The sequence below is a fragment of the Sinohyriopsis cumingii genome, chromosome 11 (assembly GCF_028554795.1).
Source record: "Sinohyriopsis cumingii isolate HCF-2022 chromosome 11, ASM2855479v2, whole genome shotgun sequence".
NCBI lineage: Eukaryota > Metazoa > Mollusca > Bivalvia > Unionida > Unionidae > Sinohyriopsis > Sinohyriopsis cumingii.
In genome coordinates, this window is record NC_142971.1 from 6,567,790 (window position 1) to 6,697,116 (window position 129,327).

Below are 129,327 nucleotides of genomic sequence, written 5' to 3' on the forward strand. Positions count from 1 at the left end.
AGAGAGAGAGAGAGAGAGCAGATATAAGGGCAGATATCCTTAGTAGGAAAATAAAGTACTTCGAAAAGTCATATAGCCACTGTAGATATATTATTTTTCTTCCACTGATATATTCCAATATCTCACTATGAAATTCACAACAACAACAACAAATAAATCTCTGTCGAGATGATAGATGATGTGTGCTGTGCACATAACGTCATTTGGTAAGCAAGATCCATGTATGTGCAATATCGGATACTATATTATTTCCTACGCATCTTTCTTTTATTGGTGGAGAGGTCCGAGCTTGTTCCAGTTGTTCCAACGTACCATGCCTTGTGGATTCGTTCGAACATGACTGAATACTAACAATTGTTTTTCCAGCTAAGTGTCAGTTATATAAAGATTGATGGACTATGTATATTGATATCTATTATTATATGCTCATTTTTCCCCCCGTTAACTATACATTGTCAGAATCGTTCAATATTCCCCGATACTAAACGCGCGCGACAATACCCATATAGCATTCACGTGAATAAAGGAACTACTTTCTATTGTAAATAAACAATGACGCAGACGCCAGCACTTTTGATTTGTAAACAAATCATATACACTCGCGTAAGAGGCTCTTTACGTTGTGGTTGTTTAAATTTGTTTCTGAATGTTTCGTGGACTGCAAAAAACCTCAGCTGTTTTGGCACATTTCGCGTTGATACAATGTTACGGATTTAGGCTAGCTACATTATATAAAATACGGAAGATTAGGTCCTTACAAATAACATACAAGTGACAAGGCATATACTCTCTTCTTTATCTGGTGATAAGAATGGCAAAATAAAATATACTTACAGTTTTACATCCTGAATTTCCTCAAAATGTTTTTTCTTAATTCTGCAAATCCGAATTACATGAGCCATGTCATAGGTTTTCAATCTGGCTTACACATTTCGAAATTGTGCTGTAATTTCGATGATAAGTGCAATTGCATCCTCCTTACTGCACTCAAAATGAAATAAGCATTAAATTCCATAGCGTCTTTTTAATAATTGCAATTGAAAGACTTCATATTTTTCCCACGTTATGATTTCAAACATTCAATGACAGAAACAGAAACACATTTGCAGACGTAAACATGCTTCTCCCGCGCCACTTCAATCCGATGCATTTCATGTATAATTTGCACAGATGAATCCAGTCCAAAATCACAAACTTTCGTCGAATCGAAACAAAATGCCAAAATATATTCATTCCAGATCAAATGGAAAAGTTGTTGCAATGCGCATTCATTCACAATATGACTGCAAATTTCAATTTTAACTAGACACGCCATTTTCTTTCGAAAGTTATGTCGAGCGCGCGACTAAGTTCAAATTTATCTGGGCGGAGTTATTTGCGCATTAATAATGATGTCATTGTGTAATGACAAATCTGCGCTCGTGTACTTAGTTTGGAATACGGCATTCATTCATTTACGTTGTTTCTTGTAGTGTATTTTGTTTATATAATTAAACCTTAGGTAGAATTAAAAAAGTGAGCATATAGTGAAAAGGTTACTGCATTTGTATGGGAAAATATGAACTCGTTTTGTCGGAAGGATATACTGCACTCACAAGTTCGTGCAGTATTTCATCCCAAAACACGTTCATATTTTCACATACAAATACAGTAACCGATAATTACTGATAAAGACCAAAATATATATCAATTCACCTAGATGTCGCTCAACGTTTCATATTTTGAGAGGTGGATTTCAAAACAAAAAGTGAATCCTTGCATTTGAAAAATTCCGGTAGGGTCACGTGTTATATAAAGTAGAAACCAGACAAGCGTATGTTCGCGTAAATCAGGGTTCGAACAATAAACTATGAAATACTACACAACGCGTGCTTTGGAAGGTCGTTGTCAAAAAACGAGCAAGGTCGAACACGTGTCATGTAAACATAAGCTAAGTAAATATAACCACTGGCTGTGCCTGCGCTGTATGTCACTGGAAGCAGCCTGACTGCAATAAGTTGAGATTAGTCAAGTTACTGTTTCTTTCACTCTCTTTGAAACTGTCCTGGTGTGCAGTACACTGTTTAGGTCAGTCAGTTGATAAGGGTGATTGACAAGATATGCCAATATGAAAACTGAACAATCGCTGGGAAATTTTAATATAATGCAACGTGCTACGTTGATGATGTCATTCGCATTGTTGGGGGGGGGGGGGATCAATTGTGAGTGACAGGATATGCTATTGTGAAGCTTGATGAATTACAGGAAATATAAGTGCGACGTAAAACGTCCAACATAAATAGGTTCGTCTTTATTGCTATGTGTAAAACGGCATAACCTCTTTCAAAAGAGCTGATGATTTGATTCAAGATAATATCTATTAATGCACAATACCCTAAGGTAAAGAATAAGGCAAATGATCGAAATCTTATAGTATTTCCAGTACTTTGATTCACGTTACGTGGGGTTTGTGTTGACTTTTGTTGCTGTCGCTCTCACAGTCGGATTAATTAATACAGGCACTAGAACGGGTGCGTAGAAAAGCGCTAGCTTTTTACAAGGTAGGTATTCAAGAGTGCTACGTACATCTATATTAATTTGTGTCCGTGGTTGTGGGTTGTGGATGGAGTTTTCTTACCCGAGTTTTGTCATGATTTAAAGTAGTATGCAATAAGTTTACTCAAATTTGAGTTTAAGGTTCTAACCTTGCTTATGAGTTAGTGTAATTTTCCATTAGTATTCCAGAAACTTCTATTTCGTTGTAGGTCAGTTTGGGATGTGTATATATAGGGTTGATAACAATTTATTCGTTCCTCTTTAAAGAGCAGTCTATGGAATCATTTACTGTTGTGTTCAACGAGGAAGATTTATTTATTTAAATTATTCATTGGAATTACAAAGTGCTCATGTAATTTTTGGGACTAAAACACTACTTTGGGATTACTAAGAACCCATTCAAAGACATTCTGGACTGTATCATTGTGGTACATCAGTACATTCAAGATTCTTGGTACATTCGTACCCTTCTATATTTTTGGACTTTCGATAGGACATTTTTAAGATTATCTGGAATATAATTCACAGTACTGTAAGAGTCTCTTAAATTTTCACTTTGTAACTTTATGAAATAAATTATTTATTGATTTTACTAAACTTTGTGTTTCGTTTCTTTCTGCTACACAGTTTAATAACTATGGTAGTAGCAACAAGAAGCAATTATAATGGTGCATTGAGAGAGAGAGAGAGAGAGAGAGAGAGAGAGAGAGAGAGAGAGAGAGAGAGATCATTACTCCCCTTCAAAATTCGTTTTTTGGTCTGTTGTTGTATGGTTTAACGCCATTTTTCAGCACACGATAGGCTATACATGGCGGCCAGTATTAATGGTGGAGGAAGAATCCGGAAAACCCTGGAAAGAACCACCGACCCACGAGAAGTTACTGGCAAGCTTTCTCATATATCTACATCAGCCAAATCCGAGACTCGAACCCACGCAGACAGAGGTGAGATGGCAGTGATCCGTAACGGAGAGCGCTTTTTGGGGGGTCTGTATCGCCACGCGTAAAATGGCATAACCTATTTCAAACAGTTGAAGAATTAATTCATCAAAATTGTTTTAAAGATAATATCTACCAATGTACACACACCTTGAGGTAATGAGAAAAGAACAGAACAGGTCCCTGATTCTGGAAAATAGTTGAAATCATACAATACTTTGATTCACGTTTGCGTGAGTTTATTGCTGTCGCTCTCAATGTCGTATTACTTGATACAGGTACGCAAAAGGGTGTGTAAAAAAGCACCTGTCATTTACAAGTAAGGTATTCACATGAAGCACAATTGTAAACGTGTAACACACATTAGGTCGTGCGAAAGTTCAGACGTGTCAAATTGAACAGTACCTTTACAGTCCAATGCTCGCCCATTTTAGTCAGATCGAATCACAGAATGAAATTTTAAGATTTGAAGAAAAAAATCTTATAACCTGTGTGTGTATGTGGAGAGAGAGAGATAGCGAGAGCGCTCATTAACCCCCTCCCCTTAAAAAATTAATATGCCAAAACAGTTACCATCCCCAAACAGTTTCATGCATAGCAAGTCTATACAACAAACAGCGAATCAAAAATATAGATCTTTCAGTCAAGCATACTGACATTACACGGACTGGTTTGGGTAGAAAGTGAAATATTATGACCACATTTAACATAAAGGGAAGGCTACATAGCAGCGTGCCTCGAAAGGAAACTGTCAGATTAAGAAACGGATCGAAAGGTAGTTAATCCAAAATCTGGAAATACAACAACTAAACAATGCTCGAAAAAAAGAATGCAAACCATATGCAACTTACAAACTTTTAGAGCTAAACCTAACACAAAAATTAAGAAATGTACAATTGCTTTTCTCTATTGCATGTCATTATGTATAATTTTCTTAATAAAATGGTACAATAATACTGAAGCTATGTGCGAAAATCATCAGATTATGTAGCTTGCGTTTATACAATATGCCTTGTGCTAGCATTGTGTCAAACATCCATAATTATGGGGAAATTGCGAATCTTGGAAAATAAGAGTAAATTCAACTTATATGTAAAATGAAAGAAAAGATTATGACAAAGTAGATTCTCTTGCTTCCGTGCTTCTATATACTGGTATTGGAAGAATTAATTAGCAAACTTATTAACCTTTGACCGCCGTGAACCCGATCTGTTCCACAAGTGTAATCTCAGAAATAAATGGCAAGTTTCGTGTTCCTATTTTTCGGCGTAACACTGGTTAACAAATTGCAAGGTGCGTTGTTAAAATGCCTCACTTGTCACCAGTGTATGTTGGGGTGGGGTTTGGGGTATAAATGGGGAGCTTGAGCGAGATTTTGGCACTAATAAATGCTTTTTTTGTGGAAGATGTATATCTTAGTGAGGTAGAGGAAGAACCCTGAAAAATCCCTTGAAAAACGAACGACCCACGGGAAGCTACTGGCAAGCTTTCCTACATACTGACGGTGACCGAGTCTGAGACTCGAACACACACGGACAGTGGTGGGATATCAGTGATCTGTAAAGGGGAGCGCATTAGACCACTGTGCCAGCCGGGGCCCTTCTATGGCATAAATGCATGATAATTATTAAAAAGGATTACTCACAGGTGCTCCTCAAAGAGTCTCTTTTTCTTAGCATGATAGGTGGCGCTCTATTGTTTCGTCTTTTGCATTTTAGATTTTTAAAGAAAAAGAATTTCCCCGACTTTCCTCACTGGTTACACAAGCTATTTAAAAATGACTATATCTTAGGTATAGTTTGAAGAACCTTTAATTCCCTTTATTTTGGTGTATGATTGATGGGTGTAATATGGGTTATAGAGCATGCAGCTTGGCCTTACTCCAGATGTGCACCTTTCAAAAAAGTGCTAGCTCTTCTTGGTCATTTTCCCTTCCTGAACTTTAGAGGTAAACTGTATTAAAAAAAACAGCCGATAACTTTTTTTATATTTTATATGTTTGGTAATTCATTCATTGCACTTTCACAAGCCGGTATTGTCTAGTCTGGCAAAATTTAATTTTCCCTATTTTAAAAGCTGCTATGCATAGTGTACTTTAGGTTAATTCAAGCTGATTTTTTTTAGCACAAGGGAGCAGTCATTTTCGTTTGCAGTGTACTTAGATCATGTACAATTTCCAAAGAAATATCATCCACATTACATTAATGTAGCATAGAGGTATGCCAACATTCTCTCCATTGTGCATGTTTTAAATGCAAACAACTTCACCTTACATACGTCACTCTCTCCAAAGTATATAACAACTGGTAAGCACCACCACCCCCCCTCCGACTGGGTCCTATGTCAGAACAGGTCATGTGGTAATTTGAGGCAATTTCGTCACTCGGTATGATTTTATTCCTTCAGATTATTGCTTTTTTCAACATCAAGCTCACGTCTAACACCTGTGGGATTCTTTAAATCCTTGCAACTTAAATTTTTCAGTATACAGTAAAAATAAAATAATAACATTTTTTGGTCCAGTATAGTTCTACTTCAGTCATGTGTAATGTGAAGTTGTTTGCATAATTTGCAACATTCACAGTGGAGAGAAAATTGGTATACTTCTATCACGTACTGTCGCTGAAACGCTTACATGTTGTAATTATGGAAATCATGAACCAACCAACCGCCTTATTATTATTATTATTATTGTTGTTTTATTTTGAACGTCACTGGTGGCGGAAGCCAACCTTGCTTGGTACTATTTGTGCCGGAAATTTCAGCCTTCGGCTCACGCAAACTATCGGGCCGCTCATTTCCACGCATGCATAAGCAATTTAAATTTTTGTTTCTTCAGGTCAATAACCGATGGATACACGGGTGTTCTGTAGTCCTACAATGTAAGACATAGCACATTTTAGTTAGTGCTATGTCTTACTATCCAAATAAAGGCCTTGTATTGCGTGTTCCGATGTCGTTGACATCGGAACGAGTAGTCAAAGTTTCAGGAATATCTCACACACTTGGCAGCCTATATCGAAACTCTTCCACTAATTTATGCGTAATTAATATACTTACTCTGCTGTCTTTATCCTGGCGGAGTGAAAATATGACACTAGCAAATGGACGCATTTTCATGTACCGTTGGCATACGTATGAATTTGTTGCAATAGGACGGTAGTCGATGTATGCCGAAGTATCTTTAAGTAGGTTCATGTGACGGACGTTTCTTGAATGAAACGAAACGTTGCTTTACAGTTCCAATAGGCATAATATATTTTTTATTCGTTTCGTTAAAGAATAATATTTCAACTTAACCCGATTTCGGCACTCCCAGCTTTCATCGTTTTCCAATCAACTGAAATGTAGGCCAACGAAACTTGAAAACAGGTCCATTTCTTTTGTGAGAATTTGAATTTATTAGAGAAAAGACATCACAGTAAGTAAAGTCTGACTGAAACAGTATGACTTTACTCTGTAGAAAAGCGCCGTTATTTTAGTTGCCAGTTGTGTGAGATATTCCTGAGAATTTGACTTTCGTTACGATGTTAGTCGACATCAAACATACTACACAGCGTTGTTATTTAGGCCGTAAGACCCTGACGCCCAAAACATAAATATCAGCGTCAAGGTCTTACATGTAGGAGTAGAGTGTTCTGCTCTGACAGGGATTAATACAAAAAGTGAGTGTTTTGAAGGATTTAATACCATGTGTCAAAAGGGAAATTTTTCTTACCATCCGCATTCAAAGGTCGGTCTAATAAATTTATCAACTACTAGCGAGCGGCCAGATCGCAGGAGGCTGAAACCCTAGCACAAATAGTGCCAAGCTCCGCTAGTCTCCGCCACCTGTAATATCCACACACACACAAAAAGGAGAAAGAGTGTACTACTTGTTGGTCGAACCGCTGACCAAAAGGGCAATTCCCATGTACTCACATAATAAGACTGAACTAGTCCAAAATACACTAACTTTAGCAGTATTAAAATGCTTGGGAAAATGAATTTTTGCCATAGCAGACAATACCAGCTTACGGCATGCAATAAATGAATTATAAAATATAGAACAAGTACAAAAAAGCTATCAGCTTGTTCGTTCCATTTTGATTTTGAAGTCGAAGGAAGTGCAAATGACCAAGCGGAGTTAGGAGTCTTGTCACATATGCCCATCTGATCTAAGCCCAAGCTGTAATCTCTCTAGCCAAAATTAGACCCATCAATCATACAGAAAAATAAAAATCAGATACATAAGCTCTACAAAGTCTTTTTTAAAAGGCCGAGATTATCCGCAAGCGAGGAAAATCTGGAAAATTCTGTTCACTTAAAAAATGTAACCCTACGCAGATTATGAACCTGTTGTTGAGAGAAGTTTTGAGTGTAAACTTCGTCAGTTTGATCATTTTTTGCATTTTCCGTCCAAAAACTTGGATGTGTCATACATGAAGCAATTCTGAATTTCCTCCATGAAAATAAAAAATATGGGATCACGTAAAGAAATATCACTGTATATGAAAACTAACGTGTTTATTTTGTTACAAACATATTCAAATACCTGAATATGCTCAACTGACCCATTATTTATAATCTGTCCAAATTGTACACTGCATACTACCTGGGACTAGCCTACAGCTGTTTCACAAATTAGGTCATAGGATACGGTAAATAAGGAAAAATCAGTTGTGTTTGCTATGAGAAATTGAGCTTTTGAAACAATTCTCTTAAATGAATACAACAATTAATGTGGAACAAAGAGATTTTTTGGAAACATAATCGTGTATAAAGAAAGTCAATTACCTCAAGAAAACAAGTACAACAGTTCTGATCATTGTTTTTGACTTCCCAATAGCTTGTGTGGATGCACACACCCCTTCACTGATTGACTGGCAGGAGTAATAATATCCAGAATGGAATAAACAGTATATACAATTAACCATAATGCCTTAATTCAAATAAAACACTTGAAATAAACTTATATAAATAAAACCATTATGCAGACTTGTAGGGGCATTGTCAACAAAATGCTTGCTATAAACAGCAAATTTGTTAACAATGACATTTATTTTTTTAAAACAATGAAGACAAAAACCCCAATCAGAATGGATTTCAGTTTCAATGCATTCAGTCAAATAAATGAAAATAATCTACAATCATGTGTCATAGTATTCTTTGCATCACACTGCCACCATGCAATAACTTTATGCCCTTGTTCTCAATGTATACCCTTTACAGTAGAAAAAACTTAACAAAATTGTGGAAAGGGACTATTCTGGAACAGGCAACAAAAAAAAAAAGGGAGTGAACACTTTAGAATGAGCACTAATTTTGTCTTTGTTTCTTAGAGGATTCTTCACGGATCCCAATTCCAATTGTGTGGTCTAGTGCATAAAATAAACTGAAACCGCCAGGCAAAAAAAAAAAAAAAAACACCAAGTATAATCTCTGGAAATTTAATTACATCCACTTTTTAGCCAACCTAAAATAATATCAAATGGCACTGCTTGATTGGAAGTTTTGGCATTTTGTTGGTGACTGACCACAGATGGATAATCCAAGCATTTCACGTGTTTATATTTGAATAAGCTAATGCTGGTACAAGAATTATTTCCAGGTTAATAATTTAAAAAATACTGGTAAAAATATTTGGGGGAAAAATCAAAGTTTTCCATTCAACTAAATAATATGAACAGTGAAAGATAATTTAAGATTTTGCTTATTTTTGTAAATCATAAAACCTGATATGAATTTTGGTATGTATTTATACAGCCCATTTCTCATACAAAATTTATAACAAAACATAACTGTAAAAGACAAATGAAATAAGGAACACTCAGCTTGAGCGGATTTGTAATAAATATTTTTTTTTGCATATAAAAGCATGATAACAATCTGCTTATCATTCCAATGGCAGTGAGATGTATCGAGGTCCAAGAGTGTACTTAAAAATACAATGTAAAATGCAAAACAAAGACTAAATAATTTGGTGAAGTGTTATGTTATTTTATTCTTCAAAATTTTACACTTCTCATCTTTTAAAAATATGTCTGTAAAACAATTCAGTACTTGTTAAAAAATGTGTTCATTTGATACTAAATAGAAATGTTTAGCTGAGCTTGGGCAGGCACAGAGCCCACCATCATCACATCTAGCATACCAACTCAACCAACATAAGGCATTTACCTTAGAATTTGAAAGGACTGTACACATATCCGTTATTAAGAGAATATAAATTTTATTAAAACGTACAAATTTTGTTACTTTACTGCTAAGAGAACGGTGGAGCAGTACAGTTATGTACAGTACTTAAATTGCATATCTACAAATAAACCATGTGATTCAACAAGACAATGTGCAAAAAATGCATATCAGAAAAAAATTGAAACAAGTTTTGTATGATTTTTGCGATGTTTGCAGCAGGTATGCTACAATTAATACCTGCACAATTTGTATGCTGTTCATTTGGAATGCCTCTTGTATTTGTATGGTAAATCCAGATACCCACAATTTATACTTGATTAAGCTACCATTTAAGTTCATCAACTGCCCAATAAAATGGTCAAAAACTTGAATTCCTTGACTAAAGGTTTAGTGTGGACTAAGATTTATACACAAATAGTGTACAATATTATGGCCTGAGACCAGTCCTTAAAATGGCACCTCTAACAGGAATATAAAAATAGGTATCAACATATAAATTCAACAACATGAGAATTGCAAGTGTATTTTTTTGTATTCAACACCTACAACTCTTTATTTTCAAAATTCTCATACAACTGGACCCTTTAAGATGGTGGTGAAAGAAAATGTACATGTTTTGAAGCAAATTTCTATTAAAAGTTTTGACATTTTTTGTTCATCTTCAGTGGCCAATCCAGATTTAAATGCAATATGATAAAGTCATATGATTCAATATTACATTCTATTAGAAGGAAAAACTAGTTTTGCTTTACTAACTCAAAGAACAGAACCATGGGTCCATAAATAAGCACTAAAGTTACAATGTATCTGGTTAAATGGCTCATATCCAATCTGTACTACAGAAAATGCCAAAGCATTGAATTTTTGGTTTTGTTGTGAAAATAAACAATTCTGCAACATACATTACATGTTTTGGGAGTGCAATCAAGAAACACTCAAGTTAAACTACATAGGTACTCTAAATAAAATGTTATTTGACATTGAAAATACAGATTTAAAATTGAGCTTACTGTTTAATGGAATGGAAATGTATTAAAAAAATGCCAATATAGAATCAGTCTTACTTTCATAACATTTCCAATCGCATAATATTATGAAAACTTTAATCAAAATCAATATTTGATTTGTTAAATTTGATTTTAACAACATTTAATCCCTTAGTATATCCTACTACAATATTTTTATCCTGAACATAAAAATTTAAAAAGATTTGGAATTAAAAAATTTCTTAACTTAAAAGCTTGAATTTATGAGGCCTTTGCAAAATTTACAAAATCATTTTCAATGATTTCAAGAACCAACAGCATGCACGTCACAATCATACCAAAATAAAGCATTGGTAAAACACACTTAAAAATTTCTCAAGGTGGGCTGGGCTCACCAGAAATGGTCAGTATCACAGATACACAAAATAATGGGCATCCTAAAAAAGTAGGGACCCAAATAAATCTCTAGACTTGAGGTCAACAACTGTTAAAAGCCCAACAAATATATATGCTGGAATCAATCAACATATGTATGTCACTACTTATATTCCTAAATGTTGGATACACAGAACTACATGTGCTTGTTAGGGTAGAAAGAAAATAAAGATTAAAATTAATTCAAAACCAAATTATCAAATGTACTACTAAATCTGTAATCACCATTTTCATACTTCCACTGTCTAAATAATCCATGTCTCTGGCACAGAATACTGATCATTAATCAATAAAGTTGCACATATAATACATCACACATTGAATAATTCAAAGGGACACAACTACTCTACTTCTCGACAATTTAGTTCAGTTTAAACATGCTCAACACAAAATGTAAATCCATCAACTGTTGAATACTCATCAGTTAAATAAGAATAACACATAAACCTATTAATTTTTGGCTGCATTCAGCTATAAGACTCGCATCATGTTACCATATCTCTAAGTACTGATAAAAAGCGATGTGGACGGCTTTTTACTTTTGTGGTACATAAAGTATTTGTAAAATCATCATCGTAATTCCCTTGCATCTAATTAATATGAAAGTTTATAGAGTAATCCTATACATCTATAATGTTGATCCTATTTGAGGCAATTTTGTCCGTGTATTTAGTGCAGTTACATCATCTTGGATCAGCTGTTGTCGTGTCTTACCACTAGAAGAACCACTCTGCAGCTTTATCATAGTGCTAGTGTTGGCAGTGGACTTCCTACGAGATGCTGAATCTTGCCTGTTTGGCTCATTAGCTGCTGGTGGCTTAGGCAGGCGTCTTCGTAACCATGGGTGGCGAAGTGCTTGACCAGGTGTCATGCGGACAGAGGGGTCCCATTCCAAACACCTACGCATGAAATCCAAGAAAAGAGGATCATCACAACCTTTCAGAGCAGTCACCATATCCTTGCTTCCAGGAGGACCCCTAGCCTTTCCTCTTCGAGACCTTCCTCCATTTAAAACAGTGCTGCCATCTGGTAGGGTGGTTACAGTGCAGTAACGAGGGTAACCTTTGGAACTGATGAAATTTCTGGCTCTTTTGGACTGGTCTAGTAATTTCTGGGCAGGCATATTTTGCAGCTCTATAATAGTTGCAAGCTGGTCCCCTTCATCTTCCCCAGGAAAGAGAGGATACCCTGTTAGCAGCTCAGCCAAGATGCAGCCCAAACTCCACATATCTATTGGCATGCCATATTTAGCCCCTAAAATTACCTCTGGGGCTCTGTAGAATCTCGACTGAATGTAGGTGTATATCCTCTGATGTTCATAGCAACTGGAGCCAAAGTCTATAACCTTTATTCCACTACGCCCCTGTTGCTTTAGAAGAATGTTTTCTGGTTTGAGATCACAATGAATTATTCTGTTCTTATACAGAGCATCCAAACATTGCAATATAGAATGTGCAAACTTTCTCACTAATTGTAGACTAAAGCCCTGGAATTTGTTTTTCTTAATAAGTTCATACAAGTTCATACTGAGCAGTTCAAACGTTATACAGATGTGATTGCGGAAAGTAAAATGCTCCAGCATATGAACTATGTTCATGGAATTGTCTTTATCTTGCTTCTTTAAATGTTCTAAAATTCTTATTTCTTCCTGTGCCTGTCTATGGAATCTTTTCTCATTCCTCACCATTTTAAGCGCTACATGCTGTTGAGATTTATGATCGTATGTTTTCACAACCTGACCAAAGCTGCCTTTACCAATTACTTTAAGAACTTCATATCTGTAGGCAATATGGTCATGGGGTACATGGGCATAAGATCCTTGTTCATCATCATAACCATTATTGTTGGCACCTCCAACAACACCCTGCCTTTTTTTCGCATTTTGGCCCACGAAAAAGATTTGAGGAAAATTAAAAATTTCATGATGCTCAAATGAGGTTAGTTTATGCATGTATTGCTTCATTGCCGTTTCTGGGCTCATAGCATTATTTCTACGGGATGCGGATCCCCCTTTAGAACCCACGCTCCCGGCACTGGAGCTGGGTCGTACAGCAATGACGGCTGATTGATCATCAGATCCGCCATGTTGCCCGTGCTCGCGCTTGTCATGGTGGTGTTTATCTGGCGGCTCATAAAGCTGCTGCACTTTCACTCCCTGAGTTGTACTTACATGAGCGCTGTGGGCTCCCCCGACAGTCTGACTTGTCAAGGGTGGCAAATGATGTGTTCCATCAATCGTATTATGTGTATACATGTCACCAGTTGTTAGCAAAGAGCGAGTCCGTTGCACTTGCACAGGTAATGGTTTCACCCGGGTCGACATTTTCTTCTTTTAAACACACCGAAATAATGCCTGTCCAGTCGAAAAACAGCAAACCCATTCATTCAGGCATGTAAATGTATAATTAAAGAATATAAATACTAAATTCACAAAAAATCCTGGCGTATTTTCACGCCATTTTTTAGCTTTTTTTCACGAAACGTGTCTGTTGCTATTTTTCGAAGACTAGAATGGAGTATGGTTGCCAAGCGAGACCTTTGGTTGGTCAGAACGTCATGGCGCATGACGTCATGGAAACTGTGGTCACGTGTCATCAACAAAAAGGTGGGCAAGCACCCATGAATAGATAATCCGATAGCACAATACAACGAGTTAATTCACTAAAAGGTCATCTAAATAAGCTTGTCAAGATAATAACAATAATAATAATAATAATAATAAAATAGAACAAAATATCGTATCTTTCTGTTCGTATGTCCAGATTGACTATGTTGAACTTTGATCAATAATACTGGATTTCACAGGTCCAATTTCATGGTTTAAATGGATGTCACTATGCAGACGTATTTCTTCATTAAAGTCTAATCAATTAGATTTAGTTGTCCTTATGGGCCTGTCATAGACTAGTTCACACGGGCATCTGCACTGGGGCTGGAGCATGCCACCACCACCACCCAAGATTAAAAAATAAATCTTTTATGCAATTTATAATCTATATATATATATATATATATATATATATATATATATATATATATATATATATATATATATATATATATATTCCTTGAGTTTGTTCCCTCCCTGAATTATAACTTACACCCACCCACCATCACCTGGACAACTTGTTGTGGACACACATGCTATTTTGTACAGGATGTGGAGAGTGTGGAAACGATGTAAGTTCTAATCTTACCTCAGACTCATATAAATAATGCTAAACATGGATTTCTAATTACATGTCATGAATGTGTTGTTTTCCTTTTATAAATAAGTTCACACAATTTTGTAATGTTATGGGCAATTTCTTTCACACAGTTTCACGTATGTAAATATGATTTACACTGATTAATACACTGAGCCGAATAATAATAATAATAATAATAATAATAATAATAAGAAGAAGAAGAAGAAGAAGAACAACAACAAAAATAATAGATAGATATATATAGGTAGGTAGGTAGGTAGGTAGATAATTACTTTTTGGTTTAGAACAAATTGAGTAGCATTGATATGGCAGATTAATTAAACACAGTATTAACTATTACTTATATGGAAAACAAATCTCTGTTTGGTTTGAAATATTTAAATAATAGATTTGCGAAGGAGGGAAGATATACTCAAGCTGATTAAGGATTTCTTTAATAGTAAACGTGTCAGATCTTCATCATTTTCACTGAGCATGTATTGGCATGATTTAATTTTCGAATTCACTTTCCTATTGGCGACAAGATTCGTCCAAATGTTAGCATATTTAACCGCATTGCTGGTTTAATTCTAATGTTTGATAATACTGTTTAATAATAATACTATTTAATAATAATGTTAAATAACAATGTTTGATTACCTTTCCATCGCATGGACAGCTTGGACATTTGATAAAATATTGACTGATCGGTTGCTTGGCTCAATAAATGACTGACAAAACAATTCATTTTGATAGATTTATTGATTAATAACTCTACATTTTGTATTACTTTATGCTCTGTTTTTTATATATAACATTTACGTGTACATTTTTATATAGAAAATTAAAGTTTATTCAGTTTCCTTCACATTCTCCCTATAAATTCTAACAACGTTTACAAAATGGAATAGTACAAGCAACTGGCAATATTTTATAGAATAAAAGTTCAGTGACAACAATGAAAAGCTGTCATATGCATAACAATTAATGTGAGCCAAGAAAAATACTACATGCAGTCACAATAGGGAAGATATTAGAAACATATATGCATCACTGCATATCAACATTGGAATTCGCATGCATGACTGGTCTCAGATATCGATTCACATAAAGGTACTTCAAGCTATGTTATGGTTCGAAAGTCTACTTCCGTGGCTTATATAAAAATAAACGAGGATCACACTTAAGAGGTTGCAATGCAATACCTTGAAACAGTTTATCTCTCAAGAATAATAACGAAACTCGCCTCACGTGTGGTCACTTGTATACCATTATCATACTTAGTTGGTTTTCCGTTGATTTTTTAAATTTTGGTATCAATCAGTCGTTAGAGTACTTACGGAAATATCTGCTGAAGCAGCATGTAAGCTGTCTAGAGAGAGAGAGAGAGAGAGAGAGAGAGGGAGAGGGAGAGAGAGATGCAATATTATTTAATAAAGTTTCTTTTTTCCCTCTTTTCGCACGAGCTTTCTTTTGTCATATTTAACTTTTGATGACTGACGTGTTCCAACTATTAAAATGTTGTGTTAACATGTATTTAACATTTGACAATTTTCATTTACGATGATACCTGACACAATTTTTTATAAGAAAAAGGGTATAATAAAGTCATAAATACAAGTGAGTTTATTGAATCCAATAAAACCATCTGTATGTCTGTCTATTTGTCTATCTGTCTATCTATCTATTTATCTATCTATCGATCGATCGATCTATCTATGTATATTTTTGCGTATCTGATTACACACAGGTGTCTGTTTTATGTACTTTTTTTAGTTAATTCTTGTCAGGTGTCAGGCGCTAGCAGATTTGAAATGAACTGAGTTTGAACTTCTGATACGCCTGACTGACTCATCAATTTAAGATCCCTCAATGGTACATATAATTAATTAGTGGCACGCACTGGTCGAGCTATGTCTTCTTTAATTATAGTACATGAAGCAAATTTCGTTATACATTTGGAGATATACATTTGGAGATAGATATTCCTAATTACTTTCAGCATAAAGTAAACAAAAGGATAAGTAACACATGGCTTCCTATTCGAAGTAGCTGCAAACAAGTGTCGTTCAACGTTTCTTTAGTGACTTATAACATTGAATAACAGTTGATTTTTTTTTTTTGGGGGGGGGAGGGGGGCCTTTTAACGGCTTGTTAAGATGATTTTATTGCTAGATATTTTCGCCTATGCCACTTGTCCATTATTTCTTTCTTTATTAACAGGCAAATTAAGCAACGAATTTTGGTGTGCCAATACACATATTTTTTTCTTCATCTTCATGGCCGAATTAATGTTGAGCACAGTAAATTTACCCGTATTGATGCTCTTTTGTCTTGAGAACAAGGGCAGTAAAATGTTTAATTAATCTAAGTGAACTGTATGAAAGTTATATTAAACTTTTCTTTAAACGTATATGCATGTATATGCGACACTGCGGTATTTTCTGAGCAAAGTAATTTGCATCCAATTTCTGTAGTTAAAATAAATCTAATAATTTATGATGATCAACTCAAGTAATGAGATAATTATTTTCTACGAACTTGTAAACTGGTGTCTGTGTTTTTATTCAATTATTTTTCCCCCAAGAAAACGATGAAAAGCAAGTTAAAGGCAAACATTGCTGAACTAAACGAAAACTTTAGAAACATTAATTGCATAATATTAATTACATAATATTAATTAAATAACATTAATTGAATAATATTATGTGCACCTCTACGCATGCATTAATGATAAAAGTCTAGTGAGATGATGAAGAAAAAGAGAAAACAAAATTGAGACCTAGAGTTGGGAAAAAGAGTCCAGCAATATTGTAAGGGAAGTAACTCTAAAATTTTGTCTGGTTAAACAGTACAGGGGTCGTCCATTAATTATGTCAACAAAATGGGGGGGGGGTTTGAAGAAGTTTGACAATTGTTGACATGGGGGAGGGGGAAGTTCAAGATAAATTGACGTCAACAATGTTATTTTTTACAATAAATTTAATAAATCAAAAAATAGGAAATTAGTCGGCGCGTTGGTATGACACACACTCGCTCGCACGTCAACAGCCCACCAGTTTAATCCTAAACCGGTTGAGCTTTTGCCAAGGAAGTCAAGGAAGCTAGAATATAAACTCTCGATTTTTCATGAATTCAAAGTGTTATAGTCAATTTGAAATCTGTTAAACAAGTAAAAAAAATGTAATCAAATTTATTTGTAGACCTTTTAATTTCCATAATTCTATTTTTAGCATAAAAGCCAGCCGTATAAAATATTGTTAGTTTGGGGAGGGGGTAACATTTTATTAGGGGGGTCACTGAAAGTTTGACAGTTGTTGACAAGGGGGGAGGGGGGTAAAACATTGCCTAAAAATTGTTGACATAATTAATGGACGTCCCCACATGTATTACATGATCAGAGACGTTTTATCGTAGATTTGATCGTTGCTGTCTGGGTTTAAGGCCATTTCCCAGTGCAAGATAGGTTATACATATCGGCCTGTATAAATGGTGAAGGAAGAACCCGAGAATCCTGAAAAGAATCACACCCTAGTGAAGCTGCTAGCAAGCGTTCTAATAAAAACCACATTGGCAGAGCCCTACACACTACCAAAACGACGAGTTGAGATGTCAGTGGTCGGTAAAGGCGAGCGCCACCTGGGACCCCTATCGTGTATTTCATCCACCCGAAGCATTGAACTTTATGGGAAGCTTGATTTATGTTTAAAGACGTATTATTAATTTGTTTTTAATGGCGTATTAAGATATAAAAGGCTATTTTGCGCATAGCCACTGGGAGGAAAGGGCATTGCACATAAATACACTAAAACAGTTGATCTGAGCTGGCATTGTCAGTGTCAGGATTCAAGCTAGGAACCAGTGATCGTGAGATCGACACGCTAACCACTGAACCGACAAGATTATTTACCTCAGAGCTACAGGGCCATGTTCACGACAATTGGACCTTGTAACCAAATTGGTTAATCCATGTCTCATAGTTTAAATAAGCCATATACCACAAGCGTTAAAGAATAAAAGCGATTCAGTTATCAATGTTTTGTTCTTGGATACCTTCATGAGTATATTTCCAGATTTTATGAGTAAATCATGTGTTTCTGCAAGATCTGGGATATTAACTGGTTATCAGAAGTTTAAATGTGGTTCAGAAAGTTTTGTATGGCAGTAATCTCTGTAGTAAAAAAGATGGCTTGATTAGGTAATTGACTCGAGATGGTGCCATGGAATGTTGCACCGTGTATTCACTGATTTATATTCCCAGAATAGAAGGCTCTATTTTGTTTTCTTCAGTTTACTCAACAAGAAACTAATACCGACAGGATATGTTAGCCACTTCTGGAACTAGCAAATATAAATATTATTATGGGGTGTTTGATAAACAATGTGGTCATTTGAGAACAAAGAATTTTGCACTATTTCCAGCACTGACGCGTGTTGTTTCTTGGTGTGGATCTATCTGATTAAAATCAGATCTCCGCTGTCCTATGTGAACGATAGTGGAGATCTGTTTCTAATCAGATTGGGGGACGTCCATTAATTATGTCAACAATTTTTAGGCAATTTTTTACCCCCCTCCCCCCCTTGTCAACAACTGTCAAACTTTCAGTGAGCCCCTTAATAAAATTTGACCCACCCACCCCGCCTACAAACTAACAATATTTTATACGACTGGCTTTTATGCTAAAAATAGATTTATGGAAATTAAAAGGTCTACAAATAAATTTTAATACATTTTTTTTTACTTGTTTAACAGATTTCAAATTGATTACAACACTTTGAATTCATGAAAAAATCAAGAGTTTATATTCTAGCTTCTATCATCTTCCCATGGGGAAGCCAAATGTTCCTCAATTGTTATAATGGACATAGTGGCTGATTCATTAATTTCTTGTGGAACCGATACACCCGACAAGTCAACATCATCTTCATCTAACCATTCTGCGCTTAACATCTCTCCATGAAAATTTGCCTGAAATGAACAAGAGTCTGTTATCAAAGTGTACAATATTTGTAAGGCATTAAGGTTACTGCATCTGGTTGAAGAAGTTGTAGGCTTGTGTAGGCTACATAATTTATTTTATGTATTATGTTAAAGATGACTGTTTAATAGTCAAGCTCTCAAGTTTCCTAGGCTCAGTTATCCATCCTTGGAGGGATAGCTCATGGACTTCAATATATATAGCATCTATACATATAACATAGATGCTATTTAATAGAAGTCCATGGATAGCTATACTATTTAGATGTCTATGGCTCAGTGCAGTCTTTGAATTTAGTAACAGCTTCCCTTAAAAATCTGTCTACAGTCTACAATCTACATTGAATTAAAACAAAATATGATGATGCAAGACTATGACTTCCTTGGCAAGAGCTCAACCGGTTTAGAATTAAACTGGTGGGCTGTTGACGGGTGAGCGAGTGTGTGCCATACCAACGCACCGACTAATTTCCTATTTTTTGATTTATTAAATTTATTGTAAAAAATAACATTGTTGAAGTCAATTTATCTTGAACTCCCCCCTCCCCCATGTCAACAATTGTCAAACTTCTTCAAACCCCCTCCCCCCTATTTTGTTGACATAATTAATGGATGAACCCTTGGATGTGAACGAACTTGTACGGCAAATTGTGGAATGAAATTTGTTTTCTGAGCCTACAAGGTTTGGTATTTTCGCCTCATGTCTACATCACAAGCAAGGTCAGATGGATTAGGAGATATTTTGGTAGCACGCTGAATATCCAGTTTTGTTTGTCTCAAATAAAGATGTGTTTCATTAGCCTTAACACACGGGCTTGCTGAAAGCAAAGTTCCGAATGCTCCCCATAAGTATAAGACCCTGAAGCTGTATCGGATCATACTTGTCCGGGTTAGTTTAACAAGCTGATCAGTACACGATGAACCATTGTCAAGTTCAATTCTGTCAAAAGAAAACAACAACATGCATTTCTGCTCCGTAATATGTGTCTGACAGGGCTTGTGTTGAATTCAATGCTTTCTGACATTTGTATTTGAGGTATCCAATATGTGGAAGAAAAGTAAGATCATAAGAAAAGTAAGATCGGGTAAGATCGTAATCATTTCATCACATTTCGAGATCATCACATTTAGGGTAAACTCGTGATCATTTCTTCACATTTCATGATATCTCGGGTGGGATCGTAATCATTTCGTTAAATTTCGTGTAAGATCTTGAACAGATCATCAGATTTCTAGCAAAATCTTGACCATTTCATAAGATTTCTGGTAGGATATTGACCATTTCATCACATTTGTGGAGTGTTTGACGAGACAGCTTCGTTTATTGTTGACAATGTTTTTACTCTTACCCTATTCCATGCCGATTTAATAAAGGAGCGAGGGTTCATTCTAGAGGCTCAAAATATACATGTTGCTTTTGTTCTCTAATGGTACTACAGACTTTTGCTCTCTATATACTTTTTTTTTACTCGGCTTTTCTGTTGGATTGATAGTACAGTGTTTAAAGCCCCCTTTGCCATTCACTGACAGTGTGTTTGCTTTCGTCACGTTTAGAAGTCGACGAAGTTTTCAGTGTTGTATTGTGGTGTATCTTTGTAATGTCGCACAATAACGAATACTTCGTTCCAGATATAGACTTGGAACCTTGTGTTCTGGTTGGAATCGGTTGGTAGATGCATTATAATTTTTATCCATCCAATGGGAGCAGAGCTAGGGTGGCAGAGATATAACTGAGGATAACATTTGTAGTGATTTCTGGAGTTTTGTGATTTTCGTGCAATTCCTCTAACATGCTAAAGAAAACAAAAGTGTACACCACAGCAGCTTATTTTTTTATATTATAGATCTTTCTATCGCTGAAGAATATCTTGATGGTTTTACCTCTCAGCAATTAAAAAGAAAGAAATGGTCTTATCTTAAATTCCTGAAGATTCTATTTATCAAATAGAGCGCAAGTCATTTCAAGGGATTATTTTTTAAATTAGTGAAGATCATGTTGTTGTGTTTTCTTTTTAATTTTTATATTCCACATATATGGAAAAAAGCAGAATAGGATAAAAGTTGATAAGCATATTTATTGCTTAATCTGAAAAAGACCAATCGTCAGAGGAACAAATTTGATATATAGACTTAATTTGTCTTTTAAGCATATATATATATGTGTTCATTATTGCACAAAAGTCTTGGAAGGCATCTGAATGTGTGGATCCATCTTCGCTAGCCAAGGTTCTAATATGATAATCCTATATACACCTTGGCATATCGAGCAGATATTACTGTGTTTCGGATCTGTAAATTTCATTGGCCAATCAAAATTAGTCCGTTAAAATGTGACCACTGTTCCTACATGATCGAGACAAAGGAAGCACACAACTTTAATGGACAGATAAATAAGCGATTTTCCAGTGCCGGTCCGTGATTGCACCAAATCTTTAACACAAATACACCCGTAATGGCTTCCCTGTGGTACATAGTCACATTTTCGATGTCAAACTTCCAAAGCTTTCCTTTTAGGTCATTTGCCCTCACCATTTTCGTCTGATGTACAATGCACCACGCTATTGGTTAGATGGCATTACATAATAAGGGATGCAACTCATTAAATCCAAGAGATGTCGCTAGGACAAAGCACCAATATATCTGTTCGATCCGCCAAGGTGTAGATAGGGTTATCACATCGGAACCTTGGCTAGCGAAGATGGTGTGGATCTGCACATCGATGTTTATTACCGCTGTTACTAGCTTATAAGTTGAGTCAAACTGCAAACAATAAAGATCACGATCTGCTGTAGCATAATGCGCCTGCAGATCAGAGTCTATTTCCTTTTGTTCTACTGATTACTCCTAACAAACAGCACAGACCCAGATCTGCAGGCTCACGATGCGACGGTAGATCTGGGTCTGTGCAGTTGGCAATTGGATTCGTTTTATATCCAAGAAAAGATGGTAGCCAGATTTAGATAATTACCACAGCGGTATATCCTTTTATTTGCTATAACATTGCAATAGCCGGCAACTTTCATTATACAAGTCTGAATAAATAAAAATTTGACAACACAACAAAAGACAATGTAAAGGTGCCACTTTTCCATTTCTAATGAGAACAAAAAAGTACCTGAAATGTTATTGAACTTTTCCCCATCCAACTTTTTCTTTTTGTTAAGATCATACTACGATCAGTCATACATAATACGTATTGTCAGTACATACATTTTTCACAATAGTTTTTTCCTTGAGTAAGTTCTTTGATTAAACTCTGGGTAAGAAAGACACGTGTATACTTGGGAGTCTAATCTTAAATGGTAAATGTTGTCATAAGGCTAGCAAGACAATAATGCTTTCTGCACAGTAACTTTAGTTCAAGACAATATACTTTCAGAGTCAACCATGCCATTTTGTTACCTATTAAACACTAAGCGGGTGTATAATGTATCAATCGCAGTACTGCTGTTTATGAACGTGTTAATTAACAGTTTGTCTCAGCAGTGTTTATAATAAACTCGCAATGTTATTGGGGCAGAAAACCAATATGAAAGTAGATAGGCTAATTAACCTCTACAAAAAAAGTTAATCTCAAATGTTTAAAACTGATGCAGAAGGTGAAATATAAGATTAAACAGTAGGCACTAATTCTCTTTTTCAATGTTTATGCGTATGTTTATTTTCCGAAGAAGGATTCGAGGGGGTGAAAACTTCACTCTTTGTACTGCTCTCTCTATAATGTGGAAAGGCGAATGACTAGAAAGACCATACGCCTCTGGTTGTCTTTTACCATGAAGAAATTATTTGTTTTTGCTATTTGTTGAAGATATCTCATTCTCATTTGATAACCAAGCCAAACTGATTTTTTTTCTTCATTATCTTTATTTACTTGTTAATTTAAATTCTCATTCTCATTTGATAAACAAGCCGAACTGAGAATTTTTTTCCTGATCTTTATTTACTCGTTAATTTAAACTGTCCTTGAAACCTCCACAAAACTTTGTAAGAATTTTATTTTAAAATCAGTACTGAAATATCTGTGCACATGTGTGACTTCATAAATTTGGCCAATTTGCTTCATCTGAAAAATAAGACTATATAGCCAGGTTACTTGTAATGCAGTCATATATATCAGAATGTTAGTTACGTTTCTGTGTGTGTGTGTGTGTGTGTGTGTGCGTGTGTGTGTGTGGTATTATCGGTATACTGCGATGTTTTTCCAGTGGTATGTACCACAGTACTCTTTCACTGTACTGATACTTCGGTAGTTTCCATCAGTATTGAATGTACGGAAATTCTCGAGTAATCTTGTTACGGCTTTAATGATATTTTCATTGTGTTTTCATTATTCGAAACAACATGATTTAAACATTTTAAAACAAAAACAGTTGTATCTATCACATATATATGGCGAGTATTACAAATATAATTATATTTATTATCATGTTTTACTTACTTACTAGCGTATGTCAGTATATTAAGTACATTTATTTCTTTGTAAGACTGATAATAATTATCCTGAAGATTTTCAGGAGAGCAGTTGTTTCATGTTTAAACTTTACGTAATTTCTCAAGACAACTAAATATTTTCTCGCTTGCTGAGTAAGTATGTTTTATGTTTACTGACCCTGTCTGATAAATATCATCCCACTAAAAGTTTCCATGCTTATTATATCAATATTATAGCTAGTCCGATAAATCAGACCTCCAAGTCTGTACTGATACTGATGGACGATTTGCGGACAAATCATCCATAAGTATGAACACAGATCTGGTGATCTGATTTATTGGACTATAATGTAGTTAGTAAATTGCAGGCTTAAGTATCAACACTTCCTATTTTTGTCTGTAGGCTCTCAAATGTCCGCACGAGGTCTTTCACAGTATCAGCTGTAGTGTGAGTTTAATCACTGGAGTTTAGTTAACAGTTGTTACATTACAACTTATATAACAGTTAACATACACATAACAAATTCATCTTCTATAAGGTACTGACCATTTTTCGGGTTGGGGGCTTTGATTTTCTACTGAGCTTAAATGTTTTCTTCTCTTTTATCGCAAGATAATTAGAATTTCTCAAGATAATATCTTGTACATAATATGGTGTTATTTTACTTTAAATTAGAGCAAGATGTCCCCCCAAGCTACTGACAGATGGAAATTAAAAAAGAAAAGTGTTATGCCCCTGCCCCATAATACTGAATTGTTGGCCTGGATTATAATAGCAGTATACTGTGGTACGTATCGTGGCATGTTCAGAAATACTGCGGCACAAAATTTGTTATGATACCTAGTGCTCTCTCTCTCTACACACACACACACACAAAAAAAATGTGATCAAAGGGAGATAATCCATTTTACTCCCTGATAAACAGTAAAGAAAAAGAATACAGTTGGATCTAATGATAGTTGATTTGTAGACAGAATATGGGCTACGGGCTTGGACAGTTGGATCTACTGATGGTTGATTTGTAGACAGTATATGGGTATGGACAGTTGGATCTAATGATAGTTGATTTGAAGACAGAATACGGGCATGGACAGTTGGATCCACTGATGGTTGATCTGTAGACAGAATATGGGTATGGGCAGTTGGATCTACTGATGGTTGATTTGTAGACAGAATACAGGTATGGGCAGTTGGATCTACTGATGGTTGATTTGTAGACAGAATACGGGTATGGGCAGTTGGATCTACTGATGGTTGATTTGTAGACAGAATACGGGTATGGACAGTTGGATATAATGATAGTTGATTTGTAGACAGAATACGGGCATGGACAGTTGGATCCACTGATGGTTGATCTGTAGACAGTATATGGGTATGGGCAGTTGGATCTAATGATAGTTGATCTGTAGACAGAATACGGGCATGGACAGTTGGATCTACTGATGGTTGATTTGTAGACAGAATATGGGCATGGACAGTTGGATCTAATGATAGTTGATTTGTAGACAGAACACGGGCATGGATAGTTGGATCCACTGATGGTTGATTTGTTGAGAGAATATGGGTATGGACAGTTGGATCCACTGATGGTTGATTTGTAGACAATATATGGGTATAGACAGTTGGATCTAATGATGGTTGATTTGTAGACAGAACACGGGCATGGATTGTTGGATCCACTGATGGTTCATTTGTAGATATAATATGGACATGGGCAGTTGGATCCACTGATGGTTGATTTGTGGACAGGCTATTGGCATGGGCAGTTGGATGCACCATGCCATTGCATGTGCACCAGTTTTCCAGTTTGTTTAGGGCATTCTGTAAAGAAATTTCGAGTTCATGCTTTGTGTTTTGGATGTCTGACAATGTTGTATCATCTGCATAGAAATCTGAGGATTTAATTGAGTCTCTTAGTAAAAGTGGTAGGTCATTAATAAATAAAATGAATAGTAATGGACCTAGAATTGAGCCTTGCGGTACTCCATATTTAATTGTTTCAGGTTCAGACAGAACATTTTTTATGTAAACATGTTGTGTTCTCTCACTTAAGTAAGAAGTAAACCATCTAACTGTGCTTTCATCACATTGGTAGATTTTCAGTGTCTTCAATAGGATTTCATGATCCACCATGTCAAAAACTTTCCTGAAATCTACAAATACAGATCCTATTATTCTACCTTGGTCAGGTGCTTGAAGCCATTTATCAGCTAGGGAGATCAAGGCAGTCTGAAAGGAATGGTTCTGTCTAAAGCCTGATTGATTAGGGTGTAACAGAAAGTGTTTGGTTAAATATGACATGAATGAGTCATGGACATGTTTTTCAATTAATTTTGACAAGTTTGGTAGTATTGAGATTGGTCAGTAGTTATCAGCATCATCCTTAGAACCAGATTTGTGAATAGGAGTTACTTTTGCAGTTTTTCATATTTTGGGGACAGATAAAGTTGCAGTACTCAAATTAATTATGAATGTTATGCTACCTACAATAGCAGAGGCAGAAGATTTAATGAGTCATGGACCAATCTGATCAAGTCCTGTAGCTTTCTTGGTATCAAGTTCACTGAGACATTTTTTAACAAAGTTTTTTGATACTGATGGGATAGAGAAACATATCTCCTTAGAGATTTTGCTGCTGCAGAACTTTTTCAGTTCATTAAAGATGTTTTCTATCACTGGTATGTGCATTTCTCTCTGTCAGCAACATTTCTTTTTCCTGCAGGGTGTGCAGATTGCATCCATTCATCTTTCCATGTGTGATGTTGCTACTTCCATCTATTTCCATGTCTGGTTTTAAATGTCTTCCTTTGGCAGAATTTGCATATCATATGTGCAACACTGTATTCAAACCAATGGTGATATTTTTATGATTTGTCTAAATGTAATTTTCTGTCAAGAACAAATATTTAGCACAATATTCAATGCTTTCATTGTCAGTTAGATTTATTTTAGGACATTTATTCAGAGGAAATCTTCAACTTAAATATTTGAAAAATCTGTGAATTATGAAATATGAATGTTTATAACTGAAAAATTTAATGTTTTAGAAATGAAAGTGGTGTGAAAATAGTAAAGACATACATCAGCATCTGTAGATATTATTTTGTCACTTATCTCCTGTCTTCCGTCTTAACCATCTTACTATCGTAATATTATTATCTTAGAATTTCATTTTAATGCACGGTTGTGCAGCAGACCAGTTTATTCTTGTCTTTTATTGATTTCAGAGAACCTTGTGAGACAGAGTATGGGTCACTCATTGGTCATTATCAGCAGCTGAGATAGTGACCCCATGTTTAAAGTTGCAACAGACACAATAATGAGAATGGTGGCGTACCTCTATGTTACTTTCATGTACTGTGGCTGAAATTTCTTTGGCTATTGTACTTGCAGAAATTGTATACGATCTAAACACACAGATAACAAAAATGGATGCTTCCCCCATTAGCTCAAAAATCAGCATGAAGTAGTCAAAAGAACAGCATTTACTGTAAATCTGCTAATATATAACATGGGTTATCCAAGTTTTTCCCTACCATGTACCCCTCCCCCCCATGCAGGACATATATGTCGGTGTGTTATACACTTTGATTTCAACTCATATTGCCACATTGTAGTAACATTTTAAGTTGTTTCATATTTCAAACAACACAACAAGTATGAATCAGTAAACAAGTCTAATGTTTATTATAGAGTTATGTTATACAGTTTAGTGAAATTTTTTGAAGTTTAAAGATGATATAATAACAAAAAAACATGATCAACTTAATAAAATCAGCATCTTCAATTTAATAACCTACTAATTTACGAAGAGTGGCAATGTTATTGTTTTCAACTAAAATCTGCCATAGATATAATTTTAGAATATGAACTTCTAGAGTACAGTATATCAACGTAAATAATATTAATAAATCAGTGATACAAATTTTGGTAATTTCAATGTACTTGCTGTCTTGAAAAACATCCACAACCTTGGCTATGCATGCTTCATTGATGGTTGAGACCTCTGATTCTGTGTCTGATTCAATGTTATATTTTATTAGACTAGACAATACCAGCTTCTGGACTCACAAAATTTAAAAATTGTTCAACACCTTGCATGAATTTCACATTTAAAAAAAATATTCATGTACAATTTTTTATGTTTATTTTGACTGAACAATTAAACATTCTTATGCATTCAAGGTACAGCTAAGTAGAAATAGTTCCATTGGGCACCCCACCATCCCTTTTTATTCAAACAACAATAATGCTGGCAGAATGTATGCATGCGTGTATGAATATCAAAAGAACACTGTTTCAGGCCAAGTCATAAAAAGCTATTGGACTACATGTACACAATCATTTTCTCATATATATATATATATATATATATATATATATATATATATATATATATATATATACATACAAACATGAACAAGGGGCATAACTCTGGAAGAAAACCATCAGAGCATAAAGACATGAATATATGCCTATGGTGGCCTCATGTCATTAATGTCTGTCAAGTTTCAGGGCAGTTCATCACATTATGTAGGACTTTTAGCACACTCAAGAATTATCATGTACAACATATTTCTTTAACGCCCAAAAGAGGGCTTAACTATGGAAAAGTTTCAGAGTCTGAAGACAGAACGATATGTGCATGTTGACCCCATGTCTTTAGTGTCTGTCAAGTTACAGGGTGATTCATTGGCAGATGTTAAACTAGTCATTGGCAGACGTTAAACTAGCTGTACACACTGGAATTATTATACCTGGCATATACACTCAAACACCAAAAAAGGGGCATAACTCTGGAAAAATGCATCATAGTAGATGATGAAAATGAACTACACATGTATTGTCATTAATGTAAGCCAAGTTTCAGGGCAATTCTTCAAAAGATTTTGGACTAGTGCAAGCATGAATTCACACACAGACACACACACACACATTGAAATAAAATAGGGGCAACTATGGAAAGGTTTTGTCCCAGTACTAATCAAATGATATGCATATATTGACCGCATATTGATCCTATTTGCCAAGTTTCAAAACAGTCCATGGAAAATGTGGGAGTAAGTCGCACATACAAGATCTGTATGATGTGTACATATATACGGGATGAATGCAAAATCCTTATGATACATGCCAGTAAAATATTCATGGTAGAAGCATAACAAATTTGTTAAGACAGTTTATATGCATGCCACATAGCTATGTATGTCAAGATTTCAAAACATTCTCATCCTCCAACTCAGCATCAGCTCAAAATGATGACAGGTAAGTCATCCAATCCTGGTTTTACCTTTTTCAAACAGCTTTCATCTATGGATGACCAGTTACGGACATCAGGTGTATGAAAGAAGGTTGATGTCATAACAATTATCTACCTGTAATTAGAAGATTAAAGATTATTAGATACACACATGATTAGAACTATCTGAGTATTCTGTACATGAAGGGTCTAATTTAGGATGTAAAACTGTAAGGTTCATGCTAATTACATAAAAGATGCACCAAAAATCAACTAAATAAGCAAAAACTGCATATCATATTTTCAGACCCTACCTTTATTTCTTCATTAAATCCCACCCATATTTAAAAATGCCCCCATCTTTTAAAATTGAGGGTGGAATTCATCCCCTAAAATTTTGGTATAAGAATGCGCTAAACATTTAATAGCCTGTCATGTATCATCACTTTTACAGTCTGCCATGTTACCATCAGTTTAATAACCTGCCAGATCCCATTGTTTTCATTGCCTGCCTGGTACCATCATTTTTATAGCCTGCCAGTTGCCATTACTTTCATAGCCTGCCAGATACTTTGAATTTAATAGCCTGCCAGGTACCATGAGTTTAAAAGCCTGCCAGGTACTATGAGTTTAATAGCCTGCCAGGTACCATGAGTTTAATAGCCAGCCAGGTACCATGAGTTTAATAGCCTGCCAGGTACCATGAGTTTAATAGCCTGACAAATATCATCAGCTTAATAGCCTGCCAGATACCATTAATTTAATAGCCAGCCAGGTACCATGAATTTAATAGCCAGCCAGGTACCATGAATTTAATAGCCTGACAAATATCATCAGTTTAATAGCCTGACAAATATGAGTTCCGCAGTAATGTCAACATCTGCTTAATATGCATGACACAATTTAAAATTACACAGCATCATTTTTGGATTTGTGGCACACTATAAAAAATATAGGCACTACTGTTTTGGTTTTTTCACCAGGAAAAAACATTGTATTAGTTGTGTAACTCTTATAGTGTAGATGTAAGTGGGATGGTATGAGATCTGTCAAGTTTCACACATTCATTATAAGATCCAGGCAATTTTCCCATGTGCCATGCTCTCATGCAGCTAGAGGTATTTCTGATGCATTTAAATATTTTGCAAAAGTCCCCAGATTTCCAATATTTCAGCTTATTTTCTAATGTTTCTCAGCATAAAACATGTAAAAATGTAATCAATGACCCACGAGAAGGCCTCAAGAATCCCTAGATAGCAGCATTTGAAGTCTATAAGCAAAAATGTCTCTGCCCCCCCCCCTGCACTTGCCAAGCAGCTTCTCTCACCTCGGCTACATTTAAACTATATCTCATATCCTAACACAAATCTACATTGAGAGCTCTGGATATTCTGAAAGTTACTGTCACCAGCCAAACAGAACTCAAAGCATGTGACCCAAATAAGCAAAGCATGTGACCCAAATAAGCAAAGGATGTGACCCAAATAAGCAAACTGTACAATTGAGAACATGTCATCTACTTATATCAGCTAATATCAGCCAATAGAAAATGACCAGAAATTTAAAATTGATTAGAAATAATAAGATATGATTTCTCTGAAGAATTTAATACACTTTCAAGCAAAAAATTCCACTCACATAACAAGCACACTTACATTGAATAAATAAAATACACAAAGTTTCTGTCTCTAAAATACAATATACTTAAGAAAAATTAGATTTATAAGGTGGTCACATCACTGTCCTTAACTTTGTACAGGTGACCTAAATATAATTCAAATACCCTGTATTTGGGTTTGAAATAGCACACAAGTGAATAAGTTTCATAAGTATGGAGCCAGGTCTAGATTTCATAGCATCTTTGAGATTGTGTGCAAGAAATGATTTCATGCCTTATAAATTAAAGAGTGAGAATAAATCTCAAACCAAATCTAAAAGACATATGATCTGCCGGTAAGGAAAATCACCATGAAGCAGCATTTATAATGCTACTTTATATATTTGAAGTCTAATTGGACAAGTGAACATGTCAGGATGCATGTCTTATCAACAGTGAGTTTGTGTGTGCTTGTGTTAACTTACTTCATATCTCCCAAGTACAACATTAGTTTGATTAGCTGCAACCTCTTCAGACAAGGCCCATAACTGCTGAAGTGTGGCAGACAACAGCTCCAGGTTAGGGATCCCCTGAAAGACAAAAATAAGTAACAGAAAGGAGTCAAATGATCATAAAAACAATGCTGACTCAAAGTTGCCATGCCAAATAGATATGATATTACTAATCTCCAAATGCCTAATGAAAACTTCATGATGGAACTAACTTCCAAATGTCTAATGGAAACTTCATGATGGAACTAGCTTCCAAATGTCTAATGGAAACTTCATGATGGAACTAACTTCCAAATGTCTAATGAAAACTTCATGATGGAACTAACTTCCAAATGTCTAATGGAAACTTCATGATGGAACTAACTTCCAAATGTCTAATGGAAACTTCATGATGGAACTAGCTTCCAAATGTCTAATGAAAACTTCATGATGGAACTAACTTCCAAATGCCTAATGAAAACTTCATGATGGAACTAACTTCCAAATGTCTAATGGAAACTTCATGATGGAACTAACTTCCAAATGCCTTTCACCAGGGCATATCTAAACCAAGATTAATTTGCAGAATAGAATCTACACCCATCAGAAATTAGGAACAACCCTTCAATATGTACTTACTAAATGATGATCTTTAAAAAAAAAATCCATGTCATTTAGTAATAGGTGTTCATGTGGTGAGCCTGAAACAGCATTTTCTCTTGTACCATACAAAATATCTTATTATCAGAAACTTAACAAAAAAGGAACTTAGCCCCATTATACAGACATAATTTCATTATTAATGGGTAACCCCTTGCAGTCACTTGAGGTCAACTAAGGCATTTTAAGGGCAGTCCAAAAGTACATATGTACCAAAAGATTTGTTCAATCACTTTATATTCACATCAACCAGATGCATCTCGTATGTATTTAGTTATTACATATAAAGCACCTGAGATGAAATTAATAGTTCTTTACCCCACCTCCCTCATCTACAAGCACATCAACAATTTCCTCTGCCACAATACCATATATATTCATTTATAAGTCAAGTCAAACTGCAAACAACAATGGTCCAATCTGTTATAGCATAATGCATCTACACATCAGGGTCTGTGTTGTATGTTCTACTGATAACTCCTAACAAACTGCACAGACCCAGATATACCAGCACATTATGCAATGGCAGATCTGGGTCTGTACAGTTTGCAGTTGGGCTTATAAGCGAGTAAATATGGTACTCATAAGATACTGTTGTAAGTACATTTTTATTTTAATATCTCATTAGCTTTGTTCAATTTGCCTCATTATCCATGTCACATTACCAAAGTAAATATTGTTAATCAGGAGGTAGCCTGAAACAAGTGTACTCCTGTCACTCAATCCTCATATATTTTGTTCAGTTTGAATGATTTTCCATGATGATGTCAGAAATCAATAGTCTAAATCTACTGACTGTAAACTGTCAACCTAAATGTTGACTGAACACTCATCAACCTGTAATCAATTCTGGCACTATCTACCCTTCATACTCCTAATATAGTAAAACTTCCTAAAACGACACATTAATTAATGGAGGTGGCCAGTATATGAATGTCTGAGTAATACCATATATACTTTCTTATATTTCAGATCCATTATGTGCTGGCAGATCTGAGTCTATGCAGACTGTAAGAAGTAATTAGCATGGCTTTATAAGGACCCAATTATATGGCCAGTCAGCAGATGATGCTGGGTCACATAGGGGAAAGTGTTTTGATTGTGTTGATATCTGTAATCTCTTTTATGACTGTTGATTACAAGTGAAGTTTAATCATAAAATTACTAATGTCCTGACATAATGCTGCTTTATCGTCCATGCAACAGTACTGTCTTAAAGCAGTATCTGGTCATATTTGTCAATGTGTAAATAACCAATTGATAAAGAACCATAAATTTAAATGTTTTGAAAACTTCATGGCAGCATGTGGCATGATTCAAGATGATGTATGCATCTGAATATTAAATTACACATCCTTGTTTATGTATCACAATGGAAACAGTCTAATTTAGCCCATGAGGATTGCTGGTCCCTCCAAATTGTGGCTGCAAAATGCAATCCATTTTCTGCCCCCCCCACCAGTTGGATTACATATGTTCCACTGTAATCTGATTCCCTGATCTCATTTCACTAATGGTTGATATCAGAGACAATTACCTATTAAAAGTCCAAATTTTCCTGCATAGGGCTGTATATGCCAGGTTGTGCTTCATAACTTAGGATCATGGACATTTTTTGTTTAGAGTGTCTGCCTCAGATGCGGGAGGTTGTGGGTTTGAATCCAGGTCAAGTCATACCAAATGCCTTATAAAAATGGTACTAACAGCTGCCTCACTTGGTACTCAGCATTAAGAGGTTAGTGTTAGGACTGGTTGGCCTGATGTCAGGATAATGTGACTTGGTGGAACACAATGCTACATGTCTGCGACATGATGCCCAGTGCTATTATGACTAATTTTTAAAAAAGCTATGATAAAAATCCAAATCACACACACACACACACACACACACATCTTCAATGTCAGCTTATTCATATATGTAACCTGATGCATTCAATCTTGGATAATATGTTTTATTCCCAAACCACTATCTTATCCCACTTACGGTAATAACAGTTTTGATGTTGGCAACATAAGCAGTAAATGTCCATGATCCTCAAATGCAAAGAGTACCAGAAGATCTGGGTCTATGTTGTTTGTTCTACTGATTACTCCTAACAAAAATGCACAGACCCAAATCTGCCAGTACATTATGTGATGGCAAATCTGGCTCTGTCCTGTCTTGGACTTGACTTGTATGCAAATATAAATGGTAGGTACTGAACATGCAAAGACTGCCGATAATCATTTGAATGTCCTTCGTGTCAAATGTAATGCATACAATAAAAGACATATCAAGTACAGAACATCATAACTGCCGATAATCATTTGAATGTCCTTCGTGTCAAATGTAATGCATACAATAAAAGACATATCAAGTACAGAACATCATAACTGCCGATAATCATTTGAATGTCCTTCGTGTCAAATGTAATGCATACAATAAAAGATCTGCTCATCTAAAATGAAAAATGAAAATTGTGAGTATTTCAGTTTAATTCAGTCAAATGATGTTTATGCATGTAATTCACTTAATTTTCTATCAGTCCGAACATGTTTAGTTAGAGCAATTTATTCAGAGAATTAAATATGAAATTAAACCCAATTTAACAAAGAATACTATTAGATAATATATTCCATTAAAAAAACAATTAAGGAAAGATGAAATGTGATCAGTGACCCCAGTAAAGAAAGTCATTATATAAATTTGACAAAATTTAAAGTTTAAATACAAATTTATACCTTTTAATTTAGTAAAATATTATAAAAATAATGTTATTTAAAGGTTGAATATAAATTTAAAGCTTTTAATTTTGTATAATATTCAAAAAAACAATCTGGTTTTCAGCATCTGAAGAATATATTTTATCTTAGTCTATAAATGAAAGTGACAAAACAAAAAACAAAAACAAAAACATAGATCTTTTTTAACAGAATGAATTAATGATGAAATCCCTAATCACTGGCACTCTAAAAAATGGAGACACTTTCAATGTTCAATCATTTTTATCATATACAAAAAAAATATCCAAGTGTAATTGAAATGCAAAATTTTGGGAGTGCTTTGTGATCAAATACCTTCCACCTTGCTCACTGCAGCACTATTGACAACAAAAGCAATGCCCTTCAACCTGTGGTCTGCATCAAACTGCAAAATTTCCACCACATGTGTGCATGAGATTTATATATGTGTTTATTTTCAATACTTACTTGGTGTCATGTGATGGGTGATTAAAGACCATACTGAAAATATCTGACTTGGTGTCATGTGATGGGTAATTAAAGACCATAATGAAAATATCTGACTTGGTGTCATGTGATGGGTAATTAAAGACCATAATAAAAATATCTGACTTGGTGTCATGTGATGGGTAATTAAAGGCCATAATGAAAATATCTGACTTGGTGTCATGTGATGGGTAATTAAAGACCATAATGAAAATATCTGACTTGGTGTCATGTGATGAGTAATTAAAGACCATACTGAAAATATCTGACTTGGTGTCATGTGATGGGTAATTAAAGACCATACTGAAAATATCTGACTTGGTGTCATGTGATGGGTAATTAAAGACCATACTGAAAATATCTGACTTGGTGTCATGTGATGGGTGATTAAAGACCATACTGAAAATATCTGACTTGGTGTCATGTGATGGGTAATTAAAGACCATAATGAAAATATCTGACTTGGTGTCATGTGATGGGTAATTAAAGACCATACTGAAAATATCTGACTTGGTGTCATGTGATGGGTAATTAAAGACCATACTGAAAATATCTGACTTGGTGTCATGTGATGGGTAATTAAAGACCATAATGAAAATATCTGATTTGGTGTCATGTGATGGGTAATTAAAGACCATAATGAAAATATCTGACTTGGTGTCATGTGATGGGTAATTAAAGACCATAATGAAAATATCTGACTTGGTGTCATGTGATGGGTAATTAAAGACCATAATGAAAATATCTGACTTGGTGTCATGTGATGGGTAATTAAAGGCCATAATGAAAATATCTGACTTGGTGTCATGTGATGGGTAATTAAAGACCATAATGAAAATATCTGACTAATTTAATCATTTACCTTATGCTTGATAACTTTTATCTGATGTTGCAATGCAAGTTTGATTTGAACTCTGTTGTTTGAAATACTGAATAAATCTTATCTTAGCATTTCCATCCAAAAATAAAACTATATCTATATGGTACTGTTATATACATTAAGATGTAAAAAAGAATTTACATCTGCCCAGCATGAGGTGAAACATATTATGTTCAGCCATCTGTATAAAATAGGTTTCAAATAAAATAACTAAAAGTTTTCCACTATCTAGAGCTACCAAACTTTGTGGAGGGCTTATATATGGGAAAAGGAAGAATTTTAGCTCAGAGGTCATGGTTACTGCAATTAAAAGAACAACTGTTGCTGCACAACAACTCAAGTTCTCCATTATAAACTGAAATCAATCATTGTGAATGATTTACACATGGTGTGAGGAAAGATCCTTTTGATTTTAGTATCAAAAGTCGATGTTAATGACTGAAAGAAGAAATATGGTTTCTGCACCATAACTTGTGTTCTCAAGCAACTACAGTTACAAAACTTGCTGATGGCTTGCACTTTACATAATTTGCACTTGGAAGAAGGAATAACCCTATCAATTTTAGGGTCAAACAGTCAAAGGTCAAGGTCACTGAATAAAAGACTAAAATTTATGCACAATAACTCAAGTTCTCCACCATATGTAGTTAGCAAACTTGTTAACAGTATGCATTTGTGTTAAGGAAGAACCTTTTCAATTTTGGGCTCAAAGGGTCAAAGTCAAGGTCACTGTGACTGAAAGCAACAAAATGGTTTCCACACAATCATATGAATTCTCCATCATCTACAATTACCAAACCTTGTGCATGGCTTGCACCTGGGGTGGGTAAGAACCCATCGATATTGGAGTAAAATAAGTTGAATGTTAATGTTACAGTGTGTGATTTTGATTTTGAACGTAGCTTTAAAAAAATCAGTCATATCACTACAATGTCTGCAGTGTGGTAGTTTATAGTGATGTCTAGCACTGGGACATCATGCTGCAGACATGTAGCATGATGTCCCACCCAGTCACATTATCCTGACACCAGGCCGACAAGTCCTAACACTAACCTCTTAATGCTGAGCATCAAATGAGGCAGCTGTTAGTACCACTTTTGTAAGTCTTTGGTATGACTTAACCAGGGATTGAACCCATGACCTCCCATATCTGAGGCAGATGCTCTAACCACTACGCCACTGGAGCAGTCTATGGTCACAGTGAATAAAGGAATTAAAATGGTTTCTACATCACATACTTCAACCAGTTTGTTTGGATGGCTTGTGCTTGGGGTAAGAAAGAAGCTTATTCATTTTGGGATCTAAAGGTCAAATGTCAAGATCACTGAATGAAAGGTGAAAATCGGTTTCCACACAATAACATTAATTTTAAATCACAGACCTGGACCAAACTATGGATGAATAAAACTAATTGTAAGAAAGAAGCCTATTGATTTGGGGTTAAAAGGTCACTGGTCACTGGTCAAGAACACTTGGATCTAGTTGATTCTAAATGAAAATGGTACTGCTTGTACATTCAACCTGGCTGCCACTGCTGCCATCTTAAGAATCTTGTTATTGCTATTCTTGATGATGGCTAGCAAACTGGCCATCTTGAAAATCTTTTTATCACTACTTCTCCTGAAAGAAAGATCATATCAGCATGGTGTTTTCACTTAAAGATTTCTTATAACATTTAGTTGGTCTGAAATTAAAATGGTTGTCATCTGACCTGTATGGCCACCACAAAAAAACTTAAAATCTTATTATTGTTTTTTTTCTTTGATGACTTGTTACACTGACATTGTGCTTTACCAGAAGTCTATCTATGATGTCTAGTTGGAAATGGTGTGCATCTGATATCCAATATGGCCAACATGGCAGCCATCTTGAAAATCTTGTAATTTTTTCACTCCTCCAAAATGGAAGGTCACATCAACATGGGTTTTCACCAGAAGCCTTTGTATCATATATTGGTGCTGCTCTGATCATTATTGCAATTTTCAAATGGAAAGTCATTTGGTTTTCATCAGAAGAGTTCCTGTGGTGTCTACTTGGTCCTAAATGAAAATAATGCAAATTGACCTTCAATAGGTCCAACAAGGTGGCCATCTGAATATTACTGTTATCTCAACTCCTCCCAAATAGGTGACCATATCAACATTAGTTTTCTTATCAAACCAAGTTGGTTCTAAATGAAAATCGTGCCATGTTAAAAATGGGCATTATTATAACTGTGTAAAGTATCAACAAAGGAAATTTAAAACTGAGCCAAGCAATAACTGTCAAAAATTTAGAGAAAATTTAACAATGAACTTACCTATCATAAATAAGATTTGTATTAAATTTGATCTAATATTTAATTCATTTTAAATATGACACCCCTCCCCCCAAGATATCTGAATGTCCATCCACATGCTGATAGACCGGATGATTCAAAGTATGGACTTAAAGATTAGGGCAAGTAGTCCCTCTATAAATAACATTATTAATATAGACTGCACAGAAATGAGCATTAACCTATGTCTTTCAAGTTGTCGAATGTGTTACAAATTGTTGAATGTCCTACAAATTGTTGATTGTCTTACAAGTTGTTGAGTGTCTTACAAGTTGCTTAATGTCTTACAAGTTGTTGATTGTCTTACAAGTTGTTGATTGTCTTACAAGTTGCTGATTCTCTTACAAGTTGCTGAATGTCTTACAAGTTGCTGAATGTCTTACAAGTTGTTGAGTGTCTTACAAGTTGCTGAGTGTCTTACAAGTTGCTTAATGTCTTACAAGTTGTTGATTGTCTTAAAAGCTGTTGATTGTCTTACAAGTTGCTGAATGTCTTACAAGTTGCTTAATGTCTTACAAGTTGTTGATTGTCTTACAAGTTGCTGAATGTCTTACAAGTTGCTGAATGTCTTACAAGTTGTTGAGTGTATTACAAGTTGCTGAGTGTCTTACAAGTTGTGGAATGTCTTACAAGTTGTTGAATGTGTCACAAGTTGTTGAGTGTCTTACAAGTTGTTGAGTGTCTTACAAGTTGCTGAATGTTTTACAAGTTGTTGAGTGTCTTACAAGTTGCTGAGTGTCTTACAAGTTGCTTAATGTCTTACAAGTTGTTGATTGTCTTACAAGTTGTTGATTGTCTTACAACTTGCTGAATGTCTTACAAGTTGTTGAGTGTCTTACAAGTTGCTGAGTGTCTTACAAGTTGTGGAATGTCTTACAAGTTGTTGAATGTGTCACAAGTTGTTGAGTGTCTTACAAGTTGTTGAGTGTCTTACAAGTTGCTGAATGTCTTACAACTTGCTGAATGTCTTACAAGTTGTTGAGTGTCTTACAAGTTGTTGAGTGTCTTACAAGTTGTTGAGTGTCTTACAAGTTCCTTAATGTCTTACAAGTTGTTGAGTGTCTTACAAGTTGCTGAATGTCTTACAAGTTGTTGAGTGTCTTACAAGTTGCTGAGTGTCTTACAAGTTGCTGAATGTCTTACAAGTTGTTGATTGTCTTACAAGCTGTTAAATGTGTTACAAGTTGTTGAGTGTCTTACAAGTTGTTGAATGTCTTACAAGTTGTTGATTGTCTTACAAGTTGTTGAGTGTCTTACAAGTTGCTGAGTGTCTTACAAGTTGCTTAATGTCTTACAAGTTGTTGATTGTCTTACAAGTTGTTGATTGTCTTACAACTTGCTGAATGTCTTACAAGTTGTTGAGTGTCTTACAAGTTGCTGAGTGTCTTACAAGTTGTGGAATGTCTTACAAGTTGTTGAATGTGTCACAAGTTGTTGAGTGTCTTACAAGTTGTTGAGTGTCTTACAAGTTGCTGAATGTCTTACAACTTGCTGAATGTCTTACAAGTTGTTGAGTGTCTTACAAGTTGTTGAGTGTCTTACAAGTTGTTGAGTGTCTTACAAGTTCCTTAATGTCTTACAAGTTGTTGAGTGTCTTACAAGTTGCTGAATGTCTTACAAGTTGTTGAGTGTCTTACAAGTTGCTGAGTGTCTTACAAGTTGCTGAATGTCTTACAAGTTGTTGATTGTCTTACAAGCTGTTAAATGTGTTACAAGTTGTTGAGTGTCTTACAAGTTGTTGAATGTCTTACAAGTTGTTGATTGTCTTACAAGTTGTTGAGTGTCTTACAAGTTGCTGAGTGTCTTACAAGTTGCTGAATGTCTTACAAGTTGTTGAGTGTCTTACAAGTTGCTGAATGTCTTACAAGTTGTTGAGTGCCTTACAAGTTGCTGAGTGTCTTACAAGTTGTTGAATGTGTTACAAGTTGTTGAGTGTCTTACAAGTTGTTGAGTGCCTTACAAGTTGCTGAGTGTCTTACAAGTTGTTGAATGTCTTACAAGTTGTTGAGTGTCTTACAAGTTGTTGAGTGCCTTACATGTTGTTGAGTGTCTTACAAGTTGCTTAATGTCTTACAAGTTGTTGAGTGTCTTGCAAGTTGTTGAGTATGAGTAGTATAGCTTTAATTTCTGTAAATATAACATACACAAGAAACATGGTTATTGTCATATACCAGCTATTAGTATTGTTATGTAAAACAGAACAGCATGCTGAAGAGAAAAAAACCTCATCTGTAATTCTCTTTAAGTAATACACTATGTAGGTATACTTCAAGTTGAGGATCAAAGAAGAACTTGTACTTTAATTTAGTATAAAGGTTATATTTCCACTAAAATCTCCAGTGAAAAGAGTCTTTTAGGACAGATAACAAAAAAAAGGCAGACATAAGATTAAAATATTACAGCTTTTTTGTGTCATGAGTTCAGGATCTAATTGTTTTGACAGAGTTAGTATAATTATCTGGAGTCCTATTCAGAAAAAAGAAATAGACACTAACACTGTCAATTGTATCAGGGTGGTCATTATAAACAGACATGAACTCCTCCTGTCAATTGTATCAGGGTGGTAATATAAATAAGGTTGTCACTGAAAAAAGCTAAACAAATGCCCTTGAGGTAGGGACTTGATCATTGTATGCTAAAATGTGGACATGGGTAAAGTTGCAACAAAATATCTATGGGTTAAAAAGTGACAGACTGGATAAGCAAACATACAAACTTCATTGTAAGTTGTTGAGACCATGACCTTGAAGGCAGGAGGCATGACTGAATATGTAAGACACTGTCAAATTAACATATACAACAGGATAAAGTGTCAAAATATTTTCATCGGTTCAAAAGTTACGCTCATACATGGATAGAGGTGACTTACTTATATTTTCCAATGATATGACCTTGACCTTGTTGCAGAGTGTCCAGTCCTGATATATAACTGGTTCAAGTTTGATTAAAATATATTTGGTGATTCAAGACAGAAGCAAACCAATACACCCCAGTACACTTTTGGGGCTTTCGGGCATATATAATTGCCTACTATGCATCAGATGCATTGAGTAGGTACAATTATTTTTATTCAGTCCTAACACAAAGTATATGCATGTATGCAGCATATAACAAAAGTTTTTGGTGGATGTAAATTTTAAGATTTTGTCCAAAAATGCAGATTTTGAATTTTTTCATTTATATTTCAGTGACTGCAGATATTTGGAGCTTATAATATATCATCTATACTTGCTTGTAAGTCGAGTCCAACTGAAAACAACAAAGATCCTGGTCTGCCATCGCATTATGCACCTGCAGACCAGGATATATGTTGTTTGTTTTACTGATTACTCCAAACAAACTATGTAGATCCAGGTCTGCCAGTGCATTATGCAACAGGAGATCTGGGTCTGTGCAGTTTGCAGTTGGTCCCAACTTATCTGCTAGTAGATAGAGTACAAGATGATAAATTCAGATGGGATTTGTTTTCATGATCTCACTCCTAGAACATTAAAATGTACCCACTGGTAAAAATACCTGCTATATATTGTGTTAGAGTTAGTTCATCTGAAACAAAGTCTTTTTAACAAAAATTGCTCTTATTAGAGCGTCAGACAGAAACACAGTGTGTTTAAAATTTCAACAGTAAGAAGTCACCTACAGTAGCTGGAAACATGGAAACCTTACCAAAATCCCATCATCCTCTCTAGGAGCTACATGAAAATTGTTGTCATCTTCAGCCTGAAAGTGGGTTAGCAGGAAGGAAAAGAGAAGAATACAAATGAAGAAAGTAAAATTATGTAGGGAGTAAAACCACCCAACAGAAATTGCTAATAAAGAAAATAACAAAAACTGCAAAAATATAACTTTTACTTTACTTAGAAATAACTGCACTTATTTTTGTCAAGCTAAAATCAGATTGGACAGATCTTATTACAACCCACTCGACCGCAAACAGCACAGATCCATATTTACTCAGCCACAAATTAAGGTCAGTGATGCTTCTTCTTCAAACAGTACTGGCTGTGATATGTCAGTGCATTTTACAATGGCAGATCCTGGTCTAAGCTGATGAGAGATGGATATGTGTTATACACTAGTGATATTTGAAGTGTCATGCAATGATGAGGTAATTATAATATTAGAACCTTTTCTGATTGGTTTCAGTGCATTTTTTGAGCCTGAAGCTGAAGGCTGAAGGTTTTAAAACTAAAGCTTGGAAAATATGTGCATTCTGTGCATAGAATTATTCAAACAAGATTCTAATAATTTAAACCATGATGAGAATTCAAATCAATAAAGTCCACAAAAGTCAAGTTCAGTCATTATATCATTATTGTGGTTTGAGATTGGCCTGCCAATCAGTGTTCTATATACAATACCCTTCTATATTCCCCATGACTTTTCAGCACTGAGGATTTTTACATATGCATGCATCTGTGACTGTAACCCATATGAGTCCCCAAACAAAGCTTCCATGAAGTGCAACGGTCAGATCAACACAGCTGCTCTGAGCTTAATTTCAACACAGTTGCTCTGAGCTTAATTTACTTAATTTTTCCTCAGTGGGGAAAACTAATGGGGAATAGAGAAGGTGTTTAAGAATTGGGAACTGTGATTAGCCATATAATCTCAAACCATTATACTGACACTATGCCCTCAAACCAATATGACCCATTTAAAACACTAGTTCTCATATTGTCTTATTATCTTTTTCTTCCCCATGCTTTTTTATACTCTCACTTATCAATTCATCTCCCTTGAACCTGCTTGGTTTAATTTCATAAATTTTGTACTTAAGATAACCATCTGTGAGAGGGATGTCATCTTCAGTCTGACCCCTGGGGTCCCTGGGACAGCATAAATAAAAAAGTGGATTACAATCACATTTGAACATATTTTCTAACCAAACTGTATGCATGCAATCATAATGTATCTCATATGAGTTTGCATTATGAACCCTGGATCACTGTTGGGATGGGTAGGTAGCATGCAGATTTGTAATGGAAAGCCAATGCAGTTGATCACTGATTAAAGTCTTTGGTCAGCTGATCATGGTATTCAGGTAAGCTTGACAGATTGCAAATCAGCATCACAAGTGATCTGTCAGGTAAGCTTGACAGATTGCAAATCAACATCACATGTGGTCTGTCAGGTAAGCTTGACAGATTGGAAATCAGCATTACATGTGGTCTGTCAGGTAAGCTTGACAGATTGCAAATCAGCATCACACATGGTCTGTCAGGTAAGCTTGACAGATTGCAAATCAGCATCACATGTGGTCTGTTAGGTAAGCTTGACAGATTGCAAATCAGCATCACACGTGGTCTGTCAGGTAATCTTGACAGATTGCAAATCAGCATCACATGTCGTCTGTCAGGTAAGCTTGACAGATTGCAAATCAGCATCACATGTGGTCTGTCAGGTAAGCTTGACAGATTGCAAATCAGCATCACATGTGGTCTGAAAACCCTTTTTTTCAGGAAGATCTTGCCTGATGTTGACTATGCATTTCTATACATTGTTGAATCACATTCAATTCTACACGATTCTTGAGAACATAAATTAGACTTATGCAAGGTCAAAATACTTCATGTCAAGGTTTGTAGCATGATTTCCAATGACAACAGCATGATTTCCAATGACACAACAGCATGATTTCCAATGACAACAGCACGATTTCCAATGAAAACAGTTTGATTTTTTTATCTTCCTGTCTGAAAGGTGTAATAGTTACAAAACAAAGCTGTGAATGCCATGTGATATTTTGGTGTAGGGCTGTCCATGAAATTTCTAATAAACCTTTTCTCTACTTTTGTTGAAATTAGTCATTTTGGGTATTGGATCTGCAGTGTTTGTACAAACTCGAAAGTCTTGCTGCAAAGATTATTCTTGTATGACTCATTTTTAAGAAACAAAACTTTTTATAATTTGGACTGACAGATTATGAGTAATTGCATAAATTTTGATAGCAAATAATATAAGAAGTTTCTACTACAAATAAACTTGGTTTAGAACAAATTGAGAAAAAGGTACCCTATTGGTTGACAAATGATAGATAAGCCATTGAACAATAAAAGCCAAAACTTAAAAGTACGCCATTCAAGGCTAATGTATTAATCAAAATGTTACTAAACATGTTTTGATGAAATGGATGAAGTAAAATTTAATCTGGCAATGATCACAGAAACAAAAACACATGTAGGCAATACCTCAATTTTCTTCCTCCCTGAGTTGTTTGCCACTTCTGTAAGCCAGGACGGAAGTAGGCATGATTTTGATGTCTGAAAAATATTTATGTACAATATAAAAAATGTTTTTTTTTTTAAAAATGGACAAAAGGAATGATTGCACATTTTGTACTTCTAATTTATTCATGATGTTGATAATAAAAAGCATCCTTCACAAGCTGTCCACCTACCATCTTAAACACAGAATAGACTTTGACTCAGAATTCATAACATTTAGATTTCTGTTTAGTTCCAAAATAAAATAAAAAATTCACAATGGTTTTTATCTTGGAATTTTCAAAGTAAATCCTTTGAAACACTCTTCTGTGTCTAAGCATATTTGACTCAATTGCAAGGAATGTCTTCCAACAAGTAACTGGCATTTCATATAGGACTGATTATAGACCATAGAACAACATGTACATCTAGTCACATAGACCATCGAACAACATGTACATCTAGTCACACAGACCATCAAAAAACTGGTACATGTAGTCAAATAGACCATCAAACATCATGTACGTGTAGTCATGTAGACCATCAAACAACATGTACGTGTAGTCATATAGACCATCAAACAACATGTACGTGTAGTCATATAGACCATCAAACATGTATGTGTAGTCATATAGACCATCAAACATCATGTACGTGTGTAGTCATATGGACCATCAAACAACATGTACATGTAGTCATATAGACCATCGAACAACATGTATGTGTAGTCATATAGACCACAGAACAACATGTACATGTAGTCATATAGACCATCAAACAACATGTACGTGTAGTCATATAGACCATCAAGCATGTACGTCTAGTCATATAGACCACAGAACAACATGTACGTGTAGTCATATAAACCATCAAACAACATGTACGTGTAGTCATATAGACCACAGAACAACATGTACGTCTAGTCATATAGACCATCAAACATGTATGTGTAGTCATATAGACCATCAAACAACATGTATGTTTAGTCATATAGACCATAGAACAACATGTATGTCTAGTCATATAGACCATCAAACAACATGTACGTGTAGTCATATAGACCATCAAACAACATGTACGTGTAGTCATATAGACCATCAAACAACATGTACGTGCAGTCATATAGACCATCAAACAACATGTACGTTAGTCATATAGCTTAGGATACTGATGGATCTTTGGTATGCATGCAGATTTAATGTTACTGGGCAAATAGCAACTGAAAATAGTAAATAAATAATAAACAGTGACAAATTTTTCATAAATTCAAACTGCCCCTCTTATAATACCCAACTGTCTCTATTATAATATCCAACTGCCCCTCTTACAATACCCTACTGCCCCTCTTACAATACCACACTGCCCCTCTTATAATACCAAACTGTCCCTCATATAATACCCTACTGCCCCTCTTATAATACCCAACTATCCCTCTTACAATACCCCACTGCCCCTCTTACAATACCACACTGCCCCTCTTATAATACCCAACTACCCCTCTTACGATACCTCACTGCCCCTCTTACAATACCACACTGCCCCCTTATAATACCCCACTGCTCCTCTTACAATACCACACTGCCCCTCTTATAATACCCCACAGCCCCCTTATAATACCCAACTACCCCTCTTACGATACCTCACTGCCCCTCTTATAATAGCACACTGCCCGTCTTACAATACCTAACTGCACCTCTTACAATACCCCACTGCCCCTCTTACAATACCCCACTGCCCCTCTTATAATACCCCACTGTCCCTCTTATAATAGCACACTGCCCCTCTTACAATACTACACTGCCCCTCTTATAATACCCCACTGCACCTCTTATAATAACCCACTGCCTCACTTATAATAACCCACTGGCCCTCATAATTATAACCTATTGCTCCTCTTATAATACCCTATTGCTCCTCTTATAATAATCTACTGCCCCTCTTATAATACCCCACTGCCCCTCTTATAATACCCTACTGCCCCTCTTATAATACCCCACTGCCCCTCTTACAATACCCCACTGACCCTCTTATAATATACAGCTGCCCCTCTTATAATAACCCACTGGCCTTCATATAATATCCTATTCCTCTTATAATACCCCAATGCCCTTCTTATAATACCCCACTGCCCCTCTTATAATAACCCACTGCCTCTCTTATAATAACCCACTGGCCCTCATATTATAACTTATTGCTCCTCTTATAATACCCCAATGCCCCTCTTATAATACCCTATTGCCCCTCATATAATACCCTATTGCCCCTCTTATAATAACCTACTGCCCCTCTTATAATACCCCAATGCCCCTCTTATAATACCCTACTGCCCCTCTTATAGTGCCCTACTGCCTCTCATATAATAGCCTAATGCCCACCTATAATACCCCACTGCCCCTCTTATAATGCTCCACTACTGTTTTTATGTTATCCCAATGCCCCTCTCTAATATCTATAATGCCTCAGTGGTCCTCTAAAAATCCTTAATGTCCTTCTTATAATGTCCTACTGTAACTCTAATAATGCCTTACTGCCACTCTTATAATGTCCCACTGCCCCTCTAATAATACCATTAAGCCTGTTACAGATGTCTTTATCTTCTATTAGATTATGTTACAGTTTTATAAGTCATTTGGGGTTATGATGTTAAGATCTAAATTCTTTAAATTCAGTGACTGGCTTGTGTTATAGTAAAGTATATGTACACTACATATAAGATTTTATTCATAAATCAAGGCTGGATGCCAAGGTCAAGTCAACAACTAATTCAGTCAAGTACACCATGTTTAATTTGAATGGAGGTCATCAAAATATCCAATGCATTTGTTCTGTAGAGATATCATGTACACCCTAGTTGTTGATTGGCTCAATAATTGGAGGTCTGAATATCACTGTTAAATTATTTCACAATGTAATAATTTAAACGTTTGAGAATCTTTTTAGTTTCACATAATCTAACATATAATTATTTGCTGTAAAAGAATTAATGCAACATGTTAGGATTCTTCAGTTATATGAAGCTTTTGTAAGAGTCATGACAATATATCATGCTTTGTTTATAATATGTTTCTTGGACTTACAGAAAGAAAAACATTTATTCATAAACAGACAATACTTTGAGAATTATGGGAAATTATTCAAGGACTTGAACATTTAAATAATTCAGTTGGATTATGTGAAACTTTCAAGGAATTTAGTGATATTCAACTTTATGGAATTACCTTGAAGTAAAAACATATGGATTTAGAACTGTGATTCCTTAGACATATTAGCACATTAGCACATAAGCACATTATAACTTTCATTCAGAATACCTTTGGATAGTTTCTGGATTGATGTGAACTTGATAGTATAATTAGGATAATATTATAGGAATTCATACAGTGTTAGTTACTTTTATTTCTTTCACTTTGTTTTTGATTTGATAATTTAGGGAAATACATTTATATTTTAGAAACTTCAATGCTTGTTGGGTTTTACCTTCTCTTATTACATAGTATAAGCCCATAGACATAGTACTGCTCCTCTTATAGTGTCCTACTACCAGTCTATAAATACCAGACTGTTCTTCTTATAATGTCCCATTACCACTCTAGTGATATGATACTGTCATTTTTAAAATCTCCCACTGCCACTCTAATATGATACTGTCCTTCTTAATAATGTCCCACTGCCACTCTAATAGTAGGATACTGTTAGTCTTATAATGTCCCTCTGCCACTCTAATATGATACTGTCCTTCTTAATAATGTCCCACTGCCACTCTAATAGTAGGATACTGTTAGTCTTATAATGTCCCTCTGCCACTCTAATATGATACTGTCCTTCTTATAATGTCCCACTGCCACTCTAATAATAGCATACTGTCATTATTATAATGTCCCAGTACCACTCTAATAAAACCATCATGTCATTCTTATAATGTCCCACTGCCACTCTAATAAAACCATTGTGTCATTCTTATAATGTCCCACTGCCACTCTAATAAAACCATCGTGTCATTCTTATAATGTCCCACTGCCACTCTAATAAAACGATCGTGTCATTCTTATAATGTTCTACCACCACTCTAATAATAGCATACTGTCATCTTATAATGTCCCACTGCCACTCTAACAATAGCATACTGTCATTCTTATAATGTCCCACTGCCACTCTAATAGTACCATACTGTCATTCTTATTATGTCCCACTGCCACTCTAATCATAGCATACTGTCATTCTTATAATGCCCCACTGCCACTCTAATAAAACCATACTGTCATTCTTATAATGTCCCACTGCCACTCTAATAATAGCATACTGTCATTCTTATTATGTCTCACTTCCACTCTAATAATAGCATACTATCATTATTATAATGTCCCAGTACCATTCTAATAAAACCATCATGTCATTCTTATAATGTCCCACTGCCACTCTAATAAAACCATCGTGTCATTCTTATAATGTTCTACCACCACTCTAATAATAGCATACTGTCATCTTATAATGTCCCACTGCCACTCTAACAATAGCATACTGTCATTCTTAAATTGTCCCACTGCCACTCTAATAATAGCATACTGTCATTCTTATAATGTCCCACTGCCACTCTAATAATAGCATACTGTCATTCTTATAATGTCCCACTGCCACTCTAATAATGCCTGAATGCCCCTCTTATAATGCAGGTTTAATCATGGATTCAATACAGCTGGTTAAATTTTAGGATTGGTACTTATTTCACTTATTAATTTTAGTTGTATACTATAGTGGTCAGTTACTATGTGGCTTTATATCATTAAGGACCATAGTGAATTCATAATAATTCCATTGAAAATATACACACAGAAGCATAATATTTAGTCATTTTGGTATACATCATTTTCTGTCTGAATTCAAAGTATAAATTTAATAAAAAAATTAGGTCATGAAAGATGAAGCATATTTACAGTTTAGTATCTATTTAAATGTACATGCCAAAGTCATTAAATGGTGCCTGTATAAATTTCAAACCCCTATAATTTGAACTAGAAACTGCAACCTGAAATTCTAATGTACTAATTTCAAACGAGTTGTGATTATCACACCTTTGTTACCTAGTGTCTTTTTAGGCCTGTTATTTACTGATTATGATTGACATGTGATTATCATGCTTTTATTACCCAATGCTGTGGTTGTTACACCTTCATTATTTAAAATGACTGCACTGTTTATCTGGTTGCATATCAGGTGATAAAAACATTGTAACTGAGCTCATTTTCTCAAGTGGGCCACACAAAACAAATGCTAAAACCAATGAAACATTGTAATAAAGGAACATTATAACCAAGCCTTTGAAATACATTGTAATTAAGAATTTGGCTGAGAAAATTAAATCCAAAATTTTAACAGAGAAAACTTTGTATTCAAAAGTGTAATAAACAGTCTTTACAATAACTGTTTCCGATGTTGAATAATATTTTACATAATTCTCTTGTACTGGCATACTTGGGGATTATTTAAAATTGCGACAGCGAAAACGGCTATCTATCTTTTTAAATCGATACCTTTTTTTAAGTCGTAATGGTAGACAGCATTCTGGGATAGCTACAAACCATTCCTACGGAGCTAACTCCTGCATGGTCTGATATTCAAGCATGGAAATCATCTTACCTCAGAACACTTAAAGAACTTGAGTTCATCAATCTTGAAGTCCTTCCAGACTGGGGAAGGTTGCTGAAGAATCAGTCGCAATGCAGAGATGTTGACAAGCTCAAAGGCCATCTGCAAAATGATGGAAGCAAATGATTATGGCTGCAAGTAAATTCTATATATGCATTCTTTGCTCCATCCATTCTGCAAGGTATTTTTACATGAATGACATAAAATCAGCTTCAACGAAGTAAGATTCTCTACAGTTACAGAAAACGATTATTGTCTGTTGGGAAGCCAGAAACTAGTGTAACACTGACTTAATACAAGTACTATGTTTGTCATTTAAGATTAATTTTGATCTTTCAAAAATGAGGGGATACTTTACATCTCTTTCAGGGCCCCTGAGTGGTCGAGTGGTCTAAAACGCTCTCTGTTACGGATCACTGCCATCTCACCTCTGTCTGCTTGGGTTCAAGTCTCAGATTCAGCCAATGTAGGTATGTGAGAAAGCTTGCCAGTAGCTTCTCATGGGTCAGTGGTTCCTTCTGGAGTTTTCCCAGGTTCTTCCTCCACCATTAATACTGGCTGTAATGTATAGCCTATTGTGTACTGAAAAATGGCGTTAAACCCTAGAACAACAACAACAACATCTCTGTCTGCTTGTAATGCTAAAAAAGGAGAGTTTTAAAATATTAAATATCAGACAGAACATATCTGGTGCAATGTCAAGGTTGACTGTTAAATAAAACTTTCTGGAAAATTATTTTTTTGCTTCTGTAAGTGTTTAATTTTATTTATTTTGTCTTGCCAATATAATCAAAAATTAAATTACTGCTGAATACATTTGCCAAACATTGTAGGGTAGATGGATATCTTCATCCAAAACAGCAGAGAACATATTTTTTAAAAGTTTACTGTTTATTCAACAGTTCTCAGTCCAACTCCTATAATATTAGCAAAAAATACCAATTGTGGTATGACCTAATTGCAAACCATTTTGGTCACAAGACTGTTAGTCTCTTCTTAGAGGTTATCATATTATATAGGGCGGTCAACCTGTGCAAGGTCTTTCAAGTCAGGTTTTAATCTACATACAAGCTCTAAAATGTTCAGCTTAAAGTTATTCTGACCAATTTTTTAACTGGGATTGTCATTTGTTTAAAAAAATTCTTTATATCACCTTCATCTTTGAAGCTCTTTTTTAGTGGCTCTTTAACTTAGTTTTTTCTATCAATACACACTCACTGCAAATCAAGTAATTATTCTGACTAATTGATCGAGAAAGGTCATGAAAATCGTATCAGTTTAATATGTCTTGGAATTTCTCAGTTAATTTAAAGTATTGATGAGTGCAGAAAAGGTAAGGAAATCAGACTAATGAACCTAAAATGAACAACAAATATCTTAATTACATTTCCATCACATGAAATCTTGTATTTCTGTGAAAATTAAAAGTGTACTTTGAGTGGGGTGGGTGGGTTAGAGAAGCTGAAGAGAGATGGGGGCTATTACAACCTGCCACATATCTGGGATAATCTGCTAACATAGCTCACTATTCTGTCAGGTGATATTAACGGTCGGTATAGAATAGATCTGTCTGCTGATGAAGTCTTTAGTGCAAGGACAAAAGCTTCAGGTTAGCTTTCTGTATTGATTGTGCATGTGATTTAAAAGTTACAATATTAAAAAATATCAGATCTTGTGTATAGTAAGATCTTTTGCTTAATTTTTTTATAAAGAAAGTCTCTATGAAATCAATACTGATTTTTAAGAATACTTATAAATTTGTTAATTTTATTTTAAAGAAATAATAACAATTTTAATATTATTGGTTTAGCATAATGACACATACATGTATTTCCATTCATTTCTAGTGCATTTCAACTGTAAAAGTATCCTTATGCTATGAAAGAAAATTAAAAGTTGTATAATTTTCACTGAAATAAGTAATATTTCCATCCAGGGAAGAAATAACCAATTTACAATGCTCTGAGTTACATTCACATTTATGGGGTCCCAAGTGGTCTAAAGCGCTGTCCGTTATGGATCACTGCCATCTCACCTCTGTCTGCGTGGGTTCGAGTCTAGGATTCAGCCAATGTGGGTATGTGAGAAAGCTTGCCAGTAGCTTCTCATGGTTCGGTGGTTCTTTCCGAGGTTTTCCCGGGTTCTTCCTCCACCATCAATACTGGCCACCATGCATAGCCTATCGTGTGCGGAAAAATGGCATTAAACCCTACAACAACAACATTCACATTTACCTCCCATGGAAATGGATATTGCCATCTGTTAGTTTCACCGTCCAATCATATTTGTGAACTGAATAACAATTTTTGGCACATTATAAAGCTGACCTGATGAAATAAAAAATATCTTCCATTTAAAGTGGTCATCATCTTCACAGGCTCCTTAAAGAGAGGCCACTGTCTTGTTCAACACTAAAAATAGGTCATTTGTACTCCAGAATGACCAACCCTTTATAAGGTCAGCTTTTCTCTGCAAAAATGATAGCCTTATAATGGGGGCAATGCATTTTTGGTTCTAAAATTTGATTTACTACGCTATGTTTTGCAACAAAATGCTTCAGGAGACACTAAAAAATTAGAGATGGTCCAAATGAGGAGTCTAATTAGACTGCAAATGGTGTTTTATATAAAAGTATTTGAGGAGATGGCCCAACTGAGATGTGAAATAATACTGCAAAACAGTGTTTATATAAAGTATTAAGGAGATGGCCTAACTGAGATGTCAGATAAGTCTGCAAACTGTTTTATAGAAAAGTATTTAAGGAAATGGCCCAACTGAAATGTCAAATATCACTACAAAACAGTGTTTTATATAAAAGTATTTGAGGAGATGGCCCAACTGAGATGTGAAATAAGACTGCAAAACAGTGTTTAAATAAAGTATTTAAGGAGATGGCCCAACTGAGATATCAAATAAGCCTGCAAAGTGTTTTATAGAAAAGCATTTATGGAGATGGCCCAACTGAGATGTCAAATAAGTCTGCAAACTGTTTTATAGAAAAGCATTTATGGAGATGGCCCAACTGAGAAGTCAAATAAGACTGCAAACTGTTTTATAGAAATGTTTTCATGAAAGCTTACACTGTCATGAAATTATTAGCAGGCAATCCTAAGGTGTGTGTATAGTGAGTGTAATGACTTACATGTTTCCTGGAAACACAGAAGTAGTCCTGGGAACCAGTCTCTGCATGGGCATTGGGCATCAGTCTCATTCTCTTCACACATGTTCGCCATTTGTTCTCTATAATAATAATAATAATAATAATAATAATAATAATAATAATAATAATACATGTAATAATAATGCTGCTGATGATAATACATGAACAATAATAATAATAATAATAATAATAATAATAATAATGATAATAATAATAAAGCTCATATTAAAGCAGGTGACAAAATAAATGCCAGAGAAAATATTTATCCATGCTTGGTACATTTATGCAACATGATGGGTATAACATAGTAGAAGAACATGTTAACTTTCTAAGTACACTTGTGGCCATCACCAAAGACTTTAAATTTTCAAGGCATCTGTTTAAACACGAATCAATATATTTATTTTATCTGTGATGTTCCTAGCTCCTTTTTTTGCAAAACTACTTTCAGTATGTATGTATGTATGTTTGTATGTATGTATGTAAATATGTATGTATGTATGTGTGCATGCATGTATGTATGTATGTTGTTATTGTTGTTATAGGGTTTAATGCCATTTTTCAGCACACGATAGGCTATACATGGCGGCCAGTATTAATGGTGGAGGAAGAACCCGGGAAAACCCATGAAAGAACCACCGACCCACGAGAAGCTAATGTATGTATGTATGTATGTATGTATGTATGTATGCATGCATGTATGCATGTATGTTGTATGTATGCATGTATGTATGTATGTATGTATGTATGTGTGCATGCATGAAATGTGTGTGTATGTGTGTGTGTGTGTGTGCATGTGTGTGTGTGTGTGTGTGTGTGTGTGTGTGCAGTTCTTTTTTTTACAACACTCCAGCATAAAAGCAGCTATGTAATGCCAACTAAAGGTAAAGTTCCAAAAATGTAAAACTGAATTTCACAACAATCTAGGAGCATAGACCCTTCACAATAAATTGTATACACTGCATTCCTTTATTAGGTGCAAGATTTTCTTGGGTGGTATGACCTCATACAGTTTCTAAAAGCAGTCAAATCAAAATACTTCTGTCTCACAATATGGAAATCAAAACACTTGAGCACAATATGTTCCAATGTCATTGAACACTGGCATGGTATGCACTCCAGTCAAGGTTCCCTCTTCAGTATGTACAAGTCAGGCATGTGTGTACGAGTCAGGCATGTGTATACAAGTCAGGCTTATGTGTACAAGTCAGGCATGTATGTATAAGTCGGGCACGTTTGTCAGATATGCAACTGGCACAGTACCACAACATCTCTCTGATTTGTTCTGTATGAGTAATGCCACTCTCAAACAGTGGGTCTGATGTTCGTATATTTTTTGTGAAGTTTTAATTCTATATATTTTGCCAAGTATGATGAACTTGATGATTTATACAATATTTTAAGTCAGTATATGGAATCTTCCATTTGGAAATGGGTGACTGCAGTTCAATTTTGTCTGCCTTTCATTACCTTTTATTCCAATGTAATTAGGCAGCCAACTGTCCAGAATACCTTTCCCAGATTATATGATGACATCCTGCTTAGGTAATGTCTGGGATATTAACAAGCTGTCAGACTGAAAATTTTGCAAGGCTTTCAATATGGAAAAAGAATATTAAAAAAATGATAAAAATTGTTTTTTTTTAGGGGTTTCAATGTAGTTCAAAGCTTTGAGTATGGCTGTAATACTATCCATTAACTGACTCAAGATAGTACCATTGGTTTTTGCAATAGACAGTGCCATGGGGTTTTGCAATAGACAGTGCCATGGGTTTTTGCAACAGACAGTGCCATGGGGTTTTTCAATAGACAGTGCCATGGAGTTTTTCAATAGACAGTGCCATGGGGTTTTGCAATAGCAGGTTGAACTTTTTTTGCATTTTTCAAACTGTATGCATGCAGGAACATGTGACTATAACAGGAGACTCTGATTTTAGTGAATATACTCAAAGAAAGGAGGGTATTTGTAGAAGACATTTTGAATTTACAAAGACCAATTATTAGTTTAGACAGTTTTTGAGTAATGGTGGTGGTGCTTTAGGAATACAGAATTTTGCAATATTTTCCAAACTGATTTTTGCTATTATTAAGTGAGGACAGATTCCTATGCCAAAAGCTTGTTCTGAATGTACAGTTTTGGTGTTTGGGCATAAAAATTGCATCATATGTGGGGTTAATGGATTGGAAGATAGTTTGGTAGATATTAAAGAGGCATCATGAAGAGGAAGTTCTAAATGCTCTCAACAAAGTCTAATTGTGTCTCAAGTCAGGTATCTAGAGTAAGACTTAAAAGCTGATCTGTACACAACTCAGCCAGAGTCGAGTTTCAATCTTACCTGTATAACACGAGCAAAACCTTCCAATCTGCTTCCCAAATGGTGTTTGTTGTGACTCGCATTAAATTAGAGCTTTTTGAAATTTATTACTAAGGTATCTAATACGTGGAAGAAAAGCTAGTTTATGATTGAAAATAAGCCCTAAAAATTTGCTCTCCTCCACAACAGGGATAAGATAACAGTCAAGACAGGAATAAGATAACAGTCAAGACAGGGATAAGATAGCAGTCAAGACAGAGCTTGGGATCAACATTAATGAACCAATTTCTTTTTTCAGACAATTTTTAAACTCTTTTTAAGCTTATCTGTAGTTGATATTCAGTAGTATGTATACTCTTTGATTAAAAAAAATCAGAGTTGCAAAATTATATTCTCCATGTTATGGAATGGTGGTGCAGGAATCAATGGTGGAATCAAAAGTTAATAACTGACCTCCCTCCTTTGTATCTGTGCCACTTTTAAACTTGGCTTTTACAGTCAGGTATGCTACATAGTAATTCTTGAACTGGATTTCTCCAACCTATAAAACATGCAAATCATTAACACACGTTTCAGTAGCAATGTTTTTCGATTATTTATTTAACAATCTTACTGTCATAGCAATCACAGAAATTTGAAGCCTCTATTAATAATTTTGGGCACATTTTCCAATAATGTAATTCTTTGCATTCTTTGAAATAGCAATCACATTTTTAAACAATGATGAAGCTGAAAAAGATCTTGTAACATTTTTATAGAAGATTTTTAAAAAAGACATTTACATGTATTGATACTTCATTTTAAAACTAACATTCAGTGTAAAGAAATAGTTCTAACTTTGCTCTCATTTGATCCAAGTAAATATCACTTAGTTGAATATTCATAGTTCATGGAGATATCATTCATTGCATAAATTAATATTCCTACAGAGTACATGGGAATATCATATTCATTGCATAAATTAATATTCCTACAGAGTACATCGGAATATAATTTATTGCATAAATTAATATTCCTACAGAGTACATGGGAATATAATTTATTGCATAAATTAATATTCCTACAGAGTACATGGGAATATAATTTATTGCATAAATTAATATTCCTACAGAGTACATGGGAATATCATTCATTGCATAAATTAATATTCCTACAGAGTACATGGGAATATCATTCATTGCATAAATTAATATTCCTACAGAGTACATGGGAATATAATTTATTGCATAAATTAATATTCCTACAGTGTACATGGGAATATAATTTATTGCATAAATTAATATTCCTACAGTGTACATGGGAATATAATTTATTGCATAAATTAATATTCCTACAGAGTACATGGGAATATCATTCATTGCATAAATTAATATTCCTACAGAGTACATGGGAATATAATTTATTGCATAAATTAATATTCCTACAGAGTACATGGGAATATCATATTCATTGCATAAATTAATATTCCTACAGAGTACATGGGAATATCATTCATTGCATAAATTAATATTCCTACAGTGTACATGGGAATATAATTTATTGCATAAATTAATATTCCTACAGAGTACATGGGAATATAATTTATTGCATAAATTAATATTCCTACAGAGTACATGGGAATATCATTCATTGCATAAATTAATATTCCTACAGAGTACATGGGAATATAATTTATTGCATAAATTAATATTCCTACAGTGTACATGGGAATATAATTTATTGCATAAATTAATATTCCTACAGAGTACATGGGAATATCATTCATTGCATAAATTAATATTCCTACAGTGTACATGGGAATATAATTTATTGCATAAATTAATATTCCTACAGTGTACATGGGAATATAATTTATTGCATAAATTAATATTCCTACAGAGTACATGGGAATATCATTCATTGCATAAATTAATATTCCTACAGTGTACATGGGAATATAATTTATTGCATAAATTAATATTCCTACAGAGTACATGGGAATATAATTTATTGCATAAATTAATATTCCTACAGAGTACATGGGAATATAATTTATTGCATAAATTAATATTCCTACAGAGTACATGGGAATATCATATTCATTGCATAAATTAATATTCCTACAGAGTACATGGGAATATCATTCATTGCATAAATTAATATTCCTACAGAGTACATGGGAATATAATTTATTGCATAAATTAATATTCCTACAGAGTACATGGGAATATAATTTATTGCATAAATTAATATTCCTACAGAGTACATGGGAATATCATTCATTGCATAAATTAATATTCCTACAGAGTACATGGGAATATAATTTATTGCATAAATTAATATTCCTACAGAGTACATGGGAATATAATTTATTGCATAAATTAATATTCCTACAGAGTACATGGGAATATAATTTATTGCATAAATTAAAATTCCTACAGAGTACATGGGAATAGCATTCAATATTAAATTAATATTCCTACAAAGTACATGGGAATAGCATTCAATATGAAATTAATATTCCTACAGAGTACATGGGAATAGCATTCAATATTAAATTAATATTCCTACAAAGTACATGGGAATAGCATTCAATATTAAAATTAATATTCCTACAAATTACATGGGAATAGCATTCAATATGAAATTAATATTCATACATGGGAGTATCATTCAATACATAAACTATCACACATTCAGTTATGAATAAACTACAATACACTGTTACTCAATGAATGGTAGAAGTTGGTTAGATTGTAAGATTTTAACATAAAATATTATTTAATATCAGATAGCCAAATCATTAATACCCTAATATTTGCTGATAAGTCAGTTCCAACAACCCATATCTACCATCACATAATGCAGGGCCTTTGTTATTTGTTCTAAACATCAGGTGGCATTGTGGTTAGAGCATCTGCCTCAGATGTGGAAGATTGCGGGTTCGATCCCCGGCCAAGTCGTCTCAAAGACTTATAAAAATGGTAATAACAGCTGCCTCGCTTGGCATAATGTGACTGGGTGGGACATGATGCTACATCTCTGCAGCATGATGACCCATTGCTAGATGTCACTATAAACTGCCACTGCAGACATGATAGCGATATGACGGAAAAATTGTTAAAGCTACGTTAAAAATCAAAATCACTTACACACTCACTCACGAAATATCAGAACAAACAAACTGCAAGGCCAAGATCTGTTGGTGCATAATTTGATGGAAACTCTGGGTCTGTGCAATTTGCAGCTGGACTCATCTTATAAGCAAGTACATACAGTACATGGAGAATGTAAAGTCATGAAGCATCATATTGTTAATCATTGTATGCTCTGATATTTTCAAATTTAGCAAACTTTGTGTGAGAGTATTAGATGTTTATTAGTTTCCTTAATGTAAGAATATCAGAGACTCATTACCATATATACTTGCTCATATGTCAAGTCAAACTGTAAACAACAAAGATCCTGATCTGCCGTCGTATTATGCACCTGCAGATCAGAGACTATCTTGTTTGTTCTACTGATTATTTCTCACAACCTGCACAGAGCCAGATCTGCTGGCACATTATGTGATTATGGATCTGGGTTTGAACAGTTTGCAATTGGATTCATCTTATAAGCAAGCGCATACGGTAGTTTCCTAAATGATCATACTTATTTAACTGTCACATTTTTTCTTTTGTGAAAGAAGCTGCTGTATGATCTAATATTTGTAACTCCAATAATATATGTACTAAGGTAGGTAAAGTTTAATATTATGTAAGTATGCAAATTTATCAGTTTGTTTATTCATCTGCATATCTGTAGACAAATTTCTAGAAAAAAATGGAAAAATACAGATAAATATATAATCATCAAGGGAGTAGGGGTCTCAGATTTTATGCATATTCATCACAATACTATAAAATTCACTTGTAATTCCAATAAAATGTTCAAGTACCTTGATTTAAATTTGCTTGAATTAAAACACTAGAAACAAACTACAACCAAACTGGTGCAGTGAATCAAAACCAATACATTTGTGTAAACTTGTCCCCGATACCAGAAACAAACTTTAGCACCCTTCAATTGGGAGACATGTAGTTTTACATCAAACACACATTTTAACTTGAACATCACAGGTATTATAAACTATATATAACATTCTACAAATGCCTCAACAATGCTTTCCTAGAGAGACAGTGTTCAAGTATAGAAACCTGTGCTTACAGAGATGGAAAGATGGATGAAAAGAAATGACAAATATGGAAAGTCCAAACTAATTTTACTTTCATTTTAACAAAAAAATATTAATTTTGTCTCTAAATATTTTTCTTCAAAAGAAAGTTTCAAATGTTTGACACAATTACACATGACATTTAGATATATTGAGCATGGAAATGACATCTTCTTCACATGGTAAATACTGGAGAAAAAAGCTCTAACTTTACAAAATGTATGCATACAGCAGTAGATGCTTTTTTAGGTTAAATTTTGTATCTGAAAACTTGTTTTCATGGATTAATGGATACATTAATTCTATAGCTATTGATATGGCAATAACAGAATATCTCCTTTACTAGTATAAATATTCAGCTTTTATATATATATATATATATATATATATATATAAACCAAGCAAAGGTTTGAGGTGTACAAGCTAAATAATCACATATGTACCTACAAAATGATATGATATTTGTTGATAATTGGTCTTCAAAACTTTGGCTTAAAATGTCATTACAAGCTGTAGAGAATATATTAGTACTGTATATTCATAAAAATTGTTCTGTTAAATTAAAGCTTTGATTATCAAATGACAACAAAGTAACTTGCTGAACAATAGTGACTACATTTTCTGTGCTACTCAGATCTGTGGGCAAGTGATAAATTATGCAGGACAAGTGATTGTTTTACACATCGGATCTGGTTCTAGATTGTTTGTAGCTAGTTGCAAGTGATACACAGTTAGATACATTAAGATCAAATAACAGTTAAGAGGTACACAGCTAAAATTAAAATAGATCAAAGCAAGGCAAACCTAAATACCTGTCATATTAGTATATTAAGCTTAACTACTAGCATGATAAGAGTAAATCCACAATCATTTACTTTAAGAAAGCTGTCTTTTATTGTCAGAAATCATCTTTCAGCATAAACAACATGCAAATATCAAAATCTGTCAGATAAACTGGATATAGGGAGATTACTCAAATACAAATATGAAAGGAAAATAAACACTAACTCAGGTAACAAAATCAAGTACATTGACCACAAGGTAAGTGAAATATATATATATATATATATATATATATATATATATATATATATATATATATATATATATATATATATATATTCAGGTGCTTAACTTTTACACAGAGTTTATGTTGAATGGAAGGGCCTGTAACTACTACATTCAACATTTACAGTTTCTGCTGATGTCCCCATACATGATTGTTAGGGTTAGGCTGGCCTAATGTTGGCTGCATCTTGCAGAAGACCATTAAACCAACCAACAGTTTCACCTATTACAAAGTCAGGTTCACTAGACACCTGACCAGAAACCAATGGAGTAATCTGTGTTGTCATGAGGCCAACTGCAATTGCCCAAATCAGCAATGGTAATAAACTATTGTCCAATGGTGATTCATTTCAATAAAAGCATCAAAGCTGACGACTGAACATTTTGTCACGTTGTCTGCATTTTTTGGGGCCTTTAAGTTGCCGATGTCTGCTAGTGTAAAAACACATCAACACGGACCTTGATCTTCCATTATATAATGCACATGCATATCAAGGTACATGTATATTTTGTTTGTTCTACTTCTTATGCCTAACAAACTGAAAAGACCCAGACTTGCCAGCATGTCATGCAATGGCAGATCTGGGTCTGTACAGTTTCCATGTGGATTCAACTTATTAGAGTATAAATGATAGCAGTAATTCGTCTTGTGTTTTTTTTTGTAAAGAAAACATTTCAGGGAATGGAAAGAATTATAAAACAAAATACCAGTTAATAACTGGCATTGACTACAGCTGAATGGTAGCAAAATACTCTAGTTTAGTCCATTTCTGGAATACTCCTTACATGTAATTGAACATATCAGTATTTTTCAGGGCAAATATTTGTGACTAATTTGAAAATTTTACTACCAAATGAGGTAGTTGTTTTGAAGTATATAGTCTACAGTGATCCATACTTCTCTGAAAACTTAACCGTGTTTTACAGTTTTGTCAGAAGGAAACCAATGATCAAATTCAACATACAGGAGGTACAGTAATTAAGTGTACATCATTCAAATTGTGGAGGCCTTAAAGTGTCACATGGTGTGAAGAAATTTGTATTTTGGGATTTGGGGTTCTTCTTTTGATATAATAGTTCATATCTGTAACCTTTTAAAGAAAATTAATGATAAAAGGACTATGTATATGAAAAAAATAGAAAAGACATTTTTTTCCAAAATTTAGTTTCCATAAATTAGGTGACACTGACATCCTTCTATGCAGTTTCCACTACAGATATTAGTTTTTTAAGTACTTCTAGACGAAATAATACATCTATCAATAATGAAAACATAAATTAATCATCATAAAGGTCATTGTAGCCAGTAATGCCAAAGTAAAATATAGCATTTATTCAGGTTTGTATGAACAAAATTAGAACAGTACTCAACAGATGTATATTAAAAATTGTTAATATTTTATACGGTGGTATGTCAAATCCATTTCTAACTAGACTCAGACACTTATAATTGTTTATCAGATAAACTTACTGTATATATCTGTGTGTGATAGATACAACCACAAACTGTATAGACTTAAATCTCCCACTGTAAAATGAAAAGTGTAGACTGGTCTGCAGACAAATTATGTGACAGCCCATCTACATCTATCTTGTTTGCATTTGGATGCACAAGAACCACTGAAATTGAAATATGTGTGTGTACATGCATGATTGGATTTTTAATGTAGCTTTTACAATGTTTCAGCAGCTGCTTGTACCATTTTTATAAGTTTTTGCAATGACTTGACCAGGGTTTGAACCCACGACTTCCCACATCTGAGGTGGATGCTCTAACCACTGAGGCCACTGAAGCAGTCACCAAAATTGAAATATACCCAACTGAAGTTTGATAGAGTCCACATACATGTACATGTACTAACATTCAATATCAATTTAAACATTACATTTGAAACACTGATCAATTACATTATGACAGTATGACAGTAAAATATTGATAAATTACAGTATGACAGTCAACCACTTCAGTGGCCTAGTGGTTAGAGCATCCACATCAGTTGCGGGAGGTTGCAGGCTTGAACCCTGGCCAAGTCACACCAAAGACTTAGAAAAATGGTACTAACAGCTGCCTCACTTGGCATTCCGCATTAAGAGGTTAGTGCTAGGACTGGTTGGCCTGGTGTCAGGATAAGGTGACTGGGTGGGACATCATGCTACATGTCTGTGGCATAATGCCCTAGTGCTAGACATCACTATAAGCTGTCAGACTGCAGACATCGTAGTGATATGACTGATATTTTTAAAAAAATCTATGTCAAAAATCCAAAACACACACACACACATTATGACAGTCAAACACTGATCAATTAAAGAGTGAAATTAAACACTGATTAATTACAGTATGACAGTATTAAACTAAAAAAATACAGTATGACAGTCAACACTGACAAATTACAGAATGACAATCAAACACTGATCAACTACAGTATGACAGTAAAACTCTGACCAATTATAGAATGACAATCAAACACTAATCAGTTACAGTATGACAGCAAAACACTGATACATTACAATATGACAGTCAACACTGATCAATTACAAAACAACAGCCAAACACTAATCAACTACAGAATCATAATAACATACTGATAAATTACAGTATGACAGTCAACACTGATCAATTACAGTATGACAAATCGCTGATAAATGACAGTATGACAAATCACTGATAATTTACAGTATGACAAATCACTGGTCAATTACAGTATGACAAATCACTGATCATTTACAGTATGACAAATCACTGATAAATTACAGTATGACAAATCACTGATAAATTATGGTATGACAAATCACTGATAAATTACAGTATGACAAATCACTGATCAATTACAGTATGACAAATCACTGATCAATTACAGTATGAGTCATACCTGTTTATCATTAAAATTAGGAAACACCCAAAATTTGTTCCTAATTTTTTTTACAACCTGAAGTGTTATGCAAATTAAAATTCAAGTAGAGACATATATTATCCTTTTGTTTTGATTAAAATTTGTTAATCTAATTTGTTATAAAGAGATTAGTTTATTATCTATGTTTCTTGTCTAGAAGTGTAGTAGCTCATACAGACAATTTTGTAATATGACCCCAAATTCAGAAAAATACTACATACTCTCACTTGCACACAAGTCTCCACACATTGTTAACCATGTAAAATTTGCATGCTTAACTTAGCTGTATTCATACAATCCTACTTCCTATCAATGACTTTGTTACAGCAGTAGAATGATTCTGAAAATTTGGGGTGATAAATTTTGTTAAATTTTGTTACACACATGTACTGTGCAAAAGAAACACAGTTTACCAAAGTGCAGAAGACACTGATATGGAATGTTGTAGAATTCTCCATTAAATATCTTTAAATAAAATTCCAAACCTTTTGTTTCAAACTATCTAACAGCACAAAAATGTTAAAAACTGACACATGAAAGGCAGTATAAACAATAAATTTATTATTATCATGCAAAAATCATAATGAAGTTTGATTTGTATTTTTTAATGTTCAATTCATTTGCCTGCATGTCTAATCAAAAAATTCCCCAAACAATATACATGTACTTTCAAAATAAAAAAGCTGTACACATACTGTATGTTTAGTGGTACATGTACTATTTTTTTCTATAGGTTTCTGATGAAAAAAACAAAATATATATAAAACTTTATTAAGATATTATAATTGGCAATTACACATATCCAATTTAGTATGATGGATCAGTCATATGATCTCTGTATCTGCAAATAAATCCATTTTCACATATATCAAATTTTATTGCAATAATATATGGAGAACTCTACTCTCTTCCAATGAAATTCTTACCTCATCTACATTTTCCTCCTTCTTCTAAAAGCATAGCAGAAAAAAAAGATTATTGAATTCTTTGTTAGTGGCATGAAATCTAAGAACAATTTTTCAGTACCCCTCACCAACTATTAAAATCATGTCCTCTAAAGGGAAATGTAAGAAGCACACTAAATTGTACCTTATGATTCCTCGCAATTTTTTTATCTATTCATTTTCAAACTGTTGACACAATATAGCCAACATTGCACTGATGAAACTCTTTACATGCAATACATTTATGTAGTCACTTTTTGTTCTTCATTTTTATACATATGCCTATTACACATTGCCAAATAACATATGGAGAGATGTACCACAGTGTCTTTTATTCATTCATTTAATTTCTTTTGTCTGATGAATGTGTATGGAAAAAGTTCTTTTCTACAATTCATTTTCGTTTATTTTACTGCTTTTACATTTACTGTAAATTACATTCTCAGATGAATTTTAAATGCTCCTAAGTGAAAAAGGAAAAATAAATTTGTATAATTCCTATTAAACTGAACCTAACATGTAGGTGAATACATAAACAGCTATTAGTTATTCTTCATATTAATACATGAGGCAAACACATATTCCAGCACCTATAGATCTACAATCAAACTTGCCCTAATGGTCACCTATATTTGGCAGACATCTGGCGTCAATGGCATTCTCAATTCCCCTCATGAAATTTCCTCTGTAAAAGTCACGTATTAAACATTCACCTGTTGTCCACTGTCATTGGGCAGTGTTTCCTAACCAAACACTGGTTTCTAACCATTTAAGGGGTGGTCACTAAACATACTGCAAATGAAGCATTGTTTTCCCAAGAAATCCATGATTTAGGTAGAGACCTATCATGTCTATTCCTATCTTGCTTATAGTCACTATATTCAAGTCAATCTATTAGTGTAACTTTAAATGTGCTAATCTCTCCACTGTTATTTAAATAATCCCAATGAAACTATAATATTGCCTAGAAATTCATTGGTGGAATTAATACTACTTTTTTGGGGTGGGTGGGTATACTGATGACTGTTTAAAATGTATTTATCAGAGCACATTAACAGTGAAATAATTTTATCCATGAATTAGTTTTCATTTATCAACTTAGACCTATTCAGCAATTTTTATTAGTGTTTATTGATAAAAGTAATTTTTTGGGGATTAAATCTGGTAAGCTCTTTGTTTGTATTGTTAGCTATGTGTTGCTAATAATGAACAAAATCCAATTCAGTTTTCTTACTCTGTTCACTCTTTTGGATAGTTGGATTGTAATTATTTATAAAGAAAAAAGTTGGATTGTAATTATTTATAAAGAAAAAGTTGGATTGGAATTATTTATAAAGAAAAAGTCGGCTTGTAATTATTTATAAAGAAAAAGTCGGACTGTAATTATTTAAGAAAAAAACGGAACCAATAAAACAATTTAATAGCACATAAAAGTCTGCATAGATCTGCATACACAAAATGCATTCTTGTACCCAAAAAACAAACTGACTGTCACAACACACATACCAAATCTTTATTATTTATCCATCCATGTTTGAGATTAAAACATTCACAGGCATGTAACCATTAGGTTATTCTTTTGTGGACCAACACTTGGAGTCACTACTTTATGTAAGATTTTCCATTAGTTCAAAGTTTTCAAGAAATACTATGTCAAATTCTTCAAAACCATAGAAGCGATGAAAGAAACGCATGCACATTTGATTGTAAATACATGAAAAGAAGTGCTTTAACTTAAAACAGCATCATTAGCCTTTGAACAAGGGTGACCTGTCAATAACTGGGTTGACACTTTCCATATTCAGCACGGATCTTTTACTTGACAGCTGATGCCAGCAGCAATATACAAACAGCTTAGCAAACTACCTACTTAGCAAATATATAAAGAATTCATGAATGAGAAATTTATACAGTGAATTCTTTAAATAGGAAATTATGCCTGAAATAATGATGATAATAATAATAATAATAATAATAATAACAATTCATGCAACAATAGTACAAAAACAATAATTTTATTAAGTACAAGGTATTTGTTCAAGAACCAAATCTGATAGGTTAAAGTGCATTCACAAATCACCTGTGTCTAAAGGATAGATAGACCTTTACCCATCATTGACTGCTATTGACAGGTTTGACTGCATATGCAAAACAATGCTGGAAACCAGTATGCTTGTTACCCAAGTTAAGTAAGCTGATGAAATGATAGCTTAGAGCAAACACCTGTCACCAACTAATATTTAAGTTTTAATTTTATTCAAACAATATAAATTTAATTTAAGCCACTAAAGAAATCTGAAATTCGAAAGAATCACACCTTTTGTATATTTCATCAAGGATAAAAATAAGAACTCCACATTAACCAACAGACTGAAATGAATGTTAAATGACTCTTTGATCAATCAGAAAAAGAACAGTGTCTTATGCCCAGTCTATCAAAATGAGCTAAATAAGTACTGTATATTAAATTCATAGGAAATATTTCAGCTGCAAAATCTAGAGCTTAAAGAAAAAGCATTCGTAATATTCATTAGCTCTCTACACGATGAAAATAAAATTACAGTGTTTACATAGTAATTAATCACTTTTTAGGGAATCTCTGCAGAACTGTAAATCATGCAATATTCTAGGCTTCTGGTGTTGTTCCATAGATCAATGCTTAAGTTTATTTACAATGTAAGTATTCTTCAAAATGCATTAGAGTTGTGTATTAAGTAAGGTTAAAATAACAGTCATTATATGGGCAATAACACATCATTTCTTGAAATAGTTTGAAATAACAACCTATAGTAAAGTACGTATTGCTTGGGATCATGTTCCATGATAGCACACATGAATGTAACAAGTTCCAGACAGATGTCAGTAAAAACATTTTGGTCTTCAGTGAAAGACACACATGTAATACTCAGCATTGTTATATATTCTACTGATGTCTCAAAATCTCCTGATAGAAAAAATGTGGGAATGAGAGAAGAAGAAAAATATACACTAAATACTTTCTGTTGCCTTTATCACTAATATCAATAAAAAGAAAATATTCTTCTTGTCACTGGTAAACTGAAGATATCAAAGAGGAAGAGATATATCTGAGTAGGAAAGGAAATCAAGAAGAATCCAGATTATAACCAATTAACATCACATCTATTTCAGGAAATTACCAAGATAGTGATTATATGCATTCAAAAGGAGCAGTAAATTTACACTACTGTCATTGTTTAAGAAGAAATATTACATAATAAAACAATTATATTTAGGGTAATAGCATTGCTAAGGGAGGCCAGATATCTTTTCTGGGTTTTTCATTCACTCTTCACTGATGGGCTTTGCTTATGTGTTAGGTTTACATTCCATGAAAACTGCAATATACAAAACTGTTGCATAACTTCAGCATTTTATTATTTTGTTTTCATGAAAAAATTAACATATATTTATGCAAAAACAGAACTTTATCCAATTATAGGGCTTTATAAACTTTATAAAAATAAGCTTGCCCTCAGGCTGACCACACAATTTAACTTGTGCTTGGGACTTTTGAGCTTGTGCCAGAATATAAACATACTATGAAGGCTACAAAATAAGGAAAACAAACAATATGTGATACATATATATATATATATATATATATATATATATATATATATATATATACATACATGCATCAAGATAGACAGAGACTGATAGATAGATAGATAGATAGATAGATAGATAGATAGATAGATAGATAGATAAATAGATAGATAGATAGATAGATAGACAGATAGATGGATAGATAGTTAGATACATAGATAGACAGACAAGGGTTTTGAAAATAACCAGGATTTTAAGACAGTGAGAGAGAAGGTGAGATTACTTTGATCTGTAAAATTAAACCTAACCAACATGAGAACAATGTTAAATTTAATTTAATCCTGTTTTAATATATTGTAGTGGTTTTCTTAATCAACTTTTCCACCTAAAGTTCAATTAACTGTGCCGATTTAAGTACATGTACCTATCCAGTAAGAAAAAAAGGGCAAATTGAGTATCAAGGTCAAATTGAGTCCATTACTGAAATATTCCAATAGGAATCAACAGCAGCAGCAGCAGAACATGAGATCATTTTTCAAGTCATATTTTCTAGCCAGGGAGATTTATTAATCCATGATGATTGTAACTTGTTCAGATTTTGTAGCAATTCATACTGTATATTTTTCTTTCAAGTCAATTTATTTGATTTGTTTATGAAAACTTCATCATTTCCTTTCTGACCTAGATACTAGCAGACTCATCTCTTCCACTACATCACCAATAATGAAAGTTAGACTTTCTATAAAGATTTATTTATTCTCACATTAGAATGATTTAAGAACACTTATTTTATTCATTTACATGTACTTATCTATTACCATCCAGTCACCCTGAAATAAGTGAGATGCATCAAAACAATAAAAATCTTTTAAGAATGGTTTGAAAACATTTTTTATCATTTAATTAGTTGCGAATTAGTAAGTACAGTATGTACATGTATTGTAATAAGTATGTACATGTATTAGTCTCATGTAACTATCACATAACGATAGGTAATGAACCATATGGGAGAACCAGATTTTTGATACACAGACTGCTCTTTTTAGGAATGGAAGCTAGACTTTCTGTAATGATTTTTTATATATATTTTTATTTTTATTCTGAAATATTTATTTTTATCCATTTACTTATTGCTTATTATCTAGTCACCTTGAAATCAGTGACATACATCACAACCATGTCTGACAATCTGTGTTCTGAGTGAGTACAGGTATGTGCTGGTCTCCTGAAATTATTATGTAAATAACAAATGATACACACCACCTGTAGGTGCAAGAGTTTTGGTGAAATAACCATGCTTTGAAATCCATGAGACTGAACATTTGAGATGAGTGTCTTTTATTTTCGAACAAACCCCCATCATGAGTTATGTAACAACTATCACCTAGTCAATTTGAAATCATTGATAAGCATTACAAGAATTTTTCACAAGCATATTTTGTACAGCCACCCAGCTCATCACGTTCTGGAGTCTAATAACAGACAACTTGTGGCTAGATTAGGACTTAAAAGGAATCTAATAACAGACTACTTGTGGCTAGGTTAGGACTTAAAAGGAGTCTAAAAACAGACTGCTTGTGGCTAGGTTAGGACTTAAAAGAGTCTAATAACATACTGCTTGTGGCTAGGTTAGGACTTAAAATAGTCTAATCACACTGCTTGTGGCTAGGTTAGGACTTAAAAGGAGTCTAATAACAGACTGTTTGTGGCCAGGTTAGGACTTAAAAGGAGTCTAATAACATACTGCTTGTGGCTAGGTAAGGACTTAAAAGGAGTCTAATAACATACTGATTGTGGCTAGGTTAGGACTTAAAAGGAGTCTAATAACATACTGCTTGTGGCTAGGTTAGGACTTAAAATAGTCTAATCACACTGCTTGTGGCTAGGTTAGGACTTAAAACGAGTATAATAACAGACAATGTGTGGCAAGGTTAAGACTTAAAAGGATTCTAATCACAGACTGTTTGTGGCCAGGTTAGGACTAAAAAGGAGTCTAATTACATACTGCTTGTGGCTAGGTTAGGACTTAAAAGGAGTCTAATTACATACTGCTTGTGGCTAGGTTAGGACTAAAAAAAAGAGGTCTAATAACAGACTGCTTGTGGCTAAGTAAGGACTTAAAAGGAGTCTAATAACAGACTGCTTGTGGCTAGGTTAGGACTTAAAATAGTCTAATCACAGACTGCTTGTGGCAGGGTTAGGACTTAAAAGGAGTCTAATTACATACTGCTTGTGGCTAGATTAGGACTTAAAAGGAGTCTAATAACAGACTGCTTGTGGCTAGGTTAGGACTTAAAATAGTCTAATCACAGACTGCTTGTGGCAGGGTTAGGACTTAAAAGGAGTCTAATTACATACTGCTTGTGGCTAGATTAGGACTTAAAAGGAGTCTAATCACAGACTGCTTGTGGCTAGGTTAGGACTTAAAAGGAGTCTAATAACAGACTGCTTGTGGCCTGTTTCGGACTAAAAAAAGGAGCCTAATAACAGACTGCTTGTGGCTAGGTCAGGACTTAAAATGGGTCTAATAACAGACTTCTTGTGGCTAGGTTAGGACTAAAAAAAGGAGTCTAATAACAGACTGCTTGTGGCTAAGTAAGGACTTAAAAGGAGTCTAATAACAGACTGCTTGTGGCTAGGTTAGGACTAAAAAAGGAGTCTAATAACAGACTGCTTGTGGCTAGGTTAGGACTTAAAAGGTAGCAAATCATATATATTTACAAATATTACAATTTAATGTAACTGACCAGTTCAAGTATTAAAACTGATTTCCTATATGTCAAAGCTTGCTTCAAACAGTAAATGTTCACTTTATCATGTTTGTGTGAGAAAACCCAAGACTGACCTTGACATAGACTAAAAGATGGAAATGACAGACTAGACTTGTGCATGTATCACGTAAAATAAGGACTAAAAGATGAAAGAAACTATAATTTATGTAACAGATGATTATGGTACAATTAAATGATACATAATTAAGAAGCCGATATATGTACTGTGGCATGATCGCATAGAATAAACTTACAGAACATCAAGCATTACTAACTGAGGGGGACCTCATGCTCTCACTAATTATTTTGCACTTGTCCTTGTGCAAGTACCTTGCCCAAATTTAAATCTAACCTTGTTCTAGCTAGCAGGCAATTGGAATTTATCATGCCTTCAATTATAAACAATGATAGTTCTTTACAGAGAGACAGAGGCTTCTGTATAACATGCTTCAACTTCTGGAATGGGACCATAAATTCCACAATTTTGAAAGTAAAAACTTGTCTCTGTAGTCAGTTACTCAATTTCACTGGTCCTTTACATATAAATACATACAGATCACTAAATATAAGCTAATTTAGTCACCTTAATTACAGACTGGTGTTGTTGTTATAAATAATTTTATTCTTACTGTAGTTGTTATTGTTATTATTATCACTTGTTGCTATTATTGTTTTTATTGCTGTAATTATTGTTCCTGTTCAGTAGAGTTCTACTTGATTATTATACAGTATATGAGATAAGATTACAGGCACATCTACATAGAATTATCTAAAATGATCCAGAATGAAATCAATGTTGTACCCAAGATTCCAGGGGCAGGGGATACTGTGTTCCCATGTTTTTCAAATCTGGGAGACACACAATTTCAAAGGTGCAATGAAAAATACTAGAAAGTACTTGACACACTCTTAGTTTTTAAAAAAAAAAGTAATAATCTTATTTGCTTTTAGTTTTGCCACCTTAACACTGTCATCTTTTTTCTGACAAGATGGTACATGATTGAATATCTGATTGACCTGAAAGGAACAATACAATGAATTTTCCAATCTTGATCTTGGTCTAAACTGTATTGTTCACCTACCAGCCTTATCCTAATAGTTTCCATGTTTTCTGAATTATTTTTGTTTCAAACCTAATAATTCATTGAAAAAATACCAAATTGTGTATTTCTGCAAGCTTTTCACCTGAGAAAGTTTGTTTCTTCTGTGATCAATTCATCCTCAAAAATACATTACACTGGTGGCTGTCAGTGACTTTACAACTCAGCATACTATCATAAGTCTTGAATGTTTTGATTGCCAGAAAAGTTGTTTTATGAAGAAAAGAAAAGTACCATCTCAAAGTTAATATCACTTTTAGTGACTTAGACTTTTGCAAGACATGGTCAGATATACACTAAAGAAAATAAGCATACCTGTGGAGTGCACAGGAGTCAAGCTTTGAGTGACATATACAAAAGCTCAAAGGTGCAACACTAAAAATAACCACAGCCTGCTCATATAAAAATGGACTTAGTACTTTTAAAATGCAAGCAAAAATCACCAGAATTCTGAATATTAATACATTGTTGAATGGCTATTCTTTTTTCTTTGATGACCCACACAGTAAATTTACTTTTTCGTTGTATCATATCATGTACAGATTTGTAATTATCATAGGGTCACAGGTTAAAGATGGCTGCAAGTGTTTTGTTGGAAAACAATTTATATCTTTACATTTCCTACTTAAAATTAAGAATCAATATTTTACTAATATCAGTATTATATGAAACATCAGTTTTTCATCTCCATTTTGATATACATGTATTTTGTAACTGTAAGAGAGATAGTGACAATGAAGTTGGTGAAAAGGTCTTTGTTACTCCCAAACAACCCAGAATTTCAAACTTAAGGTACCAGATAAATTATTGAGTTAAATCTTCGTAACAATGTAGTTTTAATGTACTGGGAGTATATGAATCTAAATTTTACTATAAGTGTGTCTTACATATAAATTTTCTAAAATAGTATACAAAAGCCATGATAAAAAATTTCTAAGCAAATTAAAAATACATCATTTAGTAATTATTTTTTTTCAAATTTTGCTACAATGTCAAAAATGAAATAAACCAATGTACTCTCAAATCTTTATTAAAATAAAGGGATGCCTTTACTATTTATGTTAATTAAATATAAGAGCAGTGTGGTTTACAAAATAAGTAGTATAAATGAGCTTCTTTGGCCCAATCAACAAACCTATCTTATGTTCTTACACTGGAAACCTCTTCTATAGTCTGAATAAACCTCCCTGTTTATTTGTAACCCTATACTGATTTCAATAACAGAAATCTTTAATGTGATAAATAGTGCACAGATCTTAGTCAATTCATTCACTGATTTATAATTTCTAACATGACTGTGACCAGAGGGTCCCTAACATGCTTAAAGGACTTTTCATACTAACATGGTGCCATATTGCATACACTATGGGCCAGTCTAATTTCCTCAGACAAAAGAGTGATGTAGTTCATCCTATTTGGTAACCACCAGATAATTCCATAAATTACCATAATATGAGAGTTTAGAGTTATATCCCTTTGCACACATCAACATAGAAATTATACCGCTTGTTAAATCCATGTGAAAGGAAAATCTGTAGTTGTCATTCTTTTCGTTTGCTTCTTTTGACATTGTAATATCAGAAGCAGAAGATGCATTATTTTCCTTCTATGTACATACATGTGTAGTCATGCATATTGCCCTTCACTGAAAATGGATTTGTCCAGGAACTCAAAATTACTGGTGAACAGGGTCATCTTTCACACTGAAAACATTCAGTTTGGAATTAAATGCACAGATGATTATGATGGTGTAAGGGCCCCCCATGGCATATTAAGTTTGAAATTATAAATCAATAAATGAACTAAGTTCTGTGCATCTTTTATCTCTTTGTGATTTTCATTTTTTAAATTGGTAGGGGGGTACAAACAAATGGGGAGGTATATTTAGACTATGTATAAGAATATTGAATGTGTGATACTTGGAAGGCTTGGTAGAGTTTTAGTCCTACAACGTAAGACATAGCACATGTTGGTTTTGTTTTAATCCTATGTCTTACTATCCAATAACAGCCTTGTATAGTATGTTCTGATGTCAGAAGACATCAGAATGAGTAGTCAAAGTTTCATGAACATCTTACACACTTGACAGCCTATATCGACACTCTTCCACTAATTTATGTGTAATTAATATACTTACTGTGCTGTTTTTATCCTGGCGGAATGAAAATATGACATTAGCAAATGGACGCATTTTCATGTTCCGTTGACTAACATTTGAATTTGTTACAATGCGACGGTACAAGGTATGCCGAAGTACGTTTAAGTAGGTTCATGTGGGGGATATGTTTCTTGAATGAAATGAAATGTTGCATACAGTTCCAATAGGCATAATATATTTTTATTTCTTTTGTGAGAAGTAAATCATCATCTAGTCATTGTAAATAACTCCACTTCATCTGCTTTGTGAGAATTTGAATTTATTAAAGAATTTGAATTTGTTAGAGAAAAGATATCAGGGTAAGTAAAGTCTGACAAACACATTATAACTTTACTTTGTAGAAAAGCATCATTATTGGTTGCCAGTTGTGTGTGATATTCCTGAAAATTTGATTTTCGTTAGTTAGTTGACATGAAAATATGCTACACAGCACTGTTAGTTAGGCAGTAAGACCCATCACCTCCCAGAACAAAAATATCAGGTTATGTGTCTTAGGTTGTAGGACTAGGTAGAGTTCCCAATCCCAATGTATGTTAGTCTCAGAAAATATTTTTGATTTTGGGATGAACATTTTTGGGAGGGGTACTTGTTTTGGGGATTTGTTTTGGCCAGCTTTATCTGTAATATGGAATATGTCACTTAGTGCTACAGTGCTACTGGTAAAATACATATCCCTAATGTAATCAATGAACTCTCCGACTCTGTTTAAATTTGTAACTATTTCGTGGCTCTTAGAGGCAACAAGTTTAAATGAAAATCCAGCTTTCACATACATGTCTATTAATATATGAATGAAAATGTTACTAAAGGAAGCACTGTATTATATTCGAAAATGTGCGACTAACCTCTGGATTAACAACATTGGAGAAAGATACGTCTAAAACACGACAGCCCGAATGGAATTCCGACTTTGTATCTGTAATAGTTAACAAAACAGGTTGTTTGATTGTACAGTTGATTGGTCTTTCTGACATATTAGCCGATTTATCCTCAGATCTTAATTAAATACATAGGAAGCACTTTCCTCTTTATTTCCCTGTAGTCAATGAAGCTACAAACGACCTTCACCTTATACTTCTCGCGTTTTAATATCACATTATTAAAAACAAATTATGCATACATTTAGATTTTTTGGAGTTCTCAGGATAATATTCTAAGAAATATTGTAATTTACACTCAAAATAAATCCCAAACTTAAAGCTATTTTTATGACCCGGTCAGTAGTCGGGAATTCAAACACTATATTACACATTTCAAAAAGCTTAAATCCATGAAAAAGAGAACAGGAGACCCATCTGATAGAAAGGCGTGAACTGACAGCAACAAAATGTCGGAAGGGGATATTTCTGACCAGGAGCGGGTAAGAGCACATATATGGTTGAGTTTCTACAAATATCTTTTGTTAGCGTTCATGCTAGATTAATATTGAAATAGGCGTGCTTTCTATCGAATAACCTATTAGGGTAGAAAACGCATTACACCGCTGTTGGCGAGCTACCTTTTTATTGATTTGCCTTCACTTCCGCTTTTGATTTGATTTGTTTCAACGATGAGTCACATGCAGATTATTGTTCAGATTCAGACAAATGGATCGCGGAATAATGGTCTGTCATGAACTATAGCTGACTAGTGCACAGTATATGAATTCAGTCAAGTCCTTTGATTCAAATTTGGATTGCAAACTCGGGTTGGACTCTTGTACAAGTTCACGTTAAATAATCTGCAACAGGTGTTTTTAGGAGACAGTTGTGTATGTGAGCTATTTTAGTATAATAAAAACATCAATTTTAAATTTTATTCGCAAATTAATAGCATGAAAAAGATAGGCTTGGTAGCATTATATTACATTTCTTATATCTTATTGTCTAGGAAAACTGATAGATTGCTCCAAAGTTGGACTGCAAGTTTTTGTTGTTGTTGCTGTATCACATGCACTATGACATATTCTTTTTCTTGCCACCTACTGGCATAACCTATGCAGTCAGAAATTTCTCTATGGTCAGGTTGCAGTCTTTATGCCTAAATTGGGGCAAAATCTTTATTTAGTAATGCCCTTCAGTGTAAGACACCTCACCTGATATTTGTGTTTTTTAGGTTGCTGTGTTACTTCCTAAATAACAGCATTGTGTAGCTGTTCCATGGTCGACTAACATCGGAATGAGAAGTCAGATTTTTAGGAATATCTCACACACTCTGCAGCCCATGTAGACCCTTTTCTGCAAACTAAAGTCATATTGCTTTAGTTGGACTTTACTTATCTGATGTATTTTTTCTAGTAAATTCAAATTCTGACACCGCTTCAGTGGCCTTGTAGTTAGAGCATCTGCCTCAGATGCGGGAGATCGTGGGTTCAATCCCCGGCCGAGTCATACCAAAGACTTACAAAAATGCTACTAACAACTGGCTCGCTTGGCACTCAGCATTAAGAGGTTAGTGTTAGGACTGGTCGGCCTGGTGTCAGGATGTGACTGAGTGGGACATCATGCTACATGTCTGCAGCATGATGTCCCATTGCTAGACGTCACTATAAACTGCCACAGTGCAGACATGATAGCAATCTGACTGAAAAATTGTTAAAGCTACATTAAAAATCTAAATCACACACACAAATTTTGACAGAAGCAAGAAAATATTTTTCAAGTTCTATTGACCTACAATTCAGTTGGCTGGAATGCATTGGAAGCAGCGACTGCCTATTGGAGTATGTTTTTTTAGTGAAATTAAAAAAAGAAGCTAATATTTAATAAAATAATTAGATAGTTTTCATTTTGTTCACACCGCTCCAGTGGCCTAGTGGTTAGAACACCCACCACAGATGTGGGAAATCGTGGGTTCAGTCCCCATCTGAGTCATACCAAAGACTTACAAAAATGGTACTAACAGTTGCCTCGCTTTGCGCTCATCATTAAGAGGTTAGTGTTAGGACTGGTTGGCCTGGTGTCAGGATAATGTGTCTGGGTGGGACGTCATGCGACAAGATAGAATGATAGAAATGTACAGAAGTAATATGTTATATTAAGCTAAACATAGTAAAAGGTAATATAAAAGAATGAAAAGAATCTGATACATGTAAATATATTTATTTATTCAATTTCAAGTACATGTAGGCTGTCCTAAGCAGGTCTTCAAGTGAAAAGCCTTCAGATTCTGTATAAGTGTCATTGTCTTAATAAAAATATTTTAATGTGCTCCTTGTTTCTGATCAGTATATTTTTCACTTTCATTCAAATTGACACTGATTCCACACATCTTGGAAGATTTCATTATTATTTTGTCCTTTTCCTTCAGTTTATCAATAGCATTTATAGTCCAGTCCATAAATTCTGTTTTCTGGCTTCATTGATCCATCCATTGCCTTTTTCATCAAATGAATTTAATGCATTCATAGCATCTCTTATGATTTCTGTCCAGCTGCCGTGGTGGTAGCTTATCACACAGTTTTTTTCTGTTCACATCAATAGGTTGCAAGTTGGATATGCAGCCTGCAGGTATTAATCCTGGCACAATACATGGGTGCTACAACTGTTACTTTACATCATCATGAGCATTACATTTTTATCCATCCACTTTCTCTCTGTGATTATCCACATCCTCTTGGCACCTTGAGATCCAGATTTCTCCTTGAAATAATGATAGAGTTATATGTTGACAGCACTTACAATGACTAAAATGACATTAGCGTCTCTTCTCCAAGCCAGTTGTATGAATCAGAACTCTTTTCATTCCTTCTTAGTCCACCTTTTTCCTTGGCACAAGATCAAAAGTATATCATTGTCTCATCCACGTGAATAATAACATTAATGTCAAATTTGTCCTTGTGTCTATCCATATAAAATGTATGGAACAAGGTGATCTTTTCTTCCATTTCCTTGGGTAAGCACTGGGAAAGAGAGGTCCTGCTTTTGAACACAAAACCACATCTTGTCATGAAACTCTAAGTCTGATAGCTGTCCAGAAATTTTTTTAAGACAAGCTCCTTGGCATGTATGTGTATTCCCTCTGCACTGGCTGGAATTTGTGAGTTACCTGGAATAAGAACCTATTGATCTGTTTTGTCATCTCTATCTTGTCTAGATATGAAATGGGCATCCATTCTTAGGCATATGTATGTCAAGTCCAAACCTGTGGAGAAGTCATTTATCATCCTGTTTTTTTTAAAGTGGATTTTGGAATCTTGAGATTTTCCATTGTTTGTATAAATTCCAGAAGCTCTGCATGGTTAACACCATCCTGCTTTTGCTTTAACATATAATGGTTATATTGACCATACACAGAACTGGGTTTAGCACTCTTAGGTTCAAAATATTCAGACTCATCTTTATTGTGTGCTTTTATTTTTGTTATGTATTCTCACTATTTCAAGATCGCTTCTATAGATGGCCTGTTGGCCTCTTTGGAAATGATTTTGGCATGGGACAGTCCTTCCATGAAGTAGGCAGTTCCTCCTCACTTGTTGCTTAATGCACAGCTGAATTAGCAATCTAAATTACTGATGACAATATTAGATTTCTTGATGACAGCTTTCCATGAAATATATTTAACCCATTTTATCCTGTTTACCAATTTCAACAGCAATGCCTGATTCCTGAGAAGCAATTCTAAATACATTGTGGTAAAACGGAGCATCATACAGCAGCTGCTGCTGAAATTGTGACTACCTTCACCATGTGTACTAAAAATGTTGTAACAATGTTATTTCTTATATAAAGTATACAAAACTATATATCTCTGAAAAGGTAATAAAATTTGCAACACAGTGATATGTGTTTTGTTATCATTTACCAGTATACATGCTCACAACTGTATTTTGAAACATGACTTGAAAAAAAAAAAAATTAGAAAACTTACCAAGATGTTCAATGAATCTTTTGTCCATCAAAATTAATGAAATGCTCCTAATATTATGCGAATAAAATAAAGATAATTCAGTTTCTAGTATTTGGGTCCAGATTTGAAGTTTCTAGCACTGTTAGTTCAAAAGTTATAATAATTTTTCTAAAATTGGACAACATGACACAAGGAACAACTTGTTTACTTCACATTCTGGAACATGTACTTCAGCGTGCAGTTTCTCCTGAAAACTTGTCACAAATAAATCCCAGAAATCTTTCAACGTAACGATTTGTTTCATCAACAATTTTTTTCCAGATTAAATCATCCCAAAGTAACTCAAAATAATGTTTTGCATCGGCTTCTCCTGGGTGTTGCTCCTTCTATCAATTTAAATCTTGGCTGCAACCGAAGTGAAAAATCATCCCGGACCCATTTTTCTTGAAAGCTTTCAAAGTCAGCTTCATTCTCCGAATCGCTGTCAAAAAGTGCATGAAGCCATGCATCATCTCTTTCATCAACTTTATTAAATTCTAACCCATCATTTAAGTAAATATTATCATCAGAATCATCCAAATCGTCAACTTCAGTGTCGCTACCATCGCTATCAACATCCATGTTTACATCAGAGTTGTCGTCCATCATTTTATCGATCGATTTTCAAGTGAGCAATTTCTTTTCCAAGCGCGTTTTTTTTTTTAAATTTCACTGCGCATGCGTGCTTTAACCATTTCCTGTGTAGGTGAAGAAGTACACATATATATGTTATGTAGAACACATGTTTCTAGAGACGCTACACACATACATAGTAGAGTACGACTGTAGTCGTATTCAGGATAAAATGGGATACTACGACTGCAGGCGTATTCAGGATAGAATGAGGTATTACAACCACATTCGTATTCAGGATAAAATGGGTTAAATAACTTTGATAGTGGTAGGTACACTGTATCCTGTATACCGGTGTACTTTTATATGTAATTTTTGCACTAGCGGTTGGTTATATAAACTTATTATTGTTTTTCTATTTTTTTAGTAGCTTGATTTACTTTACTAAAATATGATTGGTTATCAGTGTAATAATAATAATAAGGACTTTATTTGCAAAGGTGACTCAGTTACAGTAGTGTTTCCTCGATCTAACAAAGTAATTATCCTTAAAAAAGAGCATGTTAAATGCTTAAATAAAATGGTGCCTTATCTTATTGTGTATTGCCATTGTCATACAGTATTATCTGCCTTGCTGGTCAGGGACCATAAGAGTTTATAGAATGACCTGTTGGCCATCATGCATTGTCCTATATCTTTCATCCATCTGTCCTCTTAAACTACTTGGAGGAATGACATCAAACTTACCACACACATTTATCCCAAAATGGTGCTGCCGGAACATCCAATATGACCACCACAGCTGCCATCTTCAAAATCTTTTTACCACTACTGAATGGAATGTAATGTTTACATGGAGTTTCCACTAGAAGTTTACTATGATGTCTAGTTGGGCCTAAATGGAAATAGTGCTGCTTGAACATCCAAAATGGCTGCCACAGCTTCCATCTTGAAAATCTTGTTATTGCTACTCCTCAATAGATGTGGTCATATATCAACATTTTAATTTTTTTACTAGAGGACTGTTTAATTGGCATTGAATGAAAATAGTACTTGTCTACTCCTCCAGAACAGAAAGTCGTATCAGTAATGGGATTTCACCAACAATTTCCCCAAAATGGCTGCTATAGCAGCAACTTGTTTGAAAAATGTTATCACTAAAGAATATTACATATAATTTCAACATGAACAGTTAAAAAAAAGTGGTCCTATCTTGAATTGTAGGAAATTCTTTTCTGACAGTATAGGGATCAGTCCCATTGAGGGACTCTTATTATTGTTATCATTATTACAATTATTATTGCACTTGTTGTAAACTTATGAAATCTGTGAAGGGAGTTTTCGACTTGTAAAATTATAATAATCCATTGTTTCATATGTAGTTCTTTGGCAGCTGCAAGGACAATTTATGTAAAATTTGGAAACATAATCCATTTAATCATATCTACTCAACTTGCGTTGAATTATTCTCTGGTGATTGACAATACTGTTGTATGCAATCAGTCCCAATAAACAGACCTCCATTATGCTTCACTTCATGTCCAGTCCATGATGAACTGTCATGTACAATGAACAGCTGAAGCTTTGGCTATGGGTATATTGCTGCTTACAATTAAAAAATGTTGAATTGAGCTCACAAATGGCTGTCATGAAAGAGCATTTACAACTTTAAAAAATGTTGAATTGAGCTCACAAATGGCTGTCATGAATGAGCATTTGCAACTTTAAAAAATGTTGAATTGAGCTCACTAATGGCTGTCATGAATGAGCATTTACAACTTTAAAAAATGCAGTTTATTTGGAAAAAATACCCATTTTGATGCAGACATGGTCCTGCCACTGGGGAAGAAAGGCCATTCACAATGCCCTCCTAAAATTGGGGAAACACTATATGGTGCTAAGTTGTGAGCAAAACATTCATGATTGCAACTATAATTGGCAATCATAATGTGGCAGTTAAAAATGACAACAATACTTCTAAGTTTGTACCACATTTAAAATGAAATTAGAAGTCTGTATATTCCCACAGTAAGCAGCAATCTTTAGCTTTGACAACTTTGGTTCTTTCAAAACAATGTTAGTTTTTGACTAGTAGAAATTAGTGACCAGTCTAATGCGTGGCCTGTGCTCTTAAGCTCAGTCAAAAGATTGGTTGAACTTACTTAATAAAAATCTAAAATTTTTAATCACTACAATTTCAATAGTAGCTGACATGCTACTAATGAACTTTCTTGCCATAATTTGCTTTTTTTCTGTCCGGTATTCAAATTTTTAACCACGGTTTTCACATATTTCCACTATGTATGGCATTGTTGAATATTTTATTAATTTTTGACTTTAAAATGTTACAATCTCTTTTCAGGCAAGGATTGCTTCCAATTTCATTCTCCATGCTCCACCTGGAGAGTTCAATGAAGTTTTCAATGGTAATATTTATGTTCTCTCATTCTAAATAGCAAAATATTGATAGAAATTTTACATATAGCATCCTGGCATACATGGCTTTCAAGTTCTGTAAAATGATGTAGATCCATCAATAAATATGGCTGCAATTACTTATACACGCCTCTTTCAATGACAACTTATCAAAAACGACTCAACAGAATTTGACCAAATTTTGCTAGAAAATGTCTTATCATAAAGCATTTATGTTTTACACAAATGATGCCAATCTGCAGTCAGCTTCTTAAAATCCACTAAGTAGAATTTTATCAAATATGACCAAAAAAAGTCTGGCATATATGGCTTTCAGAGAGATACAAATGATGCTGGTCTGGTATAAAATATGACCACCATTACTAAAAATAGGAATCCTTTGACGGACATCTCATATACCATTCTACAGGATGTGAACAAATGTGATAAAACCATCTTGGCATCAAGGATTTTGAAGTTGGTATGTATGTAGCCATTTGCCTTCAGACATGGTGATTGTTCCTAAAGGAAGACAAAATTGTACATCTTTATGTATTAAAAAAAGCAATAGAATTTGACCAATTTTGAAAGAAAGAATCTTGGCATACTTTTAGTATTTGACAAATGATGTGAATGTGCCATCAGATATGGATGAAGATATAACAAGTATAAAACATTTGTTTTCATAGCATTTGTAGACAACAGCATTGGTCAAGATTGGACTTTCTGGCTAGCTGCTCTTACATTCGGTTATCATTTAGAAGTTAACTTGATGAGCAATTTTAGGACTACTGTGGCCTCATGTTCTCTTTTATTGTGAGATATACATGTATCAAGGAATAAATCATAACATTTAAGAGGTCTGTATTAGTTTTGACAAAACATACTTCCTCATTATTTCTGTATTTTTAGCTCAACTGACCAAAGCAAAGTTTGCCATTGGTATGGCATTGCATCCATTTTGTGTCTATCAACAATTGCCATTTTAGAGATCTCCTCAAAAACCACTGGACCAAGTTTGGCACAGAACATCATGTCATAAAGGGCTTTCAGATTTGTGCAGATGATGCTGGTCTGCTATCACATATACCTTCGATGACTAAAAGTAGTAAAAAGCCTTTAAATGGCATCTCTGAACCTGCAGAACTAAATTCGATCCAATTTGAGAAGCAGCATTCTGGCATTATGACCTTTTACATTTGTACAGTTAATGTGTTTTCAGATATAGCTGGTGTTATTAAAAAGAAAAAACTCAATGTTACCTCTCAGTATCTTCTTCAAAAACACTGTCACAGTTTGACCAAACTTTAAATAAATTACCTGGATTGGAAATGTTCACATTTTTACAAATCAAATTTGGTCATGAAAATAGAAAAACCTTTAAATGTCTTATAAAAAAACCAATAGAACAGAATTTGGCCAGATTTGACAGAAAGTACCCTGGCATATGACTTTCCCTTAAATGTTACTTACTTTTACAGTAACTATTATGGGTGAAACACCTACTTGATGCATCAATACTTTTTCCACAATGATACAAATATTGAAACAAGAAGTGAAGAAACAGTACCAAATAATACAAGTTTCAGCATTCTTGAATGATTATTGTTTGACTTTTCATTCCTTAAACTGAGCATTCATTTGAGACAGCCATAGCAGAAAACATGCACTAATTTCTGTCACCAAAAAGGAAATACTATTGACAACACCTACTTGTAATCTAAAATTAACAAACAAATGATGGCTAGCTCCTATAATTTGAATTATGTCCCATTCAAAACTCTTGATGCTGATTATTTTATACCCTCACTGAAAACATATATAAGCATAAAGAACACATTCCAGATTTGTTCCACATGTATGACTTAAGTATTTTGCTAATTAGCTACTGATCAGAACCGTATCGAATTTGTGAATTCACTGTTATTCTTGGCACTACTTTTCATGAATTTATGTTATAAAAACCAAATATGTTTAGGACCCAGTGAGTTAAAGATCACCTATAAAGAAAACAGCCTTCCTGCTCCATCATCTAATTTAAATATAACTAATTTCCTGAATGATACCTTTGTGTCCATTGTTTAAATTTGACTTGATGCTAAAATTACTGATCATAAAATACATCTCACTAATGGTTTTATCTTGACTGGTCATTGACTTGAAGAGCTTGTGGATGGATGTTTTTTCATTCTTTGTCTAACGGATGTCCATCTGTTAGCACAATTATCTTATTGCCACTCCTAAGCTACTGGGATTGTCAAAGGTATACATGCAATAGAGCATCAGTCCCACTAAGTCTTAAAACTATTTTTGAAAATTTTGGTGAGGGACATGAGCACTTTATTACACATTTCTGGAGTCATGGACTCATCAGTGGGATTAAAGAGAATCCTGCATGCATTGGGAGGGTGGGGTGGGGGCTTTTCAAATTTAGACCTAAGCAAGCAATAGAAAATGCTACTTTAAAAACTGAGACTTCGCCATAAATAGAGGCAACAAATTTCACCAAGTGTCAGCCAAAACTGGCATTGAAGGAAGTTGCTCCTTAATAGAACCTGATTGAATGTTTGGTTCCCCACTATAAGAGAGCTGGTTGCCCCATTCCATATATGATGTAGTCTTTAGGCCCAAATAGCAAACCATGTACACTTCAAACCAAAATTTCGCTGCACCTTTTGGCAATTTGATTTCATCCTTATTTAACAACAGCAAAAAATGAATGTAAAAAATTCTGCAGAATTCTGTATTCCAGAATCACCTCCTTGATTATCAAAACCCCCAGAACTATGTTTGATCATTGCCAATTTTGAGAAGTCCTCCTTTCCTTTTTGAGATTAAATTCACTGAAATTAGATCCTCCTATTGTTGCCATGGTTCAGAAGATAGACCAGGTTGCTGCAGACATTGCAACACACATTGGAGCCATCTCAAGTCAGTTTCCATTTAAAGCCCCCATTTTTCTGCAGAAATAATAGCATCATTTCGAATTCACTTTCCAAACTGAAAGCTTTGCAAAACATTAAGTCCGGCTACCTATTAATGTGCCACATAATTAACTACCTGTTACTGTAATAGTTAATTGCAGAATGAGGCCAAAGTATAATTAGCTTACTAGTCAGCACACAATGGTATGGCGTTTGCCACTTATCCCATTCTTATGAGTAACCAATTTCTGAACTTTAATTTGCATGTTGTTTATGGCCTTTCTTCATGGATTAATATTTTTTCTTCCTTTTAGATGTAAGGATTTTGCTGAATGATGACGATCTTCTGAAAGAGGGAGCTTCAGGGTGAGTACATTATTTTTAAATGTTTGTTTACAAAGGTTAGCCTTCCAGATCAAGAATCAGTTTGAGTTACTGGTTTCATTTATTGATCACAACTGATTTTTCTCAGATGCACATTAGTTGGCAAGTGAGAAATAGTGATTACTTTTCGTATAATGGCAGCAGTGGGATCATTCATCCAAAATTGCCATGCTCAGCAGAATCAAGAAATATTTACTTACAGAAACTTGCAATCTATACTACATGTCATATATTCTTCCAACAATGGATTATTGTTCAACTGTATGGAGAAACTGTACTAAATCTGAGCTTGGCAGGATTAAGAAACTTCAGAAACGAGTAGCACACATAATTTTAGATGCATCTATTGATCATCCCTCAAAAGCATTGTTTAATGAACTCAGATGGTTCTCAATATATGAAAGTATAGATTTTCACAAGGCAGTTCTTTTATGTAGATGTCTAAATGGAACTGCATCAGAGTATCTTCAGGACTTGTTCATGCCTTTTTCAACACAATACCAGCTGAGATCAATATCACATGGAAACCTTCTAGCACCAAGACCAAGAACAGAGCAATTTAAAAAGAGCTTCCAATATTCTGGTACATTTCTGTGGAACAAGCTTCCACTATATGTAAAATCCGCTGAAAATATTACAGTATTTAAGAAGAGATATCATGAGCATGTATGTGTTTCTAATAGATAATGTTATTTAGTATTTCGATACTAAACATGTTAAAATAAACAGTAGTTATTGCTATCTTAATATAATGTACATTTTTATACTCTCCTTACGAGGGCCTCAAGGGAGAATAGTCCTTGTCTAATGAGTCATCCTCTATAAATAAAACATTGTTGTTATTATTAACAGTTGTGTTACTGTTTCAGTAAAAGTCTCTTCATGAACATGAATCCAACATGCATGTCATAGTCTTTTTTATTTCAACTGTTAAAGTTCTAGTCGCATCATTAGTCACGCTGTAGATGTCTCGTAGTGCTTGTCGCGACTTAAGTCATTTTCCAGGTAAACAACAATGTACACATCCTATTGCTTCAACTAGCCATGACTGCTTGTAAAACTATATTTGATTGGTTTATAGAGGCCCAGAACAAGCATTCTGTTGTACTTTACTATGCATTTAGCGAAGAAGTTTTACAAAATACTCGCTTCTGAGCACATGTTACCTGAAAAAAATTAAAATGGCTGATGCTGAATACGATGGTGATTTCTTGCAACAAATACTGGCTTCTGATAATGATGATGACAATGATTTTGAAGGATTTGATGAGGATGAAATTATTGGAGCTGGCTTAGTGTTGATGGAAATACCACAAGTGATTTTGAGCCAGGAATAGACATAGAGTTGGAGTCTGATGTATATGCTGGCTGGACAAGAAAACTTGGCATGCCTTTCACCCCCACCCCCAGTTCACTGGTAATTCAAAATTAAATGTCGAGATGGCAAATACTAAACCTGTGGACTATTTAAGACTATTTTTGATGACAGGTTATTGCATCTGATAGTAGATAAAACAAATCTTTATGCAGGTAGAGAGTTCATGGAGCAGACTTGAAGGAGAACAATGGGATGAAGAAATGGCAGCCTGTCACACCTGAGCAGCTAAAACTCTTTTTTGCATTGATTATAGCAATGGGTTTGGTACATAAATCTGATCTCGATTCCTACTGTGATATCAACCCCATACTTAAGCAAAAAAATTGAGTATGGGATAGATTTCTAGCTATTCTAAGCAATTTACACCTGGCAGACAATGAGAACAATTAAAGTGACCCTTTAGACAAGATCTGCACAGTGATTGAAAAAAATAAAGCATTTGCAGAGGTTTATTCACCAGGTATAAACCTCAGTTTTGATGATATCAGAATAAATAACAAGTGAAAACTTTTCATGAACATTTACTACTTTGGGGGTCTAAACTTACCTCTGACATTCATGGAGTGAATGTTTACAGAACTGTTAACTTTTCTTTACCTGTGATTTTTACAATTTAGATATAACATTGTGACAGACATAACATGTAAATGGTTGAACTACATGTACTACAGAATATATAATTTCTTAGATATATTTGAACTTTTCCATTAAAACAAAATTACAGATGAAATATAATTTCAGCTTGTTGTTTTACCTGTATTTGCACCTGTACATGCAAATATGTTAAATTTACTTGCACACATGCATTGATGTTAATCTTAAGGTTTAGACATCCACCATCGTTTTTCATATGGGGTTTGTGTATATTTATTGAAATACGTCCAATTTCAAAACAGTGCATTTTTCTTTTTTTTTCTCAAACAATTCAGAGGGATCTTGTACTGCAAAACAATATAGCACTTTAAGGGTCAAGGCAAGTGTGGCATAGTCGAAGATTATCAATCACTGACATTGTAATTGAAAATACTTGTTAGTAACCTTGTTTTTTTAAAAATATGATCACACATTCATTTTACGGTCATTCTATATAACGTTTTCTTATAACATTTTCTTAGTTTTAAGTCAGTATTGACTTTCTTCAATTGTCTATACAAATAAAGTTCTGTTAATGACTTTTTGCATCAGGAGCTCTGTTTATGTAACAAAATGCATTATTTAATTATTAAAATATATAATTTCATAATTATTTTATTAATACATATATTGTTTTCAACAGCAATATTAGGTAAAGATACACAGTTTTTAAATAAGGTCGAAGCTTTTGATATGCTGAATTTTTACAGAGATGTGGTTGGCGGCTTTGGAAGATTTTGAGTTTGGCTTGCTTCAGAGTATATTGACATGTATTTTAAGCAGAGGTGGAGACACGATGTATACACGATCTGTTTTTACCAGTAAGTCGTTGGACTTAATAGAGGTAGAAACACTAGGTGTGCATGATCTGTGTTTGCCAGTAAGTCCTTAGACTTACGGCGTTAGAGATACATGGTATACATGATCTATTTTTATGAGTAAGTCATTAGACTTAACAGGTAGAGACACTGGGTATGCATGATATATTTTTACCAGTATGTCATTAGGCTTAACAGGTAGAGACACTAGGTATGCATGATCTATTTTTATGAGTAAGTCATTAGGCTTGTTAACTGTACTGGTCTGTTTCTTGTATTTCAGAGCCTTTGCACAGTACAACAAGGACCAGTTTACTCCATGTAAGATTCAAGGAGCAGAGGAACAGGTAAGTCTATGTCGCTATTATGTTTAAATATATGGATAGCAGGGAGAGGCAGTTATAATAAGAGTCATGTGAGACTAACATTGATTGCATAAATTGTTACAGGATTCTAACCTGAATCTGTTGTTGCCTACATTCAAATGGTGCAGGTTTAGACGTTGAGGCCCTTGCGTTAATTCTGATTAAGTCATGAACTTTTGAAATAAGTTGATTAGTATGAACAGCTTGTGGCATATTATATTATCAGATTTCCTAACAAGGTTACTAACAAGTATTTTCAATTACAATGTCAGTGATTGTGAACATGAATTTCACATTTTATAGTACAAAGTAGCTAAGATTTGCAGGTTACTGCTTTTGTATGTAAAAATACGAACAAGTTTTTCAGTGGAAATACTGCATGACCTTGGGAATGCAGAATATCCATCTGACAAAACGAGTTCATATTTTCCCATATAAATGCAGTAACCTTTTTATTATATGCTCATTTTTTTTATTCTACCTAAGGCTTAATTATATAAACAAAAAAATACACTGCAGGAAACAAAGTAAATGAATGTATGCCGTATTCCAAACTAAATACACAAGTGCGAATTCATCATTACACAACAACAACATTATTAATGTGCACATAACTCCGCCCAGATAAATTTGAATTTAGTCGCTCGATAGACATAACTTTTGAAAGAAATTATCGTTTTTGGTCTACTTAAAATTGAAATTTTGAGTCATTGTGAATGAATGCACATTGCAACAATTTTTCCATTTGATCTGGAATAGATTTTGCTATTTTTGTTGTTTCTGTGAAATTTTGTGATTATGCACTGGTTTTATCCAAACCAATTCTACATGAAGTACATCGGATTACAGAGGCAAAGGAACATCGTGTTGACACCTGCAAATGTGTTTCTGTTCTGTTATTGAATGTTAAAATCATAATGTGGAAAAAATATGAAGTCTTTCAATATCTGTTATCAAAAAGATGCTATGGAATATAATGTTTATTTCATTTAGTGGAGTAAGGAGGATATAATTGCACTTGGAATGTAGTCAAAATTACAGTACAATTTCAAAATGTTTAATCAAGCTTGAGAACTCATAACATGGCTCATGTAATTCAGATTTGCAGAACTAAGAAAATACATTCTGAGGAATTTCAGGATGTAAAATAGTAAGTATATTTTTGCCATTCTTATTACCAGCTAAAGAAGACAGTTTATGCCTTGTCACTTGCAAGTTATGTGTAGGAACCCAGCAATTTTTTAAAATCTGGTGTCTATCGCCCGACTAAATCCAAAACAAGTATCAGAAGTTGATGCGGAATGTGGCAAAGCAGCTGGTATGTGACAGTCCACGAAACATCTGCTTTAGTTCATTCTGAAACAAATTTAATCAGTCAAAACATAAACCGTCTACTAAATGAGTGTACATGATTTGTTTACAAATCAGAAGTGCTGGTGTCTGCATCCATTGTTTGTTTACAATTGAAAGTAGTTCCTTTATGAGTGCATTATGTAGTTGCATGCTAGTTCAGTATCGTAAAATACTGAATGATTCTGACAATGCAAAGTTAACATGAAAAAAATGAGCATATAATAATGTTCTCATCTTTCTAAGAATGCATTCCCCCTCTCATATTGATTGGATGTGTACACATTTTGTATAATTGATTGGCTATGTACCCATTTCATATTGAGTGGATGTGTACCAGTTTCATTTATTGGGATATGTACACATTTCATATTGTTTAGATGTGTACCCATTTTGTATTGATTGGCTATGTACCCATTTGATATTGATTGGATGTGTACACATTTTATATTGACTGGATATGCACCCTTTTCATATAGATTGGATATGTACCCATTTAATATCCAATGGATGTGCACCCATTTCATATTGATTGTATAGTGGTTAGTTACAATGAGGATTGGTGTGAACTGTTTGAACTGTTTTACTTTATAAGTTTTACATTTTGTGTATGAAGTTAGTTCACAGACATTGCATAGCTGAATGATACTGTTGATGACATTACCAGGTGTTAAGCCATTGTTGCATGTAATACATATGACATGATAATACAGGTGACATGGTGATACTATATATATATATATATAATTTTTATGTCAACTTAAAACTAATAAAACTAATCCATGTCCAGACTTGCAAATTGATTAAAATATGTTTATCAATCCTAGCATAAGCAAACTATTTTTTAAAAATATCTATATTTCGTAACCATCTTGGAGAGGTCTAATGTTGCCTAACAGTACATGCAATATATTGTGTGTACAGAATGCATTTACACTGAATTAACCCAGTCTTTTTAAATGCATTGTGTTGTTGATGACTTTCAATCCTAAGCTTCAGAATGGGAGTGGGGTAGGGAACTGTACTTGGAAGATACTAACTTTGTAAAGAGTTTGCAATATCTTAACATTTTAGTTGGCTTGGTTAATATACTACACATAGAACAGTCTGAAAAAATCCCACCAACCCATACTGAGTAAATTTAATTATCATCATATCCTCTGGAATATCCTTCAGTTACACTTAAGATAAGTTTTATACTTTGCAGTCACATATTAGATCATTATTACATATGTTGACAGTCGTATATATTCATTGTTTCATCTGATTCCAGGCCTTGATATCAGAACATGGAGATTTAGGTGGTGGTAGATTTTTAGATCCAAGAACCAAACAGAGTTTCAGGTAAAGTTTTGGTCACTTAAGAAATGGTTGCCCAGTATAGTGATTCATTGTCTTGCTTCTTACCTGAATTTTTTTTTAGTTACCAATAGGATAAAACTCACGATGCTGTGTGGAATTAAGTTACAATAACTTCTGGTTTCATAAATATTAAAATTATCACTGTATGCTGTTTCAGATTGCCAGCAATAGGAAACTGCATCATTAATACTAAAATGCTTTTTTGGGGGGTGTTGGTGGGGAGAGATACACTAAGAAGGATGCATAAATATTCCATCTCATTTTTCTTGTACCTCGTGATCAAAATAAAATATGGTCCAATATGTGAGAGAGAGAGAAAGAGAGAAAAAGTTCAGCTCTTCATTGTTTGTTTTTTTGTTGTTTTTTTTTTTTTTACTTTATTGCCCACGTGTTGCTGAAGCTTTTATCAGAGAGAGAAAACATTAATAAATGAAACAGTAAATGTAAACTATGAAAATACATGCCATACTCCTTCAAGGTTTAAATATTCACAATAGTTATATCCATATTGTCTCCACTAGGTTAAATCCCAAGAATAACTATTTTGCATGCTGTCTAATTTTCTGTGCAAGTATAACAACCTTCCCATTCCCAAAAATTAAGATTTTGTTTAAAGTGTACTTTTCCTGTACTTAGGCAGCAATTGCTTTTGATCTTGGCTCATGATAGGTGAACTTTAAATTGCTGTCAGTTCCATCAGCAAGTTAAAAAATGTCACTGGCTGAGAAATTTACACTAGTAACCACTTGGCATTTCTTTTCATGTACAGTATTCATAATACCCATGGGTAGCCTCATTTCCTGTTGGTAGCTCGCTGATCTGATCTGGTCTGCCAAATCTTGACCTCAAACAGGTGTTATCTTGGAATGACTGAATTCAGCCATAGCTTATTTAATTAGCATGTAAATACCACTACAAAGGGGGCCCCGAGTGGCCGAGTGGTCTAAAGTGTTCTCCATAACGGATCACTGCCACCTCACCTGTCTGCATGGGTTTGAGTCTCGGATTCAGCCAATGTGGGTATGTGAGAAAGCTTGCCAGTAGCTTCTCATGAGTCGGTGGTTCTTTCAGGGGTTTTCCTGTGTTCTTCCTCCACCATTAATACTGGCTGCCATGTATACCCTATCGTGTGCTGAAAAATGGCATTAAACCCCACAACAACAACAACAACAACAACAACCACTACAAAGCCATGCAATTCTTTTAATAATGGAAGTGGCAACAAAAATTAGAAAGAATTGCTTACCTAATGGTATTAATTGATAATGGAATAAGGTACTGCACTTGTACACAAGTAAGATCAGTCATCAGGTAAGTGAACAATACAGATTTACAATCATGATGACATGTCTGTCTGTCTCTCTCAATGGGGCATATGTTTTATTTGATCATTAGGTGCAAGAAGAAAATTGTGATGGATTATGTCTTTGTCATGGTTATTCATTTTTTAACTTGTAAATTATAACACACACGTATGTAATCAAATTTAAACAGTATATTACAAACAACATACATTACTGGTGCATGCTGATTTAGTGCAATTACATCTGATGTATGTTAATTTTGAATACTTACAATCATGTAATTGTTTCAAATACTCAATGCAGATTCGGCTAATGTGGGTATGTGAGAAAGCCTGCCAGTAGCTTCTCGTGGGTCGGTGGTTCTTTCCGGGGTTTTCCCGGGTTCTTCCTCCACCATTAATACTGGCCGCCATGTATAGCCAATCGCGTGCTGAAAAATGGCGTTAAGCCCTACAACAACAACAACAACAACAACAACAAATACTCAATGTGGGATCCTATATTTTTTCATACACAATCTTTTCCCCAAAATTAAATATTTTTTACACATTATTTTTCGTACTCTTGGAGAATTATTTTTCATACAAAAAATATAATAAAGTGATTTGGATGACATAATCCATATATGAGTCGATTCAGAGTATAAGATGAAGCTAAGATTTTCTGGTCAAAAAGTATTGTCTTACAGGCCAGCAAATATGTCTAGACATGCAGAGCAGGTACTAAACTGATTTCAGTTTTTTTGGTTTTAAGTTTAAATTTTGTTAGATTTTAATGTTGTGCTAGTTGTAGACATTTTGATTTGTATTCTTCAAGGTGATCATTGCACTTTTTAGGTATGATCATCTAAGAAAAGAGGCCAGTGATTTTCAGCCTGTCGGTGTGGACAAAACTTCAGAAGGGTATCGGTTTGCAGTGGAGACAGCACTAACGAAATATGTTCATGCACACTACAAGTCTGGATACTGCAGTGTGTTTGGAAGCTCTTCAGGAGGGAACATCACACTTATAGCCTGTATTGAGAGCCACCACTTCAATCCAAAAAATTATTGGTAAATTTTTATTGAAATAGTACTTTATTTAGTATAGTGTGCATATATTTGTGTGAAAGACTGACATAAACTATCGACACTATTTACAGGAAGATATTGTTCAAGGACAGTTTAATCTGCCAGTTTTACTGTAGAAAACCACATTGCTGATTTTCAGCATTCTACATCAATTTGTATATCAGTTGTCAAAGCTTACAGTTTATGTAGTGGTGTTTAATTAAAGCTTTTATTTCTTTTTTTATAATGGACATATGAGTAAAATTTATACCAGTTTAAATTATATGCTTAGTCCCTTTTGAAATATTTTTTTTTAAAAATTTCTTTTACCTTTAAGTGTTGAAAAGAGATTATGTTTCCGAAAGCATTCCAGTGGCTGTTAGAATGTTTTGTTTGCTTGCCATTGAAGTTGTGCAGTTTAATTTCCTCCAGCAGTATATATATTTCCAAATACAGCAAGCATATTGCCATTGAAAAATTTAGGAATGAAATTCATTTGTTCAGGCTCACATTTGGGAGGGGTTATTTTGGAGGTCACCGCACCAAAATCTTTAGCATGTACATGGATGTAGAACTTGCTAAAATTTTCATTAGGGTGCAACAAAATTGCCCTATCAAAATGTCAATTTGTCCCTCATTAACTGATACTGATGCTTATATTACAGTCTCAGTGTTTGGATGCCATTGTGCACAAGTTATCGAGAGAAAGGTATAGTGCATGGTACAGTCTTGTTAGTGCAACTTGAATCAGACAGAATTTTGTGACTGGAACTACTACTGTAGTTTTTAATGGATTGCTGAGAAACATCAGAAGATATGTCATAACATTGTACTTGCACTATTTTCAGAAGATTTACATGCTGTTGTTTACTACAAACTCATTACATGTTAGGGTAGGATGCTGGGGATGTATGGGTGTAATTGCATGAGCACATTGCTCACTATTCCTCAAGTTTTACTGTCAGGATGTGGAAGATTGTGTGAGTGACTTTCAGGTTAACAGGGGCTAAATAGTATGTCTGAATTAATAAGCGAAAGGCATCAATTTATAATTAAAAGGATCATTTGCCTCTTTCAGTTTATTTGAACTTTACTTAATGTATGATTGAAATGTTACAAAGGTTGATAGATGTATGTAAATTACAAATCAACATGTGAGAATAGATCACAACCTGTATAAAGGGAGGCAAGGAAGCTGTGACTCAGAATATAGTCATGATAGTATATGTAAGAGACGGTACCACTTGAAATGAAGAACTCATTGAAGTCAGTATTTTTCAGGAATGGACGCTGGAGGTCTCAGTGGTCTGTAACATTTCCAGAATCAGGTGGAAAAGTTGAAGCTGCTGGAACTTTGAAAGTGCAGGTAAATGGGAGGTGAATGAAAAATTTTGAGTTGGAAGAATGTGTTGTTAAACTGCCCAAGACATGTTGAAAAGTTTACTGCAAAAGATACATTTTGTGTAACTTGAACAAAATTCGAACAACTTTCAAAAAAGGAATTTTTTATGTTTGCAGTTGTGGTGTTTTGATTTGATCCTGTCTGACCTTGTTTCTGAGAATCTTGTTACTAAGATTGTGCATAAATCTCTCTCTGCAGACAACAAATGAAATTTACCTGGCATATTTGTGTCCATATGATCTGATTAGGTTTTGCAATAATTTGTCAGCTTTAAAAAAATTACACATTTGTTACTTTTTGGACTTAAAAAGTACTTTCTTGACAAAAACCTCCATAACAGAATGAAGCAAAAATCACATAAAGTAGAAAAATGAAATTTTGTAGGCATACTGTTAGATGTAGAAGATGAGTACATTTTCAGGCCATTATAGCAGTTTGTTCATTTTTGTTAAGCTTTAGACTTGGACTTCTTTATCTGTAAAAACTTTTTTCCCCCATGTAAATCTTGTTTTTAGATGAGCAAGAAATTTTAGAATAACTGTTACAGTCATCGTGAAGTTTATTAGGTCACACTGTTGTTTCTATTGGTGTTGGTTTTCCACTTGATTAGACTTTTTGGGGCAAGTTACTGTGTTTACTGTTTCCTATTCGTTCCCATGAATTTTGTTTGCTGTTTCTCCTTTCTTTCATCCTGGCTAGACTATTTTTATGAAGTTACCATTTTAATTCATAAAATGAAATATGTAAGATAATGGGTTAATGTTGTGTGGCATGTTTTGTCTAAATTAAATGCTGAAGTAGAGTTTCTTAGGCATTTTTCATGCAAGAGTTATGAAACTTGTTGAAGGCATGCATCGAAGTTTGAAATCTGTTCATTAGGACCTACTATACAGGTTGAGTGTAACTTCAAACAGAGATTTGGGTTTGTGTGTTTGTTCTACTCATTAGTTATACCGTACTGCACAGACTCATATCAACTGTCATTTTGTGATGGCAGATCTGGGTCTGCGCAGTTTGCAGTTTATGTGACTTATATGTGAGTATATACAATACACTTCATGCTTCACTGACACTGGTTAATATTTGCATCTTGTAGTTAATCGTTTCCTTTTTCATTTTTGTTACAGGTTCACTATTATGAAGATGGTAATGTACAGTTAGTAAGTTCAAAAGAAATTAAACAGACAATTAATGTTTCTGTAAGTACTATTTACTTAACTCCTTCTTTATCATACACCCACATTACCAAGCTTTTTATTTCACTTGCAAAGCAGAGTCGAGACATTTGGACATTTTTCCGATAATATCTTGTCATTGGTGTCAGTGTTAAGTTTGTTGTTTGCCTCTACCCAATAGAGAGGAGGGTGCTATCCCTTGTCATCTTCAGTGTCATTGTCCACATATATAAAGACATGTACATATTTGTACAGCCACATTGCATCTCAGCCATTCATTCTTACATGGTCCAAGGCAATGGTTTGGATTGTGTTTCATAAGATGGTACATGAAAGTGTGATTGGTACTGCTGTGGAGGGAACTAAAGAGACTAATTTTGTACATACACTACCTTATTTGAACATACTTTGTTTTTTCCCTTCGTTAAGATATTTTACATCTTGTACACATACTATACCGGAAATCATGAAACTTGATGGAGAAATGCACGTCGATGGGTACTCTACCTTAAACACCGCTTGAACGATATTTCACACTTAACACACTTTGGTCAGATTTTGTTTAAGTTTAATTTTTCATGCTTTCTCATCTTGTTGAACTTATAAAACTTCATCATTGTATGCTTCTATTTTAGTACCACACCCATACTTTCAAAGAAGGTCTCTGTGGCCTACAATTTTCTGCTTGATTTTGAAAAATGGAAAAAATACAGCTCAGAACAATTTACAGTTTTAATCTTAATTTTATGGTAATCAAGGATTTGTTTTCTTTTTGTATTGCAGAATGAACAGCAGACTGCCACTGATTTTGTAAATGTAATAACAGAGAGTGAACAAGAGTACCAGGTAAATCTTGTAACCAACTAAGATATCCTGAATGCTGAGGTTTTGTTTATTCTCCCGGAATAGTTTCAGTTGCCTGGCAGTTTTGTCAATAGGTATCACATGTCTGATGGTGTTGTTAATAAGTATCACTGCTTGGCAGTGTTGTCAGTAGGTATCACATTCCTGATGGTGTTGTTAATAGGTATCACTGCTTGGCAGTGTTGTCAGTAGGTATCACTTTCCTGGCAGTGTTGTCAATAGGTATCACATTCCTGATGGTGTTGTTAATGAAACCACTTGCACTTGCCTGATGGTTTTGTCAGTAGGTATCACTGCTTGGCAGTGTTGTCAATAGGTATCACTTGCCTGGCAGTGTTGTCAATAGGTATCACATGCCTGATGGTGTTGTTAATAGAAACCACTTGCACTTGCCTGATGGTTTTGTCAATAGGTATCACTGCTTGGCAGTGTTGTCAGTAGGTATCACTTGCCTGGCAGTGTTGTCAGTAGGTATCACATTCCTGATGGTGTTGTTAATAGAAACCACTTGCACTTGCCTGATGGTTTTGTCAATAGGTATCACTGCTTGGCAGTGTTGTCAATAAGAATCACTTGCTTGGCAGTATTGTCAGTAGGTTATCACTTGCTTGACATTGTTGTCAAAGACAAGAGATAGGTGACATAAGTGCAACTTCTAACAATTGTTGATGTCAGTGGTGCCAACATTAAGGTTTTTCATCATGTTGTCTTGATCACCATTGCATGTAAAGGTATAAAACTTGATAATTCAATTGATTTTTAAGCATAATGTTCAATGTCTTTGAAAATAAATCAGACATGCTTTTAAAAAATAGTGATGAAGATAGGCTGCACCATCATCTAATTTATTTTCTTTTTGTCTGCCAGAATATGGATTAGAGCACCAAACCTGTCCTCTAAGTTCCATGTTTTGGCAAGTTTGGATTAGCTGTTTGTTAAATGGATGTGATATACCAGTGCTTGGAATCCAGCACTATGATGGTCTTTGTTTAATCAAAATGGATGTGATAGAGCAGTGCTTGGAATCCAGCACTATAATGGTCTTTGTTTAATCAAAATGGATGTGATAGAGCAGTGCTTGGAATCCAGCACTAAGATGGTCTTTGTTTAATCAAAATTGATGTGATAGACCAGTGCTTGGAATCCAGCACTATAATGGTCTTTGTTTAATCAAAATGGATGTGATAGAGCAGTGCTTGGAATCCAGCACTATAATGGTCTTTGTTTAATCAAAATGGATATGATATACCAGTGTTTGGAATCCAGCACTCTGATGGTCTTTGTTTAATCAAAATGGATGTGATAGAGCAGTGCTTGGAATCCAGCACTATAATGGTCTTTGTTTAATCAAAATGGATATGATATACCAGTATTTGGAATCCAGCACTCTGGTGGTCTTTGTTTAATCAAAATGGATGTGATATACTGGTGCTTGGAATCAAGCACTCTGATGGTCTTCGATGTACAGCCTGGTTTCAGACAATGTTCCTCTTGTTTTACTGAAAACTTTTTTGTTACATATTGAGCTACCATACATTTTCTTCATTAGCACCATCTTGGCAGTAATATTCATGATGAATGGGTATTTTTGTATTCTTTTATTTGATATTTTTTCAAGTTACTGTGTTATTTTTAGTGAATGAAAGGGAAGTTTAATATGGCCTAACCTGTTCTTGCAGCCACCTTTTAAGGACATGTTTTTCAAGACCATACATAATATATTTTGAAGATAAACCTACATGTAACAACTGAATCTGTTTTAAGGCCAATTATACTCAGATCCCAAAAGTGGCCATCTTGATCACTGCATAAAGATGTATAAAGAAAATGTGTCTGCGAGTCCTTTTTGGAAATGATCTAGGAATCTTCTATAAAAGCTAATATGGTACTAGAATTTTATGCAGGACACAAAATGCATGAATTTAATTTGTTGCAGTGAGTTAGACTTAGATTGTTTATTCTAGGGCAAGATAATTTGTTGATCTTTTCAGCTTATGTTCAGTATTAAGAAATATGTACATGTTTAAAAGAGCAATTTATTATGCATTTTCATACTAAGTTATTTTCATTTCAGAAAGCCATTACTGAAAATTACACAACTATGAAGGATACCACATTTAAAGCTTTGAGACGACAACTGCCTGTGACACGTAGCAAGATTGATTGGAACAATATTATAGGTTATACAATTGGAAGTGCTTTGAAAAATAACTGAGGCACAGTGAAAACAGTACAGGGTGTTGTGGGATGTATTATAAATCATCGATAGTGGACTGGGACTTGACTATTAATACAATTTTCTCATTATGCATTGTAATATTCACATACATGTAGCACAGTCTAGCCATTGACCAGTCATTTTCCTTATTGGATACAGAGGTGATGCAGAGTTGATCAGATATTGATGGGTCCAGATAGCATCACAATGGAGACTGTATAAATGGCATGAAAGATTACTAGCACAAGTTTAATAAATATTAACTCTTAGAATAGCAGCCATACTCCATCAGTTGGGAAGGATAAGTTAAGTACAGATGAATGAACAGAAGCAAAAATGTATCACACCATGGATTTCTAAATTGTTTTTTTTTTTCATATATGTAACTAATCTAACTTGATGCACATCATTAACATGTAGACATAAAAATCATGTTTTACAAATATTGGTATGTCCATGACAAATATAGGAATATCTGAAGTTTGAAGACTAAGCTTTTCCAAGTTTTGTTAAAGAAATTACATGTCTTCATATTTTAATTATTTTTAATATTACTTATATATGTATAATGATACATGTAAAATAATTAATCAGTCTTGGAAATTTTCACCTGTGATTATGATTATACATACCTGTATCTTAGTCTTGGAGTTTTAAGGTCCTCCTTTCCTATTGCTGCTATGTAATATAAGTGGAAGAAATAAATTACATTTTTTGATAAGATTTTTTTTTACTTGGCAGATCTCGACTCTTTGTTTACATTTCTTGCAAAGAAGAATTCATTTCTCACATCACCAGTCTGTTTGGACTTTTGAAACAACTTTTGCAGAGTATATAAAGAAAAAAATGCACATCTCTTATATGATGAGTCCAGTGCAAACTGCACTGAACCAGATCTGCTGTTGCATAATGTGCTGGCAGATCTGGATCTGTGCAGTTTGTTAGGATTAATTAGTGGAACAAACAACATAGGCCCTGATCTGCAGATGCATAATGCAATGGCAGATCAGGAGATTTGTTGTTTGCAGTTTTACTCGACTTATAAGCAAGTATATGCAGTATATCTTTTATTTTATATACTTCTTACATACCTGCGGTCTCCTTATATGTTATGGAGTGCTTACAGTATGCATACATTGTCATTTGCTTCCCGAGTTTTTTATATATATAATTAACCAGCAGTATTATAGTGTAATTTTGATGTTGACAAATACCCCAAAAGTTGATCTGCCATATATAGATTTGACTTAATCGTGATTCAGGTATGGTGGACAGGAAGACATGATTCATTAGTTTTGAGGTCGAGCTTATTAATAATCTAAAGGATATTTTCATTCATTAAAAAAAGTCTGTAAATTATTAAAGAAATAGAAAATAATAAACAACTTCCAAGGGAAGTAATCATAGAGTTTACTACATTTAATTAACAAAAGTTGGTTTTGTTGCTTTTTGATATGATGTAACCATGTGGAAAATTTCCTACCCTTCTATTAAAAAAAAGAAGGATAATAAATAAAGTTTCTGATACAAATTAGCATGTGGAAAATGTAATTGTGGAAAATGTGGTTTGCAGAATAATAGCCAGGCTCTGGTATAACTCATGTGTATAATAATAACCTATTTTATTTTGTTTGTTTTTTATAAGTGATTGTCTCGAGTTAGAGGAACTTTTATAAAAACTAGAAATGTATATGGTAATATAAAATACTGTGATGTCAGTATTTTTCATGTGGTAGCAATTTTCATAGAATTTGTGGTTGCTACAAATGACAAATTTCAGATCATGTGAGTTTCAGTCCTTGTGTGGAAACTATAGGCCCCCCAACTCCAGAATTTTAAATGATACTTCATCGTACATTTCAGTGATTTCAAGCAGAATTATTAGTATCATTTGTGGAAATTACACCATGCAGTGGGTTAACCATTTGCATTGGATTTAGACGGTGAATGATTGAATTACACAAGTCCCACAGTATGCTGCTCAAATCAGTGTATAGTGTCATAGATATAATTTTCCTTTTACAATCAAACATAGCTCAATTTCATGGAAGTGGGTTGGTATCTTTTCGTATAATGGGAGGTAAAGCTTTTACTATCATCTTGTGTTGATTTCATTGTTGTTTTGGAGACACCATCATGTTAAGGAGCCTGGATACAGGACAGTGTTTATGGGTCCATTTTGTTTATTATGGGACATGTCGAGTTTGGTTTTCCATGTGTGGGTGTGTCACTGGACAGTTTTTAGTTAATGTATTTGTCTCAGGAACCCCCTTGTCTACTGTATTTATAGTATATATTGGGACTCTGTATTTGTTGGGATACCATAAGTTAATTTTTAAAGCAATATTTTGTGCACTGTCTGTTCTGGGACATATTTTTTTTCAAGTTTTAAGTTGTGGAACACCTTTTAAATCATTTGAAAATTACAGGTCGGAAAATGCACTGAAACTTAAATTAAAAAAACAGTTTCAAATTTGAGAGATTAAACTCTTTAGCCCACTGCATCATCATCTCATCAACCTAACCCTTCACTTGCACAATCCATTCTTTAAGTGCATGAATATTTGTTTAGCTTTCTCATGCTGTGAAAGATTACCATTAGAGGCAACAAATCTCTTGAAGTGGAAACTGCAAGGACTAAAGTCAGATTTTTAAAAAAAGATTTGCACAGGTTATTCTAATTCTCACTTTTAACCCCCATTTTGTCAACAGTATGTCCAGGGATGAGATCAAGTACACTGGAATTTCTTCCATGTTTTTGATCATATTGTCATTGAAATCATCTTCTGTCCTTTATGAATTTGCCAAGTGGTTTTAATTTTCTCCAAATCTTCTGGGTTATTGAGGTCCATGTACAAAGCACTATATTGTGTCACTTTAAAAATTGTTCCATTGTTTCAATTTGTTTTCAAAATTCCAGTGAACATTGGTAAAAAGGAAGCAAAGTTGCCTTCCATATGTCAGCCAATTTTGTATTTAAAAAAATTTGGCGTACTTAAAAGAATCCAAATTCTGTTTCCAGGGTTGGCTTACTTTGTAATAAAATAACCTTTGTATCTGATATCCTGTCGGTAAGTCCTAACAGTTAGTTTATTGCTTGCTGCCACTTATGTTTATTCACCACCTGGACTTCGATCCCTGGCCGAGTCATACCAAAGACTTACAAAAATGGTACTAACAGCTGCCTCGCTTGGTGCTCAGCATTAAGAGGTTAGTGTTAGGACTGGTCGGCCTGGTGTCAGGATAATGTGTCTGGGTAGGACATCATGCTACATGTCTGCGAAATACCTGTGCGACATGTATGGAGTTCGTGGATAATTTTTTTTCTTTAATGCTAATGATGAAAAAAGAAGGAATAAATGATAAAATTACAAGGTTAGTTTCTCTCATTTTATTATCAAATAAGTGTTTTGTTTGGCAGTGTGCAGTGCGGGGTACAAAAACAACACAAATTTATATCATTTCTTAAGTCTTTAAACATTTGATCTGTTTGGAAAAAAGTTTTAATATGAGTTCAGGGACAGGATTTTTAAAAATCTTATTGTGTCCCAATATATAAATACAGTAATTCAGTTTATATTTTGAATTTGTATCGTCACACATTCCTCTCTTCTCTGTACCTCTCTTGTCCATGTGTTCTGGTCATGGGCTGGGGAACTAGTGACAACTTTTAGTTAAGTTTTTTGGATTAAGCTTTTTAATCACATGTGTCTATAACTCAATCACAAATATAAACACCACACAAGCGTTCTCTCAGTACCGCTTCTGTTCCTGTTGTGAGGCCATGGGTTCAAGAATTGTATCGAGAACATACTTTTTGTTATAATTTCTTCCATCGTTTATATTTCTGTAATCCCTTTCCTTCACTTTATGTTTGGAAAATATCTCATTTTCGCCTTCTTTCAGTATCACTCATGCACTTGTGTTTCTGCCCCCAGGAATGGCCGTGCGGACAGGAATTGTAATGGGAATACCTTTTTGGTTAAAGTTTTTATCACATACTTCCATAAGCCATTTATCAGTTCACCTCGTGTTTGGATTATTACATCACATTCTCACCTTCTCTTGGTACTTCATGTTTCCAGATTCTGCCATGGAGTCAAGAATTATAATGGGGACACTTTTTGGTTAAAGCATTTACACATATTGACCATGTACATTTAACTTCTGGTTTCCTGGGTGGGGACCTATTGTATATATTTAGCATACCCTTTGGTTACAGTTTTCATTGTATGTCCTAAGTTGTCATGATCATTTTTCCAATTCTGAATCGTTTGTATTATATGATGTGAAACTCCCCTTTTTTGATGTACTGTTGTCTCTGGGTTATGTCACAGAATGAGCTGTGGGGTTAAGAAGTAGAATACATTTTTTTTATTTATGTGGTCAGATAATCTGTCAGTTTGCTTAATATTAGAAATATATGTGTGTGTGTAGCTTATGTTTCTTTTATTGTCTGTTTACTACTAATACCCCCAAGGTTAATCTCCTGGGTGGGGCAAAAATGGTTTCACCTGAATGAAAATGGTGGGATCTAGTAGCTATTTTTCCATTAGCATTGGTGATGGGGGTGGCAGTATAATCAACAGTGTTACAGTTTTATGTTCAGTTTTTGTGAAAGTCACGTATCTACTACATCATTTGCTGTATTAAAATGAACTGTTTAATAATATCACCAAGGGTCTGAAATGAAGAGCATTAAATATTTTTAGAGTCACATCATATGCATAGTAGCTGCTTTCAACTTGAACTTTATTGTAATGTTTTAATGGATCTAAAGGTTTTACACTGGTATACTAGGAGTTTCAGTCTTGCAGCTAAATTCATTATTTACAAGCAGAGTTCAAGTTTTGAAAGGCAAATATCTTCTGTATGTATAGCAGCTTTCAACTGAAACTTCGGTATTTTACCAGCAGTTTAAAGTTAATAGACTGTTATGCATGGAGTTCATGTCATGCTTGTCTTGCCTGCTCATGCAGAATACATCTTTCATCACTGTAAACAATGTTAATGTTTGTGTTCAAAATTATTAAATCACATATATTGAACATAAGTTGCTTTATTTCAAAAGAACATTTTGTTTGGTTGGTTTTAGCAATGACATTAATAGCTATATTATCTGGAGAAAATGGGAACAAAGTACCCTTCTCAAGGAGGGGCCTGGGTGGCCAAGTGGTCTAAAGCACTTGCCTTTACTTATTACTGCCAACTCACCTCTGTCCACGTGGGTTTGGGTCTTGGGCACACTCATTGTGGGTATGTGAGAAAGCTTGCCAGTAGCTTCCCATGTTTCAGTGGTTCTTATCAGGGTTTCCAATGTTCTTCCTCCACCAGTTATACTGGCTGCCATTTATAGTCTATCTTGTGATGAAAAATGGTATTAAACCCAAAATAGCAACCCTTTCCAAGGACTAACTGAGTTATTAAACTTGCAACCCTTCAATTACAAGTTTGGTGCTCAACCAGCACAGCTACTACAGCTTTCTGAAAATCTAGGATAATACTGGAAATCTGAAGTATATATACTGATATTTTAGGTGTTCTGGCCTGCCTGTCTTGCCTGCTTGGGCTGATATTGTCGTTATTTCTGTCTGTCTGTCTTGCCTACTTGTGCTGATATTATAGGTGTTCCCCTTCATCCTGTCTTGCCTACTTGTGCTGATATTATAGGTGTTCACATCCTGCCTCTCTTGCCAACTTGTGTTGATATTCTATTCCTGTCATGCTTGTATTGCCTACTTATGCTGATATTTAGGGTGTTTTAGGCCTGCTGACAGGTCTACTTGGGTTGATATTCTAAGATTTCCTGTCCTGCCTTGTGCTGAAATTCTAGTGTCCTGTCTCTGTTGCCTAATTTTGCAGATATTCAAGGTGTTTCTGTCCTGCCAGTCTGCCTACTTGTGCTGCCATTTCTGTCCTGACAGTCTGCCTACTTGTGCTGCCATTTCTGTCCTGCCTGTCTTGCCTACTTGTGCTGCCATTTCTGTCCTGCCAGTCTGCCTACTTGTGCTGCCATTTCTGTCCTGCCTGTCTTGCCTACTTGTGCTGACATTCTTGGTGCTCCTGTCCTGGCTGTCTTACTTATTTATGCTGATATTCATGGTGTTCCAGTCCTGTCTGTCATGCCGCCTTGTGGTGAAATTCTGGGTGTTCCTGTCTTGCTTCTGTTGTCTACATTGCTGATATTCAAGGTGTTTCAATCCTGCCTGTCTTGCCTACTTGTGCTGACATTCAAGGTGTGTCTGTCCTATCTGTTTTGCTTATCTGTGCTGATATTTTAGTTGTTCCTGTTCTGCTTGTCTTGCCTGCTTATGCTGATATTCTAGGTGTTCCTGTCCTGCCTGTCTTGCCTATTTGGGCATTACAGCCAACAGTGTTAAAGTTCACAGTGATTAATGCTGTTATACTGACATGCATACAGAACACTTATTTCAGTAGAGCTATATCCAGTTTGATGCACATGCAGCATCTAAATACCTGTCATCCTGTACTACTCCTGCTGTTGGGTTATGTCCTTAGATGAGTTAATTTGGTCAAAAGCAAGACACAGCAGTCACTTTCTAATAGCATCTGTTGAGGTTTCGGTTAAAGAGTTTCATTTGCTTATATTTCCTAAATGCCTTGATTGATTCTCATCATACATGGCAGGAATCGTTACGAATTTAAGACAATTCATTCTCCTTGAAATTGATTAGTTCAGAGCTGCATCATGATAACATTTTTGCAGCGTCAGCCTTTACAACAATATTTTAGAAAAAATGTGTAATATTATTTTTGAAAAGTGTTCAATTTTATTTTCTGAGAATCTGGCAGTTGTGGTTAATATTTGTGGTAATGAATTCTAGTTTTGTGCAAAAAGGTAAATTTGTAATTTTCAGTTTATGCATCTGTTATCATAAAAGTGTGTTCATGTTGATTTCTGCTGGTTCATTTTGGTTTGATTCAGTTTTGCTAGGGCATTTTTTATTCTTTTTTCAGACCTTTGTAGAAAAGTATTAATTGGTTTTCCAGTCTATGTTTCTGTAGTGGTTTCCAAGACAACCTATTGAATATTGTGGTTAAACAAGGTACAACAGCCTTTCTTCCCTCATTGTATGGTGGATTGTCAGTGTAGAAGAGTTGGACCTTGTCCCTTCTCAGCATTTTGGTCCCTCTGGGTATGGAACCCTTAACACATGTCAACTTGGCATATTTCTCCTAAAGGCATTGATGGAAATGTTCAGGCATAACAAAGGCATAGATGTTGAAATTAATCCTTGTGTAAGATGTAAGACCATATCATATCCCATTTCCTCAGAGAAGGCACCATTTCTGGACAACACACTACAAGGCCATTTGGTAAGTATGGATTTTGGTTCATGACATAAGCAACCTTACTTTCGTCACTAACACTTCAGAGCAATAATCAAGGAAGATAATTTGAACATTATCTTTTCTTAATATCTTGTCCATCTAGATATGGAACTCTTAACACATTAACTTGATGTCTATCTCCTAAACACATCGAAAGTATAGTTCACGTGTTGGAGAAATCATCAAACAAGACATTGTTTAGGCATGGAAGTTTCTTAAACTAGGAAGGGATAGACCTGTGAGAGTTATCCGTATATAGATTCTTCAAGAGAAGGCTATCAACCTTTTGGAAATGAAAGCCATTCTCAGTGCATTCTACACATGATATGTCTGTTGAGAAAAGTAAAGATGCAGGACCCGGTACATACCCATAGATGTTACCTGACACATTAGTGCTGAATGACTGTTCTTGCTAATGAAGGCAGGAATGCAAGACATATCCGCACAACCACTGGATGCTTGTCTCAAGGGAACTATTCATTCACTATACTCAGAGCTCGCCATGATTAGGTGAAGATTTCAGATACCCATGAGCCTGGCCTTGAATGTAATGTCTCAGTTTGGGACAGTCAGCTGACTGGCACACCCAGTTTGCCTTCTTTAGTTTCCATTTTCATGACATGGCCTCTCTAAGGAGAGAAGTGAACCTTGTTGGGTTAGTGGGAACTGCACAAATAGCAATCACTCCCCATTCATGAAAGCACAAGTTACAACCCTTGACCCAGACATGAATTTACCACTTTTGCTAGTTTCACCTGGGAAGTTTTTGATGGTGAGACATTAATCAAGTGTGGGATCTCCCATGAACATTTATAAACTTGTTATGCTTAACTAACATTAGGAGAAGTTTGTGCTTTTAGTCCTACTCCTACTGGGTGACATTGGTAAAGGTCAGCATTTTATCATGCTCTTACCTATTTTGCTAATGTAATGTGGTCAGGTAATGTATCTGACAGGGAATGCCAGTTTTTCGTATATTATTTTTTGATGATAACACTTCCCTGATTATTTTACAAATAATCCTTTCCACCCTTCCCCTTAATGAGAGCATCCTTGAAGGTGTCACTCTGGTAAAAAGCTGGTTTAAACCAAATATAACAGTTGCAACTTTGCGGGAAGACATGCATGCCGGCCTCTATAGCCTGGGGTTAAGATCACATTCACAAAAGGTTGCATTAATATTTGGTTAAATGTTTTCATATGCTTTATGTCCTAATCACTGGATGTATTTACTTCATACTTGGGAGGAATCTAATAAATCTAAGATGGTTTATTCAGTGATATGCTCCTTTGTTTTTGGGGTCAAGATCACAGTTTGAGAACAATTGCGTTAAGGTTTGGGTTTATATTTATACATTTGTAATAATTCAGAGCATATTATATTATGATGCCCATCCATCCATTTGTCGGCTCAATCTTTTTGTTATCAATTTAATTTCTGTTCAGTAGTTTGAGTTGTCCACAGTCTGCAGTTTCCAAACTTTGTGAATATATTGCACTTGAGATAACAAAGAACCCTATCAATTTACAGTAGCTCAAAGGTTAAAGTCACTGTGAGTGAAAGAAGAAAAATGGCTTCCATACATTTTTATCATCTCCAGTTACTAAACTTTGTGGATGGTTTGTATTTGGGGGGGAGGAAGAACCCTGTTGAGTTTGGGGTTAAACGATTCATGGGCAAGGGCAGTATGATTGAAGAATGAAAATGGTTTCTGTACAATGACATTAGTTCTACATCACATACCTGGACTGTTGATGGCTTGCACTTGGAGTAAGGATGAGACTGATCAGTTTTGGAGTCTAAAGGTCAAACCAGAAGTGTGACTGTGACTGAACGAAAAACGGTTGCACAATAATATTAGTTTTGTATCACAGACCTTGACCAAACTATGTGGATGGCTTGTACTTGAGGTTAGGAGGAAGTCCGTAGAGTTCTGCCAAACTGTTGTTGATCAGTTACACTCTGAAAGTAGGCAGTTTTTTCTGCATCAAAATTTTAGTTATCCACATGGAGGAGTGTTAAACATGGCAATTTCTATGGTCCTCTTGTTTTCAATTCCATGAAAGCCTTTGATGGATTTTATTCAGACATTGAATGAATCAGTGTGACATGCTTGCTCTTCACTTTTAAACCTGAGGTCAGAGACACATTTTACAGTAATGCTTGACATGAAAGTCCTGGATTTCATTTTTGGTTATAGTGTTTTTGCACCCAATTTGGAATATATAACAACATGATATACTTCTCTTTTTGCCCGATTCCAGCCCTTGGGTCATGCCCCTAGCTGGGGCTGTTGGGTTATGCTTTTTGATAAATCAATGGCAGTTGAGAATCGTGTTTTTCTTAAAACATGGTTTTTGTTTTCATATTATTTTAACCTCTGTATAATGGACAGCATCAAAGACCACTGTAAACCACATGGGCCCAGAACTAGAATATGATTTACCATGGTAAAACCTGTTCACCTAGAAATGTTAGTCTTCTCAGCTGGGTATGTGTTCTACACAAAGAAATATGGCAATAGTCACATTTATTCAACAGACAATTTTGTACTGACTATAGTAGAGCTTGTCTCTAATAGAGACTCAAGGGACTTTACAAATGTCTTTTATGGGATGGCAGCCTTATATACAGGACTTTACAAGCACACATACACATACATACACACAGATACACACATGTATGTATGTATGCATGCATGTTTGTATGTATGTCAGATTTTATCTGACCCATGTTTAACCAATGATCATGTTTATATGAATTGTTTTTGCAAAACAGTTGTTTTTCTAATGTAAGACTGTATCATTGTCAGTGTCATATACTGGATCGTATGTCTATTGGATATATGTGTCTGTAAAAGTACAGGTGGACAAAATGATGAGCTGGTGGAGAGACCCAGGAATTAGAACATCTCAAGTTTTATCTTACCACAGAACTTCAGCTAGGCCTTGTAACATAATAAACTGAGTTGAAGTGCTAACTTTCAGAAACGTAAAACTTGGACAGGAAATGGATGAAAGTACAAGATTGATGTTTAACAGAATAGGTACTTAAAATTACATATAGTTACCAACTGCATGGGGGGAGATCATAGTTATGTCTAAATATTTTGTTTTTTGTTGGGTTTAGTTTTTAAAATAAGACTTTTTTTATTTTATACTTTTTGTGAAATACAGAAAATTACTGGTGAATAATATATTCTATCTTCACATGTGAAAGTACAAGATTTCCTATCATGACATATGATGCTTGAGTTTGTCAGTAGGAGCTGCATTTGTAGCAAGACATGAGAATTATTTAAGCTTGACCAATAAATAGAAACTGCACCTTTCAGGCCTGGAAATTATATTTTTGCCAAAGATATCTGTCACCATTATTTGCTTCTTTACAAAGTTATGTCCCTTTGACAAGAATGGTAAAAATCGGATGTGTTGATTGGCTCAGTTACACATGCTGTCATATACGTCATCCCAAGCATACAAATTGCAAACCTTTTTTAAAAAGAAAACTTGATCAGGCAAGAAATGCAGTTTAAATTGAGGTAAACGAGAGTTATGTGTGAATTTAATCTTCAAAACTTCTATTCCAGCGTAAATACCAGATATATTTCATTGGTACAAAAAAAGGACAGTTTCACTAGTGTCTTTGCCATTCGTTTAAATATAGCATTTTGGTACCACATGATGAAATGTTGTTAACATAGGAAGAGAAAATATATGCATAAACACAAAAATAAAGATGGAGTGCGGGATTTAATGCCAGTTTTCAACACATGATGGGATATATATGGTGGTCAGTATGTTTGGTAAAGGAAGAACTGGGAAGATACTATTATGCTTTCTCACAAACCCGCATTGGCCAAGTTGAGACTAGAACTCATGTGGATAGAGGCGAGACAGAAGTTATTTGTAAAGGTGAACGCCTTAGACCAAATGGCCACATGGGACCCCTATATTAAAAAGATGGCAGCTGTTTCTTTGATGTTTTGAAATCTGTTGTTGTGTAGATAGAGCATCAAAATACAATTTAGATAGTTGTTGGTTTGCACAATAGAGCATCAAAATACAATTTAGACAGTTATTGGTTTGCACAATGTGATAATCAAAATACAATTTAGATAGTTATTGGTTTGCACAGTGTGATAACGTCAAAATACAGTTTAGACAGTTATTGGTTTGCACAGTGTGATAATGTCAGAATACGATTTAGATAGTTATTGGTTTGCACAGTGTGATAACGTCAAAATACAATTGATAGTTATTGGTTTGCACAATGTGATAGTCAAAATACAATTTAGATAGTTATTGGTTTGCACAATAGAGCATCAAAATACAATTTAGATAGTTATTGGTTTGCACAATGTGATAAAATACAATTTAGATAGTTATTGGTTTGCACAATAGAGCATCAAAGTACAATTTAGATAGTTATTGTTTTGCACAATGTGATAATCAAAATACAGTTTAGACAGTTATTGGTTTGCACAATAGAGCATCAAAATACAGTTGAGACAGTTATTGGTTTGCACAATAGAGCATCAAAATACAATTTAGATAGTTATTGGTTTGCACAATGTGATAACGAAGTGAGATAATTGGAAAAATGAGTTTGACACATTTGTAAATGTAAATGAAAGTTGAAGGGGGAGATGTTAGAACTGAGAGAAACCATATCTTACAATAACTAAAATAGAAAGACATAGACATTTATATTGAGATGATGATCATATTTCAATATTGCGGTCTGAAAATAAAGATGGAAAGTACATTTAATTTGGAATTTCAGGGAATGGGAAGAATGATGTCAACAAAGGTTAATAAACATGAAAAGACATGCTTTTGTAGAAGAAAAAAAGATTTACCAGAACAGTTAACAGCATTAATGACCGTGTAACAACATATGTACCCTACAAAGAAAATATCAAAACCAGTTGAAAGTTGTATGTTATATAATATGATTTTGCAAGTGAAGAGCGAAGTTAGTACACAACTCAATATATTCTGAACAATCAAAACAGAAAGGACAGTCATAAGGGTTTTGTATGTATTTGCTTCAAATTAATTGGTAAAATATGTATAATTATAACTAATTTGTGTTGAAGTTCTTTACTTTGCACTGAGTAAAATTGTAAAACTAGTGAATGAAAATTAGGACAAAATTGTGTTCAGATGAAAATAAAGCATTTAACTCCACAAATATATTTCATATCTCTGAGATAAAAATAACTAAAACCAAAGTTTAATATTACAGCCATTTAACAGGCAACTATATAGAGTCCATGTTTATGATGAATAGAATTTGAATTACAGATATCCAGAATACATACCACTGTTCACAATTTGCCTAATTATGACAGTCATCTGTTCGTTGTTGTTTTGGAGTTTATTGCCATTTTTTCAGCCCATAATAGGCTATCCATGGCAGTAATTATAACTGCTGGAGGATGAACCTGGGAAGAACCACCAACCCATGGGAAGCTACTGACAAGCTTTCTTACGTACCCACATCGGCCAAGTATGTTAATTTGAACGTTGGCTAAAATGATCCCAATATGAAGATGTAAAAATCACCAAACTATGATGAAAACTAGCCTTCGTTTACTAATGAGTTCGTGGTTGATAGGTTTAGGAAATGAATGCAAATGAAATAGCAGCTAACAGGGGAATGACATTTGTTCAGCAAAAAGCCATAGAACAGATGGATAAAACTGTAAATGATGAAAGGTTCACACAAGTACTGAGATGGTTTATAAATCTGATGTATTATGTCATCTGAGAAAAGACATTTAACTTTCTAAATGCATGGATAGGTTCGGTATTTTAACGAAACAGATACCACCAATGGAAAATTTCTACTTGGCATTTAACTTTGCAAACATAGATGTTGACTATCTGTATGAACGTACTGTGATTGGACATTTTATTCTTACAGTATAGTATGATCTTCATAATTAAAATGTGATGAAAGAAAATTAGATGCCATGTGATACATCTGAAAACTTTTGTAATGTCTCTGAAAAACTACAAGCTCTACACAGCTCAAAATTATAATGCTACCGGATGACAGTGATACAACTTTAAAGATATCAGGTATTGAATTAGAACTGTTCACATGGAATAAACTGTTAACAGATGTGCAAAAGCTAATCATATTTCTTGGACAAAGATCTTATGAAAACTGAAATGGTGAGACGGAAAGATAAAGGTCAGGGTAATTTTGTTAATACATGTATCTAGACAACAGCAGTTGTTAAGGTTAAGTCATGTGCCAATATGTGGTATTAAAAGAAATTTAGAATGGCAAATGAAAGACAGAAGAGAATATGTTTGAAACATACCTGACAATATGTTCAAAACATCATACACGAGTCGCAGTTTTAAGGACTGTCCAACAGCAACATAGAAACTGTCCTGATGAGAGCAATTTATCACCCTTACTAACAGACATGATAAAACGTACAAAACCAACAGTATGAAAACTACTGTGTACATTAGAAATGCAAAAATGTCTCTTGCTATATATATTACAATTATTTATGCACAGTTCGGTTAAAACTCAACAGATATTCACAAGTTTGTAGGGTTTGATAAAAAACCATGATTAAAATCTTGCATTGAATAGAATACAAATTGGCAGCGAAAAGGTGGAAATGATTTTCACTTCGTCAAATTGATAAACAATGGAGTAGAGAAGGGAAATCAAATGATAACTATATATGTTCATATTAAGATATATTTTCTGATGTCAAACTCTTATTATTTTACAAGCTGAACAGTTATTGACAATTACTTAGCATTAATAGGTTGGAAAAAGAACAATATGAGCAAAACCATTTTATGGTGGATTTTTACTGTGTGAAAGTCATTTATATGGCTAATGTACGAATTTTTACTAAAAGTTGTAAAACATGGCGATAGAACAGGACCATGTGACTGATAAAATGTTGTTATGCATTTGGTTGCTGGCAGAAATTTCACAACATGAAGGACAACAGCAATCATTTTAACACTAATAACTTAGCACCATCATATTTTGTATTCCACAAAGGAAAAAGAAAAGTTCCTGGAATTGTAAACATTGAAGTGATTGTTGTTCCCATTAGACATTATGTGGCTTAAGGTGAAAAACTCTCAATTCTGACCTGAGATGAAATAATGTATAGAAGGAATTAAAATGTGTGATAAATATTTTTAACAAAAATTAAAAGTATTTCTGAACAGAAAGAAATTGATGATAAATTTACTCTTAATACAGTTGTGGAATTCAGCATCAAAATGAACCAAGTTACCTTCTGTATGTATGATTTGAAGCATGGTTTGTTTGGTAGCAAAATACATTATGGATATGTAAACAACTCGTATTCATAAACAAAATCGAAATGCATGACAAGTTCGTTTCTTTTCTAATGTTTCATTTTTTATAGGAACTATTGAAATCTAGTGTTGCATGCTAGGTTTGAGAAGGCATTTTTCACATCTTGACTATATGAAGAAGAGTTAAGTGACTTCCATAAGAAACGCACCAAAGCAGCCGTGGCAGGCTAGCCTGTGTCGGTATCGAACCGAGACCCTTGGATTATGAGTCTGGCACTCAACCAACTCATAATTCTTCGTATCACATTGTTTTCATCGAACACATTCATGTTGACTTTTAATCTTTGCAGTAGAAGACTGCTACAAATTTAACATTTTCACGCAGGTCCTTTATAACAGGGTTGTACTTTTGTGCAATATCAATAATATTAGTTAAAAACATCTAAAAAAATTTGGTTAGGTTAGCTCAGTGCTGTCCAACCTTTTTGACACCATGGACCATTGAAAAATATTTTTCTTGAAGCTGAGGGCCGCAGCAGAAAACTGAAAAGCAACGACTATATAGCTATGTGCGCATATAACATGGGGGGAGGGGATGAAACATCGATAATAATTTGTTTAATATGGTGTTTGAATTTTAGCGGACACTATACAAAATTTTTAAAGTTATGCATATTATTTCTATGATGCAGCCAGACATTCAACGTCAGTGGACTATCTGTTTTAATAAACATGTTAATGTTATTAATCCTTGATTGTTTTTTCATGGATTAAATATAGGTCGTTCAATATAATATTGGGGTGGGGGCGTCAAGGAGGTATTCCAAAAATGCTTAAACTTTGTTGAGGTGCATGTGAACTGGCCTGTGATGTGGAGATGTGCCAAAAGATTTTTGATGAATCACAATAATATAGTCCAAGATGTCCTGGTCTGAATTCACTATAATTACAAATTAATGTTTCTGCCCAAGAATATTACTGATGAGTACTTTGTATATCCAATGAAAAATTTGAATAAATAATTACAACCAAATCGAATACTGAACTCAACAATAAGAATGATTCTGATAAAGATGTTAATGCAAGAATGAGTAAATTCTCAAGTAAACATTACATAAAAAGCTAAGACAAAAACAGAACCAGGATGAGGGTCAAAATGTTAATTTCTAAAGCATTCTAAGTTGTCAACAAGATAAAATCTGTTACTAAATTACTGTAAAGAATAAAGTAAACATCAGGTAAAATGGGTTCATCCTTGACTCAGATTAAGATAATGATTATAATATTTAACCTACACTCAACAGAGAAATATAAACTATGTATTATCTTGTTTGCAGAATGAATAACCCTAGTCAGGTACACAATGAACATGATTTTAGACTAGGGTCAATTACAAATTACAAATATACATGCCATACAATCATTATGAAAAGCCAACAAATAATACAAATTAAGTATAAGAAAACTGTAATCATGGAGAAAGTAATACTCTAGTTTTTTGTCCCATTTAATGTCTGATTTCCTAATCCTTGGAATTATATAAATATACCCTTCCTTAACAGTCCAAAGTTGCAGTAAATCCGATGAATTGTTCAGTAACAACTGTCACATATGACAAATTGTGTCGGTATTAATAAAAAGATAAAAAATAACTCTTCAGAACTCACCAACGTAACAACATAACCACGTTGCATATTAATTAGATCTACGTCTATATCACACACAGATGGTAAGGAGAATATATTGCTGGTGATTATTTAGTAAGTTTATGTATTTAAATCAACGTGTAACTACTTACCAAAAAAAATGTGTGAGACATAACACTATGTGTATATCTTTTAGTAACAAACAACTTGAGAGTTGTATTTAGTTGTAATGTAGCTCAAAGGGTGTCTCCGAGAGAGAGAGGCACAACCTGTTTTGAATTCAACAGTAAGCTTGTAGTTCTGAAGACTTGTTTTTTCTTTTTCTTTTGTAGAACTGAGTGTGGTAGACAAGTAATTTCACCTGTATTATAGCTAATGGCTATATTGTAGATAGGAGTTTAAATGTTATAAATGATCAGGCCAATAACTCATTATTCCTAATATTTATTACACAAATTGGCAGATGATTGTTAAATGATTTTTCGCTTCTCATTGGTCTTGACTTCTAACCAGTAAGAATTTCTTCAACATTTTCTTATATGCATATATATATATATATATATATATATATATATATATATATATATATATATATATATATATATATATATATATATATATTATAATAATAATAATAATGGTAGTGTCTCAAGTCGAGGAAGACAAGTTGTGCGATCTCATTCAACAGTGGACGTGCATGTGGCTCCTGAGTCCAAATTCCAATGCACACAGGTGGTTGCAGGTGGGGCATGGGACACCGGTGGTTGGTGGTATTTGTGATACAGTTCTGTGACGTCTCTCCCGAGTTGCAGCAAGACGCTGGCGATGGTCATCCTCAAAGGTGGAACAGGCTTTTCTGGTCAGCGCTCACCAATGGCTTCTGTCTAAGGCAGCGAGCTCGAGCAGGCGGGGTTGGAAGTCTGTCCATTTGATGTTCATCTTGAGGTTGTCTTTGTACCTCTTGAGAGGGCGGCCATGGTTTCGGTTTCCCTGGGCTAGCTCGCCATAGAACAATGCTTTGGGATTCTGCTTTGATCCATGCGGATGACATGGCCAGTCCAACGAAGCTGGGCCTGGATTAGTTTGGCTTCGATGCTTGTTGTATTGGCTCTGTCAAGGACTTCCTGGTTGGTGATTAGGTCCTGCCACTTGATCTGCATAATGGATCTCGGGGAGCGCTGGTGGAATTGTTCCAACTGACTGATATGTCTTCGGTAGAGTGTCCACGTTTCACAGCCATACAAGAGAGATGTGAGGACAACTGCATTGTACACTTTCATCTTTGTTGACAGGCATATGTCCTTGTGCTGCAAAACCTTGGTTTGAAGTCATCCAAGTGCTTGACTGGCTTTTTGGATCCTCGCAGTGATTTCTTTGTCCAGGGAGCCGTCACTAGATATTGTGCTGCCAAGGTATTTGAAACTGTCCACATTCTTCAGCTGCGTGTCACCAATGGTGATACAGGGTTGTGAGGGGACAGTGGTTGGGGCGGGCTGGAAGAGGACTTCTGTCTTTCCTAGGCTGATTAATCCTGAGTCCAAAGAAGTTGGAGGCTTCAGAGAATCTGTCCATGATTGCCTGTAGGTGAGTCTTTTCATGGGCCATGAGGGCACAGTCATCTGCAAAGAGTGCTTCAATGATGAGTCTTTCTAGTGTCTTTGTTTCTGCAGCTAGGCGACGGAGACCAAACACTGATCCATCCAGGCGATACCTAATGTAGATGCCAATGTCAAGGTCACGGATGGCATGGAACAGTACCTGTGCAAAGAAGAGTTTGAAGGTTTGAAGAGTATCGGAGCAAGTACACAGCCCTGTTTGACACCATTAGATATTGGGAATTTCTCAGAGGGTTCACCGTCTGAGAGAATCTCTCCAGAAATGTCAACGTGGAGGAGCCGAATGAGGTTGGTAAACTTCTGAGGACAACCAAGTTTCTTGAGTACTACCCACAGTGCGTCTCTGTTGACTGTCTCAAAAGCCTTTGTCAGGTCCACGAAGACAGCATACAGATTCATGTTCTGCTCAAGGCACTTCTCTTGGACTTGTCTCAATGCGAAGATCATGTCAACGGTGCTGCGGTCTGGGCGAAAACCACACTGAGACTCGGGGAGGTTATCTTCTGACACTGCCGCAATAAGCCTGTTGAGGATGATACGATCAAGTATTTTGCCAGCTATGGACAGCAGGGAGATGCCTCTGTAGTTACTGCAGTCCACACGTGTGCCTTTATTTTTATAGACGGTCATGATTGATGCGTCCCGGAGGTTGTTTGGCATCTCTTCTTCCGTCCAGATGCTGATTAGCACATCGTGGAATGCCTCCAGAGTCTGTTCACTGAGAGCCTTGTACACCTCCGCTGGGATACCATCCTTTCCAGGTGCCCTGCCACAGTTAATTTGTTTAATGGCCCTCCTCAACTCCTCCATCGTTAGTGGAATATCCAGTTGGTCGTGCGTTGGCTGCTGGGGTATTTGGTCAGGAACAGATTGGCTGACCGATGAGGGCATGTTTAGGAGCTGACTAAAGTGTTCTTTCCATCTTTCCTTAATGCCATTCTTGTCCTTTATTAGTGTAATGCCATCTGCAGCGAGCAAGGGCACAGAGCTGGACTTTGTGTGGCTGAAGATTGACCTGATGGCATTATAGAACTCTTTGGAGTTGTTAGTGTCAGCATAGCTTTGCACTTCATCAGCTTTCTTTTCCCACCAATGGTCATGCATCTTGCGGATTTCCCTCTGAGCCTCAGCTTGATAGAATTTGAAGCGGTCTTTTTTGTTGATGGAGTTTGTGTCATTCTGCCAGTCCATGAATGCTTTGTTCTTTCTGGCAAGCAGATCTTCAATGGCATCGTTGTATATATATGTATATATATATATATATATATATATATATATATATATATATATATATATATATATATATATATATATATATATATATATATATATATAGATAGATAGATAGATAGATAGATAGATAGATAGATAGACAGACAGACAAGCACACACGCAATGTTAATTTGAAATCGGCAGAATTTTGTTGTATAATCAAAATAAGTGGTAATTTTAATATTATAATACAAGAAAAAATCCTATGTTAAATATAATCATATGGAATTGCTCTTAACTATATACATGTATATGATATATCAAGCAAAAATTAAGTATTACAAATTAGTACATAGAGTTATTTAGGAGAATGACAGATGAAAGGACAGAACGAATTAGAGATAGCTGAAGATACAAACTGGTGCAAACATTCCTTCCTGATTAGGTGGTAAAAAATAAAGATATGTCATTATATGTCGAGTAAATAGTTAATGGGATTGTGACATTATGGAATTATTGACTTTATGCAAGAATTTACAGAAGCGATAAAACTACATAAGTAATAATGGTTAATTCCATCTGTATGGCAGGACTGTAAATGTGTACTGTATTTACTGTCTTATCTTTTTCTGTACCATCTTAATCCCACTAATGATGAATAAACTGTCCATCGTAAAGAGCGATTAGTTATATGTTTAATGAAGGTGCTATCTTGAATGATTTACTTTGAAAAATTAGAATTTATATGACACTTAAATTGTATGTTGACCTTAGAATGATTGAGGAACATTGGGTTCCGATAATGATGATGCTATACATATAAAAGAAGCATTGTATTATGGGTATTTTTCTATTTGAAACACTTCTGTATGCACATGCTTTTGAGTCCAAATGCAAACTGAAAAGACGCAGATCTGCCATTGCATAATGTGACAGCAGATTTGGATCTCTGCAGTTTGTTAGGAGTAATCAGCAGAACAAACAGCATAGATACAGCAGCAAGAGAGGGTGGACCGACCAAAAAAACACATGGCCGTCACATTTTTTGTTACCCATCAATAAACCCTACATTGTGGAAGCAGATGCTTCTATGAACAAGAAACAGGAAAAATTTCTCGCGAATGACATGAATTTATATGAGTAGTTAATAGGGATACTAGAGCGACAATGGGAATTAGCATTACAGACCCCCCTTGGGAACATATAGCGACAAGGGAAATTTAACATGGAGAAAAATCGTGGGAACATATAGCGACAAGGGAAATTAACATGGGAATAAATCGTGGGACTGTTGAGCAACAAGGGAATTGAATATGGAGAAAAATCGTGGGACTGTTTAGCGACAAGGGAAATTGAACATGGGATTTTGTTTTATTTTTTTTTTTTTTTTAAATTTTTTTTTTTTTAAAAAAAGGGGTAGGCAATTGAAAAGTCATTCTCTTTTCGAGAAATATGCGTGGCCCTGAAAAGGGCCTTTGGGTTTCTTCTTCTAACACTTCCACTTCTTCAACCATCTTCTCACTTTTGTCACTATTCCTGTCTTCTTTTCTGGCATCCAGTCTGGATGGCCCAAGGCTCTAAACTTTTCCTGGACTTTGATCCAATTTTGATTTAGCCTTTCAAAATCAGCCTGTTTCTTTTTGTTTTCCTGATCTTTTCTTTCTTTATACCATCTCTCTTTAATCTTCTTTACCTCTACCTCCATCACTTTTCTCATCAACTCCTCTCCTTTCCTCAGTCTTTCCTGACCTCTCTCCACATAAGAGCACTCTGTCCCATGTAACATTTTTTCAAGAAAGCACCTGACTTTGCTTGCATTGTCAAGTGCTTCCTTTAGGCTTCCCACTCTGATATAGGTGGGATTTATCATACCTCTCAATCTCTTTTCCTCCTCTTCAATCATTCCTGCTATCACTTCTTTTGCTATGTTTAGACATCTAGCGTAGTCCAGGTACTCTGCTATCTTCCATTCTTTTTCTAGTCTCTCCACTACATAGATACCATCTATTATCCAGTTGTATATATGTATCAAATTGTTGAACAAGTCACTTGCAACCACCATCTTCGTTTTTATTATTCCGTAGAATGGTTCGAACGACGAACGTGGTGGGTTCTTATAGTGAAAGCGCGGACGTGATGGAAAACATCCCCCTAAAAACATAAAATTGATCTTACCTACATCATGACCAAACAACACGCGGACGTGAAGGAAAACATCCCCCACTTCTCTCATTTCATATAATAAAACCCAAACTATACTCTCCACATACGCTAAGAAACAATAAAGAAACCCATTATCTACTATTCACACGAACTTACTTGAGCAGTTACAAACACAATCACTAACACACAAACACATACACTCGCATTATTTAAAAAAGAGTTAGTGTTTATATTCACACTACTCTACCTACACATTGGCAAATGGATCGTTATTTCTTTTCTAGAGTATTGGGTAGCCCTGAAAAGGGCTGTTTTTTTTAACTTCATGGACACCTGGTTAATGGTGACACCTTCCAGGCCTGGCGCCACATACACATCTTGTCCCCCAGTTACTTTTTACCTTTTGGGGGGAGAGAGCAGAGGCAGGATATGTGGCTTCAGAATTCCAATTTTCGGTTTCTGGGATTCTGAAATTTCTTCTTCTCTCCTTTTCCTCCTCCTCCTCTTCTTTATATCTTCTCTCCTCCTCTTTGTATCTTTTTTCCTCCTCTTCTTTATATCTTCTCTCCTCTTCTTCTTTGTTTCTTCTTTCCTCCTCCTCTCTTATCCTTCCTTCTTCCACAATGGCCTCCGCGGCCAGTTCGTTCAACAGGCGCCTGGCATATTCCAGATGCACATGAAGTTCCAACAGTTTCGCCAGTCTCGTGTTCATTTTTTGGTGTTGATCAATCAACAAGGGTAGCTAGACTGCCGAACGAGTTTCAAGTTATAGTGAAAGCGCGGACGTGAAGGAAAACATCCCCTAAAAAGATAAAATTGATCTTACCTAGATCATGACCAAAAAACAATGCGCGGACCTAAAAGAAACACTCACTTTTTAATGCTACCCATCACTATTTTAAAATTTTTATAAATCACTTCAATAGACTATTTACATACGCAAAGCAATCCAATCTAACCCAAACACCAAAAAACATGATTTTAATCTACTATCCACACCAACTTACGTGATCACTTACAAACACACAATCACATACCCTCACATTTTTTAAAAAAGAGTTAGTGTTTATTTTCACACTACTCTATCTACACACATTGGCAAATGGATCATTATTTCTTTTCTAGAGTATTGGGGTAGCCCTGAAAAGGGCTGTTTTTTTTGTTTGCTATGGCAATCTTTTTTAGTTTCTAAGAATGCGATGTCCTCTGAGGATAGACTTTCTGGCGATAGGTCTGCTTCTTCGGAAAGAGAAGAAGAACTCTTTGGTGTCGATACGACAATCGACAAAGCCTCTGTCAGCTTCAGGTTGCTGCTGTTGCTGCTGTCTCTGAAGTCTGTATTTTTCTGTCCATTCTTCTTTCTCCCTGTTCATTTCTTCTCTGAAGAGCTCTTCTATCAGGTCTTCAGTGACTTTTAACATTCTCACATTCTCTATTTCTTCTGGCTTCGGTATCAGACTGTGTCTGACCCTATGCAAATTCACGTAGGCTTCGTTGAGCTTAGCTAGTTTGGAGCACATCTTCTTAGGAGGATGAGTCGACAATGGATGGTTAGACTGGAAACAACCCTGGTTCTTAAAGTCAAAGCGCGGACGTGAAGGAAAACATCCCCCACTCGGTTTTCGAGTCGCAACGTTCAATGAGTGTCATGAGAGGGATAGTAAGAAATGAAAGAGCATCAATCCAACATTCTTATAGCTAAACAAAAGACAAAGGCATTTTTTTCAAAACACATTTTTTATTCAAAAATCACTTAACACTAAACAACATTTCTAACATTTTTAACAATAATCCAACATGATAACATCAAACATTTTTTCTTTAAAAAAAAATGACAAACATTTTTCTCAGTTGACAGTCTACTTTAAACAGGGCTGACAACATTGTGAATGAAATTGTGATTTCCACTGTTGGAACTCATTAGGCCATTGATGGACACTACGTTTCCTAGCTTGAGACAAAAGATAAGCATAATGGTCACAAAACCATCGATCTACTTTCACATCGTTTCTAGCAGAAGAACGAGGATCAAAATGAGTCACTAAATGTTCTAAGGAATAGCCTAGGCTGCGATGATGCAGAAAATACACACAGTACTGTCCACACACCAAGGAATCTGTGCCTTGTAATTTCACATTATTGAATCGGGTGGTCTGAGCATTTCTTCTCATAAAGTCGATGATATCGTCTTCCAAAGGGGGCAATCCGTACGAATCGAAATATTCCACACATCCTTCTTGAGGAAAGTAGACGGCTACCCAGTGGGTTCCTGAGAGATGACTTTCGTCCGTGTTGATCACGTAAGCTTGATGGTCTTTAGGTTTGCGATGAGGGAGTTCATCTTTAGCACAGACGACAGGATTCCAAGAAGCCGTATACGAACTGTGGTTCAAAAGGTAATAAAGTTCCCAGGTATCCATGTTTTGTGTGTGCTTTTTTTCTTCTTCACAGGTAATAATAAGTCGTCAATTCGATCCTGACTTTTTGCTTGAAAATGTCTGACGAATAAACGGTTATTCGTTCTGTTTCCTCACTCTGATTCAGGAGAGCTTCGATACGATGGATCTCTTGAGTGGTTAATGGTGGACAAGAATGTTCACGCAAGTCTTTATACCACTGGTGCAACACGTCTTTGTCCGAGATGAGACTCCAAGCTTCGTCCAGATACTCGTCCAATTTTTCTTCTTGACTCAACATCAGGCATTTATCGTGTTGAATTTGACTGGGATGATCGTTTTGAAATCCATAGCAATTTTTCTTGATCAATTCCGTCATTTTTTCCACCAAGTGTTTGGCAAAACAGGAGACTAAATGGGCTTCTTGTTCTGGCCATCTTGACTTCATCATAACTTCATCGTCTTTGTCTTGGGATTCTCCTTCCACGGTCTCCTCACATTTCATCTTCAAAGTTTCTCCACTAGGTAAAGAGGGATAACAGTCTTCCATGGTTTCTAAAAATCTAGAATGACTTCTCTCAAACTGTTGATTTCTATGGTATTATCGAATTCTGCATACAGGATGACGTTCACTGTCTCTGGCAGAGGATTTGCAAACTGAAGTTCCACACGAATCTGGCCAGATTTTATAGGGTGGAAATGTCCTTCGTCGCTGCCTTGGTCTGGAGTGAAATCGAAAGCCCACAAAGCATAGCCTCCTTCATAATCCTCGTACGTAATGCCGTGACTGGTGTTGTTTCCTAACTGACCGGTGGCTTCGTACAAGGACAAGTACGATCTCAAGTAATTCTTCTTGTCAAAGTTAGGTTCGAAAGGTCTGGTAAACAAGGTCTTGCCATCGCGACTAACTTCGATCTTGGACACGTTAAAGTGTCGAAAGTTGAAAGGATTTTTATCCAAAGCTCCGTTGAAGGTTAAATTCTCGACCATACCAAGGATTAAACGTTTGGGTAGCTGTCCTTGGAACAGATGATCTTCGATCATGGATCGCTGTCCCTTGGGAATGGTGAAGGTTTTCACTTCCACGCGTCGGATCGGATACTTGGCGGTCGTTCTGCTCAACGTCTGACTAATGTCGTTACCCACTTTAGGTAACACTTCCACGCGTCGTACGTAGAGCCTGGCTTCCTCGATGACAGTTTTGCAAGGGGTACTACCTATCAAATGGAAAACGGCACTGCTACGATTCAGTCTCAGGCGGACATTCACCCCGTTCAGCAAATATTTCTCTTGCAACCACATGTCCAAATGCAAACGATCCATCAGTTCTAAACTCTGTCCATCTTTGATTTTCTTCCGTCTTTCCGAAAAGCCGTCATTGTCAGATGCGTCAAACTTGCCCGCTTCGTCAGGTTCCCACAGCACACAAGCATTGAGATGAGTATTCTTGGCATCTATTCCGTACGTCAAGAGATTTTCCAGATACGCTCGATAAGGGTAAGTATCCATGCTGCTGCTGACCAGTTTGTTGTTCAAGTACAAGTCCACTTCACTGAACAAGGAATGCATGAAATTGTTGACGGGAGCTATTACCTCATCACCTTCTAGGGGCGTATTATCCTCATCGATAACTTTGACTTTCAGGTACAAGTAACTGCTATTCAGATCGATGTAATCTTCGGGCTGTCCTTTGATTTCAAACTCGATGGGAACTGAGGCTGTCAATGAGGAGACGGGGTGAAATTCCACCCATTGGGATTCTTGCATCGTCATCATGGTGGGGGGCATGGCAAACAGATCCAGTTCCGTCTTGGAACAAGCGCAAGATTCTCGGTGCATCATTTTTTTGTCTCTTTTCTCAATAATCGAAAACTTCTAAGTCTCGAACGGTTCTTTTTTTCTTGGCCTTTCTAGCTTGAAGTCTGGTGAAAGGGTGTTTTCTTCGTCGTCTCTTTCTGCCTTGTCCTTGCTGAATGCCTGACTCGGTAGCGTGCAGGGCATTTATAGGTGTGTCTCGTCGGCCTAAAATGTCTTTGCCCGTTTGCAGCAAGACATTTTTGCCTGCCCTCATGAAGGCTTCTTTAGGGTTTTGTTTGTCGATGATGACATTTTGGAGAAATTCTTTGCCTTGCGTCAGTGCCGCATCTTTCAAGGCGTGCAATCCGCGTGTCACCATCGGTTTCAACACCGGGGCCACCGAACGAAAGGCCGATTTCAGCATATCTCCTAAACCGTGTCCTCGCTGTCGAGCAACCCCTCGGTACACTGGATACATGACTTACGAGTCGTGAGAGAACCGTTTTCGAAAATGGAGTTTCACCGTGACTTTTCCTTTGGTGAATGGAATATTTTGTCCCAAATCTCCTTTTATAGTAATGTTGACCGTGCCCAAATACGACAGGCAAATAGTGAGGATGGACAAAATGGTAAGTGTTTCCACCTTCCTCGTCAGCGTTCGCGGAAGAATCCACTTTGAAAGGAATGACACGCAGTAACGGTACGGAGGTGTGTCCCACCACGTTGTATTCCACCACATCGGAATACACGAACATCAAATTCAGTCCTTGATTCAGTTCTACTGGGGTACGAAAGAACTTGCTAAAAGACTCGTTGTCGTAAATCACTGCTAGCTCATCTTTTTGCTCAAATTTCTTTCTCATCTCCATGTCTCCGCCCAACATGTCAAACAATTCAGGACAAAATAAGAAAGACATCATTTTACGCCCCTCAGGAAATTTCATTAGGAAGCGACGAGCTGTTTTGTGGTACTCCAGGGTGACGACACCTTTTTTGACTTCCTCCAAAGCTTTCAGAAACACGCCATTAAACCTGGTGGCTATGGTGCTGACCAAATGTTGACCACTAAAATAATAGCCTGGGGGAATGAACAAGTGATAGGTGGTGTACCTTTGAGTTTTTGTGCCAGGGGTTTTCTTGTCATATTTGCCATGGGTATCCAACCACTGTTGCAATTGTTCGTCATAAACTTCCACATCAAATTTATTTTGATTGGGAAGGACATTGAGGACTTCGGTCGGGTGAATCATTTCTACTAAAGCCACTTCCCAATGGGCTTCGTGATCTAATGGGATGGCCTGAGGTAATTTGGCCGTGTAACAGCACAACGTGTTGTTGGGAAACACCTCCATGGAACTGTCACTGGGTAAGGTTAAGTAAAATTGGTTTTGGTGACTCATAATTCCAGAGTTCTGTGGCTGTCCGAGGGATTACTGGACGTCAGAGGCGTGTCTCCGTCTAAAATGGGGTTCTGGTTGTGGTTGTTGTTGGAGTGGTGACTGACACTGGCACTGGACACAAGGTTTCCGTTCGAGGAGAATTTCAGGGAGGGATTGGGAAGCAGGTAACCGATGCAACTGCTCAATAAAATGGTCCACAATTGTTTGTCTCCTTGTTGCAAACTCAAATTGGCGATGGCTGCCCCGATGACACAATACACCACGAAGATTTGGCAGAAAAAGACGATTTGTGTTTTAGGCACACGTTCTCCACACCACACCCACAAGGGTTGTTTTTGTAAATCTTGCACAGAAGAACTAGGTGAAGAAGGAGTGGTCGACGTAGCTGCGTCTGCTGTGTGAAAGGTCACGATGGTCACTTCTTTTTATAGTCGATGACTTGCGAAGCGTCGATCCAAGAATCAAAACTGGGCGGATATCCTTTCCAACGTACTTTGACTTCTTTGACACGTCGTTTTCCCACTTTACGGTTTCTGCGTTCGAGAATGCTTTCGATGTCGTACACGTCGTCTTCTTCTTTGGTGACACGTTGTAACTCGGGTAAATAAAACGTTCCTTTGAGCACTTCTCCGTTCATGTCTTCCAATTTATAGACGGCAGGATGACGGCCATGCACTCGTCCAGTGACGCGAAACAGTTCGGTCGTCCAGTTAGGTAAGTAACCTTTGTCGAAAGTGCGTTTGGTTTTGCCAATGCGCACCCAATCTCCTACAGCCAATTCTCCACTTTTCTTGGGGACAGCCCTCGTCGGGGACGTACCGAACAGACGCTCAAACACCAACACTTCGTTGTCGGGATTCACGTCTTGCGGGGCACGTCCGATGCTTCGATGGTAAGATTGGTTGTACGCTTGCACCAGATGCGGTAAGATGTCGATGTACTTCAGAGTGTGGTGATGCGTAAAATATTTCCACATGCGTTCTTTCAAAGTGCGTTGAAAACGTTCCACGATGCTGGCTTTGGTTTCGGGATTCTCGGTGGTAAAAAAATGAATGTCACGTTTCTTTAATTCTTTTTGGAAAGCTTGGTTCAGAAATTCGGTGCCTTTGTCCGTTTGCCATCGAAGAGGGTGACGACCGCTTTGTTTCAACACCTGTTCAAGGGCTCGCACTAACTCGCTGCTCGATTTGGAAGTCAAGGGCACGACCCAGGCAAATTTGGAAAAGACGTCGATGACACAAAACAAATATTTGTAGCCACGATTGTAGCTGGCCAAATGAGAGACATCGGCTAAATCGGCTTGCCATTGATGATCGATGCCTTCCACTCGGGTGCGACTTCTGGAAAACTTGCGTCGAATGGGTTTGTGTAAAGTGTAGGTAGTTTGTTCTTGTAACCATCGTTGCACTTGAGGTAAACGGAGACTTTTCAGTCGCGTTTTGGCAGCACGATACAATTTTTGAACTCCTGCGTAACCTGCAGGATGGGAGGGATCGTAGTAAATCCTGGCTAAGACTTTTTCCATTTTTTTGTGTTGGTTGGTGTGTTAATAAGGCACCCACTCTTGGAGGATGCTACTCTTGTGTAAAGTGTAGGTAGTTTGTTCTTGTAACCATCGTTGCACTTGAGGTAAACGGAGACTTTTCAGTCGCGTTTTGGCAGCTCGATACAATTTTTGAACTCCTGCGTAACCTGCAGGATGGGAGGGATCGTAGTAAATCCTGGCTAAGACTTTTTCCATTTTTTTGTGTTGGTTGGTGTGTTAATAAGGCACCCACTCTTGGAGGATGCTACTCTTTTTCTCTTGGGGTATTTTCTTGGATTGCAATGCTTTGCGTGTGCGACCGGAAATAGATGTCGAAGAGGAGGATGTCTGAGCGGGGGATATCGGTTCTTGTTTCACTTCTGTCTTCACTTCTGTCTTCACTTTCTTTTTCTCTTGTGATGAAGAAGGGGTGGCCATCATCTTTTTAATCCATCCAATTCTGGAGGTAGGTGGTGTTGTTAACTTGCGTACTTTTTCTGGTGGAGTTTGAAACCCTTCTTCTTCTTCTTCTCCTCCTTTTTCTGTCTTGGTCACGGGTAGTGGTGGTACTGGTACTGGTACTGGTACTGGTGATGGTGCTGGACTTTTCATCAAGGTCTTAAAATCTTTCAGAGTGGGTAGAGCTGTTTCGTCTAAAGCTTTCTGGTGAAAGAGTTGCAGTCGTTGCAAGAGTTGACCGTACTTTTGCGATTTTTCTGTTTCGGACAAATCTTGGCGATCCATCAAGGACTGCAATTCGTGTTGTAACTGGGACATCTCGCTCAAATTGGGATTGGGAGGTAAATGCGGGGTACGTTGTTCTTGCCACCGATGGTATTCCATCCATCGTTTGTAAGGTACTAAAGCTAGTTTTCGTCCTTCCATGGGGTTGTCAGGGGTCGATTCTGAGATCTTGGGACTTCCGAGGGCCTTTTTATCTTGCTCCCACCAGTCCTCCCATCATGGTTCCCAAGACTCCTTTCAGTATGGGGCCTAACAAGAGAGGCAAAATGCCTCCACGTTGGACCAACATCTTCTTCTTTTGACGAATGGGAATTTTCTTTTGAACCATTTGGCGAAGAACGTGACGATGTTTGCTTAAGCATTGTTTCTGGTGTTTGGACAAAGGGATCGTGCCTTTCAAGACGTTCAAACAACATTCGCACACGGTATCGATGACCTCTTTGGAGGTCGATTGAATGAGTTTTTTTCGTAGAGGTGGAGAAGCTTTGGACAGGACAGATAACATGTCCCCATGTTTGGCTAAACGTGGTGGCAGTCCTTTCCTTTTCTTTCCTTGGGGTTTTCTGGAGGGTGACATCTTTGAGTCTTCAGGAGCATCAAAAACACTGATACCCTACTTGGTCACACACCTTTTTTATACTGGAACGCGTCGCCACTGATTGTCTTTACGTCGTATCAGTTTGAGGACAGGCATGACACGTCGTGCAGGGGCACGTAACGGACTAAATCGAGCCAGTTCTTGCTTGGACAAATCCAGTAAACTTTGTAACATGCCCGATCTTTCTTGGACTTTGATTTTGGGAGAAGGTACTTTGTGAGCAGCAGCCACTGCCACTAAATTGGAGGGTCCTGCCACTGGGGAAGTTCTTTTGGGGGTCATCAACGGAGAAGTTCTTGGTGTGATCAACGTCTCCAAGTACTCTTCAGTTCTGGGTGTCATTAACGGAGAAGTGGATAAACGTGAGGCTGCCGGAGACGCAGTCACCGCTGTGGCATGTCG

At 35.2% G+C, this 129,327-nt stretch overlaps 3 protein-coding genes across 5 annotated transcripts; 1 reads left to right on the plus strand and 2 right to left on the minus strand.

The window, feature by feature from the left end:
* Nucleotides 1-9,431: 9,431 nt before the first annotated feature.
* Nucleotides 9,432-13,606, minus strand: LOC149787566 (dual specificity tyrosine-phosphorylation-regulated kinase 2-like). Its single transcript, XM_089973714.1, has one exon. The coding sequence runs from the start codon at nucleotides 13,392-13,394 to the stop codon at nucleotides 11,700-11,702; it is 1,695 nt and encodes a 564-aa protein (XP_089829840.1). The 5' UTR covers nucleotides 13,395-13,606; the 3' UTR covers nucleotides 9,432-11,699.
* A 13,725-nt stretch (nucleotides 13,607-27,331) lies between these two features.
* On the minus strand, nucleotides 27,332-75,155 carry LOC149787567 (nicolin-1-like). Of its 3 annotated transcripts, XM_089973716.1 has the most exons (9): nucleotides 74,927-75,155; nucleotides 64,468-64,491; nucleotides 55,838-55,925; nucleotides 53,052-53,149; nucleotides 49,901-50,011; nucleotides 44,252-44,323; nucleotides 41,727-41,780; nucleotides 30,991-31,095; nucleotides 27,332-29,044 (listed from the first exon to the last, which is right to left on the minus strand). In XM_089973716.1, the coding sequence occupies exons 1-9, from the start codon at nucleotides 75,053-75,055 to the stop codon at nucleotides 29,003-29,005; spliced, it is 723 nt and encodes a 240-aa protein (XP_089829842.1). In that variant the 5' UTR covers nucleotides 75,056-75,155; the 3' UTR covers nucleotides 27,332-29,002. The 3 variants fall into 3 exon arrangements, with proteins under 3 accessions (XP_089829842.1, XP_089829843.1, XP_089829844.1); XM_089973717.1 differs by lacking the exon at nucleotides 64,468-64,491 and having other exon boundaries at nucleotides 74,927-75,153; XM_089973718.1 differs by lacking the exon at nucleotides 41,727-41,780 and having other exon boundaries at nucleotides 74,927-75,152.
* Nucleotides 75,156-75,326: 171 nt separating this feature from the next.
* LOC149787568 (F-actin-capping protein subunit alpha-like) lies at nucleotides 75,327-99,882 on the plus strand. Its single transcript, XM_089973715.1, has 10 exons — nucleotides 75,327-75,441; nucleotides 81,883-81,946; nucleotides 85,174-85,225; nucleotides 88,356-88,419; nucleotides 91,061-91,131; nucleotides 93,290-93,505; nucleotides 94,784-94,868; nucleotides 96,032-96,103; nucleotides 96,863-96,925; nucleotides 99,018-99,882. Exons 1-10 carry the CDS (start codon nucleotides 75,409-75,411, stop codon nucleotides 99,156-99,158), a joined length of 861 nt encoding a protein of 286 aa, XP_089829841.1. The 5' UTR covers nucleotides 75,327-75,408; the 3' UTR covers nucleotides 99,159-99,882.
* Nucleotides 99,883-129,327: the final 29,445 nt, after the last annotated feature.

Coding starts and splice junctions, on each gene's coding strand:
- LOC149787568 (XM_089973715.1), top strand. CDS start 75,409: ATGTCGGAAGGGGATATTTCTGACCAGGAGCGG. Junction 93,506..94,783: donor TTCAATCCAAAAAATTATTG/GTAAATTTTTAT, acceptor AGTATTTTTCAG/GAATGGACGCTGGAGGTCTC. Junction 94,869..96,031: donor CTGGAACTTTGAAAGTGCAG/GTAAATGGGAGG, acceptor TTTTTGTTACAG/GTTCACTATTATGAAGATGG.
- LOC149787566 (XM_089973714.1), bottom strand. CDS start 13,394: ATGTCGACCCGGGTGAAACCATTACCTGTGCAAGTGCAACGGACTCGC.
- LOC149787567 (XM_089973716.1), bottom strand. CDS start 75,055: ATGTCAGAAAGACCAATCAACTGTACAATCAAACAACCTGTTTTGTTA. Junction 55,926..64,467: donor AGGAGGAAAATGTAGATGAG/GTAAGAATTTCA, acceptor CATGTTTTATAG/GTTGGAGAAATCCAGTTCAA. Junction 29,045..30,990: donor TTGTACTTGGGAGATATGAA/GTAAGTTAACAC, acceptor TTCTAATTACAG/GTAGATAATTGTTATGACAT.